The sequence below is a fragment of the Bos javanicus genome, chromosome 1 (assembly GCF_032452875.1).
Source record: "Bos javanicus breed banteng chromosome 1, ARS-OSU_banteng_1.0, whole genome shotgun sequence".
NCBI classification, from domain to species: Eukaryota; Metazoa; Chordata; class Mammalia; order Artiodactyla; family Bovidae; genus Bos; species Bos javanicus.
The window spans coordinates 40,357,656-40,501,834 of NC_083868.1; positions in this window are offsets into that span (position 1 = coordinate 40,357,656).

Consider the following 144,179-nt stretch of genomic DNA (forward strand, 5'->3'; position numbering starts at 1 on the left):
ATATGTGTGATTCTTTATTTATAAATAGATCTTTGCTTCTATGAGTCAATCTGGGTCAGAGAAACTCCAGATGTCAACAGCTATATGTTCTCTATTCCAAACAAGAAATTTAATCTGTTGAGCATCTTCATCTCAAGAATCAACACTCATCCTAATGATTTTTTCTAAAACAAAATGAAACAAAAACCATCATGCTACCTTTGAATTTCTTTCCATGATTTCTTACTTTAGCCTTCCCCTGCATACCTCCTACACTACCATCACTCTATTTTGATATATATATATATACACACATATATATATATATACACATATATATATAGTGAAGTTGTTCAGTCATGTCCAATTCTTTGTGACTCCATGAACTGTAGTCTGCCGGGCTTCTCCATCCATGGGGTTTTCCAGGCAAGAATACTGGAGTGGGTTGCCATTTCCTTCTCCACATATATAAGTATATACACATATATTTGTATTTTGTCTGAGTGTTTTACTTTGTACTAGTTAAATTATGTTATTTTATTATTTTTTGTGCTTGATTCCTAGGAAGAGAATGGGCATTTTAATTTTAGCACCCCATTTGCAAACCAGAAATAAAATTCACTTAACATGTTCAAACCAGAAAAAAATAAATCATTTAAAAATTTTGGTGAGATGATTGCATTTTAAAAGTTTACACTGTAATAGGTGCTTTACTTTCCTATCAAGTATACTCTTATAAATATCTATTTTTATATCTGATTTCACCATTCTAAAAGGAGTCATAAAATATGGATGCATACTGTGTCACCTGGCAACACCTGTATGTTAAGAAGCATGGAAACACCTTGCCTGAAGCTAATTTGTTCATTTTATCTCATATATTTATGAAGTCAACTGGAAATGCAAAAGTAGCAAATTATACCTTATATGATATTCCTGGAATTATGTACAGAGTAAGCACATCATAGATTTTGAGATCAAGCTATTCATTTTCTGGAGGAGACTTTGCATAATTTTCCTAAATTTCAAGAACCTGATTCACAAAGCTTATCTGAAGAAATTGTTCTTCCCTAAGATCACCTACAACACCTCACAGATCCAGGACACTTCTATATTTTACTAGAATGAAGACTTTTGAAACTCATTCTTCTTGTGATAATGGAATTTCGGTCTGACTTACCCAGTTCTCTAATGGTTCACAGTGTTATAAATTTACAATGGTTGATTGGGTTCACTAGGTTTAGAAATAATGTAAAAGTAACTGGACCCCAAATGGATCCAAGTTCAATCATGGTCTCTGCGCCAAAATGTATAGGGTACTTCAGAGTCAGAGTAGTAAAACAAACTTTTTAAAATAATTTTTTATGGAAGGATAATTGCTTTACACAATTTTGCTGTTTTCTTTCAAACCTCAACATGAATCAGCCATAGGTATACATATGTCCCCTCCCTTTTGAAACTCCCTCCCTTCTCCCCACCATCCCTATTATACAGAGTGAAATGAGTCTGAAAGAGAAAGAGAAATACCGTATTCTAGCATATATATACAGAATGTAGAAAAATGGTACTGAAGAATTTATTTACAGGGCAACAGTGGAGAAACAAACATAGAGAACAGACTTATGGACATGGGGAGAGGGGAGGAGAGGGTGACATGTATGGAAAGAGTAACATGGAAACTTAGGTTACCATATGTAAAATAGATAGTCAATGAGAATTTGCCGCATGGCTCAGGAAATTCAAACAAGGGCTCTGTATCAAGGAAATTCTTAAATATGGTCTATGTCTTATATGTACAAGCAAATTAAATTATACTTAAGGCAGTTTAAACTGTTATAATAATCTCTTAACAACATGCAAAACTCTGATGGAAGGCAGGGGGAGATCAAAATGGCAGAGTAGAGGAATATGTGGAGCTCACCTCCTCTGACAAATACATCAGAAATATGTCCATGTGTGAAACAATTCTCACAAAATACCGACTGAAATCTTGCAGAAGTTGCAGGAACAACCACCACATAACAAGGTTAGATCAAGGAAAAAGGAGAAGAGGAGGAATCAGGACAGGGTCTGTACCCCTGGAAGAGAGTGGTGAAGGAGGTAAGGTCTCCCTCCCTGGGAACCTCATTCACCAGCTGGGAATTCCATCAGGACAGATAAGGAGCTTCAAAGCCTGGAGAGGAGAAGGTGGGTGCTGGCCTGCAGCCCTGAAATAAACAAATGGGACCTATTTAAACTTATAAGCATCTGCAAAGGAAATCATAAACAAAACAAAACAATCTATGAACTGGGAAAACATATTAGCAAATAATGCAACCAACAAGGGCTTAATTAAAAAAAAAAAAAAACAAACAAACTTCAAAGAAGATACACAGATGGCAAATAGGCACGTTCAAAGATGCTCAGCTTCTTGGTCAGAATGGCCATCATCAAAAAGCTTAAAAACAATAAATGTTGGAGAGGGTGTCAAGAAAAAGGAACCCTTCTGTACTGTTAGTGGGAATATAAACTGGTGAAGCCACTGTGGAAAACAGTATTAAGTTTATTTAAAATAAAACTAAAAATCAAGTTACCACATGATTGAGAAATTCCACCCCTGGGAATATATCTGGATAATACAAAAACTCAAATTCTATTCATAGCAGCACTATTTACAATAGTCAAGACATGGAAGCAACCTAAGTGGACATCAACAGATGACTGAATAAAGAAGTATATAGGACTTCCCTTATGGTTCAGTGGTTAAGACTCCACACTCCCAATGCAGGGGACATGGGTTTGACCCCTGATCAGGGAGCTAAGATCTCACATACTATGGCCAAAAATCAAAGAAGATGTTGGCATATGTGTGTATATATATACACAATCCATATATATATGTGTGTGTGTGTATACATAGACATTCAATGGAATATTACTCAGCCATAAAAGAGAATAAAATAATACCATTTGCAGCAAAATGGATGGACCTAGAAGTTATCATACTAAGTGAAATCTTACAGAGAAAGACAAGCATATGATATCATTTATATGTGGAATCTAAAAAATAGTACAAATGAACTTATTGACAAAACAGAAACAGACTCACAGACAGAAAACAAGCCTATAGTTACCAAAGGGGGAAGGGGTAAATTGGGAGTAGGGGATTAACAGAAATGCACTAGCATATGTAAAACAAACAACAAGGATTTATGGTACAGCACAGATAACTGTATTCAATATCTTATACTAAAATATAAGGGGATAGAATCAAACAATAAATATTTATATGCATATATACATATATATATATATAAGCATAAACGAATCACTTTGCTATAGCTGTCCAGCTGACACTAACACAATATTGCAAATCAACTATATTCAATTAAAAAAAAATCAAACATGACTAAGTCTCTGGGAGATCTTCCATAGTGCAATGGTCACTCATTGGATCAAAGCAGCCCAAAGACCTATCACTTTCCATTTCTCTGTGCCAGGTTATTATAGAAAATAACCCAGATGTAGTTGGATTGTAAGGCAAATAGTCAATTTTGTTTCCTTAAAAAGGAGGCCAAAAAATATTTGTTCTTGTTTATAAATTCAGGTGAAAGGAAAATGGTGTACATCTCTAAGGCTCAGATAAAATAGCTGTCCCTATAGTAAGGGAAGGTAGAGAAAAATCCACTCTATAAAACTAATAAGCTTTAGAATTCAAAAAGGATAATGTGTAAAAAGCAATTAAAATGCAACATTATATATGTTGGTGTTTTATTACAAAGGACCCATTGTTTTTATTAACTGTATATTGCTAGGAAGAAAATGCAAAGAATGCTAGACTAAGGGACAGATATAAACCTGTCTAGACTAAGGGACAGATATAAGCCTGTAATATCAAGTTAAAATTCATATCACATAAATCATAACACATAAATCCAAAATAATTCTCAAAATTATTTCATACCAATTGGTAATTCTGTTTTACATAAAGCAATATATTTATATTTGCATTTAAATTGGGTTTAATTTAGGCTTTTAATGTACATTTAAATACATGAAACAATTTTTACTAAACCTTATTCTTGAAAGGGAACTCATTTTTAATTTTATTTATTTATTTTTGGCTGTTCTGGGTCTTCGTTGCTGTTCAGGCTTTTCTCTAGTTTTAGCGAGCAGTGGCTACTCTCTAGCTACACTGCTCAAGTTTCTCATTGTGGTGGCTTCTCTTGCTGCAGAGCACAGACTCTAGGGCATGCAGGCTTCGGGTGGTGTGGCAAGTAGACTTAACAGTTTTAGCTGCCAGGCTTGCAAGCACAGGCTCACTAGATATGCCTCACAAGGGTTTGGTTGCTCCACAGCATGTGGGATCTTCCTGGATCAGGGATTAAACTTGTGTTTCCTGCATTGGCAGGCAGATTCTTTAACATGGAGCCTCCAGGGAAGCCTCAGGAAATTCATTTTTATATTTATTGCATAAAGATAAAACAATCAGAGCTAAATGCTTAGATATTTATGGAAAGAATATTTAAGTAGTTACTTTTTAAATGATATACATTTCAGTGTGTAGCATTATAATTAAACATTTGGATACACTACTACTTAAGTAATTACTTTAAAATTTTTGTGTCAAAAGATAGTAGTTATAATAGGAGCCAGTACATATTTATAGAATTTTCTAAAATATTGTTATTTGCTTAAATTGTGTCTATTTTAAATATCTCTTTTTAGCTGAGAGCTATTTTGTAGAAAATTCAAGGTAAAGGACAAAATTTAAGAGCTGAATATGTAATACATGAAAAATAGTCATGACAGTTTCTTAATTCAAAAGACATGTGCACCAGTGTGCTAAGTCACTTCAGTTGTGTCTGACCCTGTGACACTAGGGACCATAGCCCACTAAGCTCTTCTGTCCATGGGATTCTTCAGGCAAGAATACTGGAGTGGGTTGTCATGCCCTCCAGGGGATAGCAGATTCCCCTTCAGGGGATCTTCCAAACCCGGGGATCAAACCCGTGCCTCTTACGTCTCCTGCATAGGCAAGCTGGTTCTTTACCACCTGGGAAGCCCAAAGGACTTAGTAGCAAGTAAAAATTTTAAAATGTGATTTATAATAAAACTCTCTGATGATGAGTGACAAGTACAAGTCAGGAAAAAATACAAACAATTTTATAAAATTCTTCATTTTTAAAGTTTTTCCGATATATTTTAATTCCCTAATGTCACAAAAAATAATGCTCAAGGGATCATTCAGCATTAGTCTACGATGCTTTCAAACTGTGGTGCTGGAGAAGACTCTTGAGAGTCCCTTGGACTGCAAGGAAATCTAACCAGTCAATCCTAAAGGAAATCAACCCTGAATATTCATTGGAAGGACTAATGCCCCAATATTTTGGTCACATGATGTAAAGATCTGACTCCTTGGAAAAGACCCTGATGCTGGGAAAAATTGAAGGCAGGAGGAGAAGAGGGTGACAGACAATGAGATGGTTGGATGGTATCACTGACTCAATGGACATGAATCTGAGCAAACACCAGGGATATGGTAAATGACAGGGAAGCCTGGAGTGCTGCAGTTCATGGGGTCACAATGAGTCAGAAAAATCAGAATTCCAGGAAAACATCTACTTCTGCTACATTGATTATGCTAAAACCTTTGGCTGTGTGGATCACAACAAACTGCAGAAAATTCTTAAAGAGATGGGAATACCAGACCACCTAACTTGCCTCTTATGAAAACTGCATGTAGGTCAAGAAGCAACAGTTAGAACTGGACGTGGAAGAATGGACTGGTTGTTCATTGGGAAAGGAGTACATCAAGGCTGTACATTATCACCCTGCTTATGTAACTTCTATGCAGAACACATCATGAGAAATGCTGGGCTGGAAGAAGCACAAGCTGGAATCAAGATTGCTAGGAGAAATATCAACAACCTCAGATATGCATATGATACCACTTTAATTGCACAAAAGTAAAGAGGAACTAAAAAGCCTCTTGATGAAGGTGAAATATTAGAGTGAAAACTGTCTTAAAACTCAACATTCAAAAACTAAGATCATGACAACAGGTCCCATCACTTCCTGGCAAATAGATGGGAAAATATGGACACAGTGACAGACTTTATGTTCTTGTGCTTCAAAATTACTGCAAATAGTGACTGCAGCCATAAAATTAAAAGATGATTGCTCCTTGGAAGAAAATCTATGACAAAGCTAGACAGTGTTTTAAAAAGCAGAATCATTAATTTGCCAACAAAAGTCCATCTAATCAAAGCTATGGTTTTTCCAGTAGTCATGTATAGATGTGAGATTTGGACTGTAAAAAAAGCTGAGTGCTGAAGAACTGATGCTTTTGAACTGTGGTGTTGGAGAAGACTCTTGAGAGCCCCTAGGCCTGCAAGGAGATCCAACCAGTCAATCCTAAAGGAAATCAACCCTGAATATTCATTGGAAAGACTGATGCTAAAACTGAAGCTCCAATTATTTGGCTACATGATGTGAAGATCCAACTTATTAGAAAAGACCCTGATTCTGGGAAAGATTGAAGGCAGGAGAAGAAGGGGACGACAGGATGAGATGGTTGGATGGCATCACCGACTTATGGACATGAGTTAGAGCAAGCTCTGGGAGATGGTGAAGGACAAGAGAAGCCTGGGGTGCTGTAGTCCATGGGGTTGCAAACAGTCAGACTTGACTGAGTGAATGAACAACAACAAAGAGCTGGACACAATTTAGCAAAAATAACAAGAATGGTACTAAATCATTTTTGATGATTTGATTTTTCTCATTGGTATAAAATCTGCTTCAGTAAGTATCGCTGGAACTACAGTCTTATTAACGACTGCTTTATTTCTTTGACAGATTCCTAGATGGAAAATTTATAGGTCAAAGTGTTTTCCTGTTTTAAAATGTAATGGCAACCACCAAACTCCATGTCATAAAGATGATCAGTTCATTTTTCTAGTAGCAGTTTTGAGATACACTCATTAAAGTGATATTAAGCTTAGGAACTTTATAAATAATGTGTAGTTTATGTCTTTGTTACCATTATATTTGTACTTTTCTCATATTTATTATATATTTCTTATTCTGTGAATATGTTTATATAAATTTCCCAATCATGTTTATTGTGGTGGCTTTATCAATTTATAACATATATTTAGGCACAAACCACTCATGCAATCATTCATATACTCTCTTTTCTACCTACACTACACAATTCCAATGAGTTCAGTGACTGCGAAATCCCATAACATGAAAGCAGCCTTGCTTTTAATCACTGCTTGAGGGAGGACCATCTACAAGTCAGGAATATCTGTTTTGGAATCAGTGTGTGCAAGGATAAATCCTGTTGTTTTAAGACACCAGATATCAAGTTCTTCTTTTACCAGAGTTCAGCTGTCCTGCCTGACAAATCTGAAATGTAGAATTTTAAAAATCAATCTGTCAATAGTTTGCTTTATGACATCTGTGTTTTTTATTAAATTTTCCACTTCTGTGAGATCCTACAAAAGTTCTCCAATAATTGCTTACAATTGCATTATTTTAATCCTTGTTACTATCTTTTAGTCAAATTTATGGGTCTTTTAAATTAGATCAATTAAGAAAAATAAAATTTTTGTTTATGCAACCATGTCACTAAAATTTGGGAGTCTCTGCCCACATACTCTTCATAAATTATATAAATGATAATACTAATATCATCCACATTTTTAAAGATAAATGAAAATAGAAAAGAAAACAAATATCCAAATAATTAGTAAACTATTTTATCAATAAATATACTTACACTAACATAGATATTAATGCATATTACATTTATGTGCTCAATCATAGTTTACAGTTAAGTCTACAAGGATATGTAAATATGTATTTCTTTCACTTAAGAATAAAAATACAAAAACTAATGCATAAGAAAAAAAAGAAGTATTCCCTCAAGAGGAACTTTTTTTTTTAATAAAAAAAGTAGAAATAGTTGAGAACAAGGAATATATAATACTGCATACAAAAGATTTTACTCTTTTTCAAAATTCATAAGTATACAAAATTGGATTGTTTAAGCTATAGAAATAGTGTAGAGATCACAGAGTCCAACACTCACTGAGATCCACAAGTTTTATGTAACTTTTATAAGTCAAGCATTAACTTAGTTATTGTATGAATACAGTAAGCAGTAGAAGATAAAAAGACAATTTGATTTTTATCTGGTGTTTACAAATCTCTCTCTTGGTCTAGTACATGTTTTTAAGTGTTTCTGTGTGTATTCTAAGGGATCTATTTCCATAAGACCTAAAAAGATAAATCATACCCTATTGCGGTCCTTTAATAGACCGGAACCTGGTGGTCTGGAGTCGATGATAAGAAAGTGAAAGAGAGAAAGAAGCTAGTATTTCCAATGGTTTACGCAGAGAACCAATAAAACCCTAGAACAGGGCTTGCACTGCTCACGAAGGTACAGGGCATCCTCTCGAGGAGGTCTTGAAAGCCCGGGCAAGAGAGTGACCTCAGCGGGTTTCCACACTCCACAGAGAATTAGCCATAGGGAGGGAGAGAGAGAGAGAGAGAGAGAGAGAGAGAGAGAGAGAGAGAGAGAGAGAGAAACATGGGAACCCAAGTCTCTGGTGGAGCAAGGGTGCTTTAATGATCTTTCTATGAGTATATATAGGCTTTTGTACAAGGAATTTCTTTTGACAATGATAAAGATCAGACAACCAAACATACAGCAGCCGTTATCAAGGGAACAAGGAATTAACAATGGTCATAAGGTCAGAAGACAATCCATAACTCAAGAAAGAGAGTAGTGACTAAGCAGTTTTGTCGTAAAGAGAATGTTTACTGAAGGAAATCCATGCATGTGTTTCATCCTATGACCTCAGTCCTGGGAGCAGCATGCTGCTCCACTCATTCCTGTTACCAGGAACTGATAAGGAACAGAGGATTTATGAGAGACAGAAAGCAGCACACAGGAATCCTCCTGTTAAACATTCCCTGACAATACCCTAGGCAATAATTAAAATTTAAGTCATCTGTGACCCGCAAATAAACACGCATTACTAGATTAATATGAAACTATGGTAAATAGTTCTAAATATTTGCTCCATGGAAATTGGTTTTAAAATATTTATCACTATTTAAATGCACATTATATTTTTTTCTTGGTAGAGTCTTATGAAATAATTGTTGAAAACTATTAATGTGTTATTTACTTCAGAAGACATTTTGGTAAATTTGCTTTGAAATATTTTGCTCAACAAATAACATCTATTTATTGAACACTATAGACCATATTCAATTCAGACATTTAAAAAACATTGAACCCTGTGTAAATGCACTAGGTTTGAAACTGAGAATAATGTGCCAACAAATAAGCATGATCCCTCTTCTCATGAATTCACAGATTGTATTCTAATCACAAAAAGTATAAATGTTAGTTGTTCAGTTGTATTCGACTCTCTGTGACTCCATTGACTGTAGCCCACCAGGCTCCTCCATCCATGGGATTTTCCAGCAAGAATACTGGAATAGGTTACCAGTTCCTTCTCCAGAGGATCCTCCCAACTCAGGGATCTTCCTGACCCAGGGATCGAACCTGAGTCTCCCACGTTGCAGGCAGACACTTTACCATCTGAGCTACCAAGGAACTCCAATTTAATCATGAAGTATAATTCATTGTTGCTGTGTTTGCATTTTTATATATCCACTGTCCATTTGGAAACCATCTTTTGAGAAGTGACTAAATCCTTGCCCCAGTGGTCTTTAGTGTCACTAGTCTTTTTCTTATTGATTTGTAAAATTTTTTATACAAATACTCAATAAAAATTTTCATTGAATATATGTTTCTCTATGCAATTATTTTTGGTTTCTATAAAACATATGCCATCATTCTTCTAATGTCTTTATGTTATGTCTTTAATACATAACAATAAATTTAATAAATATTTAATTTCCCTGCAACATTAATTTAAATCTATTATTGTTATAGAATTAAAAGTATTATGTTTTTAGCTCTCTGTTATGTTCAATTAGTCTATTGAAGTAACTTGTGTAAATACCAAACTCAGAAATTTTAGGTATATAAAATTTGTTTTTTTATATTTAAAAAACCAAGATTTAAAAATCTTGATTTCCAGTAGCATGTATCCTCTACTTTTCCTTCTTAATCTCTATGTTTTTCCTTCTCTTTCTTTTTATTCTCTAGTATCTCTTTATTCTTATCATTTTCTTTTTTCTCTTCCATTTCCAATATTATGCAGACTATCTTTGAACATTTATGCTTGTCTGTGAATATTTAAATCAGCATCGATCCCATGAGAAGCCCTGTAGGAATTTTGTTGGGGGTCATCTTTAATTTGTGGATTAATTCTGGGACAGTCGAGATCTTTATTAAATTTATATGAAATGAAGTCATCCATCCAAGTCTATATCAATTTATTTAAGTCTTATTATTATTTCCTCCAGTCTGTTCAGTTCAGTCTCTCAGTCATGTCTGACTCTTTGCAACATGTAGACTGCAGCATACCAGGCTTCCCTGTCCATCACCAACTCCCAGAGCTTGCTCAAACTCATGTCCATTGAGTTGTGATGCCATCCAACCATCTCGTACCCTGTTGTCCCCTCCTCTTTCTGCCTTCAATCTTTTCCAGCATCGGGGTCTATTTCAATGAGTCAGTTCTTCACCTCAGGTGGCCAAAGTATTGGAGTTTCAGCTTCAGCATCAGTCCTTCCAATGAATATTCAGGGCTGATTTCCTTTAGAATTGGAGAGTCCAAGGGACTCTCCAAAGTCTTCTCCACCATCATATTTCAAAAGCATCAATTCTTTGGTGCTCAGCTTTCTTTGTGGTCCAACTCTCCCATCCATACATGACTACTGGAAAAACCATAATTTTGACTAGACAGATCTTTGTCAGCAAAGTACTGCCTCTGCTTTTAAATATGCTGTCTAGGTTTGTTATAGCTTTTCTTCCAAGGAGCAAGCGTCTTTTAATGTCATGGGTTCAGTCACCATCTGCAGTGATTTTGGAGCCCATGAAAATGAAGTGTCACTGTTTCTGTTGTTTCCCCATATATTTGCTGTGAAGTTGAGGACAAATCAATTGACTTTTTTAGTCTCAATCATTGAAAGAAAACAGACTGGAAAAAAAATTAACAGAGACTAAAGGACTGATGGTATGATAGCAAAAGGTCTCATATTGTGTCATCTATGTCTGAGAAAGAGAATTGGACTGAATGAGTATCTGAAGAAAATGGCCCCAAAATGGCAAATTTGGCAAAAGACTCAACAGATTTAAGAAACTAAGCAAACCTCAAACAATAAACCTGAAGAATTCTATGCCAAAATGTATCATAATTGAATTCTTGAAAACAAAAGACAAACAAACAACAACAACAAAAGTGAAAGCAGCCAGAGAGAACTGGAACATAAACTTAGAGGATACTAATTCTAATCACTGATGATTTCTAATCTGAAACCAAGGAGGCCAGAAGGGAGTGGCACAGCCTTATTCAAGTAGCAAAAGAAAAGAACTCAGACCAGAATTCTCTATCAAGAAAAAAAAAAAATTCTTTAGTAATTAAAGTGAAATAAAGACATTCTCAGATGACGGAAAACTGAAAGGATTTACTAACAGACCTAAAACCTGGCTACTGGAAGTTCTTCAAACAGAAAGAAAATGATAAAAAGAAGTTTTATCAGAAAGAAGAAAGAAATCATAAAGTAACATAAATATGAACATATACAATTGACTATCTCCTTTATGATTTTATAAATTATTTTTGAAGATTAAACAAAGATAACAGCCAGTAGACACAGTCAAGGGATTCAGAGATATGTGATTTTTTAGTATGAACAATGTATAACACAATATGAAGACTTTATGAAGCACACACTCTGTAGTTTGACCAAAATCCCACACCCCCGATCCCTCTTGTTTTACACCAGATGTAATTCACCCAATCTTGGGATCAAATCTTATTTAAAGAGACACTTAAAGTATTGATAGAATCTGTATGAATGAACTAGAAAGGAGTGGGATTCAAAGGAACAGAGTTAGAAATTTCAGAGTGATAATTTATTTATTGTCCTATCTGTGAAGGACTTATCAAATACCTGTATCATTTTCTTTGTTCTCTGAGAACTACAATGCTTTAGAGTACATTTAGATGTACTCCATCATTTTCAAAATGTGCTGATAAAATTAACATGCTGTTGCATATTAAGTCAAAATAAATTTGTGGGAAATTGAATATTTTACTTTTTTCTTAGCATGACAAAAATTGTAGTATTGTGCTTTTTCAGAATATAGAAGCACAGACAAATATTTGTGTAGAGGACTATAGACTATGAAAAGCCTTTCATTTTCTCTTGATCTTATAAATAGCTACAAAACAGAAGGAAATATATTATTCCTTTTTTACTAGAGCTTTTTGCCTGTTCACAACAGATGTTGTTTCCACAAATTAGTTTATAATTTCTTTCATAACTCAGACAGAATATATAGTCAGGAAACAGAAATAGTGTTGCATATAATTCTGTTAATTATGTAACAAAACTGCACTTTGCTATATGAAAACCTTGGCCATCAATCATTTGGTTTAGTGTTGGGGCAACTTAATCTTCTGTTGTAACAGCTGTGCAAGTCTCAATCACAAACACAACAGATTTGCCAGACTTCCAATGAGTGAAAAGTAAATGATCAGTGTGAAAGTTAATAGCTAGACACCTAGCCAGCTAGTTAAATAGAGCTGATCTGAACTGCATGCAATGAATGCAAGCATTTTTTTCTGGGAGGGGTGGAGTGGGGTGGAAACATAATCAATTTTGTACTTCAAAGAATTCCAGTATACGTTATCCAGTTTACAAATAATAACAATTGTGATTTAAACAAAATAAATATTTTTAAAGAAAAATAATTCAATAATATTTGAATTTAATACCATATCTTAGAATCTTGGATATGAGCATAAGATATTTTAGATACCATAGTTCAGAATTAAGTTGTTGTAATTTATAAAAAGTGAGGGGAAGAAATGGCATTTTAGTTCAGGAAATTTATACTCTTAAATCAAGAACCCAGGGTCACTTTCAAGGTTTTCCAGCTTGTTGAATGTAATGTTTATTTTATATCTCATAGACTTGGAGTAGAATTTCATTAATGATAAAATGATTAGGTTGAATGTCCTAGAGAATCACTTTTCATCTTAATATTTTACATAGGCTAATAATTTATATTTCAAAGGTATATTCTATTCATTACTTTATTTGAGGCTTACAATAAAATATTTGAGGCTTTAAATAAAGTAGATGATGCAAACTTACTGATCACACTTTAGGGGCCACATTGAAATTCAGAGAAGGAAAATAACTGTTCAAGTCCCACAGTATATAGGTGGCAAATGTCAAAATACAAGTCAATTGTATCATCTTGGCAATTTTCATTCAATGGCTCCATAAAAATGGACATACTTGTTATTTATAATACAAATATATGTATTATTTTGGAAATGCATGCTTTTTAAAGTGTTATATATGTCTACATGTTCAAACTTCTGTACAGTCTAGTAATTTAATTTGTGTCATAACAGTGAGGGTTTCCCAGGTGGCACTAGTGGTAAAGAATCCATCTGCCAATGCAGCAGATGTAAGAAATCAGTTTCCATCCATAGGTTGGAAAGATCCCTTGGAATAGGAAATGGCAATCCACTCCAGTATTCTTGCCTAGGAAACCCCATGAACAGAGGAACCTGGCAAGCTACAGTCTGTGGGGCCACAAAGAATTGGACAAAAATGAACAATTGAGGGCATAGCATTAAGTCTGAAAACAGAGAGAAGTCAATTTCAATGATGAGTTCCTGCGACTGAGACCGCATAATTCCCTAAGAGACCAGTGGCCAAAATCAACATTTCTATGAACTTGAGCAATTGAAGGTTGTATGTTCTATGCCTTAATTGATCTGCTTGTAGGAAATCAAGGATTAGTGCATATCTACTTATATTGAGTGGGAAGAAGGACTTATAGATCTATACATTATTGAAGTTAGTAGTAAAAAGACTGCCACACATATTCTTCAGAATGTGAAATCTTAAGAGGCCCAAGGGTTGAACTTAAATCTTACAATTATTACCATGTAGGACTTTAGATGGGCAGATGAAGAAGTGCCAGGACCTGCAGGTGTGGTTATCTACTCGGAAAGAGAAGTCGCTTGTTCATGTGATGCAAAATCTATGTTTTGAATCTTTCTGGGGTAAATAGTTTGTGCAAAAAAGATACATTAAGATGAAGTACTATAGATTAACAGCATGCACCCGAGTGCATTTCCCTGTACTTTTATACTTTTTTCTCACATGGGTCAATGTTGTTAGCATGAAAGTGGCTCCCTAAGGAAGACGGGGACTCAGCTGCATCAGATACTGTTCCTGGCATAAGGAGGAAATGGTCATAGATAGAAGATAACTGCAAGCTACATTTTAATCTTCAAGAGATAAGAATCTAGTACAGGTAAATGAGACTGTTAAGCTAAAATCATTTTAGGGCCTAAGGAATGCATTATCTGTGGCCAGGTCACAGATGCCTGATCTCACCAAACATCTACAGAGTTGAACTATGAGCTTAATGCAGAATTGGGATTTGATTTTTAACCTAAAATATCAAAGACTTGAGAAATATATGACACACTATCATTTGAAATTTGACTTTTAGTTGTCTCAGTTCAGTTCAGTCACTCAGTTGTGTCCAACTCTTTGCAAACCTATGAAACACAGCACGCAAGACCTCCCTGTCCATCACCAGCTCCCAGAGTCCACCCAAACCCATGTCCACTGAGTCGGTGATGCCATCCAAAAGACTCATCCTCTATTGTCCACTTCTCATCCTGCCCTCAATCTTTCCCAGCATCAGGGTCTTTTCAAAGGAATCAGCACTTTGCATCAGGTGGCCAAGTATTGGAGTTTCAGCTTCAACATCAGTCCTTCCAATGAACACCCAAGACTGATCTCCTTTAGGATGGACTGGTTGGATCTCTTTGCAATCCAAGGGACTTGCAAAAGTCTTCTCCAACACCACAGTTCAAAAACATCAATCATTCTATGCTCAGCTTTCTTTATAGTCCAACTCTCACATCCATACATGACTACTGGAAAAACATAGCCTTGACTAGATGGACCTCTTTTGGCAAAGTGATGTCTTTGCTCTTTAATATGCTGTCCAGGTTGGTCATAACTTTCCTTCCTTCCAAAGAGTAAGTGTCTTTTAATTTCATGGCTGCAATCACCATCTGAAGTAATTTTGGAACCCAGAAAAATAAAGTCAGCCACTGTTTCCCCATCTATTTGCCAGGAAGTGATGGGACTGGATGCAATGATCTTTGTTTTCTTTTTTTTTTTCTTTATTTTTTATTTTTTTTTTCATTTTCTGAATGTTGAAATTTAAGCCAACTTTTTCACTCTCCTCTTTCACTTTCATCAAGAGGCCCTTTAGTTCTTCTTCACTTTCTGCCATAAGGGTGGTTTTATCTGCATATCTGAGGTTACTGATATTTCTCCCAGCTATCTTGATTCTAGCTTGTACTTCTTCCAGCCCAGCATTTCTCATGATGTACTCTTCATATAAGTTAAATAAGCAGGGTGACAATATACAGCCTTGATGTACTCCTTTTCCTATTTGGAACCAGTCTATTATTCCATGTTCAGTTCTAACTGTTGCTTCCTGAACTGCATACAGGTTTCTCAAGAGTCAGGTCAGGTGGTCTGATATTCCCATCTCTTTCAGAATCTTAAACAGTTTATTGTGATCCACACAGTCAAAGGCTTTGGCATAGTCAATAAAGCAGAAATATATATTTTTTCTGGAACTCTCTTGCTTTATTGATGATCCAGTGGATGTTTGCAATTTGATCTCTGGTTCCTCTGCCTTTTCTAAAACCAGCTTGAACATCTGGAAGTTCACGGTTCACATATTTCTGAAGCCTGGCTTGGAGAATTTTGAGCATTACTTTGCTAGTGAATTAGATGAGTGCAATTGTGTGGTAGTTTGTCTATACAGAGTAAAAAATAAAAACTGATGAAATTAATCATATTTGTAATAGAGCTCCATGAAAACAATACCATGGAAAAATTATCTTAAATTTTAAGCATTTATTTTTTTTTTAAATGCAAGGTCAAGACATATTTTCTATACATATAAAAGTGTTTTATCTGGTAAGGAACTTTACTTGGTTATGACATCATTAGGAAGCTGCTTGACACACAAAAATTAGGAAAATACACAAATTTTTAAAAAATGAAGCTATGTCATTTTTGCTCATTTATTATACATTTTTAAATAAAACATTTGTTTTCACATTTAATTATTTCTGATTTTGTTGCCTGAACTTGTGGTATCATTTTAAAGAAAATGCCAAAGCCAATGTCACGAAGAATATTTTCATATATTCCCTATTAGAAGTGTTATGATTTCAGGCCTTTGTCTTTAATACACTTTGAATTGAATTTTATGTATGGTCCAATTTCATTCTTTGGATATCCAGTTTTTCCAACACCATTTATTGAAACAACTATCCTCTTTATGATAGTAACAGTATCTTTCATGGCATATTATAGAGAAGTGAGAATTGATATTTTAAACCTTTAACTTTTCCTTAAATATGTGTAATCATGTAGACTACATTTAAAGAAAAATAGACATAATAATAAAAACTAAAAGGAAAATAGATATCAGAGGAGTGTAGTGGGCTGCTGTGCATAGGGTCGCACAGAGTTGGACACGAATGAAGCGACTTAGCATGTATGCATGCATTGGAGAAGGAAATGGCAATCCACTCCAGTATTCTTGCCTGGAGAATCCCAGGGACAGAGGAGCCTGGAGGGCTGACATCTATTGGGTCCCACAGTGACTTACCAGCAGCAGCAGATATAAAAACTTTAGAAATCTTAAGCAATGTTCACTAACTTTCAGAAGCTCCAAAAACTTAAGCAATTGAAGAAGACTGTAAATTGACATTACTCTGTGCCTTATATCCTACCTGGATTTTTGTATATGAGAAAGGTAGGTGAATGTGAATTAAAAGAGCTTATCTTTCAAATTAAACTGAAATCTTTACATTTCTGAAGTAAAGAACAAGCAGCTTTTTGGCTTCCTGTGTGTTTGATAAAAATTGGACCACCTTAAGCACAAGAAAATTAGAGATACCAAGGGAACATTTCATGCAAAAATGAGCTCAATAAAGGACATAAATGATATGGACCTAACATAAGCAGAAGATATTAAAAAGTGGTGGCAAGAATACACAGAAGAACTGTACAAAAAAGATCTTCATGACCCAGATAACTCACCTAGAGCCAGAAGTTCTGGAATGCGAAGTCAGGTGGGGTTTAGAAAGCATCACTAAGAACAAAGCTAGTGGAGGTGATGGAATTCCAGAGGAGCTATTTCAAATCCTGAAAGAAGATGCTGTGAAAGTGCTGCACTCAACATGCCAGCAAAGTTGGAAAACTCAGCAGTGGCCACAAGACTGGAAAAGGTCAGTTTTAATTCCAACCCCAAAGAAAGGCAATGCCAAAGAATGCTCAAACTACCACACAATTGCACTCATCTCACACGCTAGTAATGTAATGCTCAAAATTCTCCAAACCAGGCTTCAGCAATACGTGAACCATGAATTTTCAGATGTTCAAGCTGGTTTTAGAAAAGGCAGAGGAACAAGAGATCAAATTGCCAACATCTACTGGATCATCAAAAAAAAAAAAACAAAAAAAAACAAGAGAGTTCCAGAAAAACATCTATTTTTGCTTTATTGACTATGCCAAAGCCATTGCATGGATCACAATAAACTGTGGAAAATTCTGAAATAGATGGGAATACCAGACCACCTGACCTGCCTCTTGAGAAACCTGTATGCAGGTCAGGAAGCAACAGTTAGAACAGGACATGGAACAACAGACTGGTTCCAAATAGGAAAAGGAGTACATCAAGGCTGTATATTGTCACCCTGCTTATTTAACTTATATGAAGAGTACATCATGAGAAATGCTGGGCTGGAAGAAGCACAAGCTGGAATCAAGATTGCTGGGAGAAATATCAATAACCTCAGATATGTAGATGACACCACCCTTATGGCAGAAAGTGAAGAGGAACTAAAAGCCTCTTGATGAAAGTGAAAGAGGAGAGTGAAAAAGTTGGCTTAAATCTCAACATTCAGAAAACTAAGATCATGCATCCAGTCCCATCACTTCATGGGAAACAGATGGGGAAACAGTGGAAACAGTGGTTGACTTTATTTTTCTGGGCTCCAAAATCACTGCAGATGGTGATTGCAGCCATGAAATATAAAGACGCTTACTCCTTGGAAGGAAAGTTATGACCAACCTAGATAGCATATTCAAAAGTAGAGACATCACTTTGCCAACAAAGGTCCATCTATTCAAGGCTATGGTTTTTCCTGTGGTCATGTATGGATGTGAAATTTGGACTGTGAAGAAAGCTGAGAGCTGAAGAATTGATGCTTTTGAACTGTGGTGTTGGAGAAGACTCTTGAGAGTCCCTTGGACTGCAAAGAAATACAACCAGTCCATTCTAAAGGAGAACAGTCCTGGGTGTTCATTGGAAGGACTGATGCTGAGGCTGAAACTCCAATATTTTGACCACCTCATGCGAAGATTTGACCCATTGGAAAAGACCCTGATGCTGGGAGGGATTGGGTGCAGGAGGAGAAGGGAATGACAGAGGGTAAGATGGCTGGATGGCATCACGGACTGGACGCACATGAGTTTGGGTGAACTCAGGGAGTTAGTGATGGACCGGGAGGCCTGGCGTGCTGTGATTCATGGGGTCACAAAGAGTCGGACTTGACTGTACGACTGAACTGAACTGAACTGAAGCACAATTTACTTAGGAGTGAAAAGATGATGCTATTTATATGTCTTCTATATATGCCTCACTGAATGAAAAAACAAACATAATAAGATCAGTGCTTGACTTTGTAACTTGTAAGTGTAAAGTGAAGTCAGTGTCAGACTCTTTGTGGCCCCATGGACTGTGGCCTACCAGGCTCCTCTGTCCATGGGATTTTCCAGGCAAGAGTACTGGAGTAGGTTGCCATTTCCTTCTGCAGAGGATATTCCCCACCCAGAGTCCCCACCTCAACCTGGGTCTCCTGCACTGTAGGCAGATGCTTTTACCATCTGAGCCACCAGGGAAGACTTAGTAACTTTGTTTTATATTAATTAAAAGAAAAACTGTCATGATGTCATATTTTTTTATTAAAAATTACTTACCTCTCACTAGAGCTTTTTATATTTAAATTTTGGATACTTATTTGTTTTTTGGCTTCAAAATCACTGCAGATGGTGATTGCAGCCATGAAATTAAAAGACACTTACTCCTTGGAAGGAAAGTTATGACCAACCTAGATAGCATATTCAAAAGCAGAGACATTACTTTGCCAACACAGGTCCATCTAGTCAAGGCTATGGTTTTTCCAGTGGTCATGTATGGGTGTGAAATTTGGACTGTGAAGAAAGCTGAGAGTTGAAGAATTGATGCTTTTGAACTGTAGTGTTGGAGAAGACTCTTGAGAGTCCCTTGGACTGCAAGGAGTTCCAACCAGTCCCTCATAAAGGAGATCAGTCCTGGGTGTTCTTTGGAAGAAATGATGCTAAAGCTGAAACTCCAATATTTTGGCCACCTCATGTGAAGAGTTGACTCATTGGAAAAGACTCTGATTCTGGGAGGGATTGGAGGCAGGAGGAAAAGGGGAAGACAGAGGATGAGATGGCTGGATGGCATCACTGACTCAACAGACATGAGTCTGGGTGAACTCCGGGAGTTGGTGATGGACAGGGAGGCCTAGAGTGCTGCAATTCATGGGATTGCAAATAGTTGGACATGACTGAGCGACTGGACTGAACTAATACAGTTTATCTGGGGTCTTCCCTCATATCTCAGTTGGTAAAGACTCTACCTGTAATGCATTAGACCCAATTTCGATCCCTGGGTAGGAAGATTCCCTTGGAGAAGGAAATGGCAACCCACTCCAGTATTCTTTCCTGGAGAGTCCCATGGGCAGAGGAGCCTAGTAGGCTACAGTCCATGGGGTCACAAGAGTCGGACATGACTTAGTGACTAAACCACCACCACCACAGATTACCTAGGATGAAAGTCTTATATTTATTTTTAAACTAGTCACTACTTATCTGACCATACAGGATGCATGCTTAGTTATAAATATCTCTGTGTTTAATGTCTTGTAAAAACCAGCTCAGCAATTATTTCATTGTTATACAGTAAGTTTCCCAAATATATCTTTTCTTTTAGGGACTAGAGTTATTATAGACTATAATTGTATTTCTGTACTTCTTCCATAGAAATTAATCAAGATTCTGAAACTTGAAAAGCATAAACAATGCAAATCAGTATACAATTTAACATAATTTATATTTTAAAAATAAAGAGTATTATTCAATATTTTCAAGATATATTCAAATATAATATTAATATAATCTAATCCATTTTCTGTTTTATTCCTTACTATCATTGCTGTTAATAGATGTATGTGGCTCTGTAGTTGCCAGATATCAGTTTGAATCTCTGTGCTTTAGCAATTTATTTAAATTCCTACAATTTTTTTTTCAAAATGCAACAATAATACTAGTTCCCATCTCTTTACAATTAAGTATAAATATACAGCAATATATGTCAGCTATCTTACAACATGTAAATATACATGTATAAAATATCAGAACTTATTAAGTGCAAACACATACCAACATATACATATATGTGTAAAGATTATATATATATATATATATATAATATATATAGAGATATATATATTAATTGGAAATATACACTTGCATATATGTGTATATATTTATATTTTGGTAAGTATTTACAGTATATAGGTACACAATATATATGCACATGTGTATACAACAGTATTATATATATTAGTATTAGTATTAGTCACTCAGTTGTATCCATCTACTTGCGACACCATGGACTACAGCCAGCAAGGCTCCTCTGCCTGTGTGATTCTCCAGGCAAGAATAATGGAGTGGGTTACCATTCCCTTCTCCAGGAGGTCTTCCCAACTCAGGGATCAAACCCAGGTCTCCTGCACTGTAGGCAGATTATTTACTATCTGAGCAACCAGGGATTATATGTATGCACAAGCATATGGGTCAGTATATTATTATAAATTCATCATATATGATACTTTATTGACCTCTAGCTATTTCTCAAGATTCTTTGTTCCACTGCTAATATCATCCTAGTCATCATCAGTTATTTTCCAGACATTTGATTACTAGTAGACTTCATTTCAATTTTCTCAATTTTAAATTCAAATTGAACTCAAGATCCTTATTGGTTGTTGATATGTTCTATGACTTTATTTCCTGTTTTATATGGAACTTAAATTTATCATTTATTCAATGATAATAGTAAGCATAAAGTATCTGCTATACTGAAAAATCAAAGAACAGTGAAAATAATTTATAAATCATAAATCTCTAAAATTTAATAAGGTTATGACTTGACTGATACTATATAAATGCAAATTGGGGAAATATAAATAAATTCATTAATCTGTACTAAAGCATTTTGTACCTTTATTCCAACACTTTTGTATATAAGAATTTTGAGCAGGAACTATTTTAAAGGTACATATACTAGGCACAATGTTGAAATGTGCAAAAGTAATTTATAATACCTAAAATTATATAATATTTTGTTAAAGTTCAGTTCAGTAACTCAGTCATGTCTGACTCTTTGTGACCCCATGGACTGCAGCACGCCAGGCTTCCAAGTCCATCACCAACTCCCAGAGTTTACTCAAACTCATGTGCATTGAGTCAATGATGCCATCCAGCCATCTCATCTTCTGTTGTCCCCTTCTCCTCCTACCTTCAATCTTTCCCAGCATCAGCGTCTTTTCCAATGAGTCAGTTCTTCACATCAGGTACCATATGAAGCAATTTGGGGGCCCCAAAAATAAAGTCTGTCACTGTTTCCACTATCTCCCCGTCTATTTGCCATGAAGTGATGGGACCAGATGTCATGATCTTAGTTTTATGAATGTTGAGCTTTAAGCCAACTTTTTCACTCTCCTCTTAAACTTTCTGCAAGAAGCTCTTGAGTTCTTCTTAGCTTTCTCCATAAGGACGAAGTCATCTGCATATTTGAGGTTATTGATATTTCTCCTGGCAAACTTGATTCCAGCTTGTGCTTCATGAAGTCCAGCATTTCTCGTGATGTACTGTGCATATAAGTTAAATAAGCAAGGTGACAATAGATAGCCTTGATATACTCCTTTCCCAATTTGGAACCGGTCTGTTGTTTCAGGTCCAGTTCTAATTGCTACCTCTTTACCTGCATACAGATTTCCCAAGAGGCAGATAAAGAAGCCTGGTGGTGGTCTGGTATTCCCATTTCTTGAAGAATTTTCCACAGTTTGTTGTGATTTGCACAGTCAAAGGCTTTGGCATAGTCAATAAAGCAGAAATAGATGTATTTTGGAATGCTCTTGCTTTTTTGATGATCCAATGGATGTTGGCAATTTGATGTCTGATTTTTCTGCCTTTTCTAAATCCAACTTGAAGTTCAGGGTTCACATACTTTTGAAGCCTGGCTTGGAGAATTTTGAGCATTACTTTACTAGCATGTGAGATGAGTGCAATTGTGTGGTAGTTTGGGCATCCCTTGGCATTGCCTTTCTTTAGGATTGGAATGAAAACTGACCTTTTCCAGTCTTGTGACCATTTCTGAGTTTTCCAAATTTGCTGACATGTTGAGTGCAGCACTTTCATAGCATCATCTTTTAGGATTTGAATTAGTTCAACTGGAATCCCATCACCTCCACTACCTTTGTTTGTAGTAATGCTTCCTAAGGCCCACTTGACTTCACATTCCAGGATTTCTGGCTCTAGGTGAGTGATCATACCATCATGATTATCTGAGTCGTGATCTTTTTCTGTATAGTTTTTGTGTATATTCTTGTCACCTTTTCCTAATTTCTTCTGCTTCTGTTAGGTCCTTATGATTTCTGTCCTTTATTGTGCCCATATTTGCATGAAATGTTCCCTTGGTATCTCTAATTTTCTTGAAGAGATTTCTTGTCTTTCCTATTCTATCATTTTCCTCTATTTCTTTGCACTGATCACTGAGGAAGGCTTTCTTATCTCTCCTTGCTATTCTTTGTGTCTCTGCATTCAAATGGGTATACTTTTCTTTTTCTCCTTTGCCTTTCGCTTCCCTTCTTTTCAGAGCTATTTGTAAAGCCTCCTCAGACAGCCATTTTGCTTTTTTATATTTCTTCTTCTTGGGGATGGTCTTGATCCCTGTCTCCTGTACAATGTCATGAACCTCCATCCATAGTTCTTCAGGTACTCAGTCTATCAGATCTAATCTCTTGAATATGTTTTTCACTTCCACTGTATAATTGTAAGGGATTTGACTTAGGTCATACCTGAATTGTCTAGTGGTTTTTCCTACTTTCTTCAGTTTAAGTCTGAATTTGGCAATAAGGAGTTCATGATCTGAGCCACAGTCAGTTCCTGGTCTCGATTTGCTGACTTATAGGGCTTCTCCATCTTTGGCTACAAAGAATATAATCAGTCTGATTTCAGTATTGAACATCGTTCCGATAAGCTTAAATGGTGAGAGGACAATTATATTTCTAATATACTACTAGTAGGAGAAATCCTATTTAATTCACTAAATAATAAGAAATAAACTATTACCTATCATGAGCAATGAAATACACCTTGAAACTGAAATTCTGTTTGTCAGTGTGCTTTCGTACGGCAAATTGCTTTTCTTAATCTGTCACCCCTTGAACAGCAGTTTAGAAAACTTTGTGTTAGCTTTAAAAACCAAAAGAATGTTACAAGGTAGCCTCTTTTTCAAGACATTAAGTTGGAGATACTTTACAAAAATAGCTCTAGAGAACATAAAAGAAACCTTGATTTTAATAATACAGTTCTGCTTTCAAAATGTGTCCTCTATGAATATTTCAACTCCATAAAAGCATATCACTACTATTTTCCAGGACATAAGGAATGTCACATAGGTAAATATGGTGATAAAATTCCAGGCTCATATCTTCACCCTCTGTTTTATAAATATAACCTTTACCAGCATAATTCCTTGGGTAGCTCAAATGGTAAGGAATCTGCCTGCAATGCGGGAGACCTGAGTTCAATTCCTGGGTTGGAAAGTCCCCCTGGAGAAGGAAGGGCATGGCAACACATTCCAGTATTCTTGCATGGAGAATTCCATGGGCAGAGGAGCCCAAGTGGGCTACAGTACATGGAGTCACAAAGAGTTGGACACAACTGAGCAGCTAACCTTCACTTTATTCCACTTTTTTTCAGCATGCACAAAAATCAAATTGGTGATACTAAGAGTATTGTCAGAGTACAGCAGTGGACAATGCAATTCCAATGAAAATGTACCACAGTTACTTAAAATCCTACAAGTTTTTGTATCTTTCAAAAATTTAGAAAAAGTAAAAATTAATATCAGACCAGTTAAACAGTATTTAGCAAGAGATTATTGTGCACAAAAGATTGAGCCTTCAAATGAAAAATCAATTTGAAACTCAGAAACATGACTTTATAAGACAGATTATAATATGACAACAAGAGGTTGAAATTTTTATAATGATTGGCTATTACATTGGGGGTTTCCAGATGATTGGTTGAAAGTAATTATACCATTTTTGGAAGATAATTTAAGTTTATTTTATGATTATCAGGGAGTATTTACAAGAAATAGCCTAAGTTTCACTAAATTCATGAAGTAAGTTAGATTTAGTTTTGCTTAAGTGATTTAAATGGTTTTGTTTGCTTGGGATATTTTTAAGCCTGTCTGTTTTAACACCTCTTTCTCAGATAAATGACTGAAAAGGATGTCCCTTCCTACTTACCTACAATTTGGGTCTCAGTTTTAAAGTTTCTCATTCAGTAATACCACATCTCAACTATAAAAAAAAAAGATGTAATAAAATGTATTATTTGAAGATTAGAGAAACATGCAGAGGTCAGAGTACAAAATAAGCTTGTGTCTTGTAGAAATACATTTATGGAAACAGGCACCATAATTTTAGCAAAGGTTATAAATCTCCAATTGAGTAATGCCTAAACTTCAGGTGGTAACAGGTCATTGATAAGCACCACTGTATCATGTTAAAATGGGGAACTGCAAGTTACTCTGAAAACTCTAAAGGGGGCAAAGGTTTAACCTGAATATTTAAGTATTAAATCTGTAGTTATAGCAAAGTATTAGCAGCAACTGTCACGTGTTTTCTGCTGATGATTTCCTACAGGAAGGCAATAGTGTATGTTGTCAGGATATCCTGTATTATAAGCCTGTATTAGAAACTCTGATAAAGATAACCTGAGACTTCATTGAACAAGATGTTAATGACCAAGTAATTGTTCTATAGAATTATAATTAAGTATGATGAGCCCTGATAAAAGCCATTTATTAGTCCATCATGGCATTTAATTGATCTAATACTGGGAAGAATTTGAAAAGACTGAAAATAGGAGACAGTGAAGGGCAAACAGGTTGAATCATGCCTTATGTTGAAAAATGTGCTTTAATAAGAAAACCATTAACAGTCTCATCAAACAAATTAAATAGTTAAGGGATTCTTATTAGACACAGAATTATTCTTTGGAGGAGTAGACATGTCATACTGTTGTGAAAAAAGGATACTTTTGCTGCTGAAATCATTTGATGGAATAGATAGTTATGTGTTCACTTTTTTAAGTGCCATAGTTTTACAAAGAATTTGGCCAATTTCTAAAAATAAGGAAAATATCATATAGGAAAATATAGCCTATAACAAAAGTTGAAGAAATGGGATTATTTAAAATTTAGAACATAAATCTTAAAGGATGTATATCTGTTATCTTCATATAATTGACCTATTGGCATGTAGAAGTGAATTCAAACTTATTCTTTGTTTCTCTTGATGTCCTTTTTTTAAATTATGGTGGTCCTACGACTACATTCCAGAGAAGGCGATGGCACCCCACTCCAGTACTCTTGCCTGGAAAATCCCATGGACGGAGGAGCCTGGTAGGCTATAGTTAATGGGGTTGCTAAGAGTCGGACACGACTGAGCGACTTCACTTTCACTTTTCCCTTTCCTGCATTGGAGAAGGAAATGGCAACCCACTCCAGTGTTCTTGCCTGGAGAATCCCAGGGATGGGGAGCCTGGTGGGCTGCCATCTATGGGATCGCACAGAGTCGGACACAACTGAAGTGACTTAGCAGTATGACTACATTCTGGGGGAGGGTTTGGCCTGGAGAATCCCCATGGACAGAGGAGCCTGGCAGACTACAATCCATGGGGTTGCAAAGAGTCAGACACAACTGAGCTACTAAGCATAGAACATGACTACATTATTTAGCCTGAGCAGTACCATAGTTTTGTTGAAGTTTATATATGTGGGTTTTTTCTTCTCCACAGCTAGTTCCTATTTCAATAGCTTACTTAATTTCCATTTCTCCTTGATGTATTCTAGAGGGCCAGCATGTTTTTTTGACATTTGGAGTCTTATCCCAAAACCCAAGATTGATAACTGAGGACTGTCTTAACCTTGAACAGATGGTGAGCACATTACCTATATGGTATTCCAAACAGAATCTGCCTAGATTATCTATTTGCACCTTATTCTATTTTGGAAAAAAAAAAATCAGTTTTGTCCTGTATCTCCAAGTATAAGCTATTAGAGAAGATTAATGCTTGCAAGAACACTGGAGGCACACTCAAGAATATGCCCAGAAGCAGTCTTAAACATTAGTACTTATATTGCAGTTAGTCAACTTCTGAATCATAGATCTAATGTATTCCAGCCCATAATCTACTGATACATCATCAAATTGGGTTGATCCATCTCCAGATATTCTGTGTTTATTTCAATTTAATGTTAATTTTAATGTTTAATGTTCACTACTGTTCTTTCTATACTCTAGAACTACTTCTATTTTCAATGACATTTCATAGTTCTTTTAAAATTAAAAACTCCTTTGCATATTTCCTTAGAAAAGAAAGATAGATTTTTAAAATCATTGTAATGACTAGTTTTTGAAAATACAAGTTTCAATGCAAATCCAATTTCCTAAAATAATTATTTTTTATTACAAGTTCCTGATAGTCAAGAATATGAGCTCCTAAAGAGATTAGAACAAAGTCTGAAAAAAATAAGATGCTGGAAATAAAGGATTGATGTTGCAACATTTCTTCTCCAATTCATTTTTGAATTTTCAGTATGATCTCTTTAAAATATTCAGTATTACTGTGATGGGCTTCCAAGGTGGCTCGGTGGTAAAGAATCTGCCTGCCAATGCAGGAGATGTGAATTCTATCTCTGGGTCAGGAAGATCACCTGGATAAGGAAATGGGAAATGGCAGCCCACTCTAGTATTCTTGCCTGGAAAATCCCATGGACAGAGGAGTCTGGTGGGCTACAGTCCATGGGCTCACAAAACAGATGTAGTGACTAAAAATCTACTTTACTGTAGTAGCCAGTCTTATGTTTTAGAACAAAAATAGCTTTTTGTTGTTTTAAAACTGAAGGAGGTTTACAAAACAAATGTAATATTTATGTTTCATAGTTTGTTTAGGATTTAAGATATTCTATACTGAGCTATTAAGAAAATAAGGATAGACTTGCTAAATCAGATGCACAAATCAATATCAAATGTTACTAATAATTCAAGAACACAAGAAATCAAGAGGCCCAGGCAAAGTAGAAAGATGCCAGGTGTTCTGAGTGTGATCTATCAGGTCTTTTTTTCCACATCAGATGTGCTTTCTAGCCAACATTAATAGAAGTTTTCTAATATAAATGAGGTTACTTCATGCAACAAAAAGAATTTGAGGATGTGACATATCTGCATTTTATGTTCAAGCAGTTTCTTATGATAAGTAGCATTTTCCAAGATTACATAGTTTCTAGTTTTGTTTTGTTTTTACCAAAAAAAAAAAAATTGTAAGCTAGGACAATCATATCAAAAGCATTCCATAGTTAAAGAATCTCTGTTTAACAAATATCATTAGTCTTCATATTAGTCCATATCATCAGGTTTACAAAGCATTTAAACCTTACCATCCACCTTCTTTTATTCTCAGTGTGTACTTTATAATGGAAAGAAATGGATCTTAGGCTAGTTAATTAACTCTTGTCTTCCATCTAAAAAAAATTAAATTGACAAGAGAACAAAAGAAGAAAAAGACCTACAAAACAAATCCAAAACAATTAACAAAATGGCAATAAGAACACACATATTTATAATTACCTTAAATGTAAATGGATCAAATATGCCAACCAAAAGACATAGACTGGCTGAATGAATACAAAAATAAGACCCATATATATACTGTCTTCAAGAGACCTAATTCATATCTAGAGACAAATATATGTTGAAAGTGAGGGGATGAAAAGCAGTATTCTATGCAAATGGAAATCAAAAGAAAACTGGAGTAGTTGATCTCTATTAGATAAAGTAGAGTTTAAAATAAAGATTGTTACAAGAGACAAAGAAGATCATGACCTAATGATCAAGGGATCAGTCCTAGGAGAATATATAACAGTCATAAATATACATCACCCAACATAGGTGCACATCAATATATAAAGTGAATACTAACAACCATAAAAAGGAAAACTGACAGTAACACAAAAATAATGGGAACTTTAACACCCCAGTTACATCAATGGACAGATCATCCAGACAGAAAATCAATTAACACCAGCCTTAAATTACATGTGAGACCAATGGACTTATTTGATACTTACAGAACATTCTATATAAATGCAGCAGAATATATTTTTTCTCAAGTTCACACATAACATTCTCCAGGATAGATCATATCTTGTGCCAGAAAGGAAGCCTCAATTAATTTAAGAAAATTGAAACAATATCAAGCATCTTTTCTAACTACAATGCTTTGAGATTAGAAAAATATGTTCATCACAGCACTGTTTATAATAGCCAGGACATGGAAGCAACCTAGATGTCCATCAGCAGATGAATGGATAAGAAAGCTGTGGTACATATACACAATACTCAGCCATTAAAAACAATACATTTGAATCAGTTCTAATGAGGTGGATGAAACTGGAGCCTATTACACAGAGTGAAGTAAGCCAGAAAGAAAAACACCAATACAGTATACTAACACATATATATGGAATTAGAAAGATGGTAACGATAACCCTGTAAGCGAGACAGCAAAAGAGACACAGATGTATAGAACAGTCTTTTGGACTCTGTGGGAGAGGGAGAGGGTGGGATGATTAGGGAGAATGGCATTGAAACATGTATAATATCATATATGAAACGAATTGCCAGTCCAGGTTTGATGCATGATACTGGATGCTTGGGGCTGGTGCACTGGGATGACCCAGAGGGATGGGATGGGGAGGGAGGTGGGAGGGGGGTTCAGGATGGAGAACACGTGTATGCCTGTGGCGGATTCATGTTGATGTATAGCAAAACCAATAAAATATTGTAAAGTAATTAACCTCTAATTAAAATAAATAAATTATATTAAAAAAATCACAAAGATGTGGAAGCTAAACAATATGTTACTAAACAAACAATGGATCACTGATGAAGCCAAAGAGAAGGAAAAAAACAAAAACAAAAACTAGTGACGATAACTAAAACACAATCGTCCAAAATGCATAGGACACAGAAAAAGCAGTGCTTATAGGGACATTTATAACAATAAAATCTTAGCTTAGGAAATAAGACAAATTTCAAATAAAAAACCAAATGTTACACTTAAAGCAACTAGAGAAACAAACATAACCCAAAATTAGTAGAAGGAAAAACATCATGAGGATCAGAGCATAAATAAATAAAATGGAATTTTAGATCAATGAAATGGAATTTTAGATCAATGAAACTAAAATCTGGTTCTTTGAAAAGATAAGCTAGATTTATCAGGAAAAAAATAAAAGGGAGAGAATCCAAGTCAATACAATTATAAATGAAAAGGGATTAGTTACAAGTGACACCACAGAAATACAAAGGACCATAAGAGACTACTATAAGTAACTCTATGCCAATAAAATGGAAAATCTAAAAGAAATGGGCAAATTCCGAGAAATACACAATCTCTCAAGATTAAACCAGGGAGAAATAGAAAATATGAACAGTCCAATTAAAAGTAATGAAATGGAATCTGTGATTAAAAACTCCAAATAACCAAAAGTTCAGGACCGGATGGCTTCATAGGTAAATTCTATGCAACATTTAAAGAAGATTTTACACCTGTCCTTCATTAATTGAAAAAAAAAAAACTGCAGATGAAGAAAAACTTACGAACTCATACTCTTAGGCCGCCATCAGCTTAATACCAAAATGAGACTAAAATAAAACAGAAAAGAAAAAGAAAATTAAAGGCTGATATCACTGATAAATATAGATACAAAAATACTAGCAAACTGAAACCAAAAATACAGTAAAAGAATCATATACCATAATCAAGTGGGATTTACCTCAGACATTCAAGGATTTTTCAATACCCCCAAATCAATCAGTGTGATACAACATTAACAATTTCAAGAATTAAAAAAAAAAACATATGATTACCTCAATAAGTGCATAAAAATTTTCTGATGAAATTCAACATCCATTTATGATAAAAATTCTCCAGAAAGTGGGCATAGAGGGAATATACCCCAACATAATAAAAGTCATACATGACAAACTCACAGTTAACATCATTCTTGAAAGTGAAAAGCTGAAAGTATTTCTTCTAAAATCAGAAACAAGATAAAGATGTTCACTCTCATCACTTTTATTCATCACAGTTTGGGAAGTCTAACCATGGCAATCAGAGAAGAAAAAGAATCCAAATTGGAAGAGAATAAGTAAAACTACCACAGTTTGCAGATAACATGATGCTATACACAGAAAACCCTAAGGACACTATCAGAAAACTATTAGAGTTCATTGATGAATTTGGCAAACTAGTTGAATACAAAATTAATATACATAATTTAGTTATGGTACTTTATACTAACAATGAAATATCATAAATTGAAATTAAAAAAATAAATCCATTTACCATACCATCAAAAAAGTAGTAGTAGATACTATAATTGGACTGGATTGCTCAAGTAGCTTTTCCAAACTCGTATCATATATATCATATATATATATATATATATATATATATATATATAATACACTCATCTCACATGCTAGCAAAGTAATGCTCACAATTCTCCAAGGCAGGTTTCAACAGTACACGAACTGTGAACTTCCAGGTGTTCAAGCTGTATTTAGAAAAGGCAGAGGAACCAGAAATAAAATTGCCAACATCTGCCGCATCATTGAATAAGCAAAAGCGTTCCAGAAAAACAACTACTCCTTTATTGACTATGCCAAAGCCTTTGACTGTGGAGCACAACAAACTGTGGAAAATTCTTCAAGAAATGGGAATACCAGACTACCTGACCTGTCTCCTAAGAAATCTGAATGCAGGTCAAGAAGCAGGTCAAGAAGTGGACATGGAACAACAGACTGGTTCCAAATTGGGAAAGGAGTATATCAAGGCTGTCTATTGTCACCCTGCTTATTTCACTTATGCAGAGTACATTATGTGAAATGCTGGGCTGGATGAAGCACAAGCTGGAATAAAAATTCCCAGGAGAAATATCAATAACCTCAGATATGTAGATGATACCACCCTTATGGCAGAAAGTGAAGAACTAAAGGGCCTCTTGATGAAAGCGAAAGAGGAGAGTGAAAAAGCTGGCTTAAAACTCAACATTCAGAAAACTAAGATTAGGGCATCAGGTCCAATCACTTCATGGCAAATAGATCGGGAAACAATGTAAACAATGACAGACTTAATTTTGGGGGGCTCCAAAATCACTGGAGATGGTGACTGCAGCCATGAAATTAAAAGACACTTGCTCCTTCAGAGAAAAGCTACTATGAAGCTAGACAGCATATTAAAAAGCACAGACATTACTTTGCCAACAAAGGTCTGTCTAGTCAAAGCTATGGTTTTTCCAGTGGTCATGTATGCATGTGAGATTTGGACTATAAAGAAAGCTGAGCACTGAAGAATTGATGCTTTTGAACTGTGGTGTTGGACAAGAGTCTTGAGAGTCCCTTGGACAGCAAGGAAATCCAACCAGTCCATGCTAAAGGAAATCAGTCCTGAATATTCATTGGAAGGACTGATGCTGAAACTTCAATACTTTGGCCACCTGATGCAAAGAACTGACTCATTTGAAAAGACCCTGATGATGGGAAAAATTGAAGGCAGAAGGAGAAGGGGATGACAGAGGATGAGATATTTGGATGGCATCACCGACTCAATGGACATGAGTTTGAATAGGCTCCCGAAGTTGGTGATAGACAGGGAAGCCTGTTGTGCTGCAGTCCATGGGGTCGCAAAGAGTTGGACAGACTGAGCGACTGAACGGAACTTATACAATATATAAAAAAGAAGCTATACATCTTAATTTCTAAATTTCCTTACAACCTGGAATTCAGATGCAGTTTAGATCCCTACTATCAAAATTCTCTATACAATATGTTAATTTTGATCTGCATTGTGTGCTAAGAGAAGCAGGACACATTGTGTCCATTTCTTTGGTTGTTTACCTTTTATACCCAAACTGCCACAATATAAAAACCAGCTATTATGCAACAGTTTTGCAGTAGTCTTTTGACCCAGCACTCATCATCCTAATTTGGTAATTTCCTAACAGTGGCAAGTCCCATGGTCCCAGAGAGCTTAGGTGATGCATTGCTTTTTTGGAGCTTCCAGTTTTTAGCAGAGTCTTTAGCAAACTTGGCAACCTAGTTCTAATAGGAGGTGTATAAAATCATTCCCAGAAAATTAGCCTAGAAAAATGTCTGGTTTTCCAGATTAATGTTCTTTAATAACTGCTGTGTTGTTCAAATATATTTCTATATCTAATGCTTAACACAGGAAAATGGAGTGCTTACCATCTCTCTGAATTGTTTTAAGTTGACATTCCCTGTTTCTTTAAACACTGTCAGAACTGTGAACTATATCTCTGTAACACTTAGTCTCTCTTTAAATCAGTAAAAGCATTATCTGAATGTTCGATGTTTAATTTCAAATGTATTTTCCTATGGAAATTGCTCCATTCATTGAGATAATGTGACACCAAATTATAAGCTCTGTGCAGCTGTCAGTCTTTGCCAGGCATTCAGAAATATAAATGAAAACTGACATGTCATTTATCTGACAATACACTGTCACCAGTAATAATATCACTGGGCTTTGTACATTATCAGTTTTGAGAATATGTGAATCAAAATGGAAATTGAAAATAACTTTCATGTATGAGAATAAAAGTGTACAACTAATACTGATATCAGTGATATTTTAGTTTGCAATCAGGGAGGAAAACTCAAAGTACTATATGTGGAAATGAATGATGTATTAGAAGAGGAAGAATCTTTTTTTAAGTTTAATGAAGCTCATGATAGTTATAATATGAACACTGCACTTCTGAAAACAAACTTTTAACATATTTTTAAATCACTTATCATGTACAGAGTAGTTATAGACACATTATTTTACTTGATTATTCACAACTTTCATCAATCTCCATTTTACAAACTTGGAAATTAGATCTCAGACCATTAAATAACTTCTTCAGATTATCCTGGCCAGCAAGTGTTAACCTTAAAACTAGAATATAGAAAATGTGTCTGTTAGTCTACAGTTTTTATTTTGTATTTCATTGGCTCTCTTTATTTACTTTGATTTTTTTTCGTAAGGCTTTCATATAGGTTTAGAATCATGGCTTATTAATAAAAACTATATAGTAAACAAAGAGGATAAGTTTCAATATCATAATTTTTCATAGAAACCTGCAATTTTCTGTTACTATGTATATTATAAATACCACTTATATTTATGTATTATTATTTCTTGAAGTCCAAATTCATATATTTACAGGAAATAGTTTTTACTATAAGATCAACAACCTCTATCATAAAGGTGAAGAGCATAGCAGTCACATTATATATAATAAATTTGTCAAATAAGGAAATACACCCAAGATGAAAATGTCAGAGATAGTTTAAAAATTAATGGATGTTTTAATTTTTATCATTTTGCTAATCAGTCCTTTATACTAATACACAAAAGAAAAACATATATGATAAGAAACAAAGTAAATGTATTACATAGAAATTAAATTCAAATATGAAATAAAAGTATTTTCTATGTAATACTCTATTTCTGGAATCAGCTGTTTTGATATTTTGTTAAGGAGTTTTAAATGTTGTAAATGGAATCCAGTTGTTGATTTAACACATTCCAGATCAACTGACCTTCAGGGTCAATTCAGAGTCAGGTTTATACTCAAAATTTTCCTTAAGTAGCTGTAACTATTTGAATGGACAAAGTTAAATGTCAAACTTTTTTTCACAAGCTAAGCTGACAAATAAAGTAACACACACATATAAAACAGTTACAAAACTTTCACTAGGTGTAATCTCTTTAAGCCATCTAGTAAATTTAAAAAGACATTCTGAGAATTACAAGAAACCTGTTTTAACTAAACAATAATAATGGTTTTTAAGGACAAAATAGTCACCTGCACAGAGTTAGATCAGAATACTGCATTCTAAATGCCACCAAGAAAGGGAGATGGATAAATTTACTTTTTTTATTCCCTCATGTCATATAGATTAGGTTGATCAAAAAATTCCATACTGTGTTACAGAAAAACCTGAATGAACTGTTTGGCCAACCCAATACATAGTTGGTATACAAGGTTATGTTAATTTCTGGTGTATGACATAGTGATTTGACGTTTGCATATATTATGATATGGTTCACCATGATAAGTCTAGTAATCATCAGTTTCCCAAAAAGTTATTAGTTATGTTATTGATCGTATTTCTTATGCTGTATATTAATTCCTATGACTAATTACAACCGGAGGTTTGGACCTACTGGTTTCCTTTTACTTATTTCATTCATCCCTTTCTCCTTTAGGAAACTCCAGTTTGTCCTCTATAGCTCTGAGTCTGTTTTCTTTTTTTTTTTTTCCACCTTTTATTTATTTATTTTTACTTTACAATATTGTATTGGTTTGGCCATATATCAACATGAATCCACCACAGGTGCACACGTGTTCCCCATCCTGAACCCCCCTCCCACGTCCCTCCCCATACCATCCCTCTGGGTCATTCCAGTGCACCAGCCCCAAGCTTCCTGTATCCTGCATCGAACCTGGACTGGCAATTCATTTCTTATATGATATTATACATGTTTTAATGCCATTATCCCAAATCATCCCCGCCCCCTCTCCCATGGAAGCAACCTAGACGTCCATCAGCAGATGAATGGATAAGAAAGCTGTGGTACATATACACAATGGAGTATTACTCAGCCATTAAAAAGAATACATTTGAATCAGTTCTAATGAGGTGGATGAAACTGGAGCCTATTATACAGAGTGAAGTAAGCCAGAAAGAAAAACACCAATACAGTATACTAACGCATATATATGGAATTTAGAAAGATAGTAACGACAACCCTGTATGTGAGACAGCAAAATGAGTCTGTTTTCATTTTGCTGTGTTTGTGCATCTTTTTGGCTCCATATATAAGTGATATCACACAGTATTTATCTTTGGATAACTTTACTTTTATTAGCAATAAAAGAAAACCATGAATAAGAGTTACATCTAGAATACTCATTTTTGCTGAAAGAACTAAAAAGTGACAAGAGTTGGTTACAGTGGTTGGTCCTTTTTTGAAGAGTACAAGGACTCTTATATTTACATATTGGTTTGGCCAACTTTTTTTTTTTTTTTTCCCGTGTGATGTTTTGGAAAAACTCTAACAAACTTTTTGGCCAACCTAGTGGCTTGGTTCTGTTTAATCAGAGAGTTGTTCTCCACGTGCTTATGATATATATATAGCTAAATAGTCAACAAGTGTGTATTTACTTCCATAAAAGCTAATATGCATAAGAATAGTGGCTACATTTGATGGAGGTTGAGGGATAGATAGACTGAGATGTGGCATAAACGAGGCTTCTAAGGTGTTGATCATCTATAACATGATCAGAGTAAAGGTTATACAATTATGTCCACTTTGTAAAATTATAATGATGTATACACATAAGATTTATGAACCTCATGAGATATATGTATGTAGATTGGAGTGGGTAGCCATTCCCTTCTCCAGGGCATCTTCTAGATCCAGGGATCAACCCAGGTCTCCCACATTGCAGGCAGATTCTTTACGACCTGAGTTACCAGGGAAGACCATATTTTTTTAATATATTTTTGTCTTATTGTGGTTAACAGAAATAAGGATAGATGATAAGTGCCATCTCACTGTGCTTTGTATCGGTTAGTGCTGGAGAAATCTTGAAAAGCGTATGTACAAAACTTGTAAATTTTTATATTTTGGAACTTTGCTTCTTTGGGGTTGAGGCAAACTGGTCACCCCTCTGCCTGTGAGAGCTCTCTACAGTCTGTGGGCTAGCAGTGTGCTGATCTTTTAAAGTTTCTTTCCCTACCCAATCCCCCTTTTTTAATGAGGTTTCAGTGAGGTCTGTTAGGGGTGCATCCTGCAGCTTAATTGGCTTAAAATGTTCTTTCCTTTGGTGTGGTCTCTTTGGGGACCAATTGGGAGAAAAAAAACCAATAGTGTAACTGTTTTGATACTGAAAACTGATAAATGTCTTTTTGAAATAACCAGTCCCTCCAAAATAAATAAATAAATCCAATATGACAATCTCTAAAAAAAAAAAAAAAAGATTCTGAAAAATTTAATTATTTCTCACCAACTTGTAATAGTTTCATCTTTTAAAACCTTTTTGATCAATGCTATTGATAATTTTAGCTTTAATATTGACATTTTGAAAATTGTCTTTATGGGAAGTAAAACCTAAAATGATTAGTGCCTTTACTTGATTATTGTTGATATTCTGTGAAGACTGTTTATATTTCTTTGAGAATATTATAGCCTAGCTCTTACTTTTAGCTGTCTGCTGTAAGCTGCCAGGCAGTTTTTCTTCTTTCTTTCCTTCCTTCCTACTTTTCTCTCTTCATTCCTTCTAAAAGATAATATCTCATTCCTAGCAATCAACCTGAATGATTAACTTGTCATAATAAACAAAAATCTTAAAAGCAATCTTCAGAATAATGTGAGAAGTAAATTGCTATGATAGGTTATAGCTATTGAGAAATTAGTATGATATATCCCCATCATTGCTGATAGAAAACAATCTGGACTGAATAAAGCTGTGTCTAAATAACTCATTGCAACCTTTCTCAATGCAAATATTCTATCAAGCCAATTCTTGGAAAGTCATGAGAGATTATGTTTGACTTGAGACATTTTATGCTTTTTACATGCTCATGAATTCACAGATCAATACAAATAGGGCTATTACACAAAGCATAAAAAGTGCTTAACGTGGGAAGATAAATCTTCCCTGGATTTCTCAGTGTTTCTGCAAAGTCCTGGCCTCCTGAGACATGGAGATTGATATGCTACAAAGACAGAGAATATTTGGTTTAACTACCCTCAAAAACATTTGCTTTTTACATGCCTTGAGTATCAGATTTGATGTCATTTGTCTCCTTATTATACAATCCAAAGGACAATAAACCTTCCTTTATGCTCCCAACAACTAAATGGTTGCATTCTAGGGTAGTGACCTAGATTAACAGAAAGGGTGACTGAACAGCCTGTAGACCTCCAGGGCAATTTAGAAAGTTATCTTCCTATGCATTTATATTCCAAAGGGATGAAACCCTGGGTTGTAAAATGTAGACATTTACCTTATCTTCTTCCTGGAGAGATTTATTTAAATTTCAAAGGATTAAGACCGAGGATCATTTCATTTTTGTTCAATTCAGCTCAGTGGCTCAGTCCTGTCTGACTCTTTGCGACCCCATGGACACAACACACAACAGGCCTCCCTGTCCTTCATTAACTTCTAGAACCTGCTCAAACTCATGTCCATCGAGTCAGTGATGCCATCCAACCATCTCATCCTCTGTCATCCCCTTCACTTCCTACCTTTAATCTTTCCCAGCATCAGGGTCTTTACAAATGAGTCAGTTCTTTGCATCAGGTGGCCAAAGTATTAGAGCTTCAGCTTCAGCATCAGTCCTCCCAGTGAATATTTAGGACTGATTTCCTGTAGGAATGACTGATTTGATCTTCATGCTATCCAAGGGACTCTCAAGAGTCTTCTCCAACAACACAGTTCAAAAGCATCAATTCTTTGGCTCTCAGCTTTCTTTATAGTCCAATTCTCACATCCATACATGACTACTGGAAAAACCATAGCCTAGACTAGACAGACCTTTGTTAGCAAAGTAATTTTTTGTGTCCTCTCTGTTAGAGGAGAGAATTTGTTTATACTGAGAAGATTATAATTATTTTCCTCTCTCAGGAGGAGAGTGAGAGTCATCTTTTCTTTGTAAGCACAGCAATTTATTTTTCCATATTATTCTCCTATAAGAAAACCCTGCTGTAAGTACAGGCTTGGTAACTCAGTGGTAAAGAATCTGCCTGCCAAGTGGGAGATGCAGTTTCCATCCCTGGGTCATTAAGATCCCCTGCAGAGAGAAATGGCAACCCACTCCAGTGCTCTTGCCTGGGAAATACTATGTACAGAGGAAGCTGATGGGTGACAGTCCATAGGACACAACTGAGCACAAACACACCCACACATAACATGGGCAGGGGGCTTAACACAGGGAGATCAACACAGGGAGATCCATGCTGCCATGTTCCTCCACCCATTGCTATTACTGTAAGTAAAGTCTGGCCTCTGACTACAGACTTGGCATATCTGCTAGTACCCACATAGATCTACAAATATATCTGTTTCCATATCTGCAGTTTTATGTTATCAATATTTATATAAATATATAACTGTGCATGTAGTGTAACATCTTAGATCTTTTGCAGTTTCTTAGTTAACTTAGGTACAAAGCAGATTCTGGAGTACCTCTGAAGTTCTATACAATAGAACTTTATTTAAAATAGTCATAAATTAATGCAGTAGTTGTAAAAATGCAATGGCAGTACATATTTCTTTAGAAATTAGGCCTATGTCAAAGTTGAGTGACTCTCATGTTAGAATCAAAACTGTAAGGAAATTGATACTAACGTGTTTTTTAAAAAATGGCTTTATATAATATATTGTAATTATGTTCATAAAGCAGAAACACTTTAGTTTTTGTTTCAGCATCTCTTTCTCTTCCTATGTTGCTTCTTTTCACTTTTCAAAATTTAGTGTTAATAACAAAGAGTTCATGGATTCACAAATATATATTTTTAGAATAAATATGTAGGGATCATGCTACAGCTTTTCTAACAAAAAGAAAATAAATTCTCTATTTTTTTAAACTTTTACAAATCTGGTAGATATATTTAGCTATATATTGTTTATTTTCTCTTTTAATAGTGACAATATTTAAATACATGGATTCTAAATTTTAATGTTAATTTATCTAAAGAAAAAAATTACACACATTTAATTTCCTAGTAATCATTCAAGATACTTTTTAGATAATCATATTGACAATTATGGTTTCTCTGAAGGCTCAATGGGTAAAGACTCTGCCTGCAATACAAGAGACACAGGACATGCAGGTCGATCCATGGATCAGGAAGATTCCCTAGAGAAGGAAATGGCAACCCACAGCAGTATCCTTGCCTGATAAACTCCATGAACAGAGGAGCCTGGCAGGCTACAGTCCAAAGGGCTGAAAGGAGTCAGACAGGACTGAACATACACATGCCTTGACAATTATATTTTATCAGAGTGAAAAAGATCATTCCAATGTTATATGCAGATTGTTCAACTATAGAAAATCCTTTCTACTACTATATATCAAATCAAAATATTTTCTTGTAGGATTTAAAGGATTTAAAATAACCAACTAATTCAAAGTGTAAATCTCTTTGTTGTTTTATTGCTTGTGTTTGGTCATGAAGTTGTACAAGTGTTTTTTTTTTTTTTATAATTTTTTACTTAACTAAACATGAAGTAATCTTCCTATTATGTGTTCAAAAAGTTAATATTTTACATTGAAAATCACTAAGCATAAGAAGGTTGATTCCACAGAAGTTACCAAATTTAACATCTAACACAGTGTGTTCTATTAGGGTAAATACTTTTAAGAAAGCATAATTTATTTTATACCTAGGAATTTGTACTTTTTTTTTTTTTTAATGTAGAAGTCAATTTATTTTTCAGTATGGAATGCTTTCTTCAAATACACCAGGGTCTTGTATCTTATGACCCATAAAGTCTATTTAATTGAGTATTTCTGCATATATACACATGATATAATAACACATGGGTAACTTTATTTTTTGTTAATTTGCATTTATTCATTAATTCAACACATAGTTATTGACTCTGCTACACTCTACTTTATTTATTTATTTATTTTTTTAAATTTTATTTAATTTTTAAACTTTACATAATTGGATTAGTTTTGCCAAATATCAAAATGAATCCACCAGAGGTATACATGTGTTCCCCATCCTGAACCCTCCTCCCTCCTCCCTCCCTGTACCATCCCTCTGTACTTTTTGACCCCTTTCACTCAGCTATAGCCATCATGATGACTATAGCTAATAACATTATTGCATATTTGAAATTTGCTGAGAGAGTAGACCTTAAAAGTCCCCATCATATGAAAAATTTTTGTATGTAGTTTGGTGATGAATGTTAACTACATTTATCATGGAGCTCATTTTGTAATATATTCAAATACCAGATCATTATGTCATATACCTGAAGTCAGTGTGTTACATGCCAATTATACCTCAGTAACAAAAGAATGATGCATTCCTTGAAATATAACAGAGATTAGTGCTGCCATCAAATACTTGAAAGCTAAAAAATATATGAATTCCCATGATATATGTTTATTTCTGCTTGGCAAAGCAAAAGCCAGATTGTGGAGAAAAACTCTAGATAGTACAAATTTAGTCAGGTTCTGGTGTTTATCCTTGTTTGATTATACTTGGATTTGTTAACAATCGTAAAAAAAAAGTCATCTCACTTCCTGTATCTGCGATTAAATTATTGACCCAGCAAGTGTTTCATTGCCGTACCTAACAGCAAAGATATTAAGAATGAATGTGTTTTCCCCCAGTTTGGAATTTGAAAGGATTTACTAGACTCTATAGTGCATTCTAACATGAAGCTTTTATTTAAGGATAATCAATACAGAGTAAGAAAAGAAAGAAAATGCAAACAAGCATCAGGAATCTCAGGTGACTCTCTAACTTTGTGCACTCTTCTGACTTTCTGTCTTCAACCCTCCAAGACATTTGCCAGGAATATTGACTCTAAAAGAGTTCCAGGGAGTTCTCAGTGGGAGACCTTTGGTCAATAGTCCCCTTGGTCAATAATCAAGCCTCATTTGTCACACTAATTAGGTGAGTTGCAAACCATTAGTTTGTATAGGCTATTCATTTATTCACTCTTTCACTCATTGTTTAGTCAACTCAGCCTAAACCTTACCATATGAAGATGGCAAAACTCAGGATTCAGTTTCAATCTCCTTTCTCTGACTCTTCTATACAATATTCTCTTTCCTAACATTGATATGTTTGGTTTGGTAACATATTGTTCAGTAATATCTGCCCATATTTGATATTGTCCCACAAATTATTAGATTATTTTATTAGAATTTAAATGATCATATAAATGATGATGATTCTCAAGAAAAGTCTAATTTTTTTCCTGAAAAATCTAATTTTTTTCCTGACTTCCAGGTTCTTATTTGTCACTGTTTTTACTGCTTACTCCCAATAAGTATTGAGCAACCTTTTAAAGTTTAACATTTCCACAATGATACTAATCATACCCACTGAAATTGTCCATCCTTCTATTTTCCTATTTTCGTGGATAGCACGAGGACATGCTTAGAGGCTCACATCAAATATTGACTCTAATCATGAACTCCTTCTTTTTCTATTTTTTTTTTGTTTTTGTTTTTTTACAGCCCCATCCAATCTACTTTCTTCACTTCCTGAGTTTCCATTTTTATTGGGTTCATTGAATACTTAGTTAACTTAATGAGACAAAGTCTAACATGGTTCCTAATAATGTGGGAGATTTTCATTTTGGGGCGTAAAAAGGACAGATGGGAAAAAGGCATTAGTGTGCCCAGAGCCTGTCTCAAAGCTGTTGGTGTTGTTTAGTAACTAAGTTGTGTCTCTTTTGTAAGTGCTGCACTCAATATGCCAGCAAATTTGGAAAACTCAGCAGTGGCCACAGGACTGGAAAAGGTCAGTTTTCATTCCAATCCCAAAGAAAGGCAATGTCAAAGAATGCTCAAACTACTGCACAATTGCACTCCTCTCACAAGCTAGTAAAGTAATGCTCAAAATTCTCCAAGCCAGGCTTCAGCAATACATAAACTGTGAACTTTCTGATGTTCAAGCTGTTTTTAGAAAAGGCAGAGGAACCAGAGATCAAATTGCCAACATCTGCTGGATCATCAAAAAAGCAAGAGAGTTCCAGAAAAACATCTATTTCTGCTTTATTGACTATGCCAAAGCCTTTGACTGTGTGGATCACAATAAACTGTGGAAAATTCTGAAAGAGATGGGAATACCAGACCACCTGATCTGCCTCTTGAGAAATCTGTATGCAGGTCAGGAAGCAACAGTTAGAACTGGACATGGAACAACAGACTGGTTCCAAATAGGAAAAGGAGTACGTCAAGGCTGTATATTGTCACTCTGCTTATGTAACTGATACGCAGAGGACATCATGAGAAATGCTGGGCTGGAAGAAGCACGAGCTGGAATCAAGATTGCCAGGAGAAATATCAATAACCTCAGATATGCAGATGACACCACCTTTATGGCAGAAAGTGAAGAGGAACTAAAAAACCTCTTGATGAAAGTGAAAGTGAAGAGTGAAAAAGTTGGCTTAAAGCTCAACATTCAGAAAACTAAGATCATGGCATCTGGTCCCATCACTTCATGGGAAATAGATGGGGAAACAGTGGAAACAGTGTCAGACTTTAGTTTTGGGGGGCTCCAAAATCAGTGCAGATGGTGATTGCAGCCATGAAATTAAAAGACGCTTACTCCTTGGAAGGAAAGTTATGACCAAGCTAGATAGCATATTGAAAAGCAGAGATATTACTTTGTCAACAAAGGTCCATCTAGTCAAGGCTATGGTTTTCCCGTGGTTATGTATGGACGTGAGGGTTGGACTGTGAAGAAGGCTGAGCATTGAAGAATTGATGCTTTTGAACGGTGTTGTTGGAGAAGACTCTTGGACTCCCTTGGACTGCAAGGAGATCCAACCAGTCCATTCTGAAGGAGATCAGCCCTGGGATTTCTTTGGAAGCAATGATGCTAAAGCTGAAACTCCAGTACTTTGGCCACCTCATGCGAAGAGTTGACTCATTGGAAAAGACTCTGATGCTGGGACGGATTGGGGGCAGGAGGAGAAGGGGACGACAGAGGATGAGATGGCTGGATGACATCACTGGCTCAATGGACGTGAGTCTGAGTGAACTCCGGGAGTCGGTGATGGGCAGGGAGGCCTCGCGTGCTGCGGTTCATGGGGTCTCAAAAAGTCGGACACGACTGAGCGACTGAACTTAACTGAACTGAGACTGTAGCCTTCCAGGCTACTCTGTCCATGGGATTTTCCAGGCAAGAATACTAGAGTGGGTTGCATTTAGCTCTTCAGGGAATCTTCCAGGGATTGAACCCACATCTCCTGCATTAGCAGCAGATTCTTTATCACTGAGCCACCAGGGAAACTCCTCAAAATTGTAGATTATTATTATAAAGATCCTTTGTAAGATGACTCTTCTCAGTGTCCCAGTTTGTTTCACCCTTTGCCTTATTCTTACTCAGATTTTATATTTTATTCATGATTACACCTTTTTCAGAAAAATTTTTCTGATGCCTCCCAAGTAGTGTTAGAAATCCTTTTAGCTACATAAATAACACTACTCCACATATTTCCATTAAATCGTGAATTGTACAGTATTATGACTATATTATTGTTGTCACTGAAATGTAAATCCCATAAGGTCAGAGTCCATATTTGTATTTTTTAAATACATGGGCCATATTAAAGTCTCAATAATTTTTGAATGAATCACTGAATAATTAAATATTTGGTGTTGCTTTTAGAGTGTGTACATTTGAATTTCAGCAACTAAAAAGTATTGTCTCTGCAGATAACATTTTAGGAAAAACAGACTTTATAAAGTAATAACATTGCTTATGTAAAGAAACTGTCAGATAAACAAACACATCATTAACTAAAAGGTATTAGTGTAAAGTACTCTTTCACATACTATATTTTGGAACTTTGTGAAACATTAATAATTTTAAAAATGAAATGTTTCTGGTTCAATAGTGAATATCATGGTACATTCAGAAATGGTATGGTCTTTGGAACATTTTTTCCAGGCACTGATGCAATAGCTTTATCCACTTTAAACACCACAGTAGTTACTAAAACAGAAAAATTCCCAGGAGAAAATATCTTACTGTCAGCAACATTTAGCTCTTGTCCTAATCCTTCCTAAACCAGTTATTCTAATTAACATTTCAAACAAACATCCCAAAGGGTAGGCTCAAAGTACAATCTACTTTTCTTCAAAGGGGAAACCCTATGTTATCTCCCAAGAATAAATTCTTTATTTTCCTGGATATCCCTTTAAAACACTTCACTGACACTTTTATGAGTCAGAGACCTGAATCTGCAGCTTCATATATTATATATGCAATGAGTTGCATGTTTTAGAACAGCTGTATCTACACTAATTAGCAGGTCCAATTGAATTTCACCAAGAAAATGGTTTCAGAAAATCAAATTTGGCTGAATATTAAAATGTAACTGGTCTTTGTAATTGCACATAACCTATTTGATAATGTTATACTTTCAAATTATAAATTCTTAGTTTTTTTTTTTTTTCAAAACTGGTATTGAAGGAGGAAACAGACAGAACAGGTTCCATCTTGAAAGCCGGACTCCATCTTGGGCTGGACTGTGGACTTTGAGCTATGCGCCCTGTATCTATAGAAATAATGCACAAACTGGAAAACCAGACCCCCTGGGTGAAGGAGCCTCAGGACTTGTACCTAGACTCGCCTTCACCTAAAGAATATACTAATTATCTCTGTAACAGAACAAAGTCATAAATCCCATTATGCTTATCAGGATATGATCACAGGCCTATTGATAATTGTCCACTGTTTAATTGTCTGGGTTTATGACACATGAATCATGGGTTAACTTTGAGCATATCTCTCTTTTAACTTGTCCAGACTGCTGCTGCTGCTGCTACTAAGTCACTTCAGTCATGTCCGACTCTTCACAACCCCATGGACTGCAGCCTACCAGGCTCTTCCGCCCATGGGATTTTCTAGGCAAGAATACTGGAGTGGGTTGCCATTGTCTTCTCCATTGTCCAAACTAGTTTCAAGGAATTTGGGGAGGTGAGTTTGAGCACATACACTTAAGGTATATAGGGTTTTCACAAAAACTGGTCAGGGTTCTTGGCTAAGAGGAGACTCTGCCTTGGGCCCACGGGTGTAATAAATTGCACTCCACTATCTGCATTGTCCTTCTGAGTGAGTTTGTTTCCCAGAACGGGTGGCTACAACAGTATTACCATAATACCAATGCCAAATTAAGAACTACGAAGGCAGGTGCTATAAAGTTTATAAAGTCAGACTGTTGAGACACCTCTTTTACTTGCATATCATAATGATAAATCAGTTAAATACATTTGATGAATTTTTAACTCTGATGAACAATACAAACTTGATATAAAGAAGAAAGCTCACACTGTTGAATTTGAAGGGATAATCTTTGTCCATCTCACCTACTAACATTCTCAGTTTAAATTAAAAATGAATTTTTCCTGGCACCCTATTAAGGATGTGTTTATGGTCAAAGTCAAAGATTGTGATTGCTTTTTTAAAAATCTTCTACATAAGACTCTGTGATTATTACAGAATGCCTTTCCATGCTTTGACATGGTTCAGGTCCTTTTCATTAAAAGTTATAAAATATCTTTTCTGTTAATATATTTTGTAAAAAAAAGAAAGTTCATAACCATAGACTGTGAGATTCTCAAAAACCCCAAATTGCAGTAAGTGAGAAAGAGTGAAAGAGAAAGAGAGAACAAAGAGATTACCACTGACATGCTTACATAATTTATTAGATACAGTGAATATAAATTAGCCTGAGAGTCATCTACAAAACAAGACTTAGTGGGCATGACCAAGATATTCAATCACCTAAAGGTGTAAAGTGGACTTCCCACGTGACTCTAGTGGTAAAGAAACTGCCTACCAATGCAGAAGATGTAAGAGATGCAGGCTCGAACCCTGGGTCAGGAATATTCCCTGGAGAAAGGCATGGCAAACCCATTCTAGTATTCTTGCCTAGAGAATTAGTTGGACAGAAGAGCCTGGTGGGCTACAGTCCATAGGGTCACAAGAGTCAGATACAACTCAAGTGACAAAGCACAAAGGTATAAAATAGATGTTATTATATCAAATCTTCACTTCAAATACAGTGAATCTATTAACACATTTAATAACAAAATAAAGTCTACCTTTGCCTATTATTCAAACAGCTAATGTGTCAATCAAAGTCAAACAAGGACTTGGATGAGTTATAAATAAGCCCGTTATTACTGATATCACAATGGAGAGAAGATGGACTCTTAGATCTCTTAGGTAGTTAGAATAGGAAACAGGAGTCCAGAATGGAGGGGGCTAAAAAACAAGGAAGAGAAAAGCCCGAGAAAATAGAACAAAGGAATGTCTGAGGACCGGAGTGAGAACCTCAGGTAGAACAAACAGCACTCCTGGCTAGCCCAATTTACATAGGGCAGGCCCAGGGTGGGAAATACATATAAAAAGAGGAGCCAAAGGGCTGGGGGTCTCTTTCTCTTCTGCACACTGGGGCACTCTTCTCTTCGTGTCTTTGGGTAGACATGCCCTCATGCCTCGAGGATGGATTTTCCTGCTATTATCTAAATAAAATACAGCTGAAACACGGAGCTGTAACACTGACTTGTCTAAGAGATATAACACGGTCTGTTCAAGACCAGAGAGTTATAACACGGTCTGTCCAAGACCTGACAGCTGTGACACATTGAGGGTTTTAATGTCCCTCACTCCAAATCTTTGTTGTGATGAAACAGAACCAAGGAGCATATACTCGCCTGACAGATCCATATGATCTGGCATTATTTACTACTGAAATCTGTTGTTCTGAGCCTTGGCATATATATGAATAATTGGAGTACTTCTTAAAACACAGGTTTCAAGAACCTAACCAGAGTTTATCAGTTCAGTTGCTCAGTCATATTCAAACTCTTTGCGACTCCATGGACTGCAGCACGCCAGGCTTGCCTGTCCATTACCAACTTCCAGAGCTTATGAAAACTCATGTCCATCCAGTCACTGATGCCATCTAACTATCTTATCCTATCTCTTCCCTTTCTCCTCCCTTCTTCAATCATTTCCAGCATCAGCGTCATTTCAAATGAGTCAATTCTTCACATGAGGTGGCCAAACTGTTGGAGTTTCAGTTTCTGCATCAGTTCCTTCCAATGAATATTCAGGACTGATTTCCTTTAGCATGGACTGGTTGATCTCCCTGCAGTCCAAGGCACTCTCAAGACTCCTCTCCAACACCACAGTTCAAAAGCATCAATTCTTTAGCATTTAGCTTTCTTTATACTCCAACTCTCACATCCATACATCACTACTGGAAAAACTATGACTTTGACTAGACCGACTTTTGTTGGCAAAGTAATGTCTCTGCTTTTTAATACGCTGTATAGGTTGGTCATAACTTTTCTTCCAAGGAGCAAGTGTCTTTTAATTTCATGGCTGCAGTCACCATCTGCAGTGATTTTGGAGCCCCAAAAAATAGTCTGTCACTGTTTCCACTGTTTCCCCATCTATTTGCCAGGATGTGATGGCACTGGATGCCATGGTCTTAGTTTTCTGAATGTTGAGTGTTAAGCCAACTTTTTCACTCTCCTCTTTCACTTTCATCAAGAGGCACTTGAGTTCTTCTTTGCTTTCTGCCATAAGGGTGGTGTCATCTGCATATCTGAGGTTATTGATATTTCTCCCGGCAATCTTGATTCCAGCTTGTGCTTCAACCACTGCAATGTTTCTCATGATGTACTCTGCATATAAGTTAAATAATCAAGATGACAATATATAACCTTTATGTACTCCTTTCCCGATTTGGAACCAGTCTGTTGTTCCATGTCCAGTTCTGTTTCTTCTTGACCTGCAGACAGATTTCTCAGGAGGCAGGTCAGGAGGTCTGGTATTCCCATCACTTTAAGGATTGTCCACAGTTTGTTGTGATCCATACAGTCAAAGGCTTTGGCATAGTCAATCAAGCAAAAGTAGACGTTTTTCTGGAACTCTCTTGCTTTTTTGATGATCCAGCAAATGTTGGCAATTTGATCTCTGCCTTTTGGTTCCTCTGCCTTTTCTAAATGCAGCTTGAACATCTGGAAGTTCATGGTTCATGTACTGTTGAAGCCTGGCTTGGAGTATTTTGAGCATTACTTTGCTAGTCATTATTGGACTTCCTTGGTGGCTCACATGGTAAAGCGTCTATCTACAGTGTCAGAGACCTAGGTTTGATACCTGGGTTGGTAAGGTTCCCTGGAGAAGGAAATGGCAACCCACTCCAGTACTTCTTGCCTTGAAAATTCCATGGATGGAGGAGCTTGGTGCAGGCTACTATCCATGGGGTTGCAAAGAGTCGGGCACGACTGAGCGACTTCACTTTCTTTCTTTGCTAGCACGTGAGATGAGTGCAATTGTGTGGTAGTTTGAACATTCTTTGGCATTGCCTTTCTTTGGGATTGGAATGAAAACTGACCTTTTCCAGTCCTATGGCTACTGCTGAGTTTTCCAAATTTGCTGGCATACTGAGTGCAGCACTTTCACAGCATCATCTTTTAGAATTTGAAATAGCTCAACTGGAATTCCATCACATCCACTAGCTGTGTTTGTAGTGATGTTTCTTAAGGTCCATTTGACTTAGCATTCCAGGAAGTCTGGCTATAGGAAAGTGATCATACCATAGGGGTTATCTGGGTCATTTGGGTCTTTTTTGTATAGTTCTTTATATTCTTGCCACCTCTTAATATCTTCTGCTCCTGTTAGGTCTATACCATTTCTGTCCTTTATTGTGGCCCTCTTTGCATGAACTGTTCCCTTAGTATCTCCTGTTTTCTTGAAGAGATCTCTAGTTTTTCCCATTCTATCATTTTCCTCTATCTTTGCATTGATCACTGAGGAAGTCTTTCTTATCTCTCCTTGCTATTCTTTAGAACTCTGCATTCAAACAGGTATATATTTCCTTTTCTCCTTTACTTTCATATCTTTTTTTTTCTCAGCTATTTATAAGGCCTCCTCAGACAGCCATTTTGCCTTTTTGAATTTCTCTTGCTTGGGGTTAGTCTTGATCATTTCCTCCTGTGCAATGTCATGAACATCCATCCATAGATCTTCAACTATAAAGAACTATGAAGAATAACTAGAGTTTTTGGCTCAGTTTTAATTCAGTATCTATCTTATTTTGATCCATCTAGATTGATGAAGTCTGAAAATTTGATTTCCTAGCGAGTCTCCAGGTTCTAATTTGAGACCTACTGGTCTAAACCATATATCAATTTACATGTTTTGATTTGTTACCAAGCAACCTTCAAATTCCATGTAGCTTATTCAGGAAAAAAAAAATACGTTTTGTCAGATGTTATGAAAATCAGTTTCCCTTCATTTTTACAGTTTCATTTTAAAATAAATTAGCATTCTGTTTATTGATGTATCCACATTTGAGAGTTCTACTTGAGTTATCATCAAGATTATCCAAATATGGGATCTAAACAGATCATTTTTTTAGGTTCCACAATTGCCTACTCAAAACTATATGAGGTCTTTTTGCCAACTTCCCCAAGTTGTAGCTCAAATGTTATTTCTACAATAGAATAATTACAGTATTATATTCTCTAAGTAGGAATTCTCTTCAAAAGACTGGCAAAAATAAAATTAAATAGTTCTATTAAACTTGAGATACTATTAAAACTAATCTTATTTCACATTTTAGGGTCATGGGCATTGCAACAGTATAACAAATCTTATATTTGTCAATGTTTCCCTTCATCCAGAAAAAATGGCAACACACCCACTAAAAGTTACAGCAAACATACAACCTAAGAAAATTATCATTTTCTGTTATGTTTTTAAGGGTGAAATATAGTCACTAAGTGGTAGAATTATTTTATAAGTTTTTATAAGCATTTGGTTTTCAATCTTTTATACCATTAGTAAGGTTGGTGCAAGAAGTCACAAATATAAAGATAAAGAAAATGTTAAAATGGAAACAGAATTAAACAAACAATTGAGTCTTTGTACTTAGAAATGTTTCCTTCAAAGATACTTTAGATTGCAATGACTAATATAGTGAATTTTTGCTATTTGAAAAGAAATACTATTTTTAAAATATATGGATCTCACCTTAAGGAATACACTATACATGTCAGTGACATTTGCTATTTGTGCACACATACACTCTGATACATGTACATACTAACATTAAATCTAAGGTAACCTTATGTTTTATGAAACACTCCACCTCTTAGGACTTTGATGATAAGAAAATGATTTTACGTATGTGTGTGTGTGTGCTCAGTCACTCAGTCCTGTCTAACTCTTTGTGAGTCCACAGAAAGTCACCCACCAGGCTCCTCTGTCCTGCCTGGGATGCCCTTGCGAGATTTTCCCAGCAAGAATAGTTGTGTCGGTTGCCATTTACTCCTCCAGGGGATCTTCCCCACCCAGAGATTGAATCTGCATCTCCTGAATTGCATATCCATAATATATATATATATGTGTATATATTTAATATATATAACATATAATATATATATATACAATAATATATCATATATATCCATAATATATATGGATATATCACTAGATTTATTACAAAGAATCTCTATCTATATTAAGAAAACATATATTTTTAAACAAATGACTCTCTTAAAGCATATTTATTAAAAAATGACAAATTATTTTAGTTATCTAGATGAAATTGCATTTTAGTCCTCAGACAATACACATTTTATACAGTATAAAAATATTTCAATCAAATTAGGAGACTACTGTTTGCTGTGATCCCCCAATCTTCTTCCCAAATCAAAGATAATGATATCATTCCCTACATAATCCAAAAGTCCTGTTGTCTCTAGATTTTCAGTTATTAACTGAACCATTAAATTGTAGAGTTGTAGGTGTACATTAGTGATGCTATTGGTAAAGAACCTGCCTGCCAGTGCAGGAGACCCAGGTTCCATCCCTAGGTTGTGAAGATCCCCTAGAGGAGGGCATGGCAACCCACTCCAGTATTCTTGCCTGGAGAATCCCATGACAGAGGAGCCTGGAGGCCTACAATCCCTGGGGTCACACAGAATCGGACAAAACTAAAGCGACTTAGCATTCACAGGTATACATTGTTTGAAAAGTATTATGGTTGTATAGATTTGGCTTTAGTCAGGTCTTTCTGAAAATGTTAAGAATTAAATTTGCGTGCAAGATTTAAAAAACAATGAAAGAAAACAAACATTTTAAGGAATCTCACATAAAAGCTCATCTGTAATCTACTTAATGTTACCTGACAGGAGTCTAGACTTTTTAAGGTTATACAAATATTTCAAATTTTTAATAAGTGTGCATAGGCTAGTCATCTGACTTAAATTTTCATTGTGGGAAAGAATTTAATATGCTTCTGTCACTTCATATATATATCTGCTTTAACTTCCTCACCTGCATTAGTGAGATACCACCAACATTCCCTTACATTGGACAAAATGAATTTGGTTCAGTCTTGCTCATACATGCAATTTTTCTCTTTTATTAAAAAATATTTCCAAGAAAAAAGAAGACACAAACAGGAGCAGATATACACAGGAACTACGGCAAGCATAATAAGCAAAAAGAGTTCTCTTTTCCCTCAAAAAGTCCTGTATTTAATCTATGCTAAAATTCCTCAGGAGAGATCATTGAGAGATGAAATGAACCAAGAAGGACTATTTAATTTTACTATTAAGAAAATAAAATATAGCAGAATGTGCATAATTCAATTTTATATTTAATTTTCTCCACAAGAAAAACTAAAGAGCATTTTTTCTGTGGTGATTTTTAGAAAAAATTAAATTGAACTGAAAGAAAAAGGAGAGGAAAATTTCTTGATTTTATCTGCTAATATTTTCAAACAGTTCATCAAGAAAATTTAAAAGTATATTATATTTATTTATATTTTATCTCTCAGGTTTTAATTATATTCTATTATCTGAAAATATACACAAACACTTATTTTTCTGTTTTTTTTATTTTTGGGACTAATATAGGAAAAACATAAAGCATCTACTATTCCTGGCAACTCAGACATGGGTGCTTATTCCATGAGAATAATCTATTCTGCAAGGAAGACTTTCTTTTTGATATTAGGGGACAATAAATGTTATTTTTATTCTAATGCCTTAATCAAGTCAATTGTATATAATTTAACTTGAAAATGTGGCTAAACAAGTACATGCAAACCTAATTAAATTTCATATTAAATTCTTATTTAGTGAAATATAGGTTTAAGACTCCAAAAGGACTTTGCAGCACCTAAATGTGAAAATCTCCTGTTAGAAATAATATAGTAATTACATTCATATATTAAACAAACACATATACACACAAACATATGTTCTGAACTCTTAGTTATTTTAGTATAACTTTTGTTTTTAATTCAACTTTCCAAATCATTTCTATTTAGTCTTATCTTGGTCTGCTGCCATACTTAATCTGTGCTTATGCTCAGTACTGTCCAACTCTTTGCACCCCCTGGATTGTAGCCCACCAGGCTCCTCTGTCCATGGAGTTTTCCAGGCAAGAATACTGGAGTAGGTTGCTCTTTCCTACTCCAGAGAATCTTCTCCACCCAGGGATCAAACCCACATCTCTTAACATCTCCTGTATTGACATGTGGCTTCTTTACCACTAGTGCCACCTGGGAAGCCCTCTTAATGAGTGGTTCCCTCCAAAATTCACATTAGCCTAGGCTTTTCTTGCCTGGAGAATCCCAGGGACGGGGGAGCCTGGTGAGCTGCCCTCTATGGGGTCGCACAGAGTCGGACACGACTGAATTGACTTAGCAGCAGCAGCAGCAGGCTTAAAAAGAGTTTTATTGCTGTCTTAGAATAGTATTTCTGGTGTTGCCTCCAATTCTCCATGTAAAGCAGCTTTACCTTTAAAGGGATTGTGCGGGTGATGTTTCTCACCTACATTTTGATCCATTAGCTATACTTTTTTTATAAGAATAATTCTTCTTTTTCTGAAAATAATTCCTATTGCTTCTGATACAAAACAAAACAAAACAAAAACACCAAAAACAAAGTACATCATAAGATTCCATCAATAGAATTGATTCTAGCTTTGTTTATGCCAAACAAAATCGTTAACATTGATTGTTCTTACAACTCAAAGAGGAGCTACCAAAACTTCACAATGGGTGGAACATGTCTGTGGATCTGGTTGAATAAAGGAAACATATTCTGACCATAATTATAACACCAAAATTACCAAGAATTTTAGAACCAGTGCTAATGAAAATGCATTCACATATCCTGCAAGACTTTATGATAAAAAAAGATCAACCTTTTTTTTTGTCCTGAGGTCTGAATTTGATAAAAATTGTCTGGAGGACAATGTGATTGATCTATTTCTGGACTAAGTATGAACAGTTCCCATTTCAAATGCTTCTAGCCCTTGCTTCATTTTTCTTCTTCAGATATTTTTTCTTCTATATGTGTGTGTGTGGTGGTTGCTTTTTTTCTGGTTTTATATGATGGTTACTCTATCAGACTCTTCACTATGCCCAGATTTGTCTAAAAATTTAGAATCAAGTTAAGATGTCATACACACAGGCGAGATTACACAGGAAGGAATCGCATATCCCAGACTTTTAAAAGTGTACCCTTTCAGTATAACTGCAGGGATTTTCTGGCTACAGTATTCAAATAAGGTTTTAGGTTCTGTATTTCACATATAAGCACACTTAACTTCTGACAGTAAATTTTTAACTAATTACAATGTACCCATCCATGTAAGATAATTGCAATAAAAGTGTTTAGTAGCCAATCTGGTACCTTTGTTCATAATTAATATAAAATTGACGTTAAATGCTTCTACAGTACATGCATTGGCATAGAGAAATATGATAAACATTGAATTATTTATAAGTGTACAATATAATTCCTACTATACAAAACCATTTCAAAAGAAATACCAGACAGGTAAACACAAACAGGAAGCTAATTTTGCATTAAAACATGTTCTACTGTCTCTTTTTTAATTATAATTTTATTTATTTTAATTGGAGGCTAATTACTTTACTGTCTCTTAATGGCCAACCCATTATCAGCACCCAAGAATGAGGACTAAACTCATTTATTTAGGATAACCTCTATCTGCATATTTTATGTTTAAAACAAATAAGCCGTTGCTATTTTTTTAATGAGAAAACCTCAGAATCATAGAAATTTAGATCCAGAAAAGACTATACATATTATTTTGTTCCCCATCTTTATTTTAGAAACTGGAATAATTTAGTGATAGATTCACAGTAAGTATCAGTCTTCATAACTGCCATACCCAGGATCTATTTACCATTCAATGCTGCAGCTCTTGTAATTAATACTCTTATCACCAATAACTAGGAATATTTATACTTCCATTTATGTACTAAGATTATCATTGCTCTTGAACTCATGGAATGAGTATTCTAAAAATACTTTCTTACTTCTAGTTTTCATTAAATAAATTTAGAGTAAATAAAAACATTCACTACTATGATTAAAATAGTATAAATTTTAATTACAGGGCAAATTTTAAAATAGATTTATGTAATGAAATGTTGCATTCATAGTATTGGTTACTTGATTATGCTTAAGATTTTTACATGTGGTAAAATATTTAATCTATTTCATTGCTTCATTAGAATACAAAGATAGTGATACACACATGTTCACAATTTGTATTATGTATTTATTCAACTAAATAGTGCTTGCTGTTTAAAATGTGGAGCAATGTACTTTTTCTTTTATATATCAAGGTGACTAGTTGGGTAAAGAAATATAAATTATTGGCATCTCTAAGTTCAGTTCAGTTCAATCACTCAGTCATGTCCGACTCTTTGTGACTCCATGGACTGAAGCACGCCAGGCCTCCCTGTCCATTATCAACTCCCAGAGCTTACTCAAACTCATGTCCATTGAGTCGGTGATACCATCCAACCATCTCATCCTCTGCCATCCCCTTCTCTTCCTGCCTTCAATCTTTCCCAGCAACAGGGTCTTTTCCAATGAGTCAGTTCCTCCTATCAGGTGGCCAAAGTACTGGAGTTTCAGCTTCAGCATCAGTCCTTCAAATGAACATTCAGGACTGACTTCCTTGAGGATGGACTGGTTGAATCTCCACGCAGTCCAAGGGACTCTCGAGAGTCTTCTCCAACACCATAGTTCAAAGGCATCAATTCTTTGGGACTTAGCTTTCTTTATAGTCTGACTCTCACATCCATACACGACTACTGGAAAAAATGTAGCTTTGACTAGACGGACTTTTGTTGGCAAAGTAATGTCTTTACATTTTACTATGCTGTCTAAGTTAGTCATAACTTTGCTTCCAAGGGGCAAGAGTCTTTTAATTCCATGGCTGCAGTGACCATCTGCAGTGATCTTGGAGCCAAATAAATAAATAAATAAATAAAGTGTGTCATTGTTTCCATTATTTCCCCATCTATTTGCTATGAAGTGACAGGATCAGATGCCATGATCTTAGTTTTCTAAATGTTGAATTTTAAGCCAACTTTTTCACTTTCCTTTTTCACTTTCATAAAGAAGCTCTTTAGTTCTTCTTCACTTTCTACTATAAGGGTGATGTAATCTGCATATCTGTGATTATTGATCTTTCTTTCTGCTCTTGATTCCAGCTTGTACTTCATCCAGCCTGGCATTTCGCATGATGTACTCTGCATATAAGTTAAATAAGCAGGGTGACAATATACAGCCTTGACGTACTCCTTTCCCAACTTGGAACCAGTCCGCTGTTCCACATCCAATTCTAACTGTTGCTTCTTGACCTCTACATAGTTTTCTCAGGCGGCAGGTCAGGTGGTCTGGTATTCCCATCTCTTGAAGAATTTTCCAGTTTGTTGTGACCCACACTGTCAAAGGCTTTAGAGTACCAATAAAGCAGAGTAGATATTTTTCTGGAAATCTCTTGCTTTTGCTATGATCCAACAGATGTTGGCAATTTGATCTTTGGTACTTCTTGCTTTTCTAAATCCAACTTGAACATCTGGAAATTCACGTTTCATGTACTGTTGAAGCCTGGCTTGGAGAATTTTGAGCAATACTTTGCTAGCGTGTGGAAGGCATGCAATTGTGCTGTAGCTTGTACATTCTTTGGCATTGCCTTTCTTTGGGATTGGAATGAAAACTGACCTTTTCCAGTCCTGTGGCCACTGCTGAGTTTTCCAAATTTGCTGGCATATTGAGTGCAGCACTTTCACAGCATCATCTTTCAGGATTTGAAATAGCTCAACTGGGATTCCATCACTTCCTCTAGCTTTGTTCGTGGTGATGCTTCCCGAGTCCCACTTGACTTTGCATTACAGTATGTCTGTCTCTTGGTGAGTGACCACACCATCGTGGTTATCTGAGTCATGAATATCTTTTTTGTATAGTTCTTCTCTGTATTCTTGTATACAGCTTCTTGAAATCTTTTGCCTCTGTTAGGTCCATACCATTTCTGCCCTTTATTGTGTCCATCTTTGCATGAAATATTCCCTTGGTATATCTAATTTTCTTGAAAAGATCTTTAATCTTTGCCATTCAATTTCTTCGCACTGATCACTAAGGAAGGCTCTCTTATCTCTCCTTCCTATTCTTTGGAACTCTATTCAAATGAGTTTATCTTTCCTTTTCTCCTTTGCCTTTATCTTCTTTTCTTTTCTCAGCTATTTGTAAGGCCTCTTCAGACAACCATTTTGTCTTTTTGCATTTTTTTTTCTTGGAGATGGTCTTTATCACTGCCTCTTGTACAACTTCACAAACCTCCGTTCATAGTTCTTCAGGCACTCTGTATCAGATCCAATCCCTTGAATCTATTTGGCATCTCTAAATTATTTACTAAATTAAGTAATACTTTTCATTAAGTCAATTCTAATTAAGTTGCTGGCTTTAAGAATTAAATCAAAAAATATATTCAATAATTTATTTGTTTGTTATATCTAGCTACTCTATAATCTTTTACGACCATATTACATGTCAATTTGCATGAATATTTTAAGTACACAGTCTCCAATTATAAATATCTTAAATAGTAAAAATAATGCATTTTCCATTATGCACAGTCTTTAAATTAGTGAATGTACCACAAAATGATCTTTTTTTTTTTTTTTTTGTATTTGGAGATTCCTTAAAAAACTGGAAATAGAACTGCCTTATGATCCAGCAATTCCACTGCTTGGCATACACACTGAGGAAACCAGAATGGAAAGAGACACGTGTACCCCAGTGTTCATCGCAGCACTGTTTATAATAGCCAGGACATGGAAGCAACCTAGATGTCCATCAGCAGATGAATGGATAAGAAAGCTGTGGTACATATACACAATGGAGTATTACTCAGCCATTAAAAAGAATACATTTGAATCAGTTCTAATGAGGTGGATGAAACTGGAGCCTATTATACAGAGTGAAGTAAGCCACAAAATGATCTTAAATAGCAACATATTTTTGATTCTTCTGAGAAGACCAAGCATATTTTTAGGAACATGAGCTGAGCTACAGTTGGTGCAGGGTGTCATCTTTCAGAATAAAGAATCAAAAAGAAAATCAAGTAATAGTATCCTGAAAAAGAAAGTGTTTATTTTCCTCTGGGAATAAGCAACACATGCATGCTTAGTCACTTGGTCGTGTCTGACGCTTTGTGACCCCATGGACTGTAGCCCTCCAGGTTTCTCTAGGGAGATTCTCCAGGCAAGAATTCTGGAGGGTTGTCCTTCTCCAGAGGAGATACCAGACCTAGGGATCAAACCCGCATCTCTTCCTTGGCAAGTGATATCTGTACCATTGAGCCACCTGGGAAGCCCCAAAATAAGCAATACTATTTTGCAATATGTTATGCTTTCTTTATTGACTAAATGAGGACAGCAATTTTGTTTTAGTTACAATCTACCTTCTCTGTTGATGACACTGATCACAGAAGCAGACCAGAAAAATTAATCTGCATGATAACTGTGTCCCATAATGTCTGCTAATTGTGTAACATACCCACAACTAATTGATCCTAGGAAACTAAAGTTTAAGAAAACCTTTCCTGTGGCACAATTATTCACTGTATGACTTTGAAAGTTTAAGATTATATTCATTGCATTATCTTGACCAAACAACAAAAGTTTAAAATTGAGTAATCTAAATCATCTGAAACATAATCTGATATGTTAATTTTATCAATAAATCTTTAAAGATGAGATTCTAAGCTTATTAATTTCCACATTAGCATATGGGTAGTGGATTCTGAAAGAATTATATTAAGAAAAATTAGGCAATATATATATGTGATAGACATATATAGAAATGAAACCTATTTAATTTCTATTTAATATTAAGAAAAATATTTTCACTTCAAAGATATTCAGAATCTATTAGTACAAACTAGAATAGATCATGTATATTCATCTCCAGCGTTAATTACAACTTATGTTCTTTGCTATATCTGTGCTTTATTTACATGTTGTATATATACATTTTATTACAAAAGCAAGAACATAATTATTATACATAAAATTTTAGTTTCCCAGTAGTATATTCAATATCACTCCAGCTAAATTTAATACTTACACACTTCAGGTTTAATATATTAAGAGTAGCTATGAGTTATTTTTTTCCAACTATAAATGACTTCCATGAAAGCGTGAAAATGTTAGTTGTTCAGTCATGTCTGATGCTTTGTGACCCCATGTAGCCTGCCAAGCTCTTCTGTCCATGGGATTCTCTGGGCAAGAATAGGAGAGTGGATTGCCGTTTGCTTTTCCAGGGAATTTTCCCTACCCAGTTATTGAACCTGAGTCTCCAGCACTGCAGGCAGATTCCTTGCTGTCTAAGCCACCATGGATGCCCCAAATGAATCCCGTACTTTATCTCTAATTTTTGCAGAAAATTTTAAAGTTATTATTACATCTGTGAAACTTTAAGATCAAATTGGCTCAGCTGGTAAATTAACTAATATTCAGCTAATAATCAAAAGGTTCCTATGTTGAAATCAAGCCTGTTTGACTAACCCATGATTTTTCAGCTTCATTTTAGAAATACATTTTTAGACTTGGGCACTTGAATATTTTATGATTTTCAATAAAGTCATAAGTAACTCTTCCATATGCCACACTAATGTAGTAGTTCAGAATCTGATATGGGTGATTAAAATTATGTCTATATTAATCAGTCATAAAATGAATTAAATATTGCAATATGTGACAACATGGATTGATCTAGAGATTAACAAAATAAGTGAAGTAAGTTACACAGAGAGAGACAAACATTATATGGTATCACTTATATGTGGAATCTAAAAAAAAATACTACAAATGATTCTGTTTAAAAAACAGAAATAGACTTTTAGACATAGAAAAGAAACTTGCACGTACAAAAGGGAAAGTTGGAGAAGTGATAAATTAGGTATGTATGATTAACAGATTGTTATTATTATGTCTATTTTATTATATATAAAATAGAAAAGCAATGAAGGTTTACTATATAACATTCAGTTCAGTTCAGTCGCTCAGTGGTGTCCGACTCTTTGCGACTCCATGAATTGCATGCAGCAGGCAAGGCCTCCCTGTCCATCACCAACTCCCGGAGTTCACCCACACTCACATCCATCGAGTCAGTGATGCCATCCAGCCATCTCATCCTCTGTCATCCCCTTCTCCTCCTGCCGCCAATCCCTCCCAGCATCTGAGTCTTTCCCAGTGAGTCAACTCTTCACATGAGATGGCCAAAGTACTGGAGTTTCAGCTTAAATGGAGGCTTAGAGGTTAAAGCGTCTGCCTGCAATGCGGGAGACCTGGGTTTAATCCCTGGGTCAGGAAGATCCCCTGGAGAAGAAAATGGCAACCCACTCCAATATTCTTGCCTGGAGAATCCCATGGATGGAGGAGCCTGGTTGGCTACAGTCCACGGGGTCACAAAGAGTCGGACACGACTGAGCGACTTTACTTTCACTTCCAATGAACACCCAGGACTGATCTCCTTTAGGAGGGACTGGTTGGATCTCCTTGCAGTCCAAGGAACTCTCAAGAGTCTTCTCCAACACCACAGTTCAAAAGCATCAATTCTTCTGCACTCAGCCTTCTTCACAGTCCAACTCTCACATCCATACATGACTACTGGAAAAACCATAACCTTGACTAGATGGAACTTTGTTGGCAAAGTAATGTCTCTGCTTTTCAATATGCTATCTAGGTTGGTCATAACTTTCCTTCCAAGGAGTAAGCGTCTTTTAATTTCATGGCTGCAATCACCAACTGCAGTGATTTTGGAGCCCCAACAAATAAAATCTGACACTGTTTCCACTATTTTGGGATCAATATATTCAGTCTTGTATATTGAAACTTATAATGGAAAATAATCTGAAAAAATATGTTTATGTAAAACTGAATCACTTTGTTGTATCCACTAGGCTAGTACAATATTGTAAATTAATTATACTTCAATAAAAAAGAAACAGAATACTAAATGATCAAAAAATTAATTCTAATTACACTTTATTTCATTCATAAAGACAGTGAGCACTTTAAAGGAAAGAAAAAGAGAATATATTTTAAAGTATATTATTTGCAATCCTTAAATTTCTCCACTAAACAAGAATTGTCGTGTTGTTGAAGTCCTAATTTAGATGGTGAATTATGATAAACAAAACTATAAAGGAGGTGCAAAGGAATGCAGAGACCATGATTTGACACTGAAGTTATTATATTACAAAATTAATACTGCCATGATCTGTGGTTTCCTTAATTTAGCTGTTCCATGCTTCTCTCCTTTATGTAATGGATGATTAATAAATTTAATTATATATTATGTTAATATAGTAATATGGTAAAATAAATGGAAACTAAGACCATAATTACTTGTATAGCAAATAATATTATAATTGATTTCTGGTGTTATATATATTTAATTTTTTATCTCTTGCTGCTTGCCTATAAAATAATTGCATAATTAATAATTATAGAAGTGACAGGTTAATTTTACTTTGAGGCAATTTACATATGAATCAAATCACTAGAGGCAAAATTCCTAATAAACTTATTACATAAATAAGATATTTGGCACTATCTTTTATGACCTGTAAATTTTAATGAATGACAATATTTAATTAACTTTTGTGGTAGAAGAGAAAATACCTACATTGCCCAGGTTGTACGTAAAATTCATTATAAATCTAATTTCGATTAAAAAACAAAAACAAAATAAAATCTCTAAATATGCTTAATTAACATCAAAATTATGTTATTTTATGCTTCTTGAGAAATCTATATGCAGGTCAAGAAGCAACAGTTAGAACTGGACATGGAACAACAGACTGGTTCCAAATCGGGAAAGGAATATATCAAGGCTTTATACTGTCACCCTGTATTTTTAACTTATATGTAGAGTACATCATGAGAAATTCTGGACTTGATGAAGCACAAGCTGGAATCAAGATTGCTGGGAGAAATATCAACAACCTCAGATATGCAGATGACACCAGCCTAATGGCAGACAGTAAAGAAGAAGATTTTCTTGATGAAAGTGAAAGAGGAGAGTGAAAAAGTTGGCTTAAAGCTCAACATTCAGAAAACTAAATTCATGGCATCTGGTCCCATCACTTCATGGCAAATAGATGGGGAAACAGTGAAAATGGTGACAGACTTTATTTTGGGGGGCTCTGAAATCACTGCAGATGTTGACTGCAGCCATAGAATTACACTTGCTCCTTGGAAGAAAAGTTGTGACTAACCTATACAGCATATTAAAAAGCAGAGACATTACTTTGCCATCAAAGATCTGTCTAGTCACTGCTATGGTTTTTCCAGTAGTCATTGTGAATATGAGAATTGGACTGTAAAGAAAGCTGATCCCTGAAGAATTAATGCTTTTGAACTGTGGTGTTGGAGAAGACTTTTGAGAGTCCCTTGAATTGCTAGGAAATCAAACCAGTCCATCCTAAAAGGGATCAGTCCTGAATGTTCATTGCAAGGACTGATGCTAAAGCTGAAACTCCAATAGTTTGGTCACCTCATGCGAAGAATTGACTCATTTGAAATGACCCTGATGCTGGGAAAGGTTGAAGGCAGGAAGAGAAGGGGACAACAGAGGATGAGATGGCTGGATGGCATCACCAATTCAACAGACATGAGTTTGCATAAACTCTGGGAGTTCGTAAGGACAGGGAGGCTTGGCGTGCTGCAGTCCATGGGATTTCAAAGAGTCAGACACGACTGAGCGACTGAACTGAACTGAACATCAAAATTGCTTTCAAATGTTACAATTGTTCAAATTTCCCAGTGAAAAGTTGTTTTTAAAGTTATATATACAAAAATAATCTTTAAGGATTAATGAAATACTAGATAGTTAGTTTGAAGTTATATTTTTGATTCTGAGTATAATAACACTGTTTTGTGAACAGTTAGTGCTCAATAACTTTTAACTGTAGGAAATATTAGTGAACTAAAGTTTATTAGTTACTGGTAATATAAGAGAGAAAACATTACAGTATTTGAATTCAGGCCTCTGGGATATATTAAACAATATATACTCCATCTAAGGATGAGTATCAATTAATGTTAATATGATAAAAGTAAACAGGCACTAGAAATACAGCTTAACCTTTTCTACTACAAGGGATATTCCATCTATGGCTTTTAATGAAGTTGTTGTTGCATTAAAACTTACAAAAACCTCTCAGAATGACATGAGTTTTTCCCTTAGAGTTTAGGTATATCAATAATCAAAAGTTACTAGAGAAGCTAGTTGCAGCTGAGGGTCTGTGTAAGATATACTCCTTAAATAGTAACAAGACTTAGGAATATTTAGTAGATACATTTGGGCTTCCCGTGTGGCTCAGCTGGTAAAGAATCCACCTGCAATGTGGGAGACCTGGGTTCATGCCCTGGGTTTGGAAGACCCACCAGGGAAGGAAAGGCTACCCATTCCAGTATTCTGGCCTGGAGAATTCCATGTATTGTATAGTCCATGGGGTCACAAAGAGTGGGACATAACTGAGAGACTTTCCCTTTCAGGAGGTAGGTTTAATAACAATTTAACCAGGTTTAATATTTATGAAATTCATTTAAAAGTATAAGTTCTTGGACATTTTGCCAAAAGATGAAAGAATCAAATGTACTAATTCAATAAGATAACTTTTAAATCATTTTGTTTTGAAATTTTAATGTCATCATTCCTTCACACAATATGCTGTTATGTTTATGTTGAAATTTTAATTTAGTATTTATTTAACTTAATTAGATCAACTTTGGTCTAACTGAGTCATTTATTTCCCATAAGTGGAAAGGGAGCTGGACCTCAAGGGAGGTGACCTTCTGGCAATGTGTACTTGAAATGTTTTCATGAATACTTAATGTCTGCAATCCTAAGACCTATAATCATTAATAGCCTTATACTTGGGTCCTGTGTTTTAACATCACTAAATTTGTTCATATATTTATCCGCTTCATTGAATCATGATGCATTTTTTACCCTTTTGCCTTACAGACTCCCTGATCATTTTCATAGAAAGTACATCAAAGAATAATTTGCTACAGAAGAAATAGTTATGAAAGTATAATTGTATAACTGTAATCTAAAGATCTATCTTATTTTAGTAGCATTCTCTTAAAGTTTGTTAGTCACTATAAAATAATCAGTTAAAATCATTTTTACTTGAAATATTTCACCAAAATACCACATGACAGACTGATCAAATACAAAGTAAATTGTACAAGTAAAGCTAAATAAGGGCTTAATATGATCAGCACCAAACATTTCTAATCAGATAAATGGTATTTTAATGTTGTTTCTATCACTTATAATGAACATAAATTTTTTTCATTTCTACTTAAAGCATTATTTTCATATTCTTATTATCCTTTATGTCTCATAATGGGTCATTTTTCTTTTAAGAAATGCATTTTTCTCTGTTAATAATTTTTTTAATGTGATAACATTTAAATATTTGAAAATAAGCACACACTTGTTTATCACTATCCAGTTTATTTTCTACTTGCTATATTTCCAAAGTGAAAACCATTGTATAGAAATTCTCTCTATATGTTATAAATTTAACATATGTTATTTATGTAGCTGTAGATATTTTTATAATCTTATATCATTAGAATTAAAATAAGTTGAATCAACAGTGCCACCCAAAGATATAGCTGTCATACATACATAATATTATTTTTATATTAATTTCAGAACTTTAGCATAGACTTTTGAAGGTTGAAATCCAGTAAAAACAATATTTGACCCAATAAATGATACTACAAAAGAAATTAACAAAATTCATGGAAAATTAAAAGTAGGTAATTTATGTGGAAACCACGTAACAATCCACATCAAATTCTTAGACACTGTGTATGATCAGATTAGATCAGATCAGTCACTCAGTCGTGTCTGACTCTGCGACCCCATGAATCGCAGCACGCCAGGCCTCCCTGTCCATCACCAACTCCCAGAGTTCACTCAGACTCACATCTATCGAGTCAGTGATGCCATCCAGCCATCGCATCCTCTGTTGTCCCCTTCTCCTCCTGCCCCCAATCCCTCCCAGCATCAGAGTCTTTTCCAATGAGTCAACTCTTCGCATGAGGTGGCCAAAGTACTGGAGTTTCAGCTTTAGCATCATTCCTTCCAAAGAAATCCCAGGGCTGATCTCCTTCAGAATGGACTGGTTGGATCTCCTTGCAGTCCAAGGGACTCTCAAGAGTCTTCTCCAACACCACAGCTAAAAAGCATCAATTCTTCAATGCTCAGCCTTCTTCACAGTCCAACTCTCACATTCATACATGACCACAGGAAAAACCATAGCCTTGACTAGACCAACCTTTGTTGGCAAAGTAACGTCTCTGCTTTTGAATATGCTATCTAGGTTGGTCATAACTTTCCTTCCAAGGAGTAAGCGTCTTTTAATTCCATGGCTGCAGTCACCATCTGCAGTGATTTTGGAGCCCAGAAAAATAACGTCTGACACTGTTTCCCCATCTATTTCCCATGAAGTGATGGGAGCAGATGCCATGATCTTCGTTTTCTGAATGTTGAGCTTTAAGCCAACTTGTTCACTCTCCACTTTCACTTTCATCAAGAGGCTTTTGAGTTCCTCTTCACTTTCTTCCATAAGGGTGGTGTCATCTGCATATCTGAGGTTACTGATATTTCTCCCAGCAATCTTGATTCCAGCTTGTGTTTCTTCCAGTCCAGTGTTTCTCATGATGTACTCTGCATATAAGTTAAATAAACAGGGTGATAATATACAGCCTTGATGAACTCCTTTTTCTATTTGGAACCAGTCTGTTGTTCAATGTCCAGTTCTAATTGTTGCTTCCTGACCTGCATGCAGATTTCTCAGGAGGCAGATCAGGTGGTGTGGTATTCCCATCTCTTTCAGAATTTTCCACAGTTTATTGTGATCCACAGAGTCAAAGGTTTTGGCATAGTCAATAAAGCAGAAATACATGTTTTTCTGGAACTCTCTTCTGTTTTCCATTATTCAGCAGATGTTGGCAATTTGATCTCTGGTTCCTCTGCCTTTTCTAAAACAGTTTGAACATCAGGAAGTTCACGGTTCACATATTGCTGAAGCTGGCTTGGAGAATTTTGAGCATTACTTTACTAGTGTGTGAGATGAGTGCAATTGTGCAGTAGTTTGAGCGTTCTTTGGCATTGCTTTTCTTTGGGATTGGAATGAACACTGACCTTTTCCAGTCCTGTGGCCACTGCTGAGTTTTCCAAATTTGCTGGCATATTGAGTGTAGCACTTTCACAGCATCATCTTTCAGGATTTGGAATAGCTCAACTGGAATTCCATCACCTCCACTAGCTTTGTTCATAGTGATGCTTTCTAAGGCCCACTTGACTTCACATTCCAGGATGTCTGGCTCTAGGTCAGTGATCACATCATCGTGATTATCTGGGTCTTGAAGATCTTTTTTGTACAGTTCTTCTGTGTATTCTTGCCATCTCTTCTTAATATCTTCTGCTTCTCTTAGGTCCATACCATTTCTGTCCTTTATCGAGCCCATCTTTGCAAGTATGAAGTACTACATAAATTCATAACATTATTTAATACACCAAATACTTTTTTAATATTCATGGGATTTAAAAAATATTTCATAGTATCTCCAATATGAGAAATCAAGAAGGATGTTAAACACTGGTGAGTGTGCAAATCTGACATCCCAGGGTAGCTTGGAAACATTCAGGGAAAAATAACATATCCTAAGATAACAGAATGTGTAGGGATTAGATTCATTTTTGTTACAGATAATGCCTTGATCAATACTTCTTATGCTACCTTAATATTAACAAAATTTTTACAAAGATATAATGATTAAATCATCATCCACAGCTCATCTAATTTAAAAACACAGCCTGTGTTGGTTAGACATTGTGAAGACTATGACACCGCACCTTCTCCTCTTACTTACAACAAATAAATAATCACCTAAAAATAATCCTACTGATAATTTTATCTTGATGTCTCTATAGCCCATAAAGCAGCTCTAAAAACTCAGCATGATATGGGGGAGACAGAACCCACTGAAGATTAAGGAATAAAGATCATAGTCACTGAATTTATAAACTGATACTAGTTGATCCTCTTTAATAAAAAGTGTGAAATAGATGAAAAGTGGTAAAGTATCCAAATATAGTTATTTATAGTTCTGAGTCTTTTGTCTGCTCTGTCATTCACATTTGTTCCACGCTGACAAGTTGGGCTGCAATTTTCAGGTCTTAACTTTATTTCAGTTCTAGCTCTAAACTAACCCATAGATTACAGTAGTCTATTAAGCATTGAAATCCCTTAACAAAGTAACTGAATTTAAAATCATATATATATATAAACACATATGCATGAAGAGAAAACACTGTCAATAATATTTTAAAAGTTAGTATTTCAAGTAAAAATAAAAATTTTAAAAAGATTATTGAGGCATGATTAGGGGATAAATGTCTACATAGAGCTGATTCACATTGTTGTACAGTAGAAACTAACAACATTTTAAAGCAATTATACTCGTTAAAAAAGGGGGGTGGGGCTTCCCTGATAGCTAAGTTAGTGAAGAATCTGCCTACAATTCAGGAGACCCTGGTACAATACCTGGGTTGGGAAGATCTGCTAGAGAAGGGATAGGTTACCCACTTCAATATTCTTGGCCTTCCCTTGTGGCTCAGCTGGTAAAGAATCCACCTGCAATACATGAGGCCTGGGTTCGATTCCTGGGTTGGGAAGATGCTCTGGAGAGGAGAAAGGCTACCCACTCCAGCATTCTGGCCTAGAGAATTTTATGGACTGTATAGTCCATGGGGTCCCAAAAAGTAGGACATGACTGAGTGACTTTTACTCACTTAAAAAAAAAGGGGAGAGGGCAAAATTATCTTCCAAGCTTGAAATTATTTTTCAAAATTCTTCATACACATTTTTTTTTAATCTATAGAAGTAATGAGAGAGTCAGATTTAAAATGGTATTAGGGAGGAACTTTGGTGAAGGGAAAAGAATATATAAATTCTGCCTTGGAGCACTGGAAGCCCTCAAACTCCATCCATACTAAATAATGGCCAGGAGAGACTTGAGTGAGAAAGGTTGACAAAAGGAATCATAAAGTAGTGAGAATAGGGCAGTGAAACAAATTAGAAAGCTATTCAGTTCAGTTCAGTTCTGTTCAGTCGCTCAGTCTTGTCCGACTCTTTGCGACCCCATGAATCGCAGCATGCCAGGCCTCCCTGTCCATCATCAACTCCCGGAGTTCACTCAGACTCACGTCCATCGAGTCAGTGATGCCACCCAGCCATCTCATCCTCTGTCGTCCCCCTTTCCTCCTGCCCCCAATCCCTCCCAGCATCAGAGTCTTTTCCAATGAGTCAAGTCTTCGCATGAGGTGGCCAAAGTACTGGAGTTTCAGCTTTAGCATCATTCCTTCCAAAGAAATCCAAGGGCTGATCTCCTTTAGAATGGACTGGCTGGATCTCCTTGCAGTCCAAGGGACTCTCAAGAGTCTTCTCCAACACCAAAGTTCAAAAGCATTAATTCTTTGGCGCTCAGCTTTCTTCACACATCTTTCTTCACACAGCTTTCTTCCAACTCTCACATCCATATATGACCACTGGAAAAACCATAGCCTTGACTAGACGAACTTTTGTTGGCAAAGTAATGTCTCTGCTTTTCAATATGCTATCTAGGTTGGTCATAACGTTTCTTCCAAGGAGTAAGCATCTTTTAATTTCATGGTGGCAGACACCATCTGCAGTGATTTTGGAGCCCAGAAAAATAAAGTCTGACACTGTTTCTACTGTTTCCCCATCTATTTCCCATGGAGTGATGGGACCAGATTCCATTATCTTCATTTTTCGAATGTTGAGCTTTCAGCCAAATTTTTCACTCTCCACTTTCACTTTCATCAAGAGGCTTTTTAGTTCCTCTTCACTTTCTGTCGAAAGAGTGGTGTTATCTGCATAACTGAGGTTATTGATATTTCTCCCGGCAATCTTGATTCCAGCTTGTGCTTCCTCCAGCCCAGCATTTCTCATGATGTACTTTGCATATAAGTTAAATAAGCAGGGTGACAATATACAGTCTTGACGTACTCCTTTTCCTATTTGGAACCAGTCCATTGTTCCATGTCCAGTTCGAACTGTTGCTTCCTGACCAGCATATAGGTTTCTCAAGAGGCAAGTAGGTGCTCTGATGTTCCCATATATTTCAGAATTTTCCACAGTTTCTTGTGATCTACACAGTCAAAGGCTTTGGCATAGTCAATAAAGCAGATATACATGTTTTTCTGGACTCTCTTGCCTTTTCAACGATCCAGTGGATATTGTGAATTTGATCTCTGGTTCCTCTGCCTTTTCTAAAACCAGCTTGAACATCAGGAATTTCATGGTTCACATGTTGCTGAAGCCTGGCTTGGAGAATTTTGAGCATTAATTTACTAGTGTGTGAGAAGAGTGAAATTGTGCAGTAGTTTGAGCATTCTTTGGCATTGCCTTTCTTTGGGATTGGAATGAAAAGTGACCTTTTCCAGTCCTGTGGCCACTGCTGAGTTTTCCAAATTTGCTGGCATATTGAGTGCAGCACTTTCACAGCATCATCTTTCAGGATTTGAAATAGCTCCAATGGAATTCCATCACCTCCACTAGCTTTCTTCATAGTGATGCTTCCAAGGCCCACCTGACTTCACATTCCAGGATGTCTGGCTCTACGTGAGTGATCACACCATCATGATTATCTTGGATGTGAAGATCTTTAATAGAGTTTTGCCAAGAAAATGCACTGGTCATAGCAAACACCCTCTTCCAACAACACAAGAGAAGACTCTACACATGGACATCACCAGATGGTCAACACTGAAATCAGATTGATTATATTCTTTGCAGCTGAAGATGGAGAAGCTCTCTACAGTCAGCAAAAACAAGACCAGGAGCTGACTGTGGCTCAGATCATAAACTCCTTATTGCCAAATTCAGACTTAAGTTGAACAAAGTGGGGAAAACCCCTAACCATTCAGATATGACCTAAATCAAATCCCTTATGTTTATACAGTGGAAGTGAGAAATAGATTTAAGAGACTAGATCTGACAGAGTGCCTAACAAAATATGATCTGAGGTTCGTGACACTGTACAGGAGACAGGGATCAAGGCCATCCCCGTGGAAAAAAAATGCAAAAAAGCAAAATGGCTATATGAGGAGGCCTTACAAATAGCCATGAAAAGAAGAGAAGTACAAAGCAAAGGAGAAAAGGAAAGATATAAGAATCTGAATGCAGAGTTCCAAAGAATAGCAAGAGATAAGAAAGTCTTCCTCAGCGATTAATGCAAAGAAATAGAGGAAAAGAAAAGAATGAGAAAAACTAGAGATCTCTTCAAAAAAATTAGAGATACCAAGGGAATATTTCATGTGAAGATGGGCTCAATAAAGGAAAGAAATGGTATGAACCTAACAGAAGCAGAAGATATTAAGAAGAGGTGACAAGAATACCAGAAGCACTATACAAAAAAAATCTTCACGACCCAGATAATCATGATGGTGAGATTACTCACCTAGAGCCAGACATCCTGGAATGTGAAGTCAAGTGGGCCTTAGAAAGCATCACTACGAACAAAGCTAGTGGAGGTGATGGAATTCCAGTCGAGCTATTCCAAATCCTGAAAGATGATGCTGTGTAAGTGCTACACTCAATATGCCAGCAAATTTGGAAAACTCAGCAGTGGCCACGGGACTGAAAAGGTCAGTTTTCATTCCAATCCCAAAGAAAGGCAATGCCTAAGAATGCTCAAAGTACCATACAATTGCCCTCATCTCATACGCTATAAAGTAATGCTCAAAATTCTCCAAGCCAGGCTTCAACAACATGTGAACCATGAACTTCCATATGTTCAAACTGGTTTTATAAAAGGCAGAGGAACCAGATACCAAATTGCCAACATCCACTGGATCATGGAAAAAACAAGAGAGTTCCAGAAAAACATCTATTTCTGCTTTATTGACTATACCAAAGCCTTTGATTGTGTGGATCACAATAAACTGTGGGAAATTCTGAAAGAGATGGGAATACCAGACCACCTGACCTGCCTCTTGAGAAACCTATATGCAGGTCAGGAAGCAACAGTTTGAACTGGACATGGAACAACAGAATGGTTCCAAATAGGAAGAGGAGTACATCAAGGCTGTATATTGTCACCCTGCTTATTTAACTTCTATGCAGAGTATATCATTAGAAACTCTGGGCTGGAAGAAGCACAAGCTGGAATCAAGATTGCTGGGAGAAATATCAATAACTTCAGATATGCAGATGACACCACCCTTATGGCAGAAAGTGAAGAGGAACTCAAAAGCCTCTTGATGAAAGTGAAAGTGGAGAGTGAACAAGTTGGCTGAAAGCTCAACATTCAGAAAATGAAGATCATGGCATCTGGTCCCATTACTTCATGGCAAATAGATGGGGAAACAGTGTCAGACTTTAGTTTTCTGGGCTCCAAAATCACTGCAGATGGTGACTGCAGCCATGAATTTAAAAGACGCTTACTCCTTGGAAGGAAAGTTATGACCAACCTAGATAGCATATTCAAAAGCAGAGACATTACTTTGCCAACAAAGGTTCATCTAGTCAAGGCTATGGTTTTTCCTGTGGTCATGTATGGATGTGAGAAATGGACTGTGAAGAAGGCTGAGCACTGAAGAATTGATGCTTTTGAACAGTGGTGTTGGAGAAGACTCTTGAGCATCTCTTGGACTGCAGGGAAATCCAGCCAGTCCATTCTGAAGGAGATCAGCCCTGGGATTTCTTTGGAAGGAATGATGCTAAAGCTGAAACTCCATTACTTTGGCCACTTCATGTGAAGAGTTGACTCATTGGAAAAGACTCTGATGCTGGGAGGGATTTGGGACAGGAACAGAAGGGGATGACAGAGGATGAGATGGCTGGATGACATCACTGACTCAATGGACGTGAGTCTGTGATAACTTTGGGAGATGTGATGGACGGGGAAGCCTGGCGTGCTGCGGTTCATGGGATCGCAAAGAGTTGGACACGACTGAGCGAATGAACTGAACTGAACTGAACTGAAATAACAGGTAGGTAACATAGCTCTACTCTTCAACAGAAATTGGATTAAAGATTTACTGAGCATGGCTCCGCCCATCAGAACAAGACCCAGTTTCCCCTCAGTCAGTCTCTCCCATCAGCAAGCTTCGAAAGGCCTCTCATCCTTATCCATAAGAAGACAAATAGACTGAAAACCACAATCACAGAAAACAAACTAATCTGATCATATGGACCACAGCCTTGTCTAAGTCAAAGAAACTATGAGCCATGCCTATAGGGCCACCCAGGATGGATGGGTTATGATGGAGAGTTCTGACAAGACGTGGTCCACTGGAGAAGGGAATGGCAAGCCACTTCAGTATTCTTGCCTTGAGATCCCCATGAACAGTGTGCAAAGGCAAAAAGATAGGACACTTGAAAGATGACCTTCCCAGGTTGGTAGGTACTCATTATGCTATTGGAGATAAGTGGAGAAATAACTCCAGAAAGAAAGAAGAGAAGCAGCCAAAGCAAAAAAAAAAAAAAAAAAAAAACACCCAGTTGTGGATGTGACTGGTGATGGAAGCAAAGTCTGATGTTGTAAAAAGCAATATGGAATAAGAACCTGGAATGTTAGGTCCATGAATTAAGGTAAATTGGATGTGGTCAAACAGGAGATAGCAACAGTGAACATCAACATTTTAGGGATAAGTTACTAAAATGGACTGAATGGGTGAATTTAACTCAGATGACCATTATATCTACTACTGCGGGCCAGAATCCCTTAGAAGAAATGGAGTAGCCATCACAGTAAACAAAAGAGTCTGAAATGCACTACTTGGAAGCAATCTCAAAAACGACAGAATGAAATCTGTTCATTTCCAAGGCAAACCATTCCATACCACAGTAATCCAAGTCTATGCCCTGACCTAGACAAGGAAATGGCAGCCCACTCCAGTATTCTTTCCTAGAAAATCCCATGGGCAGAGGACCCTGGTAGGCTACAGACCATGGGGTCACAAAGAGTTGGACAGGAGTGAACGATTTCACTATGCCCTGACCAGTAATGCTGAAGAAGTTGAACAGTTCTATGAAGACCTACAAAACACTGTAGACCTACACCTAAAAAAGATGTCCTTTTCATTATAGGGCAGTGGAATGCACAATTAGGAAGTCAAGAGATACCAGGAGTAATAGGCAAATTTGGCCTTGGAGTACAAAACGAAGCAGGGCAAAGGCTGACAGAATTTTGCCAAGAGAATGCACTGGTCATAGCAAACCCCCTCTTCCAACAACACAAAAGAAGACAACACATGGATATCACCAGATGGTCAATACTGAGATCAGATTGAATACATTATTTGCAGCTAAAGATGGAGAAGCTCAATATAGGCAGCAAAAACAAGACCAGAAGCTGACTGTGGCTCAGATCATGAACTTCTTATTGCCAAATTCAGATTTAAATTAAAGATAGGGTGGAAAACCACTAGACCACTCTGGTATGACCTATAATTCAGGTCATACCTGAATCATTCAACTATGATTATACAGTGGAAGTGACAAATAGATTCAAGAGATTAGAACTAATCGATAGAGTGCCTGAGTAATTATGTATGGAGGTTCTTGACATGGTACAAGAGCCTGTGATAAAGACCTTCCCAAGAAGAAGAAATGCAAAAAGGCAAAATTTTTGTCTGAGGAGACCTTACAAACAGGTATGAAAAGAAGACAAGTGAAAGGCAAAGGAGAAAAGGAGAGATATATCCATCTGAATACAGAGTTCCAAAGAACAGCAAGGAGAGATAAGAAAGCCTTCCTCAGTGATCAGTGCAAAGAAATGGAGGAAAGCAACAGAATGGGAAAGACTAGAGATCTCTTCAAGAAAATAAGAGATACCAGGGGACCATTTCCTGCAATGATCGGCACCATAAAGGACAGAAATGGTATGGACCTAACATAAACAAAAGATATTAGGAAGCTGTGGCAAGAGTACACAGAAGAACTATACAAAAAATATCTTCATGACCCAGAAAACCATGATGGTGTGGTCACTCAACTAGAAGCAGACATCTTGGAATGTGAAGTCAAGTGGGTCTTAGGAAGCATTAGAATGAACAAAGCTAGTGGAGGTGATGGAATTCCAGTTGAGCTATTTCAAATCCTAAAAGATGATACTGTGAAAGTGGTGCGCTCAATATGCCAGCAAATTTGGAAAACTCAGCAGTGGCCATAGGACTGGAAAAGGTCAGTTTTCATTCCAATCCCAAAGAAAGGCAATGCTAAAGAATGTTCAAACTAGAATACAATTGCATTTATCTCACATACTAGCAAAGTAGTACTCAAAATTCTCCAAGTCAGGCTTCATCAGTATGTGAACCATGAACTTCCAGATGTTTAAGCTGGATTTAGCAAAAGCAGAAGAACCAGAGATCAAATTACCAATATCCGTTGGAGAATCGAAAAAACAAGAGAGTTCCAGAAAATTATCTACTTCTGCTTTACTGACTATGCCAAAGCTTTTGACTGTGTGGATCACCACAAACTGTGGAAAATTCTTCAAGACATGGGAATACCTGCCTCCTTAGAAACGTGTATGTAGGTCAAGGAGCAACAGTTAGAACTGGACATGGAACAACAGACTGGTGTCAATCAGAAAGCAGTATATCAAGGCTGCATATTGTCACCCTGATTATTTAACTTATATGCAGTGTACAGTATGTGAAATGCCAGGTTGGATGGAGCACAAACTGGAAGCAAGATTGCCAGGAGAAATATCAACAAACTCAGATATGCAGATGACACCACCCTTATGGCAGAAAGTGAAGAACTAAAGAGCCTCATGATGAAAGTGAGTGAAGAGAGTGAAAAACGTTGGCTTAAAACTCAACATTCAGAAAACTAAGATCATGGCATATGGTCCCATCACTTCATGGCAAATAGATGGGGTAACAGTGAAATACTTCATTTTGGGGGGCTCCAAAATCACTGTAGATTGTGACCTCATCCTTGAAATTAAAAGACGGTTGCTCCTTGGAAGAAATGTTATGACCAACCTAGATAGCATATTAAAAAGCAGAGACATTACTTTGACAACAAGTGAAGTTGCTCAGTCGTGTCTGACTCTTTGTGACCCCATGGATTCTAGCCCACCAGGCTCTTCCATCCATGTAATTTTCTAGGCAAGAGTACTGGAGTGGGTTGCCATTTCATTCTCCAGAGGGTCTTCCCAGTCTAGGATTGAACTCAGGTCTTCTGTATTGCAGGTAGATGCTTTACCCTCTGATCTGTCTATTTTTTTTTGATCTGCCTATTTAAAGCTATAGCTTTTCCAGTAGTCATGTATGGATGTGAGAGTTGGACAACAATGAAAGCTGAGTGCCGAAGAATTGATGCTTTTGAACTGTGGTCTTGGAGAAGAGATTTGAGAGTCCCTTGGACAGCAAGGAGATCCAAGCAGTCCATCCTAAAGGAAATCAGTCCCAAATATTCATTGGAAGGACTGAAACTAAAACTCAGATACTTTGTCCACCTGATGCAAAGAATTGACTCAGTAGGAAAGACTCTAAGGCTGGGAAAGATTGAGGCAGGAGAAGGTGATGACAGAGGATTAGTTGGTTGGATGCCATCACCGACTTGATGGACATGAGTTTGAGTAAAGTCTGGAAGTTGGTGATGGACAGCGAAGCCTGGGGTGATGAAGTCCATGGGGTCACAAAGAGTCGGACACGACTGAAACTCTGAACTGAATTGACAGGAAGGCAGTTTTCCATGGTAGAAAGCTTATGTTTAATGGGGGCATGACAGGACTTCATGGCCAACTTCCATGCTGAATATGGTCTGCCTCACTCTCTCTCACTTTTTTCCTCAGTGGAAAGAGTGAAATATTTAATAGTATACAATCTTCATGAGTGTGTGGAGAGAATTCCTTTTGCAGCCTTCAGGTCAGATCAGATCAGTTGCTCAGTCGTGTCCGACTCTTTGTGACCCCGTGAATCGCAGCACGCCAGGCCTCCCTGTCCATCACCAACTCCCGGAGTTCACTCAGACTCACGTCCATCGAGTCAGAAATGCCATCCAGCATCTCATCCTCTGTCGTCCCCTTCTCCTCTTGCCCCCAAACCCTCCCAGCATCAGAGTCTTTTCCAATGAGTCAACACATCACAAGAGGTGGCCAAAGTACTGGAGTTTCAGCTTTAGCATCAATTCTTCCAAAGAAATCCCAGGGCTGATCTCCTTCAGAATGGGCTGGTTGGATCTCCTTGCAGTCCAAGGGACTCTCAAGAGTCTTCTCCAACACCACAGCTAAAAAGCATCAATTCTTCAGCGCTCAGACTTCTTCACAGTCCAACTCTCACATCCATACATGACCACAGGAAAAACCATAGCCTTGACTAGACCAACCTTTGTTGGCAAAGTAATGTCTCTGCTTTTGAATATGCTATCTAGGTTGGTCATAACGTTCCTTCCAAGGAGTAAGCGTCTTTTAATTTCATGGCTGCAGTCACCATCTGCAGTGATTCTGGAGCCCAGAAAAATAAAGTCTGACACTGTTTCCACTGTTTCCCCATCTATTTGCCATGAAGTAATGGGACCAGATGCCATGATCTTGGTTTTCTGAATGTTGAGCTTTAAGCCAACTTTTTCACTCTCCTCTTTCACCTTCATCAAGAGGCTTTTGAGTTCCTCTTCACTTTCTGCCATAAGGGTGGTGTCATCTGCATATCTGAGGTTATTGATATTTCTCCTGGCAATCTTGATTCCAGCTTGTGTTTCTTCCAGTCCAGCGTTTCTCATGATGTACTTTGCATAGAAGTTAAATAAGCAGAGTGACAATATACAGCCTTGACGAACTCCTTTTCCTATTTTGAACCAGTCCGTTGTTCAATGTCCAGTTCTAAATGTTGCTTCCTGACCTGCATACAAATTTCTCAAGAGGCAGATCAGGTGGTCTGGTATTCCTATCTCTTTCAGAATTTCCCACAGTTTATAGTGATCCACACAGTCAAAGGCTTTGGCATAGTCAATAAAGCAGAAATAGATTCTTTTCTGGAACTCTCTTGATTTTTCCATGATCCAGCAGATGTTGGCAAATTGGTCTCTGGTTCCTCTGCCTTTTCTAAAACCAGCTTGAACATCAGTTCAAGTTCACAGTTCACATGTTGCTGAAGCCTGGCTTGGAGAATTTTGAGCATTACTTTACTAGCGTGTGAGATGAGTGCAATTGTGTGGTACTTTGAGCATTCTTTGGCACTGCCTTTCTTTGGGATTGGAATGAACACTGACCTTTTCCAGTCCTGTGGCCACTGCTGAGTTTTCCAAATTTGCTGGCATATTGAGTGCAGCACTTTCACAGCATCATCTTTCAGGATTTGGAATAGCTCAACTGGAATTCCATCACCTCCAGTAGCTTTGTTCGTAGTGATGCTTTCTAAGGCCCACTTGACTTCACATTCCAGGATGTCTGGCTCTAGGTCAGTGATCACCAAATCGTGATTATCTGATGCGTGAAGATCTTTTTTGTACAGTTCTTCTGTGTATTCTTGCCATCTCTTCTTAATATCTTCTGCTTCTGTTAGGTCCATACCATTTCTGTCCTTTTTTGAGCCCATCTTCGCATGAAATATTCCCTTGGTATCTCTAATTTTCTTGAAGAGATCTCTAGTCTTTCCCATTCTTTTCTTTTCCTCTATTTCTTTGCATTGATCACTGAAGAAGGCTCTCTTATCTCTTGTTACTATTCTTTGGAACTCTGCATCCAGATGCTTATATCTTTCCTTTTCTCCTTTGCTTTTCATTTCTCTTCTTTTCACAGCTATTTGTAAGGCCTCCCCAGACAGCCATTTTGCTTTTTTGCATTTCTTTTCCATGGGGATGGTCTTGATCCCTGTCTCCTGAACAATGTAACGAACCTCATTCCATAGTTCATCAGGCACTCTATCTATCAGATCTAGGCCCTTAAATCTATTTCTCACTTCCACTGTATAATCATAAGGGATTTGATTTAGGTCATACCTGAATGGTCTAGTGGTTTTCCCTACTTTCTTCATTTTAAATCTGAATTTGTCAATAAGGAGTTCATTTTCTGAGCCCTAGTCAGCTCCTGGTCTTGTTTTTGCTGACTTATAGAGCTTCCCCATCTTCGGCTGCAAAGAATATGATCAATCTGATTTCGGTGTTGACCATCTGGTGATGTCCATGTGTAGAGTCTTCTCTTGTGTTGTTGGAAGAGGGTGTTTGTTATGACCAGTGCATTTTCTTGGCAAAACTCTATTAGTTTTTGCCCTGCTTCATTCCGTATTCCAAGGCCAAATTTGCCTGTTACTCCAGGTGTTTCTTGACTTCCTACTTTTGCATTCCAGTTCTCTATAATGAAAAGGACATCTTTTTTGGGTGTTAGTTCTAAAAGGTCTTGTAGGGCTTCATAGAACCATTCAACTTCAGCTTCTTCAGTGTTACTGGTTGGGGCATAGACTTGGATTACTGTGATATTGAATGGTTTGCCTTAGAAACGAACAGAGATCATTCTGTCATTTTTGAGATTGCATCCAAGTACTGCATTTCAGACTCTTTTGTTGACCATGATGGCCACTCCATTTCTTCTGAGGGATTCCTGCCCGCAGTAGTAGATATAATGGTCATCTGAGTTAAATTCACCCATTCCAGTCCATTTCAGTTTGCTGATTCCTAGAATGTCAGCGTTCCCTTTGCCATCTCTTGTATGACCACTTCCAATTTGCCTTGATTCATGGACCTGACATTCCAGGTTCCTATGCAATATTGCTCTTACAGCATCGGACCTTGCTTCTATCACCAGTCACATCCACAGCTGGGTATTGTTTTTGCTTTGGCTCCCTCCCTTCATTCTTTCTGGAGTTATTTCTCTGCTGATCTCCAGTAGCATATTGGGCACCTACTGACCTGGGGAGTTTCTCTTTCAGTATCCTATCATTTTGCCTTTTCATACTGTTCATGGGGTTCTCAAGGCAAGAATACTGAAGTGGTTTGCCATTCCCTTCTCCGGTGGACCACATTCTGTCAGATCTCTCCACCATGCCCCGCCCATCTTGGGTTGCCCCACAGGCATGGCTTAGTTTCATTTAGTTGGACAAGGCTGTGGTCCTAGTGTGATTAGATTGACTAGTTTTCTGTGAGTATGGTTTCAGTGTGTCTGCCCTCTGATGCCCTCTTGCAACACCTACCCTCTTACTTGAGTTTCTCTTACCTTGGGCATTGGGTATCTCTTCACGGCTGCTCCAGCAAAGCACAGCCATTGCTCCTTACTTTGGACGAGGGGTATCTCCTCACCGCCACCCTTCCTGACTTTCAATGTGGGATAGCTCCTCTAGGCCCTCCTGTGCCCATGCAGCCATGGCTCCTTGTACTTGGGGTTGGTCCTCCCGCCCACCGCCCCTGGCCTCGGTCGTGGGGGCATGGGGTAGCTCCTCCCGGCTGCCGCCCCCGACCTTGGATGCGGGGCAACTCTTCTCGTCACAGCCCCTGACCTCAGATGTGGGGCAATTCCTCTCGTCATCACCCCTGACCTCGGACGTGGGGTAACTCCTCTCGTTGCCACCCCCAACCTCGGAAGCTGGGTATCTCCTCTCGGCCACCCCTCCCCGCCCCCGACTTAGTAGAGGACAAATGTTCAAAAATTATCTTTTAAAATGAACACAACACTCGACCTATTAATTATTCATTGTATACTTTTTGAGTACATAAACACAGTGTTTTGGTGCTTAGGATAAATCAGTAAACACAACAGACAAAAGTTCCTGTTATGATGAATCTTTTAATGAGGGAGAAAATTGTAATAAATTATAAATTAAATAGAAGGTGATAAAGACTCCATGAATTTTTTTTTTTTTTTTTTTTAAGAATAGGAGAGGGGGCAGTCCCAAGATGGCAGAGGAATAGTACAGGGAGACCACTTTCTCCCCCACAAATTCATCAAAAGAACATTTGAATACTGAGTAAATTCCACAAAATAACTTCTGAATGCCAGCAGAGGACATCAGGCACCCAGAAAAGCAGCCCATTGTCTTCGAAAGGAGGTAGGAAAAAATACAAAAGATAAAAAGAGAGATAAAAGAGGTAGGGACGGAGCTCCGTCCCAGGAAACGAGTCAGAAAAGAAAGAAGTTTCCAAACACCAGGAAACACTCTCACTGCCGAGTCTGTGGCAAGCCTTGGAGCCACAGAGGGCAACATAACTGGGAGGAAAAACAAATAAATAATTAAAACCCACAGATTACATGCCCAATGGTAACTCCCCCAGTGGAGAAGCAGCACAGACGCCTGCATCTGCCACTAGCAATTGGGGGCTGCATTGCTTGGAGTAAGGACCCAGCCCAAATGGCCCGAGGGCAATCTGAGGGAACTAACTTGGGATAGCAAACCAGACTCCGGGATAGCTATCACGAGAAAAGCCCTAACCTAAGACACCGCCAGGCCCACTCACAGAACAAAGGACTGAGCAGAGCTAGCTGACTGCAGGCCAGCCCATCCCCCTCTGGTAACAGGCAGTCGGGCAGCCAGAGCCGGAAGAGGGCAATCGCAGCCTCAGAGAGGCATTATCTACCAAACTGCAAGCAGGCCTCGTTGCTAACCAAGACTTCTTGGGATTCTGGACAGTCAACATCTGCCTGAGAAGGTGCACCGGTTGTATACCCAGAAAACTGAGCAGCAGGGACAGGGGAGGTGATAAGTCACAGCGACCATGCTTGCCAAACACCTGGTCACCTGAGCTGCTCGGACCTGGGAAGGGCACAAAACGCAGGCCTGCCCGAGTCTGGGCCTTTGAGGAGTACCCAAGTACCTGAACCTGAGCGGCTTAGACCTGGGTAGTGCATACAACCCAGCACCAGCTTCAGACAGTTCCTGGCAGAGCAACCTAGAGCCTAAGCACTGTAGTCAGGGAAAGCACACACGCCATGAGCGGGGGCAAATCCAGTGTGGTTGAGACACTGCAAGCATACACCAGTGTTGTTTGCAGCGTCCCTCCCTCCCCACAGCACGACTGAACTGCTGCTGCTGCTGCTGCTAAGTCGCTTCAGTCGTGTCTGACTTTGTGCGACCCCACAGATGGCAGCCCACCAGGCTCATCCTTCCCTGGGATTCTCCAGGCAAGAATAATGGAGTGGGTTGCCATTTCCTTCTCCAATGCACGAAAGTGAAAAGTGAAAATGAAGTCACTCAGTCATGTCTGACCCTCAGAGACTCCATGGACTGCAGCCTTCCAGGCTCCTCCATCCATGGGATTTTCCAGGCAAGAGTACTGGAGTGGGGTTCCATTGCCTTCTCCGTACAACTAAACAAGTGAGCCTAAAAAAGTGTCCACCAATGCCCACTTGTGTCAGGGCAGAAATTAGACACTGAAGAGACCAGCAAACAGAAGAAGCTAAAACAGAGGTAACCTCCTTGGAAGTGACAGGTGCAATAATTTAAAACCCTGTAGTTAGTACCGACTACATAGGAAGGGGCCTATAGATCTTAAGAAATATAAGCCAGATCAAGGAACTATCCAAAAATGAACTGACCCCACACTGCCCACAACAGCACCAGAGAAAGTCCTAGATATATTTTTACTATCATTCTTTATTTTTTTTTTTATTTTTAAGTCCTCTATTGCTCCTTTAATTTTCATTTTTATAACCTACTATTACTTTGCAAAAAAAAAAAGAGAGAGACCCTATTTTTTAAAGCAAACTTCATATATATATATATATATTATAATTTTTGTGACTTCATTTTTGTGTTTGTTTTTTTCCTTTAATATTGAATTTTTGAAAATCCAACCTGTACTCTAGATTTTTAATCTTTGCTTTTTGGTATTTGTTATCAATTTTGTACCTTTAAGAACCCAATCTTCAGTACCCATTTTTACTTGGGAGCAAGATTACTGGCTTGACTGCTCTCTCCCCCTTTGGGCTCTCCTTTTTCTCCCCTCCACCTTCTCTTGTCTACCCAACTCTGTGAATCTCTTTGTGTGTTCCAGATGGTGGAGAACAATTAGCAAACTGATTACTGGATCTGTCTCCTTCCTTTTGATTCCCCGCCTTTATCCTCCTGGCCACCTCTGTCTCCTTCCTCCCTTTTCTCTGTATAACTCCGTGAACATCTTTGAGCAGTCCAGACTGTGGAGTGCACATAAGGAAGTGATTACTGGCTAGCTTACTCTCTCCTCTTTTGATTTCACCTCATCTCTCCCTGGTCACCTCTATCTCCCTCCTCCCTCTTCTTGTCTCCATGTAACTCTGTGAATCTCTCTGGGTGTGCCTCACTGTGGAGAAACTTTTCATCTTTAACCTAGATACTTTATCAACGGTGCTATATAGATGGAGAAGTCTTGAGGCTACTGTAAAAATAAGACTGAAAACCAGAAGCAGAAGGATTAAGTCCAAGTCCTGAGAACACCAGAGAACTCCTGACTCCAGGGAACATTAATCGACAGGAGCTCATCAAACTCCTCCATACCTACACTGAAACCAAGCACCACCCAAAGGCCAACAAGTTCCAGAGCAATACATACCATGCAAATTCTCCAGCAACACAGGAACATAGCCCTGAGCTTCAATATATAGGCTGCCCAAAGTCACTCCAAACCCATTGACATCTCATAACTCATTACTGGCCACATCATTGCACTCCAGAGAGAAGAAATCCAGGTCCACCCACCAGAACACAGACACAAGCTTCCCTAACCAGGAAACCTTGACAAGCCATCCAAACAACCCCACCCACAGTGAGGAAACTCCACAATAAAAAGAACTCCACACACTTAGAATACAGAAAGGCCACTCTAAACACAGCAATATAAACACAATGAAGAGACAGAGGAATACCCAGCAGGTAAAGGAACATGATAAATGCCCACCAAACTAAACAAAAGAGGAAGAGATAGGGAATCTATCTGATAAAGATTCCAAATGATAGTGAAAATGATCCAAAATCTTGAAAACAAAATGGAATCACAGATAAATAGCCTGGACACAAGGATTGAGAAGATGCAAGAAAGGTTTAACAGAGACCTAGAAGAAATAAAAAAGAGTCAATAGATAATGAATAATGCAATAAATGAGACAAAAAACACTCTGGAGGGAACAAATAGTAGAATAATGTAGGCAGAAGATAGGATGAGTGAAGTAGACGATAGAATGGTAGAAATAAATGAATCAGAGAGGAAAAAAGAAAAATGAATGTAAAGAAATGAGGACAATCTTAGAGACCTCTGGGACAATGTTAAATGCCCAATATTTGACTTATAGGAGTCCCAGAAGAAGAAGACAAAAAGAAAAATCATGAGAAAATACTTGAGATAATAGTTGAAAACTTCCCTAAGATGGAGAAGGAAATAATCACCCAAGTCCAAGAAACCCAGAGAGTCCCAAACAAGATGAACCCAAGGCGAAACACCCCAAGATACATATTAATCAAATTAACAAAGATCAAACACAAGGAACAAATATTAAAAGCAGCAAGGGAAAAACAACAAATATCACACAAGGGGATTCCCATAAGGATAACAGCTGCTCTTTCAATAGAAATTCTTTAGGACAGGAGGAAATGGCAGGACATACTTACAGTGATGAAAGAAAATAACCTACAGCCCAGATTACTGTACCCAGCAAGGACCTCATTCAAATATGAAGGAGAAATCAAAAGCTTTACAGACAAGCAAAAGCTGAGAGAATTCAGCACCACCAAATCAGGTCTCCAACAAATGCTAAAGTATCTTCTCTAGACAGGAAACACAAAAAGGGAGTATAAACTCGAACCCAAAATAATAAAGTAAATGGAAATAGAATCATACTTATCAATAATTACCTTAAATGTAAATGGGTTGAATGCCCCAACCAAAAGACAAAGACTGGCTGAATGGATACAAAAACAAGACCCTATATGTTGTCTATACAGAGAAGGCAATGGCACCCCACTCCAGTACTCTTGCCTGGAAAATCCTATGGATGGAGAAGTCTGGTGGGCTGCAGTCCATGAGGTCACTAAGAGTCGGACATGACTGAGCGACTTCCCTTTCACTTTTCACTTTCATGCATTGGAGAAGGAAATGGCAACCCACTCCAGTGTTCTTGCCTGGAGAATCCCAGGGATGGCAGAGCCTGGTGGGCTGCTGTCTCTGGGGTCACACAGAGTTGGACACGACTGAAGCGACTTAGCAGCAGCAGCAGCATATATGTTGTCTACAAGATACCCACCTCAAAACAAGGGACACATACAGACTGAAAGTGAAGGGCTGGGAAAAGATATTCCACACAAATAGAGACCAAAAGAAAGCAGGAGTAGCAATATTCATGTCAGATGAAATAGACTTTAAAACAAAGGCTGTGAAAAGAGACAAAGAAGGACACTTTGTAAGGTCATTAAGTGTAAGGTCATTACATAATGACCAATGGATAAATCAAAGAAGAAGATATAACAATTATAAATATATATGCACTCATCATAGGAGCACCACAGTATGTAAGACAAATGTTAACAAGTATGAAAGGGGAAATTAACAATAGCACAATTATAGCAGGAGATTTTAATACCCACTCACACCTATGGATAGATCAACTAAACAGAAAATTAACAAGGAAACACAAACTTTAAATGATACAATTAAACCTAATTGATATCTATAGGACATATCACCCCAAAACAATGAATTTCACCTTTTTCTCAAGTGCACAAGTAACCTTCTCTGGGATAGATCACATCCTGGGTCATAAATCTAGCCTTGGTAAATTCAAAAAAATTGAAATCATTCCAAGCATCTTTTCTGACCACAATGCAACAAGATTAGATGTCAATTGACTCTGATGCTGGGAGAGATTGGGGGCAGGAGGAGAAGGGAATGACAGAGGATGAGATGGCTGGATGGCATCACTGAATCAATGGATGTGAGTTTGGGTGAACTCCGGGAGTTGGTGATGGACAGGGAGGCCTGGCATGCTGTGATTCATGGGGTCCCAAAGAGTCAGACACGACTCAGCGACTGAAATGAACTGAACTGAACAGGAGAAAAACTATTAAAAATTCCAACTTATGGAGGCTGAATAACACTCTGCTGAATAACCAAATCACAGAAGAAATCAAAAAAGAAATCAAAATATGCATAGAAATGAATGAAAATGTAAACACAACAACCCAAAACCTGCGGGACACTGTAAAAGCAGTGCTAAGGGGAAGGTTCATAGCAATACAGGCATACCTTAAGAAACAAGAAAAAAGTCAAATAAAGAACCTAACTCTACACTTGAGAAATTTGAATGCAGGTCAGGAAGCAACAGTTCGAACTGGACATGGAACAACAGACTGGTTCCAAATAGAAAAAGGAGTACGTCAAGGCTGTATATTGTTACCCTGTTTATTTAACTTATATGCAGAGTACATCATGAGAAACACTGGACTGGAAGAAACACAAGCTGGAATCAAGATTGCCAGGAGAAATATCAATAACCTCAGATATGCAGATGACACCACCCTTATGGCAGAAAGTGAAGAGGAACGCAAAAGCCTCCTGATGAAAGTGAAAGTGGAGAGTGAAAAAGTTGGCTTAAAGCTCAACATTCAGAAAATGAAGATTATGGCATCTGGTCCCATCACTTCATGGGAAATAGATGGGGAAACAGTGTCAGACTTTATTTTTCTAGGCTCCAAAATCACTGCAGATGGTGACTGCAGCCATGGAATTAAAAGACGCTTACTCCTTGGAAGGAAAGTTATGACCAACCTAGATAGCATATTCAAAAGCAGAGACATTACTTTGCTAATAAATGTTGTCTAGTCAAGGCTATGGTTTTTCCTGTGGTCATGTATGGATGTGAGAGTTGGACTGTGAAGAAGTCTGAGCACCAAAGAATTGATAGTTTTGAACTGTGGTGTTGGAGAAGACTCTTGAGAGTCTCTTGGACTGCACGGAGATCCAACCAGTCCATTCTGAAGGAGATCAGCCCTGGGATTTCTTTGGAAGAATTGATGCTAAAGCTGAAACTCCAGTACTTTGGCCACCTCTTGTGATGTGTTGACTCATTGGAAAAGACTCTGATGCTGGGAGGGTTTGGGGGCAAGAGGAGAAAGGGAGGACAGAGGATGAGATGGCTGGATGGCATCACTGACTCGATGGACGTGAGTCTGAGTGAACTCCGGGAGTTGGTGATGGACAGGGAGGCCTGACGTGATGCAATTCATGGGGTCGCAAAGAGTTGGACACGACTGAGCGACTGATCTGATCTGATACATAAAGCAACTAAAAAAGGAAGAAATGAAGAACCACAGGGTTAGTAGAAGGAAAGACATCTTAAAAATTGGGGCAGAAATAAATGTAAAAGAAACAAAAGAGACCATAGCAGAAATCAACAAAGCCAAAAGTTGGTTCTTTGAGAGGATCAATAAAATTGACAGACCATTAGCCAGACTCATCAAGAAACAAAGGGAGAAAAATCAAATTAGTAAAATTATAAATGAAAATGGAGAGATCACAAAAGACAACACAGAAATGCAAAGGATCATAAGAGACTACTATCAGCACGCCGGGAGAAATATCAATAACCTCAGATATGCAGATGACACCACCCTTATGGCAGAAATTGAAGAGGAACTCAAAAGCCTCTTGATGAAAGTGAAAGTGGAGAGTGAACAAGTGGTCTTAAAGCTCAACATTCAGAAAACCAAGATCATGGCATCCGGTCCCACCACTTCATGGGAAATAGATGGGGAAACAGTGGAAACAGTGTCAGACTTTGTTTTTCTGGTCTCAAAAGTCACTACAGATGGTGACTGCAGCCATGAAATTAAAAGACGCTTATTCCTTGGAAGGAAAGTTATGACCAACCTAGATAGCATATTCAAAAGCAGAGACATTACTTTGCCAACAAAGTTTCATCTAGTCAAGGCTATGGTTTTTCCTGTGGTCATGTATGGATGTGAGAGTTGGTCTGTGAAGAAGGCTGAGCGCCGAAGAATTGATGGTTTTGAGCTGTGGTGTTGGAGAAGACTCTTGAGAGTCTCTTGGACTGCAAGGAGATCCAACCAGCCCATTCTGAAGGAGATCAGCCCTGGGATTTCTTTGGAAGAAATGATGCTAAAGCTGAAACTCCAGTACTTTGGCCACCTCATGCGAAGAGTTGGCTCATTGGAAAAGACTCTGATGCTGGGAGGGATTCGGGGCAGGAGGAAAAGGGGATGACAGAGGATGAGATGGCTGGATGGCATCACTAACTCAATGGACATGAGTCTGAGTGAACTCCGGGAGTTGGTGATGGACAGGGAGGCCTGGCGTGCTGCGATTCATGGGGTCGCAAAGAGTCGGACATGACTGAGCGACTGATCTGATCTGATGAGCAATTATATGCTAATGAAATGGACAACTTGGAAGAAATGGACAAATTCTTAGACAAGTACAACTCTCCAAAACTGAACCTGGAAGAAATAGAAAATCTTAATAGATCCATCACAAGCATGGAAATTGAAACTGTAATCAGAAATCTTCCAACAAACAAAAGCCCAGGTCCAGATGGCTTCACAGCTGAATTCTACCAAAATTTAGACAAGAGCTAACACCTATCCTACTCAAACTCTTCCTGAAAATTGCAGAGGAAGCCACCATCACCCTAATACCAAAACGTGAACAAAGATGCTACAACAAAAGAAAACTATAGGCCAATATCACTGATGAACATAGATTCAAAAATCCTTAACAAAATTATAGCAATCAGAATCCAACAACACATTAAAAAGATCATACATCATGACCAAGTGGGCTTTATCCCAGGGATACAGGATTCTTCAATATCTGCAAATCAATCAATGTAATAAACCACATTAATAAATTGAAAAAGAAAATCCATATGATTATCTCAATAGATGCAGAGAAAGCCTTTGACAAAAGTCAACATCCATGTATAATAAAAACTCCAGAAAGCAGGAATAGAAGGAACATACCTCAACATAATAAAAGCTATATATGACAAACCCACAGCAAACATTTTCCTCAATGGTGATAATGAAAGCATTTCCCCTAAAGTCAGGAACAAGACAAGGGTGCCCACTTTCACCACTACTATTCAACATAGTTTTGGAAGTTTTGGCCACAGCAATCAGAGCAGAAAAAGAAATAAAACGAATCCAGATTGGAAAAGGAGAAGAAAAACTCTCACTGTTTGCAGATGACATGATCCTCTACATAGAAAACCCTAAAGACTCCACCAGAAAATTACTAGAGCTAATCAATGAATATAGTAAAGTTGCAGAATATAAAATCAACACACAGAAATCCCTTGCATTCCTATACACTAATAATGAGAAAATAAAAAGAGAAATTAGGGAAACAATTCCATTGACCATTGCAATGAAAAGAATAAAATTCTTAGGAATATATCTACCTAAAGAAACAAAAGACCTAGATATAGAAAACTATAAAACACTGGTGAAAGAAATCAAAGAGGACACTAATAGATGGAGAAATATACTGTGTTCATGGATTGAAAGAACCAATTTTCACTCATAGTGAAAATGAGTATACTATCCAAAGCAATCTATAGATTCAATGCAATCCCTATAAAGCTACCCATGGTATTTTTTCACAGAGCTAGAGCAAATAATTTCACCATTTGTATGGAAATACAAAAAAAACCTCGAATAGCCAAAGCTATCTTCAGAAAGAAGAATGGAACTGGAAGAATCAACTTGCCTGACTTCAGGCTCTACTACAAAGCCACAGTCAAGACAGTATGGTACTGGCACAAAGACAGAAATATAGATCAATGGAAGAAAATAGAAAGCCCAGAGATAAATCCACGCACATATGGACACCTTATCTTTGACAAAGGAGGCAAGAATATACAATGGATTAAAGACAATCTCTTTAACAAGTGGTGCTGGGAAAACTGGTCAACCACTTGTAAAAGAATGAAACTAGAACACTTTCTAACACCACACACAAAAATAAACACAAAATGGATTAAAGATCTAAATGTAAGACCAGAAACTATAAAACTCCTAGAGGAGAACATAGGCAAAACACTCTCCAACATACATCACAGCAGGATCCTCTATGACCCACCTCCCAGAATATTGGAAATAAAAGCAAAAATAAACAAATGAGGTCTAATTAAAATTAAAAGCTTCTTCACAACAAAGGAAACTATAAGCAAGGGGAAAAGACAGCCATCAGAATGGGAGAAAATAATAGCAAATGAAGCAACTGACAAATAATTCATCTCAAAAATATACAAGCAACTCCTGCAGCTCAATTCCAGAAAAATAAATGATATAATAAAAAACTGGGCCAAAGAACTAAACAGACATTTCTCCAAAGAAGACATACAGATGGCTAACAAAGACAGGAAAAGATGCTCAACATCACTCATTATCAGAGAAATGCAAATCAAAACCACAATGAGGTACCATTTCACACCAGTCAGAATGGCTGCAATCCAAAACTCTACAAGTAATAAATGCTGGAGAGGGTCTGCAGAAAGGGAGACCCTCTTATACTGTTGGTGGGAATGCAAACTAGTACAGCCACTATGGAGAACAGTGTGGAGATTCCTTAAAAAAAAAAAAATGGAAATAGAACTGCCATACAACCCAGCAATCCCACTGCTGGGCATACACACCGAGGAAACCAGAATTGAAAGAGGCACCTGTACCCCAGTGTTCATTGAAGCAGTTTATAATAGCCAGGACATGGAAGCAACCTAGATGTCCATCAGCAGATGAATGGATAAAGAAAGCTGTGGTACATATACACATTGGACTATTATTCAGCCATTAAAAAAGAATACATTTGAATCAGTTCTAATGAGGTGGATGAAACTGGAGCCTATTATACAGAGTGAAGTAAGCCATAAAGAAAAACACCAATACAGTATATTCCATGTATATATATGGAATTTAGAAAGATGGTAACGATAACCCTGTATACAAAACAGCAAAAGAGACACAGATATATAGAACAGTCTTTTGGACTCTGTGGACAGGGCGAGGGTAGGATGATTTGGGAAAATGGCATTGAAACATGTATAATATCATATGTGAAATGAATAGCCAGTCCAGGTTCAATGCATGATACAGGATGCTCTGGGCTGGTGCACTGGGATGACCCAGAGGGATGGTATGGGGAGGGAGGTGGCGGGGGGTTCAGGATGGGGAACACGTGTACACCCTTGGTGAATTCATGTTCAGATCAGATCAGTCGCTCAGTAGTGTCCGACTCTTTGCTACCCCATGATGTTGATGTATGGCAAAACCAATACAATATTGTAAAGTAATTAGCCTCCAATTAAAATAAATAATTTATATTAAAAAAAAAAGGAAATTGCATGAGAACCCCCTGTGCAGAGTGAAAGGCTTGGTTCTGTTTCTGTCTACAACCCTTATCCGTGCTTTCTTAACATGTAGTCCAATAGAATCATCTCAGTGGGATAAAATGATTAAAGAAGAGATAAAGGCAATGTGAAAAAAAATAATAGAATAATATAGGTAATAACTGTTGACTGAAGGGCTGGATATTCATCATGTGTATGATCAAGACAGGTCTGAGAAGCTGACATTTAAAATAGACTTAGAAAGGGTGAGAGATTGACCTTCCACAGTTTACAGGGAAACAAATTTGTTACTGAGGAAACAATTAATACAAATGCACTGTGGCCTGGTGTGCTCAAGAAACATCAAGAAAACTCCTATACAGGACATGGGGTGAATGAAGGGGGATTTAATAGGCATAAATTTCTTTGAATAAAACAATATAATTTAGAAGATTTTGAATAAAGGCTTTTGTATCTCGGCCACTGGAGTGAGGCTAGGTTGTAGTGGAGAAAGAGTTGGGGAGCTAGACACTGTTTAGGAGGCTATAGCAATTATCTTGGTAAGAGAGGTGGCAGCTTGGAGATCAGAAGCCATGAAAGTATTTAAAAGATATGTAACCTAGATATTCCCTGGTGGCTCAGATGGTAAAGACTCTGTCTGCAATGTGGGAGACCTGGGTTTCGATACCTGGTCGGGAAGAACCCCTGAAAGAGGGCATGGCATCCCACTCCAGTATTCTTCTTGGAGAATCCCCATGGACAGAGGAGCCTTGGGGGCCGGCTATAATCTATGGGTTTGCAAAGAGTTGGACATGGCTGAGCAACTACGCACAGCACAGTCTGCATATACTTTAAAGCAACAGGATGCAACAAATTTTTTTTTCCTCTAAATTTATTTTACAAATATCTATACAAAAGTGAATGAAATGTATGTAAAATGATATGCACTAAATGTTTAGTAATAGAAAATTGGAAATAGCTTAGTGCTACCAAAAGATGTATATTTTTAAAATTCTGCTAGAACAATTAATTAAAATTCAACAATCAATTAAAAAAATAAGTCAGTGGTGTTAACTTGTAAAATGAAGAAAGCATCTTTACAAACGAAAATTCTAGAATAGTTGAACCCTATAATCTGCTATTTTTTTGTGTGTGTGCAGTATAGTTGACTTACAATAGTAATAGTAGTTTTTCTTGGAGGAATAGTTGTGTTAGTTTCAGGTGTAAAGCAAAGTGAATCAATTATGCATATACATATATCCTCTCTATTTTTAGATTCTTTTCCCCATTACAGAATATTGCATTGTATTCCCCATTCTATACTGTGGTCCCTTTTTTTTTTTTTTTTTTGATGTAATGGTAAGTGGAATTGTTTTTTTCATTTCTCTTTCTGATATTTTGTTGTTAGTGTATAGAAATGCAAGAGATTTCTGTGAGCATTACCAGATTCATTGATGCACTCTAATAGTTTTCTGGCAGCATCATTGGGGTTTTTTATGTATTATGTTATCTGTAAACAGTGACCTTATTGTACAAACAAAATTCATAGTGGTAAGCAGGAAACCAATGATCATCTTAGAAATGAGTACTGATTTCAGTGAGCATAAACTTTAAGTAGCATCATAGAAAATACAAGGGTTGGAGTGTTGATCCTGGAAAATGCACTATGAAAACCATAATCTAGAGTGAAAGTGAAATAAAACCAATCAATATTTTATTTGCTCACAATGTATAAAGCCTGGTCGCTACTACATGCAGTGAATGTAGCATATGTTTTGTCTTAACCTTTGTGCACTGGCTGCCCACTGGAGATATCTAGAATAAAATTATATTTTTAATAAAGTATTTAACAGAAATTTCCCTTCATGATGAGCTGCTGCATCTGTCACTAGCTTTTTTCTGGGCTACTTCTAACTTTTCCACCAGTTCCACACTTATAGTTTCTTATTTCAGGCTGGCAGTTTACAGTCACCTTCCCTTCTTCCCTGGTGGCTCAGATGGTAAAGCATCTGCCTACAAGGTGGGAGACCCTGGTTGAATTCCTGAGTTGCGAAGATTTTCTGGAGAAGGCAATGGCAACCAACTCCAGTACTCTTGCCTGGAAAATCCCATGGATGGAGGAGCCTGGTAGGCTACAGTTCATGGGGTCACAAAGAGTCGGACACGACTTGGTTGACTAAACTAAACTTTCCCTTCTCTTTTCGATGCTACTGCTATCTTCTTCCAAATAAGTTGTCCAGAAAGTGCTGAAAGATATAATTTACCCCTAGGCTTACAATATTCTCATTCTTAAGTATTTTTGTCTTGCTTTCCTTTCAATTTCTACTATTGGTGTGACCTTGTTGTAACTTTTTTTAATATACCAGATCCTGAGATACTTAATTAGGCAGCTATGCGTTATAATAAACTCCATTAATGGCACTATTTGCTCTGGTCACTTTTGCAACAATAAATTTTAAAAAGAATATGATCAATTTGACCTGATATATTAGCTTGCTAAGGTTGCCACAAATTGGGTGATTTAAATCACAGAAGTGTATTTTCTTATAGTTCTTCAAGCTAGAAGTCGACAGCAAATTGTTAACAAGATCGGTTTCTTCTGAAGGCCATGATGGAAGTATATGTTTCAGGCTTCTCTGTTTGGCCTATAGATGGTTGTCTTCTCTGTGTCTGAATGTGGCCTCCTATCAATATGCTTATATCCAAATTTTTTATTATTTTAATAACATCATTCACACTGAATCAGGGCCAACTTAATTATCTCTTTAAAAAGCCTATCATCAAACACTGTCACATTCTGAGGTACTCAGGTTTAGGATTTCAACATATGAATTTTGGCATAGTCAGAATTCAGCCTATAATACCTGGGTTCTAGTTTTAGTGACAAAGTTTCTACCATGAAAAAGAAACAAGGTATTAAAGGGAAAGTTTAGTGTGACTTAATAAATATAATCTAAAGCCTAAATATTTTTATCTAATGATCAGACTTTTGATACCTACACACACTCTTAACAATGAAGCCATGTTGCTAAAATATTAATCAATCAATTCAACAGATAACCTGTGCCATAGAAATGCTTTCCTAATTACATAAAAGGTGTCATCTCTTAGAATACGCCATGCTTTGGGGAGCCTTGTTCTTTAGGAGTCAGGTGATAATCTACTTCTCAGGGATCTTCTGCTTTTACCCATTCACAGTCTCAAGTGTTTTCTCTAAATTTTATTTCCTTAGTTCAGAACAAAGTTGTAGTTTGCCCCACTTTCCAAAAAAAAAAAAAAAACCCAAAACAGCCATCAATCATTTGTCAGGCTGCATGCAATTCATATAAAATATTTGATGGTTTATCAAATAATCATTTTAAGGAAATATTATGTTTTTCTATAATTTTTGTTCTTTCCCCCATAGTGCACATTAATAGACTCAGTAAAGATGAGCTGTATTAGTTTCCTGTTGCTACTGTAAAATTTTTTCATAGACTTTGTGATTGAAAATAACAAAAAATTATTTTTTCACAGGTCTCAAAGTCAGCAGTCCAAAATGGATCTCACTGGATTAAAATCAAGGTATCATCAGGATTGTACTTCATCTTCACTTTATAGGGGAGAATCTGTGTCCTTGCCTTTTCTATTTTCTAGGAGTTGCCTGTTCTCCTTCCATCTTCAAATCTAGCACAGGCCTGCTGAGTCTTTCTTAGAGCCAACCCAGATAATTCAGGAAAATCTCACCATGGAAAAGTCAGATGATTAGCAACCTTAATTCTGGCTCTCATTTCATTTTCTCCTTACATGCAGTGTAACATATTCAAAGGTTTTGGGAATTAGGGCATAGACCTCTTTGGGAATGGAAGTGGAGATTGTTTTACCTGTTACAGGCTATAGACCAAGAACTGACTATACATCCTATGTTGAGACACAATTAAGATAGTAACTAAAATGAAAATACTTACAACTGGGCACTATTATCATTATTTTATTTTCATTATCATTAGTATGAGTGAACCAATAGTACATTGTAGAGATTTGACAAGGCATTCAGAATTGGTGAGAAGGTCATGATAGAGTCATTACCATTCCCAGTCAGCTACATGTCTTTGTAAAACAGGGAAGCAGCATCTGGACAGGGTATTTCAGCTTGTAAGACATTTAAGATGGTCTGAATTTTTAAGCAAATGTTTCACTGAAGACAAATATGTAGAAGAGCAAATATAAGCAGAGTCTTCAAATAGCAACTACTATTTATAGGGCAGTTTTTGCATGGGGGAGTCTTGAAGTTCCTTCACAAATACCACAGAAATGCTCATGAAGGTAGAAAGTGCATCAGCAGACTCAACTTCACTAACTAACATGGTTTTCACCATTACTCCATCACAGAATTGAGGGCTTAACTGTCAGAAATTCTGCATGCCTGGTGGCTGCTTATCAGGTATGCATTATGGTGCCCATAGGGTCTGTGGAAATTCTGAGGCACAACTTCCTCTCTCAGTTTAGTGTTCTGTTTGTAAACAGAAACCTCTGCTTTTATCTATATGCCATGCTGTTGCTGTTTAGTCTTTAAATCATGTCCGACTCTTTTGAGAACCCTATAGACTGTTGCCTGCAAGGCTTCTCTGTTCATGGGATTTCCCAGGCAAGAACGCTGAAATGGGTAGCCATTTTCTTCTCCAGGGTATCTTTCCAACCCAAGGATTGATCCTGTGTCTCCTGAATTGAAGGTGAATTCTTTACCACTAAGCCACCTGGAAAGCCCCGATTAGACATAGTTCTGGACTTCTGCCACTGCTACTATCAGGCTGAACTATTGATGGAGTCTTTCCACAAATGAATTAATTCTCCAGAGATCAACAGTCCAGGTGACACCTTATAACAATAAAATTCAATATAGGATTTAATTTCAGATTGGTTCACAAAAAAAAAAAAAAAATTCTATAAGTAGTTTGCTTTATTTATTCTTCTTTAAAGATACAAATATCATATAAAATCCTCATCAATTTTTACCAAAACCTCACTGACTTCCTGCTATACTCTTTTTTAAATATACTATATTACTTTCATGGTAAATTATGAAAAGTTTATATATGAAAGTATAAACCAAATATAAGCTGAAAGGACTATTAACAGAAAAAAAACGTTAAAATTTTTTTTCACAGAATTTCTAAAACATCCTTTTTTATCCTAGCAGTTGGTGAATTGTTGCTTATTCAAACGAACTACAGGGGGAAAAAAAAAAAAAACAACTATTTTTTGCTTGGAGAGTGAGAAATTCTAGCCCAGAAAGGTACTTGTCATGAAGTTATACAGAAATGAAAGTATGAGCTAAGAATAACAGTACCATCTGAACCATGATTATAGTGCAGTGTTATAATCTGAATCTACAGTAGCTTTCTTGAAATAATTAATTTTTAAAAATTGAAAGCTACTTTGAATACCCTAAAACTAGCCTAAGAATAAATTCTTAAGAATATAAGAAACCAACTCTTAAAATTGCACTTCCTAAAGTTATTTTATTTTAGGTTTATAAGCAAGAGTTGAGCCACATTGAGCAACAACTTATAGGAGTATATGAATTATAATTATAAAGCTAATATTAAAGGCATCTGAAATGTTTAAAATCCTAAACTTATCAGTAACTCGAGTGGCTGGTAAATTCTCTACTACATAGAAACCTTTTGATATATTAATGCTTGACTCCTACTTACCAACCAAATGTCTATATGGTGGTAAACAATTATAATCAATAATGACAAAATGAATAATAGTCATAATACATTAAATATATAATAAACATATTTCAGACACTGTACTAAACACAAGATTATTGCTTAATTAAAATGTCAAAATAGTTATATGAGGTAGATATTTTGTTTACAGATAAGGAAACAAGTTCAGAAATATTAAACATTACTTAAACATTCATTTTTTATGTTTTTTTTTAAAGCATATGTGTTAGTTTTGAGTACTATCCCCTAAAAATATGGCATGCTCAAAGTTAGTGTTTTTAAAATTTTTGTTAAATTTTTATCTTTAAAAATAATAATTTGGGACTTTATTTTTTGGTTTTAGAAAAAGGTTTTCTATGGCTGAGATATGGTGCAAAATAGAAAACATCAAAATGTTGGCCTTAGATAGAAACGTCCCTAGAGAAAAAGTTAAATGACTGAACAAAAGAGAACTTTATAAGTTAAAATTTGAGATTTACATGACTAGAGCTAATCTAATGTGTCTAACTCTCAAAATCTAGTTGTTGTTGCTGTCTCTATTATCAGGTCCCTTATGCTCAAATGAACTACTGTCTTCAAAGTGCTTTAATGTCATTACATAGATAGTTCCTGCACTTCACCTAGTTGGGTGTTTCTAATTCTATTAGCTATGAAACTTTAATTTCTAGATATTCTGGCCAACACATAGAATTAGGAATGTTTGATAGAGCTACATGAAATGGTCAGCAGATATGTGCAATTCTAAGTTTACCAAAAATTGAAGGTTCCTATTTATTTCCTCAAATGGAATAGGAAACCAATAACAGTTAACATAAATATGTACTTTTAGGAGAATGTCTCTTATAATTACTGTGTCATAACTTTCACCAAATTCAGCCATATTTACTTAATCAGTGTATCTAGTTATTACTCATTTAGGGGATTATTTTTTGTTATTTTCTTCATATCCTTTAACTCTTTGTAACCTCACAATGGTTTTTAGTATGTTGTGATTGTTTTATGTTAATCATATTTCTTTCAGTGCTTCATCTTGTTTTTCATTTTCATCTGAAAGGAGTGCCACCCAGCAGTGTTGCTAAAGTTAAAGCCTCAACTAGTGTAGAATCACAGTTTTTGCTCCTATGTAAAAAATATTCAAATTAGCAACATTGCACCTTTTGATATTTAACTCAGCAGTTCATTTATTATTACAGTGAAATATTTTTATATAATCACATGAAATATATTAAAATTTTAGATCTGATGTATGGACTTTATCATAATCCAGGAATTCTCAACTTCAGCTGCATATTAGAATCATCTGGGAACCATTTAAAAACATTGATTGCCTTGTCCTTAATTCCAGAACAATCGATTCAGAACCTCTAGTAGTAGGGCCCAAGCATGGGTATATTTACAATGCTCACATTTGATTCTAAGAACAATAAGATTTGAGAACTGGAAATTTCATGACTTTGCATGAAATACAGATTAGGATTTTCTTTTAAATTATTGATAACTCTACCATATTATCCTTTGTACATTAAAATTTATTAAAAAAAAAAACTCTAAATAGTGTCTTATTTAGTTTTTCTGTCCTACATATTTGATGGATTTCCTAAATCTGGTAAAGAAACATAAAATCATTGTTTCCTAATAAAACACAAGTAATTAATAGGATAATCTTTCTAAATTTTGATAAAGCATATCTGGTATTGTATGTCCTCATAAAAATGGAAATACTATTCATTGATATTCCAAAATACATGTGAATTTAAAAATATTATTAGTTGTATTTGTAAAAATGTTACCAATTCCTTTATAGACATATTTGAGATTTATATAATTTATGCCCTTATAACCACAGTATAGGTAACATTGTTAGTTAATATAATAGTATAAAAAACTTTCTAAGAGATAGTGTAACATAGGGATTTGGTTCATGAACTCAGAAGCTAAACTTTTCAAATGTCACCTTCAACTGTTTACTAGCTGTGAAAATTAAGTTTCTCAGCCAACAAATGAAGATATGGATACTCACAGGTAGCTTTGAATACTGAAGATTTTATAGGTAAATCAATTAGAAAACTATGTGGCCCATTATACATACTACAACCATACTTATTTTGCTGTTTCAAAACTGAAATGTTAAAAACACCAATAAACTTTCTACTATTAGTTTTCTCCATAGAAATACAACATGAGTCTGGGAATCAAACAGTTAAAGTAGGAATGGGCCTACTTACTATCATTCCTAATGACCAACTCAGATAATTCATGTTTTCTGTCTATACAGTTTAAGGTTATATGGGTCTAGAAGTTCTATTGACAGGCAGATAACACTTTCACCAGGAAAAATATAAAGAGTTCCAGTAAACATCGAGCCATGGCGACTGTCCTTTTGCCTTGACCCCTTATGCTAAGAGATAAGCTGGAAAAGAAATAAAATATATCTTGGTGGGTCAAAGGACTCTGTTCTTCAGAAAGAGGTAGGATCACTACCATAAAACAGAGCAGAAAGCGTATTTGTTTCCAGATAATTTACTAGGACCGTTTTGATGTTCTCCTCAAATTTAACAAGTGCAGCAGTCTGAGCCTATGAAAAGCATAGTGACCAAGTGCCACCAGGGAAGCAGATCCCTCAGAGATAAAGGTCTGAGTTACCCCTCCATCTAAATCACTTCAATGAGGAAAGATGCTATGTCAAGGTGATGATAATTTATAATACTAGTGAAGGAGATAGCGAAGCTCTAGTTCCTGGGCAGTATTTTTTTAAACTGCCCCTTACAAGTTTCTCCCTGTAGCTCAGATGGTAAAGAATCTGCCTGCAATGCAGGAGACCTGGATTCTTTCCCTGTGTCAGGAAGATCTCCTGGAGAAAGGAATGATAACCCACTTTAGTTTTCTTGCCTGGAGAATCCCATGGACAGAGGATACTGGAGGGCTACAGTCCATGGAGTTGCAAAGAGTCAGACACTAATGAGCAACTAACAAACACTTTAACTTTATATGTTCCTCCAGGAAATGGAAACTACCAGAATCCTGGACAGTTGGTGGAATTTACAATATAGATGGGATAAACTTCCTTTATGGAACTAGTGAATATAAATGATGTAAAGAGTAGACTATCATATGATATCACTTATATATGGAATGTAAAAAAGTCATAGGGGATAAATTAAGATTTGGGGATGAACAGATATATGCTATTACACAAAAAATAGATAAACAGCAAGGGCCTGTTGGATAACACAGGGAACTATACCCAATATATTGTAATAACCTATAATAGAAAAAATCTGAAAAAGAATATATATGTGTATGACATGAAAAGATGCTCAACATCACTCATTTTTAGAGAAATGCAAATCAAAAGAACAATTAAATATCACTTCATACCAGTCAGAATGACCATCATCAAAAACTCTATAAACAATAAATGCTGGAGAGGGCATGGAGAAAAAGGAACCCTCTTGCACTGTTGATGGGAATGTAAATTGAGAGAGCCACTATAGAGTATAGTATGGAGATTCCTTAAAAAGACTAGGAATAAAACCACCATATGACCCAGCAATCCCACTACTAGGCATACACCCTGATGAAACCAAAATTGAAAATCATACATGTACCCCAATGTTAATTGCAGCTCTATTTATAATAATTAGGATGTTGAAGCAGCCTAGATGTCCATTGAGAGATTAATGGATAAAGAAGCTGTGGTACACATATACAATGGAATATTACTCAGCCATAAAAAGTAATGCATTTGAATCAGTCCTAATGAGGTGGATGAACATAGATCCTATTATACAGAGTGAAGCAAGTCAGAAAGAGAAAAATAAATATTATATGCTAACTCATATATATGGAATCTATAAAGATGGTATTGATGAAACAACTATCTGCAGAGCATCAGTGGAGACACAGACATTGAGAACAGACTTATGGGCACAGCTGGCTCGGGGGAGGAAGGAGAGGGTGGGAGGTATGGAGAGAGTAACATGAAATATACATTACCATGTGCAAAATAGATAGCCAATGGGAATTTGCTGTATGGCTCAGGAAACTCAAACTGGGGCTCAGTAACAACCTGTAGGGGTGGATAGGGAAGGAGGCGGGAGGGATGCTCAAGTGGGAGAGGACATGGGTAAACCTATGACTGATTCACATTGATATTTGTTGGAAACCAATACAGTACTGTAAAGCAATTATCCTTCAATTAAAAATAATTAAAGAAAAGTATATGTTTGTGAGTCACTTTGCTGTACACTTGAAACTAACACAATGTTGAAAATAAACTATACTTCAATAAAAAAGCAAACAGTATGCACATTTTTAAAAGATGGCATTACAGTTCTCTGACATTAGTTTAGTTCTATAAAAAAAATTATAAAGTAGAAACCTCAATTAAACAGATTTGGAGATAAAAAGAGAGAACTGTGATCATCATGCCTTATGACCATTGCAGGGCCCAACAGAAAGAAGAATGACTCTTCTTCTTTCTTAATGAAGACTCAGCCAATGAAAAGTTATGAACTCTTTGTTTACTACAGCCCTCCTGACTTTCTTTTCCTTGCTATAATAACATTCCTCTTCCCTTGCTGTGAAGGGACTTACACGTGACTCACCATGGCTACAGACTCTAATTTTTGGCCTATCCCAAATAAACTCATTTTTGCTGGAGAAAATAACTGGCAGTCTATCTGTTTTAGATCAACATTTGGTCACCCATATGTGGACCACAGAATATCTCTAAATGCTTCAGGTCTTTGAGTAAATAGATGTGGTACCCACAGTTGACCTCATTGAAATTTCTTTTTTTGATATCCCTGGAAATTGAGGTATTTCTTTCTCCTGGATGTGAGCTTACATCCCTTTTGGATCTGAAGTTCTCCAGGCTTTATGTGAGATTTATTTTAAGGTTCAAGTTTTTGGTTAAAGCCTGGTTCTATATGCGATTACTCACTTGTCACTTTGGTTTGATCTGGTGGATGTACTATTTCAACCAAAGCTGGCTGAGAAATCAACAGCCCATTCCTTCAGGAACAGGGGATGCTTTGCTGAATTGTGCTGGTTCAGCCATCAACCTGTTCCTTTGGGATGGGTCTATTCTCTGGAAAGTGGCTGAAAAAGTCTTTGGCCTTGCTCCTCTAGGGCCAAGCTGTTTTCTCAGAATTGGCTGGTTTTAGCTTTTACATTATTTGAATTGAGTTGTTGAGTTCTCTGAAAAATTTCCTTTACTTTAGAGAGAAAAAAAAAAAAACACTGAGAAAGGGGATCCTAGCTTTCTAAATATTTTAAGGGCACTCCCTTTACAGTGACCCTGGCTTATTTTACACTTAAAAGCTGTGGCCCTTCCTCATAGAGATTTCTAACTAAATGGACCGACCTGACCAAAGGCATTTTAGAATATCAATGACCTTGACTTCTTTGTCTCAGACTGCATATCTGGCACCATTTTGTCTCTCCTACTTGGTTCCCCAAGGTCAGATTCCACTTATGGCATCATCTTTTTCCTCCCCTACTATACTATCTATAGCTTCCAGGTGGTTCAGTGCTAAAGAATCCACCTGCAATTCAAGAGATGAGAATTCAATCCCTGGGTGGGGAAGATCCCCTGGAGAAGTAAATTGCAACCACTCTAGAATTCTTGCCTGGCAAATCCCATGGACAGAGGAGTCTAGCAGGCTACAGTCCATGAGGTCACAGAAGGGTCAGACATGTCTTAGTGACTAAAACAACAACTACACCACCTACACTTCCTTTATATACTCAATACCCCCATGATAATTCTCTCACCAATCTTACCTTTTTTCCTGAGATTCTCCTTACTACTCTTTCCTCTGAATTTGTCAGAATCTATTCTTTTAAAATTAAGCCTTGTGAGGATACAGAAACTAAACCTTTACTTTCCCATATTTCCTGAATATGAACTGTGAGAAAGTTGAAGATTTTTCTCAAAGTAATCTAGTTCCTCACAGATTTGCTGAGAAATTTAATATAGTAATTCAAACTCTTATCAGCCTAGTTTCTCTGACTTTTATCAGCTAGTTCATGTGCTTGTAAATGAAGGCCAGGCCCAGCATCAGATAAAAAATACTATTGGGAAATCCTGAAAGCTCTCTTGAATTGCAACTAGGAGACAAGCCTGCTGCTGCTGCTAAGTCGCTTCAGCCATGTCCAACTCTGTGCGACCCCAGAGACCGCAGCCCACCAGGCTCCCCCATCCCTGGGATTCTCCAGGAAGGAACACTGGAGTGGGTTGCCACTTCCTTCTCCCATGCATGAAAGGGAAAAGTGAAAGTGAAGTTGCTCAGTCGCGTCTGACTTCTAGCCACTCCATGGACTGCAGCTTACCAGGCTTCTCCGTCCATGGGATTTGCCAGGCAAAAGTACTGGAGTGGGTTGCCATTGCCTTCTCTGGGAGACAAGCCTGCTTACATATTATATGATCAGGCTTGGACAATCACTAAGCGACTTCACAGCAAATTCCTAGGGCTTTTTCAAAGCCTGTTGATTGGAAAACAATTCAAGCTTTCACATAAAAATCTGATGAAGTTTTTCATGACTATTATAATCAACTCCAGATTGTTTTTAAAGAAAATTCTGGCCTTCAGATGTGGTTTCCATCCTAATAGCTTTTTAAAAAAATATTAAATTATTTTTAATTGAATGACAATTGCTTTACAATATTGTGTTGATTTCTGCCATACATCAACATGAATCAGCCATAAGTATACATATGCCCCCTCCCTCTTGAACCTCATTCCCACCTCCTACCCCTCTAAGTTGTCACAGGGCCTCAGTTGAGTTCCCTGAGTCACAAAGGTTTTAACTATGTTTATTAATGGACAGAACTAGGACCTTTCCCTTCTAGTAAAAAGAACCAGGATAAAATGGTAAGCTATGTTGATTCTAGATTGAGTCAATCTGGCAAACCAGTTCTCTCATATTCTAGAAGAGTCCCGTAAAAGGAAAACTATTAAAATGTTTAATCTTCAGCTTTAGCAAATGAAGGTTACTAAACTCAGTGGTAAAGAATCTGCCTGGAATGCAGGAGACCTGGGTTTGATCCCTGGGTTTGGAAGATCACCTGGAGGAGGGCATGGCAACCCATTCTAGTATTCTTGCCTAGAGAATCCCATGGACAGAGGAGCCTGGCAGGCTGCAGTCCATAGGGTCACACAGAGTCAGACACAACTGAAATGACTAAACAGCAGAAAACAAAATAGAAACCCTCTTAGTTGTTGTCATTATTGCAAAGAGCTAGAACACTGGAAAAGAGGTTGTTATAATTTGAAAGCTTTAGATGTAGTCCACCGTCTAAACACAAGCTGGAATCAAGATTGCTGGGAGAGATATCAATAATCTAAGATATGCAGATGACACCACCCTTATGGCAGAAAGTGAAGGAACTAAAAAGCCTCTTGATGAAAGTGAAAGTGAAGAGTGAAAAAGTTGGCTTAAAGCTCAACATTCAGAAAACCAAGATTATGGCATCTGGTCCCATCACTTCATGGCAAATAGATGGGGAAACAGTGTCAGACTTTATTTTTCTGGGCTCCAGAATCACTGCAGATGGTGACTGCAGCCATGAAATTAAAAGACGCTTACTCCTTGGAAGGAAAGTTATGACCAACCTAGATAGCATATTGAAAAGCAGAGACATTACTTTGCCAACAAAGGTCTGAATAGTCAAGGCTATGTTTTTTCCAGTGGTCATGTATGGATACGAGAGTTGTCTGTGAAGACAGCTGAGCACTGAAGAACTGATGCTTTTGAACTGTGGTGTTGGAGAAGACTCTTGAGAGTCCCTTGGACTGCAAGGAGATCCAACCAGTCCATTCTGAAGCAAATCAGCCTACAGTACTTTGGCCACCTCATGTGAAGAGTTGACTCATTGGAAAAGACTCTGATCCTGGGAGATATTGGTGGCAGGAGGAAAAGGGGACAACAGAGGATGAGATGGCTGGATGGCGTCACCAATTCGATGGACGTGAGTTTGAGTGAACTCCGGGAGTTAGTGATGGACAGGGAAGCCTGGCATGCTGCGATTCATGGGGTCACAAAGAGTCAGACACGACTGAGCAACTGAACTGAACTGAACCCTCTAACCAGCCTTTTCAGGATTCTCCCTATTCTCAAAGATGAGAATCTGAGGAACTATAGGAGTTCTCTCCAGTTGTCCTTCATAATCAGCTTGCAGAAACATTTCTCCAGACTGGGGATGAATCTTTTCCAGCCCTAGTTGACACTGGAGCCACATTTTCAGTGCCCAACCCACTACAGTACTATAAACAACCCCTGACTTGGTATACTAAAATAGATCCAACAGTGGGGTTCACTAATGAACCTCAAGAGGTTCATGTCTCTGAACCTAACTCCTTTTGTTTAGGCCCTCTGAGAGATGAAAACTTTTATTTCCCTTATCTAATTCTTTATCCATTTGTTAGGCTGAGACTTCTTGGAAAAGTATCATGTCAGAATTCCTTTCTCTGAAAAAGGTGAAATAGGTTTTTAATTTGAGAGTAGTCAGCCAAGTAACCAACTAGTTAAACTAAATGATCCTTTGATATATTCTATTTGTTCTGCTTCTGATGGTATTAGAGCTGATTCATTGAAAAAGGAGAAGAAACCGTTTATTCATCTCTTTTGAATTAGCTAATATCCTTCCTATTGAAAAAATCTCCAACTGTTTAGGATAATATTCACATTGTACATCCCATCAAGATTCAAATAGATCTCTCAAAAACTCTTCTCAGAATTAAGCAATACCCTGAAAGATGCTCTTTAAGCCCCTAATAGAAGATTGCAAGACTCAAGGCTTCATTATGTCTTGTACAAGGCCCTGTAACACTTGCCTTTTACTGGTGAGAAAATCTAAGGATTAGGCTGTTCAGTCACTGAGTCATCTCCAACTCTTCGTGACCTCACGGACTGCATGCAGCACACCAGGCTTCCCTGTACTTCACTATGTCTCTAAGTTTGGTCAAACTCATATCCATTGAGTTGATGATGTCATCCAACCATCTCATTCTCTGTCACCCCCTTCTCCTCCCACCTTCAATCTTCCTCATCATCAGAGTCTTTTCCAGTGAGTTGACTCTTTGCATCAGTTGGCCAAAGTATTGGCGCTTCAGCATCAGTCCTTCCAATGAATATTCAGGATTGATTTCCTTTAGGATTGACTGGTTTGATCTGGCTGTTCAAGGTACTCTCAGGACTTTCAAACAATAAACAATATTGTTATCCCTTGATACACAATTGTTCCTAGACCTCGTAATTATTAACATCCATTCCCATCAGAAGTAAATCATTTAATATAATTTATGTAGTACATAATTTATATTCCAGTTGATGAAGCTAGCCAATACCTTTTTGCCTTTATTTGGGAAGAAAAACAAATCACCTGGACAGCAATGGTTCAGGGTTTGATCAAAAGTCTCATTTTTTTTTGCAAATCATGAAGTCTCTTCTGGATGAGAGAAAGTTCCTAGGGGCCCTATTGTTCCAATATGAGGATAATTTGTACCATTCCCAAGCTTCCTCTAGGAAGACAGCATCTACTTGCTAAAGTTTTTACCCTTAAAGGGACAAAGAAAAATTGAAGTTTGCCCAATCTAGGTTTAATATTTATGAACGCCAATATCAGAACAAGGGCTGCACCTACCTCTGGATAGGCTCCAGAGTGTCTTAAGCTTCCCCAAAGCCAAACTAAGTACTGGCTGTGAGGATTTGCAGGCTACTTAGTTATTGCTGAAATTAGATTCCAAGTATTTCTGTTGTGGCAAAAGTTCTGTATGTTCAGTTCAGTAAGTTCAGTTCAGTTGCTCAGTCATGTCTGACTCTTTGTGACCCCATGGACTGCAACACACCAGGCCTCTCTGTCCATCACCAATTCCTGGAGCTTACCCAAACCCATGTCCATTGAGTTGATGATGCCATCAAACCATCTCATCTTCTGTCGTCCCCTTCTCCTCTTGCCTTCAATCTTGTCCAACATCAGGGTCTTTTCAAATGAGTCAGCTCTTCGCATCAGGTGGCCAAAGTATTGGAGTTTCAACTTCAACATCAGTCCATCCAATGAACACCCAGGACTGATCTCCTTTAGGATGGACTGGTTGGATCTCCTTGCAGTCCAAGGGACTCTCAAGAGTCTTCTCCAGCACCACAGTTCAAAAGCATCAATTCTTTGGTTGCTCAGCTTTCTTTATAGTCCAACTCTCACATCCATACATGACCACTGGAAAAACCATAGCCTTGACTAGATGGACATTTGTTGGCAAAGTAATGTCTTTGCTTTTTAATATGCTTTCTAAGTAGGTCATAACTTCCCTTCCAAGGAGTAAGGATCTTTTAATTTAATGGCTACTATCACCATCTGCAGTGATTTTGGAGCCCAGAAAAATAAAGTCAGCCACTGTTTCCACTGTTTCCCCATCTAGTCATCATTAAGCGATAGGGCCAAATGCCATGACCTTAGTTTTCTGAATGTTGAGCTTTAAGTCAACTTTTTCACTCTCCTCTTTCACTTTCATCAAGAGGCTCTTTAGTTCTTCTTCACTTTCTTCCATAAGGGTGGTGTCATCTGCATATCTGAGGTTATTGATATTTCTCTCAGCAATCTTGATTCCAGCTTGTGCTTATTCCAGACCAGCGTTTCTCATGATGTACTCTGCATAGAAGTTAAATAAGCAGGGTGACAATAGACAGCCTTGACGTACTCCCTTTCCTACTTGGAACCAGTCTGTTGTTCCATGTCCAGTTCTAACTGTTGCTTCCTGGAGTTTGTATTAAAAATCAGAGATATCACTTTGCCAACAAAGGTCCATCTAGTCAAAGCTCTGGTTTTCCCAGTAGTCATGTATGGATGAGGACCCCTGGGTCAGGAAGATCCCCTGGAGAAGGAAAAAGGAAATGGAAACCCACTCCAGGGTACTTGCCTGGAGAATCCCATGGGCAGAGGAGCCTGACCAACTATAGTCCATGGGGTCGCAAAGAGTCAGACACACTGAAGCGACTTGTCATGCAGGTATGGATGTGAGAGTCAGACCATAAACAAGGTTGAATGCCAAAAAAAATAATGTTTTTGAACTACGGTGCTGGAGAAGATTCTTGAGTCCCTTGGCCAGCAAGGAGAGCAAACTAGTCAATCCTAAAGGAAATCAGCCTTGATATTCATTGGAAAAACCGGTGCTGAAGCTGAAGCTCCAGTAACTTGATCACCTGATGTGAACAGTCAACTCATTTTAAAAGACCCACTCTGATTCTGGGAAAGGTTGAGGGCAAGAGGAGAAGGGGGAAACAGAGGATGAGATGGTTGGATGGCATCACTGACTCAGTGAACATGGGTTTGAGCAAATTCAGGGAGATAGTGAAGGACAGGGAAGCCTGGGGTACTGCAGTTCATTGGGTTGCAAAGAGTTGGACAGGACTTAGTGATTGAACAACAGCAGCTACACACACACACATAACTGCATCACTCTGCTCTATACCTGAAATGAAGTCACTACTATAGATCAGTTGTTCTTCACTAAAAATAAATAAAATTTTAGAGTCTTAACTTTCAAATTTTGTAGGGATCCTCCAAATACCTTGGTCAAAAGCATTGCCATTTTTCCTTCTAAATATCATACTTGCAACATTTGTCAGTTCTCATCTTTTGAGATAGTCACAGAGTCCCCAGTGTACTTGGCTCCTGCTTCTTTTGACCTACAACTGAGGAGAGACATTCTAATATTTCAGAGGCCCAATTTTTTCTATTAAAAATAGCTATAGTTTAATTGTGCAGTCTTTTCACAGTGTACTTTCTGGAGAAAAAGTCCTTAATCATCCCACCTTGCAACCTGGAGATTTCCTCTACTGGATAAGGCATCTCCAGATGCAGTACCTTCAACCTCACTGGAGAGGTCCATTCAGTTCTATTAATCAACCCTTGTGCCACCCAACTCAAAGCAAGTCTCTTGGATTCCCATAACAAACCTAAAAGAAACACTGAACACTGACTAGATCTGCATATCATCTGGTAATCTGAAAACAAAGATTTCTTGGAATTGAAGCAGATGACATCTAATTTCTCAAGATATCTGGACCAGTCCTACTGGAAGTTCCTCCCCAAACCTTAATGATAATGTAATACTTCAGATAATCCCCAACATATGGACATTAGATAAAAAGTGCTACTCCTTCCTGTGAGTCCAATAGGTTTCCAATCTGCATACTTTCCCTCTAACTTGAAACATTTCATCTGGAAAGGATCCTTCTTGGCATGGAGAGACAAAAGTTCACTGAGACTAGAACACACGACTCGATCAACTATGCTTTCACAGAAAGATTTTGATCAAAATGAGCAAAAATTGTAAAATAATAATAATAAACAGAAACCTCAGTTAAATAGAGTCCAAAAGAACTGAAGGGGTAGCTATCTCTGCCTGTGATGGTAGCAGAACCCAATAGGGAGAAAAAAGACTCATTTACTTTCCTGGCAAGGACTCAGTCAAGGAAAAGCCATGGACTCTTTGTTTAGTATGGTCCTCCCAACTTCCTTTTTCTCTCCAGAAATGTGTTTTCCTTCCCTTGCTTTGTGGAGACTTGAATGTGGTTTGCCATGGTGACAGACCCCAAGTTGCAATTCTCTGCTAATCTTGAACAAACCTGTCTTTGCTGGAGAGATACCTGACAGTCTATTTATTTCAGATCAACATTTCTAGTCAGCATTTCTATATTCCCATTTTTTATAAAAATAGATACCCTGAATTTATTGTACTTTTTTCCCCAAAAGTATACAGTCTCCATTACGTCATCTTAATTCCTTCTGTTATATGAATAATGCCTAAACTATCCAATAAGCCAAATTTTTAATCCTACAAAAGAAATACAACAGAGTTGAGAAACATATTGTTTCTTCTACAGTGGCTTTTTATTTTTTAAGCAGCTGATTTGCATCACCATTGTGTGTGTATGTTTTAACTTCCATTGGTTTCTGCTTCATATGTGAATATCTTCCTTTTAACGGTCAGGTTTCTAAATTATCCAAGCAATAAAATGCAACATCTGTGTACACTAATTACACATGGAGCTCTCTTTATCATGATAAAGAGAAAAAGGTAACAGGAAGTGGAATCAAAGTTTATTAAAATATAATTTTATGCCTGATTTGGTTAGAATTGGTCTGATTTCATTTGTACTTCACATCAGCAGCTGCCAATTTAGTATAATTTGGAACCATAAATTACTGATGGCAAAATATAATTAAATTTCTTATCAAGTTTAAGGGGCCTTGAAGTTTTTTTCTTTTGTAAAGATGGGGGAAAACCTTGTGACCCGCAGTTATTATGTAAAAATTATGCTTTATATAAAGTTTTATGATGGCTTTCATTTAGGAACAGAACAAAACTTTTAAGATGAAATGACATTTCTTCTCTTCTATTCAAGAACTTGACAATATCCTCATTGTTTCTTTTCTTCTTCCTCTCCCCCTTCCCTCTCTCTCTCCTACTACTTCCCCTCTCCTTCTCTCTCCTTTTTTCCTCTATTTACCCTCCTCCTCCTTCTATTTCTTCTGCTTCTCATTCACTAGAGTCCAACTGCTCTGTCATGAACCAATGTTATATTCTGGCTAACATGGACCACAAGACAAGTATTAGCAGCCTCAGAAGATGTTGAAAAAGCACATCTGTATCAATTAGGTCAAATTTCAAATTAATAATGTCCTCCTCTTTGAATTACAGGAAGTTTATTATTAATTGGTTTGCCATAATAAGAGAGATAAAGTGAGGCAGATCTTCAGCAAAATTATATGGAAAAAAATGGTCTGATGAAAGAATATGTGTACTGCTGTAGAATAAAACAGAAAAAATGGAAAACAATATATAAAATAAAGTAACAAGAATAATTTAAATAAATAAATAATAAATAATTTATTATTTAAATAAATAAATAAATAAAATAAAGTAATAAGAATAATTTAATTTTGGATTACTAAACATAGTATAACCTCCTTAAAGTTAAATTGTGCCTGTCAATTACATTTTATATCCAAGAAAATTAGCAATGACCTTTTCCATTCAATTAACTATGGTATTAAATTAGTTAATGTAGACTGTGTAAAATTACAAAATGCAAGTCCTGGGATTTAAAAAAAATATATTATCCTTTGGTCCTATAAGAGAGGAATACCCAAAATGAGTTATGTTCCTTAAAGAGAAATAAAAATCATAATTGCACTAGTGAAAATCTATATATTAAAAAAAAGACATATTCAAATATAGATTTGTAAAATCATACTGTCAGAACCAAAGGAAGCTCAAAAATTATCTAGTCCAAGCTCTACTTTTACATTTGAATAAATACATAAATCCAAGGAACACTTGGAGAAATGCTTTCCTTGGAAGAAGAAAAGCTTGGAAGAACATATGGTAGTTTTCCAAAGCAAATGATATTTGGTCAGCTGAAAGAATCTGAACGCAGATCTCTATGGTCAAAGAAAATACTAACATGTGAGAGCCTCAGATATCTTTCAGATGCTTAGGTACTTCCAGAATTCTGGGCGAATTTAGTATGCAATGGAGATGTTAGTAAAAGTGAAGCTGGCAACTTAATACAATGTGAATAACAGAAACCAGAGATAGAAGCAAGTCCTTCATGAAAACAGACACAAAAACCAATAATGCAAGGATTAAGTGACTGATATTGTCCTGAGTTTGAAACAAATGAGTTTCTGTTATCAGACATAGCAAGACAAGGTCAATTTCCCTGGAAAGTTGCACTCAAACAATAGAGCTGGGCTAGAAGCCAGTTTTCTACTAATTGAAGCTTTTCAAGGTACAAAAAAACCCAGTATAGTTTTAAAGAGCCGTTATCCTGTCTGGGTTTTTGAGAGGCTTGTTTCAAATAAGGTGCAGGAACTCTAAGCTGATGAGAAGATGGACCTGGTAAAAAATCTTTGTTTCTGTGTTTAGTTGTTCAGTCATGTCCAACTTTTTGTGACTCTTTGGACTGTAGCACACCAGGCTCCTCTATTCATGGGATTTTTCAAGCAAGTATACTGGAGTGGGTTTAGGTCAAAAGTCTAACAATTAGCAAACAACAGATTAAGAACTAGAACCCTGATTTTCCAACACCTGAGTTGGTGTGTAATTCAATACAGTTCTTTAGCGTTGATGCCCTAGGAATACAGTTCAGTTCAGTTCAGTTGCTCAGTCATGTCCATCTCTTTGCAACCCCATGAATTGCAGCACGCCAGGCCTCCCTGTCCATCATTAACTCCCGGAGTTCACTCAAACTCATGTCTATTGAGTCCGTGATGCCATCCAGCCATCTCATTCTCTGTTTTTCCCTTTTCCTCCTGCCCCAATCCCTCCCAGCATCAGAGTCTTTTCCAATGAGTCAACTCTTCGCATGAGGTGGCCAAAGTACTGGAGTTTCAGCTTTAGTATCATTCCTTCCAAAGAAATCCCAGGGCTGATCTCCTTCAGAATGGACTGGTTGGATCTCCTTGCAGTCCAAGGGACTCTCAAGAGTCTTCTCCAACACCACAGTTCAAAAGCATCAATTCTTTGGCGCTCAGCTTTCTTCACAGTCCAACTCTCACATCCATACATGACCACAGGAAAAACCATAGCCTTGACTAGATGAACCTTTGTTGGCAAAGTAATGTCTCTGCTTTTGAATATGCTATCTAGGTTGGTCATAACTTTCCTTCCAAGGAGTAAGCGTCTTTTAATTTCATGGCTGCAATCACCATCTGCAGTGATTCTGGAGCCCAGAAAAATAAAGTCAGCCAGTGTCTCCACTGTTTCCCAATTTATTTGCCATGAAGTGATGGGACCAGATGCCATGATCTTCGTTTTCTGAATGTTGAGCTTTAAGCCAACTTTTTCACTCTCTTCTTTCACTTTCATCAAGAGGCTTTTGAGTTCCTCTTCACTTTCCGCCATAAGGGTGGTGTCATCTGCATATCTGAGGTTACTGATATTTCTCCCAGCAATCTTGATTCCAGCTTGTGTTTCTTCCAGTCCAGTGTTTCTCATGAGGTACTCTGCATATAAGTTAAATAAACAGGGTGACAATAGACAGCCTTGATGTACTCCTTTTCCTATTTGGAAACAGTCTGTTGTTCTGTGTCCAGTTTAACTGTTGCTTCCTGACCTGCATATAGATTTCTCAAGAGGCAGATCAGGTGGTCTAGTATTCCCATCTCTTTCAGAATTTTCCACATTTTATTGTGATCCACACAGTCAAAGGTTTTGGCATAGTCAATAAAGCAGAAATAGATGTTTTTTTCTGGAACTCTCTTGCTTTTTTGATGATCCAGCAGGTGTTGGCCATTTGATCTCTGGTTCCTCTGCCTTTTCTAAAACCAGCTTGAACATCTGGAATACAAGGAATACAAGAAGCAGGCAAACAATTTTCATTATTTGCTTCAGAGTTTTATCTTAGGTAATAAAATTTAAATAACATATAAAATACTAAAAAAAGTTGCAAGTTACCAGAATTATGGTACAAAAATTCAAATTGCTCACTCTAATAATAAAGTTAGTATAGGCTTCTCTTTCATCTCTACTAGCTTTCCATTTCAGATGGAACAATCCACAAATGCTATAAAAGCGAAACTCTATAATAAGTGGAAGTAGTACAGGGTTTAGTTTATTATCTTAGAATAGGGGAAGGTTTTCTAAGCATGACTGCAAAATCCAGTAACACAGAGGGAAATATTTTTAATTTGTCTACATAAAAATATCTGTGTGAGTAAAACACCATGACCAATAACATCAAAAGACAAAAAAAAAAAAAAGACAGTATGTGCAACACATGTGACAAGGAATTATTAAGTTTTTGGATTATTTGTTTTTTTCACTACAGAGATGGTTCTTATAAGCCAATTTATTAGAAAAATGATGAATAATTAGTTAATAAAATAAAAATAAAGATGAGGCTGGATGACAGCTAATAAATACAGGAAAAGAAAGCTAATCCTACATAGAATACAAGCAGAATTTTTAATAACATCTAGAGAAAAAAGTAATCAGTAAAACTCTCACATTGGCAATTATTGGTCATTTTGATAGCAGTAATTCTGTTTAGCCCTTAGTGTAGTCATGCAGTTTGAAGGTATGTTTTGGGAGTGACATATCTCTCCCAATATTGTATCAGAGGAGTTATGTACAACTAGTTGCAAAGTATGGTTTGATTTCTTAATTGATGGTATTTTGCCAGTTATCCACTATTTAAGGAATTTAGATATTTGTGTTTTTTTCCACATTAGAAATTTTACAGTGTTCAACAAACTCTAAATGACAATAAGAAGTATTCACTACTTTCATCTGATGCTATATGGCCTTGCTAATCTAAATTCTCCCAAATTTTAACCTCAGAATAATTCAGGTCTCTTCTGGAACTTGTGGGACTCTGAATTGGATAGTTTCTTGATTGTTCTATTAATGAAACATTTATGGATTGTTTTTTTCAGATAATATCCTGGAGCCATTCTGACTCAAGCAGGATTTTAATATATTAATATCAATTGCAAACTTTATCCTATAGAAAAATAAACTAGCAATTATTTCAGAAAAATTATTTCAGAAAAATTAATGGTATTCTAAGCTCAGAGATCAACACAAATGGAACAGGTGCTATGCAAAACAAATGAAAACCTTAATATAAATTTAAGTTCACAAAGACATTTAAGGAATAATAAAACATGACTAAGTTTTTTTTTTTTTCCAGAAAGCAAATTGTACAGTGCTTGAAATATACTAAGGATATCAATAAATCAAAGTGGGAAAACATGATTATTTAAATAAATGATAACATGCATTTTTAAAGAATTTATCAATTGAAGAATTAAAATGAAAACTCGGGTAAAATTCATTAAAATCTAATTAGGGAAGAAAAAATATTTGTGTCCTTAACATGGTCAAGATTATGTCTTAAACTGCCACTCAACATCAAGGTAACAATCTAACACATAAGCCATTTCCTTTTCCATGAAGAACAAATAAAGACACCTATTGATAGCATGAAAGTGAAAGTGTTAATCACTCTGTCGTGTCTAACTCTGTGATCCCATGCACTGTAGCCCACAAGGCTCCTCTGTCCATGGGATTCTCTAGGCAAGAATACTGGAGTGGGTTGCTATTCCTTTCTCCAGGGGATCTTCCCTACACAGAGATCGAACTTGAATCTTCTGCATTGCAGGCAGATTCTTTACTATCTGAGCCATCATATCATCATGATTCATGTAATAAATCCAAAGAAGATGATCCAGTACACAATCAAATAACAAAAAGTGAGTAAGAACTCTGTGTACTAGCACTTTCATTGTAAAATAGACAATGGGAAAATACTTTCAAAGAGGAATTTCAAAACAAGAAATTTGGCTACAAATCTTAACTGGATATTATATATATATATATATATATATATATATATATATATATATATGTATGTATGTATGTATATACACCATAGTTATCTCGATCCTTATCTTTATAAATCTCCAACATCAGTTTGAGCCTGTCCTCTTTTCCTACTGAATTGTAGATACATTGGTCACCTTCACTTTCCTTCAACAAGTTGTTTTCTATCTTTAGACTTTTGCACAGGCTGTTCTCTTTGCCTGGAATTCTTTCTATCAGTTATTTATTTAGTACTGCCAACTCTAGTACCAGTTCAAATTTTCCTTAAATTTTGCATTCTTAGAAAATCTTTCCCAGGACATTCATCAAATACGTCCTACCATCATGCACATATATTTTTTTGATCCCAAAAACTTGATTTTCAGCTTCATAGCTACTATTTTCATATGGAATTTTTCTCCTACACTCGAAGTTTCATAATGATAGGAGTCACAAAGTATCAGACATTTTATAAATATTGGAAAGAAAAAATGAAAATAATGCTATGTGGGTAGGAGTACTCAATGTTCTCTAATGTTACTGTGTATGATGCTAGTGATAAATTTCAAGTACTTTAAAATGAAGTTTCTGACTAAAAAAATAATTATAAAGTTCAATAATAATGATCAATCATGGATATATTAAGAAAAATTCCTAAGGATTCAATAATTAGAAATATAAAAGATCATTTATATAAAAGATATATAATTCAATGAAATGTTGATTGACGAAAGGCTAAGCATGTGGGGAAAATATGGTTGATGCTAATACCTCAAATTAAATCCTAGGGGAATTTAACTTTAAACTATTAAAAAAAAAAATTTATGAAAGAAAACCTAGTTATACTCTCACTGTGAGGAAATAAATTCTGAGGATGATATTAATTGTTCCTTAGCCAGAATATATTTTCCATTAATTCATGTTGATGTATGGCAAAAACCACTACAATATTGTAAAGTAATTATCCTCCAATTAAAATAAATGAATTTTAAAAAGCTGTTTTAAAAATGATCAAAATAGAAATATAGTTGCAATACAATTATTGATAAATAAAATGATATTGAACACAAATTATTAATACTTTTTATGTATAAAGCAATGAATAAATCCATAAGTAAAATTAAAACACACCTTAAATAGAGATAATTTTAATTTAGTAAACTGAAAATTATTTAAAGGGATAGCTGCTATTTAGCATTTGTTCAAGAGAAAAGGATGATCTCATACATGGCTTATAGATCTATAATATAAATTGATACATGCATTAGCATTTAAATACTTCATCTTCATCCACTCATCACACTTCTAAATTCTATTTTTAATAAACAATCATGACTGTGCTAAAATATTTCTATTTATTATAACATTGTTTTTAACAATCATGAAAAAGGAGAACCTAAGTGTCCCAAAGAAGATAGTTTTAATACTTTTTATTATGACATAAGTTAAAATACAATGCAGTCAACAATACGGTTTAGAAGCACATTAAATATCATCAAATCTTATACATGTTAACTATATTGCTAATCAAATAAGAGGTGAACATTTAAGACTAAAATATACTATTATATTCAAATATATGCCTCAAAAAAAAAAAAAAAAAACTGGGTGGTAGACTTCTAGGCATACTCTCAAAAGTTCTTCACTCATTTAAAAATGCTAATTTTTTTTTGCTTTACAGAGTGGTTTTTGTCAAAAAAAAGCACATTAATTGTATTAGGATTAAAATATAAATTATAGTTCTATAACTTACCTGTAGTTATTATGTGAAAAGAATTGCTGTTTCTGTTTAATTTTTAATGATCTAGATTCAAATATAAATTAGTTAATACACTGAAAAAAGTGATTGGAAGGTAGTAGTAGTAGTACTTTTGTGTTACTAGTTACACTGGTATTTCATTATAGAAGTGATATTAGGTGATCAAATAAAACTTGAAAAAATTATACCTTTTAATACTTAGCATACTGTCCTTTATTTTAATAGAAATTTTATCCAAAATTGTGCATGTATCAAATCATACTGAGGCTTTATTATAACAGTTGGAATACCTGTATAAAGCTGTTTACTTCATGAAATATGTAATTATTTTTATTATATCTGTATTAGACGTTAAGATATAATTTTGAGAAACATACCAAAGCTAAAATGTTTGAATCTTGATGAATTTTGACTGACATAGTATTATTAATGCAGTAAAAATGAATATAGATATACAAAATGTATTTCTATTTCCATTAAATCTAAGATGCTGGTGGCTGTGCAGTGCTGGCGCAGCGAGCGGCTGAGAGAAGATACCCCACATTCAAGGTAAGAGAAACCCCGGTAAACAGTAGGCACTGAGAGAGGGCATCAGAGGACAGATAGACTGAAACCACAATCATGGAAAACTAGCCAATCTGATCACATGGACCACACCCTTGTCTAACTCAATGAAACTAAGCCATGCCATGTGGGGCCACCCAAGACGGACGGGTCATGGTAGAGAGGTATGGCAGAATGTGATCCACTAGAGAAAGGAACTGGAGAAGGCAATGGCAGCCCACTCCAGTACTTTTGCCTGGAAAATCCCATGGACGGAGGAGTCTGGTAGGATGCAGTCCATGGGGTTGCTGAGAGTTGGACAGGCCTGAACGACTTCACTTTCACTTTCATGCATTGGAGAAGGTAATGGCAACCCACTCCAGTGTTCTTTCTTGGAGAATCCCAGGGACAGGGGAGCCTGCTGGGCTGCCGTCTTTAGGGTTGGACAGAGTTGGACACGACTGAAGCAACTTAGCAGCAGCAGCAGCAGCAGAGAAGGGAATGGCAAACGACTTCAGTATTCTTGCCTTGAGAATCCCATGAACAATATGTAAAGGCAAAAAGATAGGCTACTGAAAGATAAACTACCAGGTCAGTAGGTGCTCAATATGCTACTGGAGATCAGTGGAGAAATAACTTCAGAAAGAATGAAGGGACAGAGCCTAGGCCAAAATATCCAGTTGTGGATGTGACTGGTGATAGAAGCAAGGTCTGATGCTGTAAAGGGCAATATTGCATAGGAACCTGGAATGTTAGGTCCATGAATCAATGTAAATTGGAAGTGGTCAAACAGGAGATGGCAAGAGTGAACGTCAACATTCTTGGAATCATCGAACTAAGATGCACTGGAATGGGGGAATTTAACTCAGTTGACCATTATATCTACTACTGTGGGCAGGAATCCCTTGGAAGAAATGGAGTAGCCATCATAGTCAACAAAAGAGTCCAAAATGCAGTACTTGGCTGCAATCTCAAAAACGACAGAATGATCTCTGTTCGTTTCCAAGGCAAATCATTCAATATCATGGTAATCCAAGTTTATCCCCCAACCAGTAACGTTGAAGAAGCTGAAGTTGAATGGTTCTATGAAGACCTACAAAAACGTCTAGAACTAACACCCCCAAAAGATGTCCTTTTCATTATTGGGGACTGGAATGAAAAAGTAGGAAGTCAATAAACACCTGGAGTAACAGGCAAATTTAGCCTTGGAGTACAGAATGAAGCAGGCTTTAGAAGCTAATAGAGTTAGCCACAAAGGCTAATAGAGTTCTGAAAGAGAACGTACTGGTCATAGCCAACACCCTCTTTCAAGACACAAGAGAAGACTCTACACATGGACACCAAATGGCCAACACCGAAATCAGACTGATTATATTCTTTGCAGCCAAAAATGGAAAAGCTCTATACAGCCAGCAAAAACAAAACCAGGAGCTGACTGTGGCTCAGATCATGAACTCCTTACTGCCAAATTCAGACTTAAATTGAAGAAAGTGGGGAAAACCACTAGAACCTTCAGGTATGACCTAAATCAAATCCTTATGACTATGCAGTGGAAGTGAGAAATAGATTTAAGGGACTAGATATGACAAATAGAGTGCCTGATGACTATGGACGGAGTTCATGGCATTGTACAGTAGACAGGGAGCAAGACCATCCCCAAGAAGAAGAAATGCAAAAAAGCAAAATGTCTGTCTGAGGAGGCCTTACAAAAGCTGTGAAAGGACGAGAAGTGAAAAGCAAAGGAGAAAAGGAAAGATATATCCATTTGAATACAGAGTTCCAAAAAATAGCAAGGAGAGATAAGAAAGCCATTCTCAGTGATCAGTGCAAAGAAATAGATGAAAACAATAGAATGGGAAAGACTAGAGATCTCTTGAATAAAATCAGAGATACCAAGGGAATTTTTCATACAAAGATGGGCACCATAAAGGACAGAAATGGTATGGACCTAAAACAAGCAGAATATATTAAGAAGAGGTGGCAAAAATATACAGAAAACTGTACAAGAAAGATCTTCACAACCGAGATAATCATGAAGGTGTGATCACTCACCTAGAGTCACACATCCTGGAATATAAAGTCAAGTGGGCCTTAGGAAGCATCACTACAAACAAAGCTAGTGTGGGTGATGGAACTCCAGTTGAGCTATTTCTAATCCACAGATGATGCTGTGAAAGTGATGCACTCAACATGTCAGCAAATTTGGAAAACTCAGAAGTGGCCACAGGACTGGAAAAGGTTAGTTTTCATTCCAATCACAAAGAAAGGTAATGCCAAAGAATGCTCAGACTACTGCACAATTGCACTTATCTAATATGCTAGCCAAGTTATGTTCAAAACTCTCCAAGCCAGGATTCAGCAATACATGAACCATGAACTTCCATATGTTCAAGATGGATTCAGAAAAGGCAGAGGAACCAGAGATCAAATTGCCAACATCTGCTGGATCATCAAAAAAGCAAGAGAATTCCAGAAAAAAAAAATCTATTTCTGCTTTATTGAGTATGCCAAAGCCTTTGACTGTGTGGATCACAATAAACTGTGAAAAATTCTTCAAGAGATAGGAATACCAGACCATCTGACCTGTCCCTTGAGAAATCTGTACACAGGTCAGGAAGCAACAGTTAGAACTGGACATAGGAAAACAGACTGGTTCCAAATAGGAAAAGGAGTACGTCAAGGTTGTATATTTTCACCCTGCTTATTTAACTTATATGCAGAGTACATTCTGAGAAACGCTGGGCTAGATAAAGCACGAGCTGGATTCAAGATTGCTGGGAGAAATATCAATAACCTCAGATATGCAGGTGACACCACCCTTATGGCAGAAAGTGAAGAGGAACTAAAAAGCCTCTTGATGAAAGTGAAAAAGGAGAGTGAAAAAGTTGTCTTCAACCTCAACATTCAGAAAACTAGGATCACAGAATCTGGTCCTGTCACTTCATGGCAAATAGACAGGGAAACAGTGGCTAACTTTATTTTTCTGGGCTCCAAAATCACTGCAGATGGTGACTGCAGCCATGAAATTAAAAGATGCTTACTCCTTGGAAGAAAAGTTATGACCAACCTAGATAGCATACTGAAAAGCAGAGACATTACTTTGTCAATAAAGGTCTGTGTAGTCAAGGCTGTGGTTTTCCAGCGGTCATATTTGGATATGAGAGTTGGAGTATAAAGAAAGTTGAGTTCTGAAGAATTGATGCTTTACAACTGTGTTGGGGAAGACTCTTGAGAGTCCCTTGGACTGCTAGGAGATCCAACCAGTCCATGCTAAAGGAGATCAGTCCTGGGTGTTCATTTGATGGACTGATGCTGAAGCTCTAATACTTTGGCCACCTGATGGGAAGAGCTGACTCATTTGAAAAGACCCTGATGCTGGGAAAGATTGAGGGCAGAAGGAGAGGGAGATGACAGAGGATGAGATGGTTGGATGGCATCACAGAATCAATGGACATGAGTTTGGGTAGACTCCAGGAGTTTTCGAGGACAGGGAGACCTGGCATGTTGCGATTCATGGGGTCATAAAAAATGGGACACGACTGAGAGACTGAACTGAACTGAACTCAATAAATTCACTAGAGTAAATGAGAAGTGTAATGATCAGTGGATACAGTTTCTTAGAAGAAATTTTGATATCATTTATAGTAATATTCTTTCCCTTATATTATTTCCAGTTTATCAACTTCCATCCAACTTTCTAATGTAGAGAATATTTAAAAATGTCATAAAAATGAGTTAATTAACCTCTTTTGTGGAGCAAGTCAGGTGTCTTTATTGATCCTTATTATACAGCTGACTTTATTTTTCTGGTCTCCAAAATCACTCCAGATGTTGATTGCAGCCATGAAATTAAAAGATGCTTACTCCCTGGAAGAAAGTTATGACCAACCTTGACAGCATATTAAAAAGCAGAGACATTACTTTGCCAACAAAGGTCCATCTAGTCAAGGCTTTGGTTTCTCCAGTGGTCATGTATGGATGTGAGTGTTGGACTATAAAGAAATCTGTGTGCTGAAGAATTGAAGCTTTTGAACTGTGGTGTTGGAGAAGACTCTTGAGAGTCCCTTGGACTGCTAGGAGATCCAACCAGTCCATCCTAAATTAGATCAGTTCTGAATATTCATTGGAATGACTGATGCTGAAGCTGAAACTCCAATACTTTGGCCACCTGATGCGAAGAGCTCACTCATTTGAAAAAGACCCTGATGCTGGGAAAGATTGAGGGTGTGAGGAGAAAGGGACGATAGAGGACAAGATGGTTGGATGGCATCACCGACTCAATGAACATGGGTTTGGGTGGACTCTGGGAGTTGCTGATGGACAGGGAGACCTGGAGTGCTGTGGTTCATGGGTTTGCAAAGAGTTGAACATGATTGAGTGACTGATCTGAACTGATATTCCAGATTTTACTTGCTCAAGATTAACAAATCACTGGTTTATCGGAGAATACAGTTATAATTGATAGTTCTGATTTGTTATCCAATGGAGTTCAACACAATATCTACTAGGAATTACTTTTCTTATTTTTCATTGGATCTCAAAGTTTCATTGAATCTAAAAATTTAAAACAAAACAAAACCTCTATATGTGCATCACTTAAGCTCCTATATTTTTCATTTTCTAATAGTATTTTCATAACTATTATTTTTTTTAAATTCCTAGTTTTAAAAAGCACTAGACGGTGCAAAATTAAAAATGCATCAGTAACTCTCTTCCAATCTCTTTTTCTCAGGATGTTTTTATCCTCTCAAAAATTTAAATAACTTGAACTATAAAAAATAATGTAACTATTCTGGGGGGAGGAAGAGTTGAAAGGTGTTTAAATTCTATTTCTGCTCCTAATAACAATATAATCCCTGGTTAAGTAATTGAACAAGCAGAGTCCTTTGCTCATTTGGTGGACAGTCTTTCTTGAAGGGTCTGCAAAAGCTCAAAACAAGGGCATTGAGTGACAAAGAATTCATCAAGAGACAAAGAATCTAACTCAAAATTTGTGTGCAGTAAAACCTAAAGAAGCATGGTTTCGATTAGCTGTATACTCAGTGCAGTTCAGTTCAGTCACTCAGTCGTGTCCGACTCTATGCGACCCCATGAACCACAGCACGCCATCAGCAACTCCCGGAGTTCACCCAAACCCACGTCCATTGAGTCTGTGATGCCATCCCCCCATCTCATCCTCTGTCGTCCCCTTCTCCTCCTGCCCTCAATCTTTCCCAGCATTAGGTTCTTTTTCAAATGAGTCAGCTCTTCACATCAGGTGGCCAAAGTATCGGAGTTTCAGCTTCAACATCAGTCCGTCCAATGAACACCCAGGACTGATCTCCTTTAGGATGGACTGGTTGGATCTCCTTACAGTCCAAGGGACTCTCAAGAGTATTCTCCAACACCACAGTACAAAAGCTTCAATTCTTCAGCACTCAGCTTTATTTATAGTCCAACACTCACATCCATACATGGCTACTGGAAAAACCATTGCCTTGACTAGACAGACCTTTGTTAGCAAAGTAATGTCTCTGCTTTTTAATATGCTTTCAAAGTTGGTCATAATTTTCCTTCCAAGGAGTAAGCGTCTTTTAATTTCATGGCTGCAATCACCATCTGCAGTGATTTTGGAGCCCCCCAAAATAAAGTCAGCCACTGTTTCCACTGTTTCCCCATCTATTTATCAGGAAGTGATGGGATTGGATGCCATGATTTTAGTTTTCTGAATGTTGAGTTTTAAGTCAACTTTTTCACTCTCCTCTTTCACTTTCATCAAGGGGGTCTTTAGTTCCTCTTCACTTTCTGCCATAAGGGTAGTGTCATCTGCATATCTGAGGTTACTGATACTTCTCCTGGCAATCTTCATTCCAGCTTGCACTTCATCTAGCCTAGCATTTCTCAGAATATACTCTGCATATAAGTTAAATAAGCAGGGTGACAATATACAGCCTTGACGTACTCCTTTTCCTATTTGGAACCAGTCTGTTGTTCCATGTCCAGTTCTAACTGTTGCTTCCTCACCTTCATATAGGTTTCTCAAGAGGCAGGTCAGATGGTTTGGTATTCCCATCTCTTCAGAATTTTCCACAGTTTATTGTGATCCACACAGTCAAAGGCTTTGGCATAGTCAATAAAGAATAAATAGTTGTTTTTTTTTTTTTCTGTAATTCTCTTGCTTTTTCGCTGATCCAGCGGATGTTGACAATTTGATCTCTGGTTCCTCTGCCTTTTCTAAAGTCATCTTGAACATCTGGAGGTTCAGGATGCACGTATTTCTGAAGCCTGGCTTGGAGAATTTTAAGTATTACTTTACTAGTGTGTGAGATGAGTGCAATGTGCAGTAGTTTGAGCATTCTTTGGCATTGCCTTTCTTTCAACTGGAATGAATACTGACCTTTTCCAGTCCTGTGGCCACTGCTAAGTTTTCCAAATTTGCTGGCATATTTAGTGCAGCACTTTCATAGCGTCATCTTTCAGGATTTGAAAATGCTCAACTGGTGTTCCATCACCTCCACTAGCTTTGTTTGTAGTGATGCTTCCTACAGCCCACTTGACTTTACATTCCAGGGCGTGTGGCTCTAGGTGAATGATTACACCATCATGATTATCTGGGGCATATTCTTGCCTTGAGAACCCCATGAACAGTATGAAAAGGCAAAAAGATAGGACACTGAACAATGAACTCCTCAGGTCAGTAGGTGCCCAATATGCTACTGGGGATCAGTGGAGAAATAACTCCAGAAAGTATGAAGGGATGGAGCCAAAGCAAAAACAACACTGAGTTGTAAATGAGACTGGTGATAGAAGCAGTGTCTGATGCTGTAAAGGGCAATAGGTATATATAACTGCCTAATATTAATTTTTATTTGGGCATATCTAGCTACTAAAAGTCTGCTTTTATGTGGCTAGAATAAGAAAACATTATTTGAACTTTTCTAAGGGAAAACCCACTAAAAGAAGAAAATATGCTTCCTCAGGAGAAAGAGACTTGGGTACAATGGCTAGGAAACAGTTCCACTGAGAAGAGACAACATTCCAGTTTATTTATAATTAAAACTTGTCCATTAACCATGATTTGCTAGATCAAGGTTTCTATATACTTCATTAGAAAGAGAGAGATTGAGAGACACTTAGAAAGAATTGGATATCCAGGAATCTCTCCTTTCTTTCCAAAGAAAGATGAAAATGAAATTTATTGTCTTTTGCTTTGTCGACCTAAAAAATGAAAATAATTCAAGGATTATTATGTGTTTTCCTTATTGGTGAATTTCAAAACACACATTTGACATAGCACTGTATTTCCTGTAAATTTGTTTTGTTTTGTTAGAGACCATTTTCTTAAGTTGTATTTGTCTCTAAAGAAAAACAGTTACTTGACTTCCAATGTATCTAGTTCTTAATAAGTAACTTTATCTTTCACCTTCCAGTGTGATTGAAATCAGGTAGTTTTTTATTAAGTTAAAACTTGGTAAAATCAATTTCTCAATTCTTTGCAGTTTGCTATCTTTAGACAGATGATCTTGTATAGCAGAATGTGTCACAATCACAAACTTGACTTTAAGTATTAAATCTCAGGGGATCTCGCATCAACAAAATACAGAGGGAACACTGGTTCTTGGAGATAGAAAATACAAATTTACCTTCATCAGTTCTAAGGTTTACTGAAAGTATAGTCATAGTTTCAAAACTATTTGAAACCAACTTAGTGGCTTTATTCTCATTAAAAACAATATTATAAAGCAACACATTGCACTGATAATATGTACATTAAATACCTTACTTAGGCTCTTGTTAGAATATTGTTATATGAATTTAAAATGTCTAAGTTAAAATCATTGTACAATTGATATTGTTTCAAACACAATAAAATAATTGATAGTTTCTACACAGTTTCATAATATGTTACTTACTAGTATAATTCATTTCCATTATTTATTTTATTTTAATTAGATTTTCTTTCACTTTATTAACCCAAGTAGTATAACTGTCTCATTTCTTTAAAAATTTTTTGTAACTGAACTGCAATGAAGTTTTAGAGATTGGAATTAAAGTTTTAGAAGTCTGTAATTTAAAACCTAGTAACTCATCTTAATAACTATTGAATCCTCCTTACACTAAAACAATTTATTTTGATAGTGGGGTTGTTATGTTATAGTCCTGTGATAATAAAACTGAAAGTTTGATTGAATCTCTCTCATATTTTTAATTTTTAAGCAGAGTTAGTAAACTTCATTCTTTGAAAAGTGTTATTTGATACTTTAACACATTTTTTAGGAATAATACTATAACTATTATATACTTTAGCATCTTTATCAAGCATTATAATAAAAATGTCAAGGAGTTAAATACTAATAAAATGTCTACTGGTATACTTCTTTTAAAAGAAAATGAACGTTAATAAATAGATGAATTACATAGATAACCTCTTTTGAAACTGAGTGTTTTATTAAATGAAGTTTTGATCCAAGTGCCTTATCAGAATATATATTATGAGACAATATAGTATTCTAAATTCAGCAAAAGTTCTAATAGAAATTTTAAATTTCTAGCCTTAAATACAATTTGGCATTTTAGTTTTAAGTTTTCATTATTGTATGGATGGGTGCATAAAGAAGAGATGATTAATAGTTCCTTTCAGTTCAGTTTAGTCGCTCAGTCATGTCCGACTCTTTGCAACCCCATGAATCACAGCACGCCAGGCCTCCCTGTCCATCACCATCTCCCAGAGTTCACTCAAACTCATGTCCATCAAGTCAGTGATGCCATCCAGCCATCTCATCATCTGTCGTCCCCTTTTCCTCTGCCCCCAAACCCTCCCAGCATCAGAGTCTTTTCCAATAAGTCAACTCTTCACATGAGGTGGCCAAAGTACTGGAGTTTCAGCTTTAGCATCATTCCTTCCAAATAACACACATGGCTAATCTCCTTTAGAATGGACTGGTTGGGTCTCCTTGCAGTCAAGAGACTGTCAAAAGTCTTCTCCAACACCACAGTTCAAAAGCTTCAATTCTTCGGCGCTCAGCTTTCTTCACAGTCCAACTCTCACATTCATACGTGACCACAGGAAAAACAATAGCCTTGACTAGACGGACCTTTGTTGGCAAAGTAATGTCTCTGCTTTTCAATATGCTATCTAGTTTGGTCATAACTTTTCTTCCAAGGAGTAAGCGTCTTTTAGTTTCATGGCTGCAGTCACCATCTGCAGTGATTTTGGAGCCCCAAAAAACAAAGTCTGACACTGTTTCCATTGTTTCCCCATATATTTCCTATGAAGTGATGGGACTGGATGCCATGAACTTCGTTTTCTGAATGTTGAGCTTTAAGCCAACTTTTTCACTCTTCATTTTCACTTTCATCAAGAGGCTCTTGAGTTCCTCTTCACTTTCTGCCATAAGGGTGGTGTCATCTGCATATCTGAGGTTATTGATATTTCTCCCAGCAATCTTGATTCCGGCTTGTGTTTCTTCCAGCCTAGTGTTTCTCATGATGTACTCTTCGTAGAAGTTAAATAAGCAGAATGACAATATACAGCCTTGACGAATTCCTTTTCCTATTTGGAACCAGTCTGTTGTTCCATGTCCAGTTCAACTGTTGCTTCCTGACCTGCATACAGGTTTCTCAAGAGGCAGGTCAGGTGGTCTGGTATTCCCATCTCTTTCAGAATTTTCCACAGTTTATTGTGATCCACACAGCCAAAGGCTTTGGCATAGTCAATAAAGCAGAAATCGATGTTTTTCCAGAACTTTCTTGCTTTTTTGATGATCCAGTGGATGTTGGCAATTTAGCAACATACTATTTAGTAAGTAAATAAGTTAAACACATTCAGTATTACTTATGAAGTATTCAAGCTTAAGAGCTTTCAGTAGGTGAAATTTCTATTTTTATTTACAGATTTATTTGCTTATTTGACATCTGGGTATAAATATGGATTTTGAATATAGTGATGGAAAAATGCTCTGCTAGGTATCAAAAAACTTGGTTTATGATTTATGCACAATTTCTGGTCATAATTGTAAAATCTAGGAATTGCTCTAAATTGGAGTTGGGTCTCATTTTCAGGTCTGGAATTCATTTGGTAACTTGTAATCCAATATTTTAATGAAGTACAATATAACACAAAATAACAGAATGTTATTCTGTTTCTTGAAACCATATATGTTTGGATAAAATAAAATATAAATATCAGTGTGTATCACCCTTCTTTATGTAATTTTTAATACACACACACACACACACACACACACCTTACTGGTAAGTTACTGTCAAGTTTGAAAAACATGAACAAGTAATTTTCCAAGCAACAGACAAAAATCTTATTAAGAGGAGTAATTCATCAGAGTTTTGGCCTTATCTTAAAGCAGGGATCCCCAAACCCTAAGCCATGGTCTGTTATTAATTTGGCCACACAGCAGAACGTGAATGGCAGTTGAAACCAAAACCAACCCCCTGCCAGCCCATAGAAAAACTATCTTCCACAAAACCGGTACCAAAAATGTTGGAGACTCCTGACTTAAAAGATTCAGAAATTTGACTTTCCCTCAACTAATTTTGGAGAAGGAAATGGCAACCTACTACAGTATTCTTGCCTGGAAAATTCCATGGACAGAGGAACCTGGTGGGCAACAGTCCATGCAGTCACAAAGAGTTGGCCACACTGAGCACATCAGCATCAACAGCAACTAATTTTATTAATATCAAAGTTTCAGAGGTAACGAAGTCTCAGTAACTATCCACTCAATGATCCAATCATCTATTTAGCAATTATATGGTGAGCCCTTGTCTACTGTCAAGTTTTCTTAAGATATGAACATACAGCTGTGAATAAAATACTATCTTTGTCTTTATGTAGTTCAAGGTAGAAAAGATAGTATTTGTCTATCCATCTATTAGATTCATTATGCATTCCTATTCCTACATAATTTATTAACTGCTATCTATAATGCAGATACATTTTTGTCAATCTATTATTTTCTTTTTTATGATTTTTTGTAATCTTAAATTTTCTGATTTTAATGATTTATGAAATCAGTATTTATGGTTTTTTTTTCTAATATTTCTCCTTTTGCACAACTCTTTGAGACATTCCTTAATAGTTATAAAAATATAATTTTATAATTAGCATTCCTATTAAACTCTAATTTACATGTCATATGCAAGAAGTTTTGTAACTAAAATAGTTTTCAGATTATTAAAAAATAAAACTACTAAATTTATGATATGGCACCCCCCTCCAGTACTCTTGCCTGGAAAATCCCATGGATGGAGGAGGCTGGTAGGCTGCAGTCCATGGGGTCGCTAAGAGTCAGACATGACTGAGCGACTTCACTTTCACTTTTCACTTTCATGCATTGGAGAAGAAAATGGCAACCCACTCCAGTGTTCTTGCCTGGAGAATCCCAGGAATGAGGGGGCCTGGTGGGCTGCCATCTATGGGGTTGCACAGAGTTGAACATGACTGAAGTGACTTAGCAGCATTGCCTATGCAGCATGGTCTTTTTCTCTGCTTCTTGTTTTAGCTATGTTTGCATTCTGATTTATAAATACATCTCATGAAATTACAATTAACCTGTTCTGAAGTATGATCGTATTTCAGTAGTCAACTCTTGTGATCCGGAAATGGCTCACTGAAAAGGATGAAATGTGAAAGCCTGCTGAAGTGCTGACATAACTACAAGCATTTCAAAACACTGACACAACTGTATTATGTCAGCTTTCTTTTATCTCAGGAAAACAAAAATTGTATTTCATTAATTTATATTTTTTAGTTTGCCATAGTTTTGTCTCCTTTAGTCATCATGAAAAATTTTTTTCTTCTTTGCCTAATTTCCTATTTTATTGTTAATAACTCACTGATTTCTGTTATTACCTAATTTCCTTCCAATATATATATTTTTAGATTATTTTAAGACCATCCATAAAATCATGAATTTATAATTTTTCCTCAATTTCTTTATATGCATATGGATTTGTAGCCATTTTCTATTTTCTGTAAGACAATCTAGTTGATCTAAGGTAGTTTATAATCTGCATAGCTGTCACATGGGAGAGAAACAGAAAAGACATATTTCTTCTGTTTATTTACTTCTCTCATTTCTTCTGTTTTATAAAAATATTAAGGGTCCTACCACATTAAATATCTCATAGAAAAGGAAGGTTAAACACAGTAACAGGCACAATAAATGATTCTAATTGAATACATCAATTAAAATTAAATGCTATCAATATAGCTATTATAGTGGCTGTTATTAAACAAACAATTTGATTTTAGAGATCTTAAAGACTTGAAATAATGAAATAATCTCAGTATCAATAAATGCTTAATATTTGTTTTTCTTTTTTAATCATAAAAGTTTGCTTTTCGGGAATTACCTACATTCACCTATGAGTTGGAAATAGGACCAAGAGAATGAAATTACTCAGAGGAAATTAGTTAGAAAGGAAAATTTTTTGCAACAATTGTACTTATCTAAAAATTTACATATATATATATATATATATATATATATATATATGGAGAAGGCAATGGCACCCCACTCCAGTACTCTTGCCTGGAAAATCCCATGGATGGAGGAGCCTGGTGGGCTACAGTCCATGGGGTCGCTAAGAGTCGGACACGACTGAGCGACTTCACTTTCACTTTTCACTTTCATGCATTGGAGAAGGAAATGGCAACCCACTCCAGTGTTCTTGCCTTGAGAATCCCAGGGATGGGGGAGCCTGGTGGGCTGCCGTCTATGGGGTTGCACAGAGTCGGACACGACTGAAGCGACTTAGCAGCAGCAGCATATGGTGGCACTAATGGTAAATAATCTGCCTGCCAATGCAGGAGACATAAAAAACACAGGTTTGATCCCTGGGTTGAGAAGATCACCTGGAAGGGGACACGACAACCCATTCCAGGACCCTTACCTGGAAAATCCTGTGGATAAAGGACCCTGATAGGCTACTGTCTGTAGTGTCGAAAAGAGTCAGACATAATTGAAGCAACTTAGCATGCAAGCACATAGGCAGGAGATTGAATAGAAAAGCATATAAGGGGATTTTCCAGTATTGATTACAGATTAAATATTTCACCAGATGTACTGAAATGATCATGTGTAAACATCATGAAATTCTACAGAAGAATATTCCCTGTTGAGACTGTCCTTTTGTAAACCACCTACATAATGTAGAGAGAGAGAGAGCACATGAACCAGCATGAAAGATAGAAAACAAAAGAAAAAAAGTTAAATAGATATTTTTACTGTTCTCATTGAATCAGTTCAGTTAGGTTACTCAGTTGTGTCCAACTTTTTGTGACCCCATGGATTGCAAAACTCCAGGCCTCCCTGTCCATCACCAACTCCTGGAGTTTACCCAAACTCATGTCCATTGAGTCAGTGATGCCATCCAACCATCTCATCCTCTGTCATCCCCTCCTCCTCCTGCCTTCAATTTTTCCCAGCATCAAGGTCTTTTCAAATGAGTCAGTTCTTCATATCGGGTGGCCAAATTACTGGAGTTTCAAGCTCAGCATCAGTTCTTCCATTGAATATTCAGGACTGATCTCCTTTAGGATGGACTGGTTGGATTTCCATGCAGTCCAAGGGATTCTCAAGCATCTTCTCCAACACCACAGTTCAAAACCATCAATTCTTCAGTGTTCAGCTTTCTCTATAGTCCAACTCTCACATCCATATATGACTACTAGAAATACCATAGGTTTGACTAGACGGACCTTTGTTGGCAAAGTAATGTTTCTGCTTTTTAATATGCTGTCTAGGTTGGTCATAATTTTTTTTTCCAAGGAGTAAGTGTCTTTTAATGTCATGGCTGTAGTTACCATCTGCAGTGATTGTGGAGCCTCAAAAAATAAAGTCTGTCACTATTTGTATTGCTTCCCCATCTATTTGCCATGAAGTGATGGGACCAGATGCCATGATCTTAGTTTTCTGAATATTCAGTTTTAAGCCAACTTTTTCACGCTCCTCTTACACTTTCATCAAGAGGCTCTTTAGTTCTTCTTCACTTTCTGCCATAAGAGTAGTGTCATCTGCATATCTGAGGTTATTGATATTTCTCCCAGAAATCTTGTTTCCAGATTGTGCTTCATCCAGTCCAGTGTTTCTTATGATGTACTCTGCATAGAAGTTAAATTAGCTGGGTGACAATATACAGCCTTGACATACTGCTTTCCCTATTTGAAACTAGTCTGTTCCACATCCAGTTCTAACTGTTGCTTCCTGACCTGCATACAGATTTCACAGGAGGCAGGTCAGATGGTCTGGTATTCCCATATCTTTCAGAATTTTCCAGTTTGTGGTGATCCACACAGTCAAAGGTTTTGGCATAGTCAATAAAGCAGAAATAGACGTTTTTCTTGAACTCTCTTACTTTTTTGATGATCCAGCAGATGTTGGCAATTTGATCTCTGGTTCCTTTGCCTTTTCTAAATCCAGCTTGAACATCTGGAAGTTCATGGTTCATGTAGTGTTGAAGCCTGGCTTGGAGAATTTTGAGCATTGAGTAGTATGTGAGATGAGTGCAATTGTGTAGTAGTTTGAACATTCTTTGGCATTGCCTTTCTTTGGGATTGGAAGTTCCAAGTTCCTCACTTGGAACTTCAAGTGAGGTCTGTCTTCTGGATACAGTGAATTAAAACTATAAAAAAATATACATAATGACTTATCTTGGGAAATACATGTGATGTATTAACATTTATCAACCATACCAAAGTTGCTAATTCCCAACTATTTCTCCTTGAATTTGACATTCATCTATATCCAATGGACAGAGCAGCCTGGCCTGCTATAGTCCATAGGGTCACAAAAAGTCTGACACTTCTTGGTGACTAAAGAACAGCAACAACAAGGACTGATGCTGATGCCGAAGCTCTAATACTTTGGCCACCTGGTGTGAAGAATTGACTCATTTGGAAAAAACCCTGATGCTGGGAAAGATTGAAGGCAGGAGGAGAAGGCGACTGCAGAGAATGAGATGGTTGGATGGCATCACCAACTCAGTGGACATGAATTTGAGTAAACTCCAGGAGTTGGTGATGGTCAGGGAGGCTTGGCATGCTACAGTTCATGGGGTCACAAAGAGTCTGACTTGACTGAACTGACTGAACTGAAAGTATATGAGGAGAAATTGAAAAACAAAATGTGAAATTACAGATATCTGTGATGTCGCTGACATCAAGGGGACTTTTTTAACGATGTCTATAAATAGATGTCTTGGTAATAATTTTTTATAGAAGAATACTAAAACTATTTTGATATCTTTGAATGCCACTAGATTTTCTTAAAAAAAAAAAACAATTTCATCATTTTAAATTTGTACAGACTTTTGAAATCACAAAAGCTTTCAAAATCACTCCATGAAATTCTTTCTAAAACAAAGGAGAAAAGAATATTGATGCCTAATTAAATATTTAATTATTTATATATTTCAATGTTAAGTCCAACCATTTAATTTGAGGAAAAATATGATTTGACTGGGGCTTCCCTGGTGGCTCAGAGGTAAAGAATATGCCTGCAAGGCAGAAGTTGCATGAGATGCAGGTTTGGGCCCTGGGTGGGGAAGATCCCCTGGAAGAGGGCAAGACAACCCACTCCAATATTCTTGCCTAGAGGATCTCATGGACATAGGAACCTGGCAGGCAACGGTCCATAGTGTCATAAAGTGTCAGATATGACTAAAGTGATTTAACACACACACATGATTTGATTGAAATACATTTTAAATATTTTTTATATATTTTCAATGACCTATATGTGAAGTGAAAGTTGCTTAGTCATATCCATCTCTTTGTGACCCCATGAACTGACTGTATAGTCCATGGAATTCTCTAGGCCAAAATACTGGAGTGGGTAGCTGTTCCCTTCCCCAGGGGATTTTCCCAACCCAGGGATTGAATTCAGGTCTCCCACATGGCAGGTGAATTATTTACCAGTTGAGCCATCAGGGAAGCCCAAGAATAGTAGAGTGGGTAGCCTATCCCTTCTCCAGCAGATCTTCCTAACCCAGGAATCAAACTGGGGTCTCCTACATTGCAGGTAGACTCCTTACCAGCTGAACTACCAGGAAAGCTTTCATATATGTGTGGAAAATACATTTGATAATCACATTAAATATTTGCATTTATCCATTTATGAAACATTTGGAGCATTTACTATGTACCAGATATTGTGTGGATACATGAATTACAAAAGGAAAAATGGTGGAATATAAGTTTTGCTCAGATATTTTATGTGTATTAGATATTGAAATCTTTAAGAAGAGGAAATAAGGGCTAACAATGTTGCATTCCCTACCTTAAAAAATAGTTCTCAAAACTTGGTATACAATTAATAAATACATATTTGCTAAATAGAAAAGTGGATTAATCAGTAAAACAATAAATTAATAAACTATCTATAATTTATATTACAAAATAAATATCTCAAATCTATCAACATCACAAATAATGTAAAGTTGAAAATAAGTTACAACCAACATTGATGTGCATAAAGATAAAAATCAAGATTGATGTGCATAAAGATAAAATATTAAGAGAGGTGATAAGAGACATCATTTTAGAAGTTTAAAAGAGAGAGAAAGGAAAGAAAATGCCTCAATCTGGTCAGATTCACTCAACTACACATTTTTGCAGTAAGATTGAACACATCAACTTGGAGTCAATATACATTGACCATTTTCTTTCAGTTCCTGGGTTTGTCCTTTGTGATTTCTGCTTGACTTCTAATCAATTTCTTAGGTACGTGAGAACACTCTATTATGTGGCAATTTTAAGACAGGACTTTAACCTGGTGACATCCTAGGTTTAACAGTCTCCAGGGAATCTTTTGCTTTTATATATGTAATAGCTATTCCTCCTTCTTCTGAATACACAGCTTCTCCATCTCTTAACATATGAGGTTCAGGTTAGGTTAGATTGCCTATATCCCCTTTAATATAGTGATTAGCTTGCTATTTGACCTCCTGAGCAGATAAAAATCAAACATGGGTTTATGTTGAGCTTGTAGGATAAGGCACACAATCTCTACAGAATTTCTTACTTAAGAAAATATGGATTTAGTGCTGCTGCTTGTCACCATTTTTACTACTAAATAGAAACAGCCCACCTGAGAATGAGGTCAAAGGTATAGGAATGCAGGTAGGAGAAGCAGAGCTAAGGAATGTTTAAGAAATTCTGCCCTGATATTAATATATATTGAGTCACAGATCCAGCTGTGTTTGTAGTCACATTTATCCCTGGACTCCCTTATTACATAGAATAAACAAATTTTCACTCACTCTTTATATAATCCTAGTAAGAATTAGAAACCTATTCCTTTGTCACTCTTGGCTAAAAGCTAACTATGTGAACCACATAACACCAACTTTCCTAATAAATATTATAGAACTATGTACTGTGTCCAAATAATTGCTTTTATAGACTGTGCCCAATGCAAATATTAACAACGTTTTTGAATGTTTGCTAAAAATATAAAAATGTTAACATTGTAAGTCGAGGAGACAGAAAATTTCAGTGCATATATCTCCATGTATAAGCAAGTTCACTTTCATTTTTTTCTATCAAAATATGTAAAGTTTTAAATAAAAGTTATGGCACATTGAATAGTGTGAATACAGATCTAGTCATTCCTATCATACATACATATGTTATACATAACTCTCTTTAAAATGATTAATTTATTTTGTTTTTGTATAACAGTAGTTAAAATGTATTGATGCCCATAATTATCACCAACTATCTCATTACTTTCAGTTTGTAAGTGTGATGTCTCTATAATTTTCAGGCTTTGTATTTTATAGTAATAATAAAAGCTAACAACTTCCTCTCTTTCTCTGAACTGCTGAAACACAAAATATCCTAGGATCCAAAATACCCAGGCCAGTACTAACAGAAAAAATTGTTAAATCAATTTGGGCTTATACATGAATTCACTTTGAGGACTTTCTGTTCTTTGTGATTCATTTAAAAATTTTTTTGATTTGCACAGAAAAGCCAAAATGCAATACATATATTTGTTTTACAGTTGTTTTAGGTCAAGTTCTCTAAAAGCAAACCCGAGACAAAGCTTTATGTGGAAGTGACTTGCTAAGAAAGCACTTCTGATGGCCATGAGTAGGGGATTAGAGGACTTAGAAGGCAAGACAGCAGTGTAGTGACAGAAATGGGAAACTTCTGCATGGGGCTCTGGAATGTAGGCTTTGCCTGAATTTGTTCCACCTTAAACAAGGATGTCAGGCTCCAGGGGAGCTTAACTCCCAATTCCTGGAGCTTTCTGCTGCTCTGGTAGAGAAAGGGCAGTTCTCCCTTTAGGAAGAATAGGGTTAGATTCTTGGAGATAAAACTCAGAAATAGTAAAGGAAATCCTGGTCAATATGGGTGGATCACTGATGGTGTCTCACACAGTGAAATTTGAAATCTCCAATGTATTTCTTGTTAAATTGTGGTACATTTAAAATAGCTGAATTAGAATCACAAGTCTAATGTATTACTGAAGAGTAATAGTCAATAACACCACATTAATGGTTTTAAAACAATCAATTAAATCAAACATGGAATTTAATCAACTGGAAAATCATACCGATATAACTTGGATATTTTTGTTGATATGAATTGAATTAATATTCATATATATTTAATCATTTAAATGGCAACAGATTCTAAATAAATACATGCATACTATTTTTTCTAATAACTAGCAATTGACATTCATGCCAGTTACTTCATCATTTTCTTTTTCATTCCTCCATGTTTTTCTTTCTCTTCTTCTTCTCTTTCTCTTATTCTCCTCTCTTCTTCTTTCTTTTCTTGGTTCTTCTACTTTTACCTTTCTTTTTAAAATTTTTCTACACTAAATCACCAAAATATTACTATTAGTATGACTGCTACAACCACCATCAACATTACCATCATAAAATTAGCAGTAAAGAATCATCAGGTATTGTTTAAAGAGTGTCACTATTCTTTACTTCTTGCTTTTACTCTCAGAATATATTTGCTAAAGTGATTACTATTAGTTTTTAAGGAAACCACTAAGAGCTATGATATAATTAATGCTGATTCAGGTTACCTGAGATCAGGTCAAGTTTTGCATTTATGAATTTCTTCTTGCCTTTTATTATTAGTTCACCTGGGGAATTTCACATTCACCTCACCAATTCCAATAGGAGACAGACTTTGCAAAAATTGTAAAAGCTTGATTTTCTAAAGGAAATTATAAGCAAGGTGAAAAGACAGCCTTCAGAATGGGAGAAAATAATAGCAAATGAAGCAACTGGCAAACTACTAATCTCAAAAATATACAAGCAACTCCTGCAGCTTAATTCCAGAAAAATAAATGACTCAATCAAAAAATGGGCCAAAGAACTAAATAGACATTTCTCCAAAGAAGACATACAGATGACTAACAAACACATGAAAAGATGCTCAACATCACTCATTATCAGAGAAATGCAAATCAAAACCACAATGAGGTACCATTTCACGCCAGTCAGAATGGCTGCAATCCAAAAGTCTACAAGCAATAAATGCTGGAGAGGATGTGGAGAAAAGGGAACCCTCTTAAACTGTTGGTGGGAATGGAAACTAGTACAGCCACTATGGAGAACAGTGTGGAGAGTCCTTAAAAAACTGGAAATAGAACTGCCTTATGACTAGTTCTATTTCTATAACAGCAATCCCACTGTTGGGCATACACACTGAGGAAACCAGAATTGAAAGAGACACGTGTACCCCAACGTTCATTACAGCACTGTTTATAATAGCCAGGACATGGAAGCAATGTACATGTCCATCAGCAGATGAATGGATAAAGAAAGCAGTGGTACATATACACAATGGAGTATTATTCAGCCATTAAAAACAATACATTTGAATCAGTTCTAATGAGGTGGATGAAACTGTAGCCTATTATACAGAGTGAAGTAAGCCAGAAAGAAAAACACCAATACAGTATATATATGCTAAGTCACTTCAGTCGTGTCCGACTCTGTGTGACCCCACAGATGGCAGCCCACCAGGCTCCCCCGTGCCTGGGATTCTCCAGGCAAGAACACTGGAGTGGGTTGCCATTTCCTTCTCCAATGCATGAAAGTGAAAAGTGAAAGTGAAGTCACTCAGTCGTGTCTGACTCTTAGCGACCCCATGGATTGCAGCCTAACAGGCTCCTCCGTCCATGGGATTTTCCAAGCAAGAGTACTGGAGTGGGGTGCCATTGCCTTCTCCTATACTAACACATACATATGGAATTTAGAAAGATGGTAACAATAACCCAGTATGTGAGACAGCAAAAGAAACACAGATGTATAGAACAGTCTTTTGGACTCTGTGGGAGAGGGAGATGATAGGATGATTTGGGAGAATGGCATTGAAACATGTATAAAATCATATACAAAACGAGTCGCCAGTCCAGGTTCAATGCACGATACTGGATGCTTGGGGCTGGTGCAATGGGACGATCCAGAGGGATGATACAGGGAGGGAGGAGGGAGGGGGGTTCAGGATGGGGAATACATGTATACCTGTGGCAGATTCATGTTGACATATGGCAAAACCAATACAATATTGTAAAGTTAAAAAATAAAATAAAAAAATAAGAAAAAATAATTTGGCTGAACATCTTAACGTTATGAAAGTGGTTGCCATACTAATGATGAAAGCATTTTATTTCTCACTTATGAAATATTTTTCATTGCTTTGTTGTTCTATTATAAGTTTATTTGAATGTGGCACTCTAATGTGTTAAAGGAAATTCTAAATCAAACTAAAATGCTTTAGCAAAACAAACATCTTTAAGGGATGAAAAATATGCAATTCTTTTACATGTAGAAAATAAGTTGCTTATCTTCAATTGTGATATGCTTCCTTATAGTTAACTGACTCAAAATGGTATAAGCAAATGATCCAAGACCCAATTTGGGAAGTAATGAAACTTGTCTGGGTTTACTTTTATTTAAAGTAGATTCCAAAGTAACTATATGCTTTGTATAAACTTGGTTTTGACTTTATATTACAAAGATTTCCTATCAAATTTCCAGGTGGGTAATTTATTTTTCATGCACAAATAAGAATCACAACTTAAATACATCAGATAATAGACCTAGGGCCATTTTTAAAGTCAGATAATTGGTCTGCACTTACTGTGTGCTATATACTGAACAAAAAGATGAGTCACTTGGATGATTTATAGAAAGCCAGAAGGCACAAGGCTTATTGGTAACAATATTTAGTGGAGACACTAGGCTCTTAACTATTATGTTGTTAAAGGTGAACTGGCTCTTCTTATTTTTTCTATTTCATTTAAAATTTCAAAGCAATTTGAACTGTAAGAAAGTCATACCAATTTGCAGTCTAAAAGCCCTTACCCAGCTGCCCTCTGAGCCATATTTTAACATCTCCAGAAGTAGAGTGCTTGTTATATAATTTGTGTTTATCCACAGACATAAAATTAGAGATGTGTTTAACTATCCACATCTGCCCCACAAGAGTGGGAGAGTTAGGTGCTTAAACGATAATAATCTGATTTATTTAAAAGAGTAAATAAAAGGTATATATATATATATATATATATGTAACTAGTACTATTTACCTGTTTATCCATTTCTGACTACATGGAGGCTGTACTTGTCCAGAGAGGGAATCAAAGTTGAGAAAGTCTGATAATTAATATAATTAAGAAAATTATCTAATTATATCTATAATAAAGGAGAAGTATCTAACTCTCTGCAATTTCAAGAGAGAGAAGATAGGCTTATAAACTGAATCACATACCACCTGCAGCACTCTGGTGACCAAAACAGTACATCACTGAACATAGTAGTTACTCAGTTCACAGTTCACATCTGTTGACTGAGTGCAGACGAGACAAGTGCATACTTCTTGGTCAAATGGTAGTCTTGAAACTTGAACAAATGGAATAATTTAAACCTATTTACCTCATTCCTAATATTGGCTGAAGATGTCTATAGGGGATTATTATTGGGGATATTAACATAGGACAGAGCACTTAGAATAGTTACTTAGAAACAGTTCCTTTCCTCATTAGGGTTTCATTAAAAAAAATGAATTTCTTATTTGTTAATGAGCACTTATGAGCATTTTGAAATATTTTTGTAATGAGCTAGAATATAGAATGCTCTAAGATGCTTTACAATAGAATTCAGAATATTCTAAAAGCATCACTGTTACCTTATTTTTAGGATTGCTTCATTTTCTTATTTTGTTTTCAAATAATTTAATAAGGAAAAAAGATAAAAACTTTATAAAAAGAGACTTCTCATTTCCTAGCACTTAAAGAGGTGAGATGACATATATTATCTTATAAATTCGATCACATTTTTGGTTGTTTACTTTTTAGAAAAAAAAAAGTAATTCTCTTTGAGATATTTTTCTCATTATTTTTATGCTAACATCCATTTGTATCCAAAATCCTAATTAGGAAATGCATGTTTATTTATTTATTTATTTTTCTGGAGCCATGTGGCAATCCAGATTATATCTTTTAGACTTTGTTTAATCCGAAATATTATTTAATTGGTTTTATGGAAAAAAGACGCATTTGTGCAATTGTAAATGGGATAATAAGAAAAAGAAAGTACTAAAAATATTTCTGGCATAGTAAATAATGGGCTTATCAACAGCATGAGTTATTTCTTCCAGCATAGACCATAACAAAACTTTTATATAGAAATACCCATATGTAGTAGATATTCTTTAAATTGTTATTCATCAGTTCTAGAAGAAATGCATTTTCTAGAGTAGCCAGAACTCTTGTAAATTCCAGACAGAAAGGATAAAAATACCTGTGAGGAAATGACTCTGGCAGAGGAAAATTATATCATTGTAAAGAAATAAAAAATATAAAAGGGCAGATTTAGAAATACATCATCATGGGAATGTATTTTAAATTTTAAACACAAGTACCTGAAATAGTCCTTTCAATATCCAAATTCATTGCCATCACAGAGAAAAGATGAGGTGCCAAAACACAACTTTCCACGGTTGTCAGTGGTTTAATGGTCCTTATTAACAGTAACTTTCGATCTTTGGATTCAAGACTCACATTTGTCAGTCAGAGGAAGGTTTTTCTGAGGTAAACAAAAAACAGCAGATGGAATATGAAAATCATTCTTAGGGAGTGAAAAAATCACTTACTCCTAGAAAGGGGAGATAAAGAGACAGCTTTGACTCATTCCATTATTGTTTGTAAACTCAGTCCTGTCTGATTCTTTGTGACCTTTTGGACTGTAGCCCACCAGCCTCCTCTTGTCCATGGGTTTGTGAGGCAACAATACTGGAGTGGATTGCCATTTCCTCCTCTAGGGGATCTTCCTGACCCAGGAATCAAAACTGCCTCTGTCATGGCTCTTGCACTGCACACATATTCTTTACCTAATGAGCCACCAGGGAAGACCATGAGTGCTAAGTTGCTTTAGCTGTGTCTGAATATTTGTGACCCTGTGGACTATAGACCGCCAGGTTCCTCTGTCCATAGGATTCTTCAGGCAAGTATACTGGAGTGGGTTGCCCAAACTGTACTAAATTATTCCTTGAAAATAGTTAAAATATATATTTTAAGCACCATGATTGATAGAGAAATTTATCAGTAAGCAAAGAAATACAGTCCTTCTCTCACAAATGTTACCAAAGATTGGATATTTAAAATAATCACACTAAACACAAGTTATAACAAGTGTGTTCTGTGTTTTGAAAAGAAAAACACAATATGCCAAAGAATGTGTATTTGCATAGAGGGAAGCAACTTCAGTGGAACATATGGGAAAACTCCTATGAGAATGTAATATTCAAGTTGACTCTTAGGAGCAAGTAGGAGTTTTTCACAAAAACAGCATGGGTGTAAGTAAAAGTCCTGCTGCTGCTGCTGCTAAGTCGCTTGAGTCGTGTCCGACTCTGTGCGACCCCATAGACGGCAGCCCACCAGGCTCCCCCGTCCCTGGGATTCTCCAGGCAAGAACACTGGAGTGGGTTGCCATTTCCTTCTCCAATGCATGAAAGTGAAAAGTGAAAGTGAAGTCGCTCAGTTGTGTCCGACTCCTAGTGATCCCATGGACTGCAGCCTACCAGGCTCCTTCATCCATGGGATTTTCCAGGCAAGAGTACTGGAGTGGGGTGCCATTGCCTTCTCCAGTAAAAGTCCTAGAGAGATAAAAATTGGTACGACTCTTGGTTTTTGACTCTCTCCTTTCCCCCGCTTCATGTGTTGGCAGCTAAGTTAATCAAAATATTTCAGTTCATTAAAAATTGTTATTAGGTTCCTTGCAAAGCTCCTCTCTTGTTTTTGATTTATTCCTCTACTTGGATTCCCAACTCCAAATCTCCTGATTATATGCAGATATTCTAATGGGTTTAATGTTCCCTCTTTTGCTTATGTATTTTATTTTAAAGCATGCATTGATGCTGTATAAACATATCTTACCAATTCATATAAATTATTTTTATTTTATATTGCGTCATTGTTTTACTTTTTCCCACTTGGCAGTTTATGATACCTGCTGCTTTGTGAAATTGTAATCTGATATTCCTAAATTCTCATGGAATATGATGATATAATCTACTTTTGCTTTTGCTTTCCTCAGTGATATGTTGATTGTTTTTCAGTTCAGTTCAGTTCAGTCGCTGAGTCCTGTCCGACTCTTTGCGACCCCATGAATCGTAGCACGCCAGGCCTCCCTGTCCATCACCAACTCCCGGAGTTCACACAGACTCACGTCCATCAAGTCAGTGATGCCACCCAGCCATCTCATCCTCTGTCGTCCCCTTCTCCTCCTGCCCCCAATCCCTCCTAGCATCAGAGTCTTTTCCAATGAGTCAACTCTTCGCATGAGGTGGCCAAAGTATTGGAGTTTCAGCTTTAGCATCATTCCTTCCAAAGAACTCCCAGGGCTGATCTCCTTCAGAATGGACTGGTTGGATCTCCTTGCAGTCCAAGGGACTCTCAAGAGTTTTCTCCAACATCACAGTTCAAAAGCATCAATTCTTCGGTGCTCAGCCTTCTTCACAGTCCAACTCTCACATCCATACATGACCACAGGAAAAACCATAGCCTTGATTAGATGGATCTTTGTTGGCAAAGTAATGTCTCTGCTTTTGAATATGCTATCTAGTTTGGTCATAACTTTCCTTCCAAGGAGTAAGCGTCTTTTAATTTCTTGGCTGCAGTCACCATCTGCAGTGATTTTGGAGCCCCCAAAAATAAAGTCTGACACTGTTTCCACTGTTTCCCCATCTATTTCCCATGAAGTGATGGGACCAGGTGCCATGATCTTCGTTTTCTGAATGTTGAGCTTTAAGCCAACTTTTTCACTCTCCTCTTTCACTTTCATGAAGAGGCTTTTTAGTTCCTCTTCACTTTCTGGCATAAGGGTGGTGTCATTTGCATATCTGAGGTTATTGATATTTCTCCTGGCAATCTTGATTCCAGCTTGTGTTTCTTCCAGTCCAGCGTTTCTCGTGATGTACTAAAGTTCTTCACTCATTGCTTCCTAATATTCTATGCTGCATAGAAGATTATCACAAGTATTATAGCAATAAAAATTTATTCTCTTGCAGTTTCTATAGATCAAAAGTCAAGGGACCACAAGACTGGATTCTCCACTCAGGGTCTCACTAGGATAAAGTCAAAATGTTGACCAGGGCTTCAAGTCTTATCTGGGATTCCAGGTTCTTTTTCATTCTTATTGGTTGTTGGAAGAATTCACTCACTTATGGTGTTACAACTGAAATTAAAAATTCTTACTGTCTACAAACCAGGCTTCTAGAAGCAGCTCCTAGATGCTTTGTCTTTACAACAACGGTTCATAACATGCATCTTTGCTTTTGTTCAGCCAGCTGTCATGAATTTCTCTGGCTTCCTCTTCTTGCTGAAGGAAAACTCCCCTTTTAGAAGGCTCATGTAATTAAGTCACCTGGGTAAGGTTCCCATTTTAAGATCACCTGTGCCAGGTAACATCATGTTGTGAAGGTAGTTACTCAAACTAATTCACAGTTCTGGGAGTTATGCAGGCATGTACACTGGTGGGACGGGGTGAGAAATCTTGGGAACCATCTTAGAATTCTGCCTATCAGTGACCCCATGGGAGAATTCTTTTGTATATAGGACTAATAGAGAATTGCAGGATCAGATGGTATGTGAGCTCCAGATTAAGAGCTGTATAGGTTTGAGGATGACCATTGTGACTGGAGGATAGTGATCAAACAGAAAAACATAAAAGACTAGGCTGGAAAGGGAAGCAGGTAACAAATGTTCTAACACATTTTATGATTACATTAAAGACTTCAGTAATCACTTTCAAAAATGTGTAAATGAATTCGTCTTAGTTCATCCTATAATTCATGCAGTTATGCATTTATTCTACTATCACATTTCTGGTGCACCATAGTGTATAAAGGCAAATGGTGTTTTTTCTTTTTCCCCTAGTGCCTATTTATTTATTTACAATTTAATATCGACAGGTGTAACGCATGCCACATTTCATTGACTTTTCTTTCTTATTTTTTTTTCCTCTGATAACTCCTGACAAAATAAACAATAAGGACATGTTTGATTGACTGTACTAAAATCTATTTCTTCCTTTTTCCTATCCAGCTGTTTCTATTTCCCATTTTTGTGCCCTCATAAATAGAAGGGCAGAATATGGTGAGTAAACAACAGCAGCCACTTAGCTAACAGAGGTTGGAAAAGTGACCAAAATATCTACATTTTAATTTGTCTTTCTGTCAAATTCTGTTACAGTATAAGGAACAGCAAGCCAAAAAAATAAAAGGGGGGGGGTGAATTGCTCAATAACTTGTGAATATCTAGTCTAATAGTGCAATCATGATTGTATATTTATGTCTGTATAATTTGCTTTGTCTTTTGCTTGTAAAATAGGAAATAAAACAGTGGATAACTTAATTTGTAAACAGATTCAGTTCAGTTCAGTTCAGTCACTCAGTTATGTCTGACTCTGCGATCCCATGTACCACAGCATGCCAGGCCTTCCTGTCCATCACCAATTCCCGGAGCCTACTCAAACTCATGTCCATTGAGTAAGTGATGCCATCCAACCATCTTATCCACTGTCGTCCCCCTCTCCTCCTGCCTTTAATCTTTCCCAGGATCAGGGTCTTTTCAAATGAGTTAGCTCTTCTTGTCAGGTTGACAAAGTATTGGAGTTTCAGCTTCAACATCAGTCCTTCCAATGGATACTCAGGATTGATCTCCTTTAGGATGGACTGGTTGGATCTCCTGGCAGTCCAAGGGACTCTCAAGAATCTTATCCAACACCACAGTTCAAAAGCATCAGTTCTTCAGTGCTCAGCTTTCTTTATAGTTCAACTCTCACATCCATACATGACAACTGAAACAACCACAGCCTTGATTAGATGGATCTTTGTTGGCAAAGTAATGTCTCTGCTTTTGAATATGTTGTCTAGATTGGTCATTACCTTCCTTCCAAGGAGTAAGCATCTTTTAATTTCATGGTTGCAGTCACCATCTGCAGTGATTTTGGAGCCCCCCAAAATAAAGTCTGACTCTGTTTCCACTGTTTCCCCATCTATTTGCCATTGAAGAGATGGGGTCGGATGCCAT